The sequence below is a fragment of the Macaca mulatta genome, chromosome 3, assembly GCF_049350105.2.
Source record: "Macaca mulatta isolate MMU2019108-1 chromosome 3, T2T-MMU8v2.0, whole genome shotgun sequence".
Classification (NCBI taxonomy): Eukaryota; Metazoa; Chordata; class Mammalia; order Primates; family Cercopithecidae; genus Macaca; species Macaca mulatta.
Window position 1 is genome coordinate 137,883,969 of NC_133408.1, and position 144,179 is coordinate 138,028,147.

At 36.1% G+C, this 144,179-nt stretch overlaps 1 protein-coding gene, 1 non-coding gene and 1 pseudogene across 2 annotated transcripts; all 3 read left to right on the forward strand.

Annotated features, from left to right (window-relative positions):
• Positions 1-3,600: 3,600 nt before the first annotated feature.
• LOC709527 (keratin 18-like) lies at positions 3,601-6,060 on the forward strand (annotated as a pseudogene).
• Positions 6,061-23,033: 16,973 nt separating this feature from the next.
• LOC114676757 (cadherin-related family member 4-like) lies at positions 23,034-76,615 on the forward strand. The gene is made up of 5 exons (XM_028845187.2): positions 23,034-23,139; positions 23,894-24,115; positions 24,583-24,728; positions 63,760-63,919; positions 76,590-76,615. The coding sequence occupies exons 1-4, from the start codon at positions 23,079-23,081 to the stop codon at positions 63,769-63,771; spliced, it is 441 nt and encodes a 146-aa protein (XP_028701020.1). The 5' UTR covers positions 23,034-23,078; the 3' UTR covers positions 63,772-63,919; positions 76,590-76,615.
• A 16,491-nt stretch (positions 76,616-93,106) lies between these two features.
• LOC709621 (uncharacterized) lies at positions 93,107-96,216 on the forward strand. Its single transcript, XR_013415816.1, has 3 exons — positions 93,107-93,242; positions 94,973-95,065; positions 96,168-96,216. It is a non-coding gene; the product is annotated as an uncharacterized LOC709621 (transcript).
• Positions 96,217-144,179: the final 47,963 nt, after the last annotated feature.

The following is a 144,179-nucleotide window of genomic DNA, read 5'->3' on the forward strand; positions in this document are numbered from 1 at the left end:
ATATTTTAGGTCTTCATATTAATTCTGGTTTTAGCAATAATTCATAAAGAGGAGAGAATAAATTTTAGATGATAAAATGGTTACAGCTTAAGTGGGGGTAAAGAAGAAATTTAAGGTTATTCATCACTGTATACTTTCTCAGAAATATTTCTGGTATACATATGACCTATAATCTAATTATATTTGTAAGAAAAAAATTGTTTATTGATGGTGCAATATATCATAAATCTGATTAATACACTGCAATACTCTGCCCTAAATTTAGTGAGTCAAATTCTCCATAGAAGAGACTAACTTTTTTTCTGTTTGTTCATGCTTGCTATAGTGATACACTTACAAATATCACTTGGGAATATGGTTGAACTAAAAAGTTTGGGAGAATGCTCTGTGGAGAATTTAGTCTATATATAATTTTTCTGGTTACCTGATTATAATGAGATATTGATTAATACACTTGATTACATTTTTTGCTCATGTGAATTTCAGACTGAGGACAGACGACAACACAGGAACAATGTAATTCCTGGTATACCAGGCTCAGCTCATCTATTTGTGTGAATGTGTTAGTGTGTGTGTTGGGAGGATAGAGTCAGGATATTGGGGTATGTGGATGTGTGCATTTAAACTAGAATATGTCCATATGTGTGGTGGATGGGTGTCTACAATAGTATCAGTTATATTTATGTGTCTACGTGCATAGCTTCCATTACCAAAAATTAATGTAATATCTAGATTTTATTGTAAAAGTCATTAGGAAAGAGAAAACAAAAATTTGGAAAATGATGATTAACCATAATGGGAAAAACAAAGAGATTATTTTCATAAGGATATTTAAGAGGATTTTAGTCTAATATAAGCCAACTTTGGTTGTTCGCTTACAGGCAAATGAAAGATGGTTAATATGACCATCAAAATGGCTATTATGCATTTTTTGGAAATGGCATTGGGTATCAGATCTCCCAGGTTTTATTGGGGTTTTTTTATGGGCTGGAATCTGGATGTAAGTGTTTACAGTATAATTTCTTTATGAAATCCTTTTCAAAATCTTTAATATTTGTTTTGATAACAATGGAGAGAAACATGCCGATGCCCATAAAAGTAATAGCTTTGTGCAAGGCAATATTTTATTTTTGCCATACAGAAAATCAATTCAGAGATGAAATCAAATGGCTTTTTCCAAATAATTTGGTGCCTCCTTTAGATATACTTCCTCCTTTAGATATCCTCTTTTAGATATATTCAAGAGGGAACAGCTTTTTTTTTATATTGGAAAAATCTATAAATGCAACACTTGAAAGTAAACTATGAAATTATTGAAAATTATTCACCAAAAATGCTCTAATATTTTAGTATAAAATGCATTGGAAAAAAATACAACTAAAATGTGAAATAATATGTAGATTATTTTTGAAGTCTGGAACTGAAAGTGAGTTCAGATTTTAATTTATAGGCACTGTCTTCACAAAATTTATTTTGGTTTACACCTTGCCAAATCATTTCATCAAAGCTGTCAGTTCAGGATTCATGCTTAATAATGTATTAACCATGTTTGTGTGTGTTGCAGTTTTTAATATTAAATTTTTCAGTTAATGCCACTGCCTACTTTGCTTTGGATTCACGTAATGGTGTCATTTCTAAAACCACTGAACCTCTTTTGGACTATGAAACAAATCTTAAGGTAAGACTAAATATCAAACAATGAATACCTTTAAATACCCTTCAATAAAATAATTTTTAAAAACTTTTCTAAGTTGAAATAAAAAGTTATCAAATTTATATAATTGCATTTTCGTAGTCACCCAGATCAAGCAGAAATTCATTTTAAAAGAAAATAAATTTAGGCGCTTATGTGATTCATTATGTGTACTTTTTCATTAGACCTTAGTTAAATATCATTTCAATCGTTGTGTGTGTTTCTGTGGGTATGTATAAAAGTTGGAGAAGGGATTGTCTCCATATTCAACAGCATGGAACAGAGGCAATGTTCTGGGTAATTAACTAAAAGTACACTTCTTTGGTCTGGAATTATCTGAAAAAGTGCCTCTCTCTTTGGCTTTATGTGATTGTGGAGACCTGGTGTGGCCTTTTTTCCCTGCAATGTCCTGATCAAATTTGAAATTTGCGAATAATTGGAAAGAAGAGTGAGGTATAAGGAGAAGAAAACACGTAACGTATCATTTTTTCCTACCAAATCATCCTGGAAAATGCGACCATTTAAATTTCAAATGTTTTCCAGTTTCTTTAAGCAATTCTGGACATTTCCAGTAGTAGACTTATCAGGCTATTGTTGTCGTTGTGTTTTTTATTTGTTTGTTTGTTTAACATCATCTTAACTAAAACATGACTTTCTAAACTGCAAATATTTTGACCAGAACTTATCTCACTATGTGAGAGTTAAAGAAATAAAAGCAACAGCTATTTTTCCACGATATTTGGCTAGTTGCTTGTAAGAATACTTTTCACCCTGGTGTTATAGGATCGTTTCTCATATAGTCAATTGTGTTGTTTTCCATTCACTCCTAAACAAATTGCCTTTTTTCTTTTTGTTTCTTTGTTCTCTCATACAAAGTTCAGGATTAACTTTATTTAGAAGGTGCATATTGACATTTTGATTTTATTTATTTATTTTTATGTATTTATTTTGGGATGGAGTTTCACTCTTGTTGCCCAGGCTGGAGTACAATGGGGCAATCTCTGCTTACTGCAACCTCCGGCCCCCAGGTTCAAGTGATTCTCCTGCCTCAGCCTCCTGAGTTAGTGGGACTATAGGCACCTGCCGTCAGGCATGGCTAATTTTGTAGAGACAGGGTTTCGCCATGTTGGTCAGGCTGGTCTCGAACTCCTAACCACAGGTGATCCACCCACCTCAGCCTCCCAAAGTGCTATGATTACAGGTGTGAGCCACCGTGCCCAGCCAACACTTTGATTTTAATTGTACTTAATTCATAAATTATACTAGAGAGAATTGACATTTTTATCATCATAAACCTAGCAAATTCATGTATTTATTTAACAATTTTATTTGAATCCTTCAATAACATTTTGTATTTTCTCTATAAAGTTCTTACACATCATATGTTTAACATTCCTTGAGTTTTATTGCAAATACTTGTTTTCTAATTGTTATTTGTGGTTTTATAAAAAACTATTGATCTTGTATCTTACTCTTAAAAACAGCAAACTTGCTAAAATTTTACATTGATTCTAATAATTTTGAAGTGATCTTTTATTTTTCTGTGTTAACATTCATAAAACATCTGTGGAAAATTGCAGTTGTTCCTTTCTCTCTAATCTTTATAAAATTTTATGTATATTATCTATCTTATTTTTCTGATGAGGACTTCCAGAACAACGTTTCTTAGAAATGGTAATAGCCGGCATCTTTGTCTTGTCATGATTTTAAAAGACGTTGTTTAATTGTTTCAAACAACAGTGATTTTTACAGTAGAATTTTGGTGGGTAATCTTCCTTAAGTAAAGAAATTTTTTCTTTATTCCTAGTTTGTTTAGAGGTTTTATCAGAAATTCGATGTTGACTTTTATAATTTTTCTTCATCTACTCAGATGATTATATTGCTTATTTTCCCTTAATTTATCAATGTTTTGAGATACTTTAATACTTTTTTTAATTTTTATAGCATCCTTATGTTCTGACCTGTCACCAATCCCATATGAGATAGTCTTCAATATATAATGCTGAATTCAATTTACCAGTCATTTAATTTTGATATTTGAGTCCTGATTTTTTACCTCTTCTCTGACTAAATTTCATGGTGCTTTTTTTAAACTTATTTATTTCTTTGCTCCCCACCCATGAAGTCACCTTTAGAAGGTATACAAAATCTATTTGGACAATTGAGAAATTGTCTGCTGGGCCTCAATAGGGCATCACTGGCCTCAGCAAGCTTACATGTTAATTTCATGCCTTGACAATTCTCGCACCAAATATGTATGTATTGGTAGTATAATTAGTATAATCTTGATTACAAATTTCTTTCTGAACCCGTGTGTGTGTGTGTGTCCCTCATATAATTTTATTTCAGTGGTATCCTAGGATTGTGGCAAATTGTTTTACACTTACAACAACCTCTTCTAAAAGCAAACAAAAGCAAATGTTCACTGGTAAAATTTCACCGTTTTTTTTTTTTTTTTTTTTTTTGGTTTACATGTCAATCTTCCCCACTAAAATGTGACTTCACCCATGGTAAGATTATTTATAATTCAGATCTTTTCTCTACTATTCTGCACAGTGCATCAGTAGTGGCCAAGAAGTATTTCTTGAATAAAAGCATGAACTCTAGCTACCAATTTTAAGTGCTTTGTAAAATGTAAAACACCAAGAAACAATAAATTCATTGGTTCAAAAACTTTGTATTTAATACCTTCTGTATGCAAAATGCTGTGTTTATACTCTTATCCCAACTACTACGCCACCACACACTTCATTTTTCTCCCATACTTTTTTCAAAACAAGCAATTTATACATTTTTCTCCTACTATTTTACTGAACAAATAGTTAATACATTTTTTTTTTTCTGGACAACACTTTAATTAAATGGTAATATGTTGTTGGTTGTGCCAGATTTTAGTTAAATATTCCTTGTGATCTTCAGACTTTTTTTCAGCTATGTAAAATATAAGCAAAAGGTCGGCAAAGCCTGAGTCCTGTCGTCTCGCCTTCCTCCCATACAGCATGAGCTTCACCACTCGCTCCACCTTCTCTACCAACTACCGGTCCCTGGGCTCTGTCCAGGCGCCCAGCTACAGCGCCCGGCAGGTCAGCAGCGCGGCCGGTGTCTATGCAGGCGCCGGGGGCTCTGGTTCCCGGATCTCTGTGTCCCGCTCCACCAGCTTCCGGGGCGGCATGGGGTCCAGGGGCCTGGCCTCAGGGATGGCCGGGGGTCTGGCAGGAATGGGAGGCATCCAGAACGAGAAGGAGACCATGCAAAGCCTCAACGACCACCTGGCCTCTTACCTGGACAGAGTGAGGAGCCTGGAGACCGAGAACCGGAGGCTGGAGAGCAAAATCTGGGAGCACTTGGAGAAGAAGGGACCCCAGGTCAGAGACTGGAGCCATTACTTTAAGATCATCGAGGACCTGAGGCCTCAGATCTTCGCAAATACTGTGGACAATGCCCGCATCGTTCTGCAGATTGACAATGCCCCTCTTGCTGCTGATGACATTAGAGTCAAGTATGAGACAGAGCTGGCCATGCGCCAGTCTGTGGAGAACGACATCCATGGGCTCCGCAAGGTCATTGATGACACCAATGTCACTCGACTGCAGCTGGAGGCAGAGATCGAGGCTCTCAAGGAGGAGCTGCTCTTCATGAAGAAGAACCATGAGGAGGAAGTAAAAGGCCTACAAGCCCAGATTGCCAGCTCTGGGTTGACGGTGGAGGTAGATGCCCCCAAATCTCAGGACCTCGCCAAGATCATGGCAGATATCCGGGCCCAATATGACGAGCTGGCTCGGAAAAACCGAGAGGAGCTAGACAAGTACTGGTCTCAGCAGACTGAGGAGAGCACCACAGTGGTCACCACACAGTCTGCCAAGGTTGGAGCTGCTGAGACGACGCTCACAGAGCTGAGACGTACAGTCCAGTCCTTGGAGATTGACCTGGACTCCATGAGAAATCTGAAGGCCAGCTTGGAGAACAGCCTGAGGGAGGTGGAGGCCCACTACGCCCTACAGATGGAGCAGCTCAATGGGATCCTGCTGCACCTGGAGTCAGAGCTGGCACAGACCCGGGCAGAGGGACAGCGACAGGCCCAGAAGTATGAGGCCCTGCTGAACATCAAGGTCAAGCTGGAAGCTGACATCGCCACCTACCGCCGCCTGCTGGAAGATGGCGAGGAATTCAATCTTGGTGATGCCTTGGACAGCAGCAACTCCATGCAAACCATCCGAAAGACCACCACCCGCCGGATAGTGGATGGCAAAGTGGTGTCTGAGACCAACGACACCAAAGTTCTGAGGCATTAAGCCAGCAGAAGCAGGATACCCTTTGGGGAGCAGGAGGCCAATAAAAAGTTCAGAGTTAAAAAATAAATAAATAAATAAAATAAAATATACGCAAAATAGAAGTTTCAATAATGTATAATCTCATAGGATTAAATATAATTTGGAGTTATTTTTCTTTATAAATATGATCTTATTGGCCATAGAATTACATTTAATAAAACAAAATTAAAATCATTATTTGACTTCATCACACTTATTCGTGATTACCTTGTTAGACCACATTTCTTCATTATTTGAGGCATTGTCATATCATCTCTTCAAATGAAGCGTTAGATTTTTTAAGGGTTCTAAAGTATTTGTGTTCTTTCTAATTTTTCCAAAAGTAAGATAGTTCTTTAGTTGCACGGACTAGTTTTTCCTAAACAATAAAACTTACTCTTTTATTTTGGTACTTCTACAAATTTAAATCTGATATGTATGCCCAAAACGAACATTGGAAAATATGATCTAAGTTACATGAAAATTAGAAGCATAATTGCAGAAATCTGTACAAAGGTACAAAAGATACTCTTTTTGACAAATGGCCTTATAGTGTTTGGGGAGTGGGTCTACATTCTTATGCTTCCAATTTTCTAAAGTGTTTTTCAATTTTATTTTTAAAGTATTTTTTATGTAAAGGGAAATTAATTGCTTTTTTTTTTTTTTTTTTTTTTTTTGAGATGGAGTTTCACTCTTTATTGCCCAGGCTGGAGTGCAGTGGCGTGATCTCGGCTCACTGCAACTTCTGCCTCCCAGATTCAAGTGATTCTCCTGTCTCAGCCTCCTGAGGAGCTGGGACTACAGTCACCCACCACCACACCTGGCTAATTTTTGTATTTTTAGTAGAGACGGGGTTTCACCATGTTGGCCAGTCTGTTCTCGAACTCCTGACCCCCGGTGATCTGCCCACCTCAGCTTCCCAAAGTGCTGGGATTACAGGCATGAGCCACTGCACCCAGCCAAAACTGCATATTTTAAGCACTTTATAAAAACCCACATTCTATCTTCTCTTATTTACTTTAGCATTTCCATTTAGTGATTGCTGTGAGAAATAGCGAAAACCGGTCTTTGGAGTTATGCATTGGCACCATCAGTATCAACGTCCAGAATGTCAATGATGAGAGTCCTGTTCTTGCGTAAGCAATGAGTAATCTAAATATTTAATTGATAAGATTAAGCCACAGAAATTTTTCTCATAGCAGGATAAAGACCAGTGTTTGGCTATTGTTTCCACTGTTAATTTTTTTTAAATGTTTTAAATGATCTAGAAAGTAAACCTCGATAAGTTGTATTTTATTATTCTTTTTACATGCACTGGAAGCCAACTCATTGATATTTTGCCCTTGAAACTACAGAAGAGAATCAGTATTTTTTTGGTGGAATAATCCAAAGCTTCATATTTTTCTGGTATTTATTTTTAATAATAAAAATATTAGAGAAAATGTACATTGATATGTTCATATTGCAAAGTCAATGTAGGTATTCAAGAGAATTTGTGCAATAAGCACTTGCTGATATGGACATATGCCCAAACACAAAGATAATGAAAATCATTGCAAAAACATTTGTAGTATTTTGTAATCTGGAATAAAGTACAATTTACCAATCAGTAGAAGGACTTGAAAAATGATACAGGTAAAAGAAACTTTTAGGTTCTTTTCATAAAATGTAAACATTCTCTAATAGATTTAATAATGTAAAATGAAAAAACATTAAGAAGGCCAGACCTGAAACTGTTACATGATACATATTATATGAAATTTAAAATATTTGCTGTGTAACATGGATGAAGAGACATTTGTTTATAGTGATTGATAAAAAACATCATTTGGTCCCACAGATCTGTACCAGATGCACCTATAAATATTTATGAAAATCTCTCTGTTGGAACAAAGCTGGTCACATTGACAGCGACTGATCGAGACATAGGGGACTCAGTACATTATGAGCTTATAGGGACACAAAAAGAATTTTCTATAAATGAAGGTAAATAATAATTTTATGGAGAATGATTTTATAAAATATATTAAACAGTGTTTTTTAACTAGTGAAAAATAAACCTGATTATTAAGATGAAACAATCTTTAAAATATTTAGCAGCATACTTAGCATATTTTCATGAGGTAGAAATGATTATTTCTTCCTTCTCAGAAGTATGGAAATGGTTGGTATAATCTGGCTGCTACAGGAAGCTCCCAAACAATTCAAACTCACAATAGCATTCCCTGGGATTTTATTGTATGATTATTTGTTTTCTTGAGGACTAAGTTTTCCTATGGAAAACAGAGCAGTCGTAAACATAAAATGAATATTTATTATATATCATATATATAATAACTTTGCATACATAATAACCCCTTTGGGTTTTTACTATCCTAATTCTCACATAACATGATGCCTGGGAAATATTTTAATTTATCCAAGCTCATGCAGCCAATTTCTGTGGCAGAACCTGCACTTAAATTCAATCTGCTGGATTTTGACGTTTGTAACTCTAACTACCTTCCACATGGCCAAAAGTTTGGAGTTTCTAGCCCTAACGACATAAATATAAAACAAGAAGAGGAAGAAAAGAAAGATGTCTTCTCTTTTTAAGAAGTGATGTACATTTTCACACATGAAAAGAGCTGGGTTAAACACAAACCGTCTATCATATCAGCCAAAAGAGCTCCTGGTAGAGAGCCAGAATCTGAGAGGGACAGGGAAGATGACTTGTGGAGAGAAGGTTCGGTGTATCACAAGTTAAGGGGGGAATATATATATATATATATATCTCACACACGCACACACACACACACATACATATATAAAGAAAGAGAGAGAAGGGTGCCAGAACTGGCAGTGAAAAGGGGATGGTAGCAGAGATGGGTGATTAATTACATAACAAGGAATTGATAAAAAACTAAAGATAAATGAGGGATGGTTGCTCCGGTCAGAGATATGAGTAACAATTGTAGAAAATGAGAAAACTGTAATGAACCCTGTGGGGATAAATTATAATTGAAGGTATCAGAATGAACTTATATTTTTCCATATATATATATATTTGTACATGTATATGTGTGCATGTGTGTGTGGTTAACATTGATGTAACTGTACCTATATGCAGAGACACACAAACATAAATGCATACATTTTTGAATCCCTACTTAAGGAGTGAAAGAACTTAGGAGCATAATATCAGAATGGCCACAAGTACAGCTATTACTCAGATAATGCGTTCTAAATACCATTTTTCCCCATAGAAGCTTTTTAGAGGAATGGCTCTTTTTGAGGCCACAGTAGTTAAAGTATAAAATGAGCAAGAAAGCAAGAACATGCTCAAATAATGATGAAGGTATGTCAAAAACAAACAAAAATGCCAGAAATCAGCTTGAATTGTTCCCCCTTCCCAATTCTAGAGCAATCTGAACATCAAAATAAATAATACAGTTTATAAATCATAAAATGAGACTCCATGAGTCCATTGGATGTAAATACAAAGATAAATGGACAGTTTGATGAAAAACAAGATGCTTACATAGTTTCAAAATATCTCTTCAAATTATGATTATGATTGTTATTATTTGAGACAGAGTCTCACTGTGTCACCCAGGCTGGAGTTCAGTGGCATGATCTCAGCACTGCAACCTCTGGCTCCCAGGTTCTAGCTATTCTCCTACTGCAGCCTCCCAAGTAGCTGGGACTAAAGGTGCCCACCACCATGCCCAGCTAATTTTTTTTTTTTTTTTTTTTGTATTTTTAGTTGAGACAGGATTTCACCGTGCTGGCCAGACTAGTCTTGAACTCCTGACCTTGTGATACACTCCTATTGGCCTCCCACAGTGCTGGGATTACAGGCGTGAGTCACTGCACCCAGCCCACAAAATACTTACCATTTGCAAAGGGCAAAATAGCAACTTTGGAGTAGAGAAAACTGGCAGACACTCACTGAGTCAAGTAATTATAATGGACTTCATCAGTAATGAGACAAACTGATAACATTCAATAAGAATACAGTGTAATTTCTATGATATTTAATCAAAAGTTACATAACCTGAATCTAATCATGAGCTCACATTAGGCAAACCCAACTTGAAAGACGTTCTCCAAAATTACTAGTCTGTAATCTTCAAAAAGTTCAAAGTCATGAAACTCAAGGGAAGATTGAAGACCTTTTCCATACTGAAGGAGACTAAAGACACATGACAACATGCGATTCGGAATTGGATCTTTTGCTATAAAATATGTTGAGACATATACTGAAATTTAAGTGGAGGTCTTGGTGTTAGATGTATTGATGTTAACTTTCCGATTTTGATGTACCATGGCTGTTTGAAGAATACCCTTGCTTTTAGGAAATGTATATTGAGGCATCAGGTCAGCTACTTATTCTCAAATTGTTCTGAAAAAAACAAAACTCTTACATGAACTTGTAATTATTTTTAAAATTTAATAATTATAGTAAAATAGAAATGAAAGAGAAAAGAATGATAGCTATAGAAGATAGGCAGATAAGAGCCAACACTTTAAATCATGTTCTAAAAATTCCTGAAGAAGCAAACCTCTGACAAATACTCAGAGGTATCATCCAAAAAAAATTCCTAAAATAAAAGATTTGAAAAGGCAAACGAGGTTCTTGGAAAAACTAATCCATAATGGCTGAATCTGAGCCAGATTTTAATAAACTATTAGATGTTAATTTTTTAGAAAAGTATTTGGGCCTTTAGGCAAAAAGAGTAGGTCATTACAAGGGAGTAATATTAATAAATTGTTAGAAGACTTTTCTATAAGTTAACAGAGTAACATATTTAGGAAACCTGAGAGGACACAAAATGTGATTTAACAAGTTTACATTCAGCAAAATGACCTCATATATAAAAGACAGCATATAAATATTTGAGAACATGGGAAACAATATCTCCTATTCGTTCTTCCTGATGTATCCACTGGAGAATGCATTCTAGACAACCAAAATACCTAGAAAGGTAAGAATGTGAGAAATGAGAATGAACATAAATTATTTTTTTACCTCTAGATTAAAAATCAAGGTTATAAAGGAGAGAGCACATTTCACATAAGGGTTACACGCTCTGCAAACATAGATGAGATAAAATTATTTAAAAAGTAATTCCCAATGAAAACTTATGTTTTTCTTTTTGTTGATTTCTGTTGTTTTTCTCGTTGCCTACTGTCCCCCACTCCACCTAAACCCTGTTCACCACCCCTACTCCACCTCAGTCGTCTCTGCCTAGATTTCCTGTACTCATTTTTCAACACTCAGCCTAGCCTGCACTCTGCGCTTCCTACCCCACCCACCATGACCCTCCCATGAAATATGTTCCAAAATGCACAGTTAAGAAGGCTTCTCTCTTTCCCTGTCACTTATGCAACCACCATTCCTTACAGATCCACAGTTGTGACTAGCGTGGATTTCATCAGATCAATGACTGACCTTTATTTTATCCTTAGAACTAACCATGCCACTATTTTTAATTCATAACTTATTCATTTTATGAGTAATGAAAAAATTTGCATCTGCCTGCCTTTTAGATTCAGGAGAGGTCACACTTGCCTATCCTTTGGATTATGAAGACATAGCCACCCCAAAGTCTTGGGTATTATATTTTAGAGCTTGTGACAATGAACGAATACATTCAACAACTGGGACAGTCACAGTGTTTCTACAAGATGTAAATGATAATCCACCTCAATGCTCACAGGATATTTACATGTAAGTTATGATAGCAATTTTTGGTCTTCAGATTTTGGCACAGAGAAAGCAGGAGAAAAACAAATGGATAAGCATCGTACCATCCCTGGAATGAAGCCGAAGCCTTTCATTCTTTCCTTTATTTTCAGACACTGTGAAGCTTCTCTTTCCATTTCCTCCCTGGTACAAGTGGATCTGCTTTATTAATTATTTAAAAAGTATAAAAATTAAAGCTAGAAAGCCAAAGGATTATTTTGTTTAGTTTCATGCTTTCAGGGAGTTAAAAGAGCTATTATATGAGAAATCATGTATTTGTATAAATGCAAGGTTATAGTTTGTTTTATATTTTACTGACATTAATGATAACTCTAAAGCCGCATACAAACTTACTTTCTTTGTTCTAGCTTTTAAACTAGAAATTACGTAGAAATTTAAAATGCATGTATGATATGTTATTTCTATTATTAAAATGGAGTTAATTTACTCACAAAGATTACAAAGTTAATAAATAGTGGGCTGGATCCTGAAACCTCGATTTTCTGATCCTTAGTGTATTGCTCTCTACAGAATACAAGAGGTCTTTTTGACTTTTTAACTTAGTCTAGGAGTAACCTGATAACATATTCTTCTTTGATATTCTAGTAACATATCTCATTCCAACAGTGTGCAATTACAGAATTAATGATAGATCACATGATCTGTTAATAATTAACGATCACCAATGATGATCAATTAAGTAATATTGATATTACACTATCATATATCATATAGAAAATTTGAGGAAAACCATAGTAATCTGTGCTTCCAGCAACAAAAGACTATCTAGATGGACCTAAAATAAATTCTATGCAGTAGAATTTTGATAGTCCTGCAAGTTCAACAATAAAAGCTCCTGCTTACTTAAAATGTTCACTTTCATAGCAGAAATGATATTTTATAATACATTATAAAAGGTTTTTGGTGGTCTGCCCTTGAATTACTTTCTCCCACTGAAAACAATATTTTATGAATACAAATGCATGGATATATTTGATCACTTTATAAGAAAAATGACCAAAATACAGATACAAAAATGGTGCCATTGCTCCATTATACTCAAAAATCAGCTTTTAGGGGGATATCACCACCGACCCCACAGAAATACAAACTACCATCAGAGAATACTATAAACACCTCTACGCAAATTAGAAAATCGAGAAGAAATGGATAATTTCCTGGACACTTACACTCTCCCAAGACTAAACAAGGAAGAAGCTGAATCCCTGAATAGACCAATAGCAGGCTCTGAAATTGAGGCAATAATTAATTGCCTACCAACTAAAAAAAGTCCAGGACCAGATGGATTCACAGTTGAATTCTACCAGAGGTACAAGTAGGAGCTGGTACCATTCCTTCTGAAACTATTCCAATCAATAGAAAAAGAGGGAATCCTCCCTAACTCATTTTATGAGGCCAACATCATCCTGATACCAAAGCCTGGCAGAGACACAACAAAAAAAGAGAATTTTAGACCAATATCCCTGATGAACATCGATGCAAAAATCCTCAATAAAATACTGGCAAACCGGATTCAGCAGCACACCAAAAAGCTTATCCACCACGATCAAGTGGGCTTCATCCCTGGGATGCAAGGCTGGTTCAACACACGCAAATCAATAAACGTAATCCAGCATAGAAACAGAACCAAAGACAAAAACCACATGATTATCTCAATAGATGCAGAAAAGGCCTTTGACAAAATTCAACAGCCCTTCATGCTAAAAACTGTCAATAAATTCGGTATTGATGGAACGTATCTCAAAATCATAAGAGCTATTTATGACAAACCCACAGCCAATATCATACTGAATGGGCAAAAACTGGAAAAATTCCCTTCGAAAACTGGCACAAGACAGGGATGCCCTCTCTCACCATTCCTATTCAACATAGTGTTGGAAGTTCTGGCTAGGGCAATCAGGCAAGAGAAAGAAATCAAGGGTATTCAGTTAGGAAAAGAAGAAGTCAAATTGTCCCTGTTTGCAGATGACATGATTGTATATTTAGAAAACCCCATTGTCTCAGCCCAAAATCTCCTTAAGCTGATAAGCAACTTCAGCAAAGTCTCAGGATACAAAATTAATGTGCAAAAATCACAAGCATTCTTATACACCAGTAACAGACAAACAGAGAGCCAAATCAGGAATGAACTTCCATTCACAATTGCTTCAAAGAGAATCAAATACCTAGGAATCCAACTTACAAGGGATGTAAAGGACCTCTTCAAGGAGAACTACAGACCACTGCTCAGTGAAATAAAAGAGGACACAAACAAATGGAAGAACATACCATGCTCATGGATAGGAAGAATCAATATCGTGAAAATGGCCATACTGCCCAAGGTAATTTATAGATTCAATGCCATCCCCATCAAGCTACCAATGAGTTTCTTCACAGAATTGGAAAAAACTGCTTTAAAGTTCATATGGAACCAAAAAAGAGCCCGCATCTCCAAGACAATCCTAAGTCAAAAGAACAAAGCTGGAGGCATCACGCTACCTGACTTCAAACTATACTACAAGGCTACAGTAACCACAACAGCATGGTACTGGTACCAAAACAGAGATATAGACCAATGGAACAGAACAGAGTCCCCAGAAATAATACCACACATCTACAGCCATCTGATCTTTGACAAACCTGAGAGAAACAAGAAATGGGGAAAGGATTCCCTATTTAATAAATGGTGCTGGGAAAATTGGCTGGCCATAAGTAGAAAGCTGAAACTGGATCCTTTCCTTACTCCTTATACGAAAATTACTTCAAGATGCATTAGAGACTTAAATGTTAGACCTAATACCATAAAAATCCTAGAGGAAAACCTAGGTAGTACCATTCAGGACATAGGCATGGGCAAAGACTTCATGTCTAAAACACCAAAAGCAACAGCAACAAAAGCCAACATTGACAAATGGGATCTAATTAAACTAAAGAGCTTCTGCACAGCAAAAGAAATTACCATCAGAGTGAACAGGCAACCTACAGAATGGGAGAAAATTTTTGCAATCTACTCATCAAAGGGCTAATATCCAGAACTTACAAAGAACTCAAACAAATTTAAAAGAAAAAAACAAACAACGCCATCAAAATGTGGGCAAAGGATATGAATAGACATTTCTCAAAAGAGGACATTCATACAGCCAACAGACACATGAAAAAATGCTCATCATCACTGGCCATCAGAGAAATGCAAATCAAAACCACAATGAGATACCATCTCACACCAGTTAGAATGGCAATCATTAAAAAGTCAGGAAACAACAGGTGCTGGAGAGGATGTGGAGAAATAGGAACACTTTTACACTGTTGGTGGGATTGTAAACTAGTTCAACCATTATGGAAAACAGTATGGCGATTCCTCAAGGATCTAGAACTAGATGTACCATATGACCCAGCCATCCCATTACTGGGTATATACCCAAAGGATTATAAATCATGCTGCTATAAAGACACACGCACATGTATGTTCATTGTGGCACTATTCACAATAGCAAAGACTTGGAATCAACCCAAATATCCATCACTGACAGACTGGATTAAGAAAATGTGGCACATACACACCATGGAATACTATGCAGCCATCAAAAAGGATGAGTTTGTGTCCTTTGTTGGGACATGGATGCAGCTGGAAACCATCATTCTCAGCCAACTATCACAAGAACAGAAAACCAAACACCGCATGTTCTCACTCATAGGTGGGAACTGAACAATGAGATAACCTGGACTCTGGAAGGGGAACATCACACACCAGGGCCTATCACATGGAGGGGTCAGGAGGGAGGGATTGCATTGGGAGTTATACCTGATGTAAATGACGAGTTGATGGGTGCTGACGTGTTGATGGGTGCAGCACAGCAACATGGCACAAGTATACATATGTAACAAACCTGCACGTTATGCACATGTACCCTAGAACTTAAAGTATAATAATAAAAAAAAATCAGCTTTTAGTTTCTTTGTAAACTTTTTGTCAGAGATGTTCTGCTGAAAACCAAAAGGCCAAAGAACAAAGAAGAATTCTGTAGCCTCTCCAATAGTTGTTTGCTTTTCCTTTCTATTCCAGCTAGTAGTCTACAGATTCATGTTGGAGGGTATTAGAATTTTTGTTTCTAAAACATTTTTCATGTTAACAAATTAGACAACTCACCTTTTATTCCTCTATTATTTTAATTGTAGTGTATTTTAAATGCTTAACATTAGATATTTTCTTTTAGAAAAGAGAAAAATATCATTATAATTTTGTGTACTAGTCAAGATACCAGTGATTGCTGTTTTAAAAAATAACGTACATATATATCACTGGCTAAACCCAATAAGTATTTCTTTGCCCCTTATGCAAAGAGTGGTGCAGGTTGGTGGGCTCTACTGTGTGGCACTCTGTGCTGTGACTCAGGGATCCTATACTACTCAACTGTTTGGCTTTGCAGTGTGTTGCCTTGTGCTCCCAACCACATGAAGAGAAGTGAGAAAGACAGCATGTAGAAGGTACCCCCAAATTTTAATCATCATACTGAGAACTGATATAATGCATTTCCACTTGCATTTCATTTGCTAGCACATCCCACATAGCCTACTGCAGTAGCTATAGGGAAACTGGGATATATAGAGGGACATAGGAATATTGGTAAGAATAAACAGTCCCTGCTAGCTATCAAATTTAATAGTCAATAGCTCTGTTTTCTTATTTTTAAATGGGAGACAAGTATATATTATCTGTAAAGAAAAAGCATGGGACATTTAATTTCAAGAGATCACATAGAGATCTAGGATTTATAAATATAAAATTATGAATCTGAGATACTAATTTCCATTTTGTTTAATGATAATATGTGTGCATAATACTAAAGTTGCTGCTTATTCATCTAGCATAATAGCAATTCAATTCCCTTAGCCTCAGCAAGGATGCCAAATAATTTCTTATCTTACACAATTTTTCATCAATGTTGTACTTTTCTTATTGGCAGAAGTGATTATTTAAAGTATCACATTTTTAATCATCTATTAAATATTATCATCTGCATAAATCTAGATTAACATGTTATACCACATTTTTCTCATATTCTACTCATTTCAGAATTGAATGTCCTGAAAATATCCCAGTTGAAACTCTTTTAGTCTCTCTAACTTGTGCAGATAAGGATGGAAGTGCTCCCAATAACAATATAACATATCATTTGATTATGGATGCCTTTTCAAATGGAACATTTACCCTCACAAACAATGAACTGAGAGTGAGTATTTTTAAGTTGCTCTCTGATTGTGTCCCTGTGATTAACCTTAGATAGAAAAATATTTTATTTTCATGATTATAAAATTCTTAATGAACTACAGTAATTCAAATAGCTGATGGCAGAATTTGTTCCTGGATTTTTAATTGAACCTTAAATTACCAACAACATATCTTACTTTGAGATGAATGCTGGAATGCAATTTTGATCTTTGGAACTGAACTAGGAAGGTTATAAATTTCCTAAAACAAATGGCTCTGTAATAAAATACTGTCTATTTCTTTGGAATGTGTCAAAACTACTGAAACGGGTTAATTCCCTTGACCCCTATGCAGGACTTGTGAAGGGGGTGGCTCATTTACTCAGCCCTCAGCTCTAAACCCCTCACAGGATGGGGAGCTCACAGGTGAGCGGGTGCGGGGGCTGGGACTCATGCCTCTGGGCACTGGCAGGAGTACAGCTCTGTGCTTCACCATGGCGTCTAAGGGGGTACCTGTGACCCTGGAGCCCCAGAGGGCATGTGTTACAGTGTGTTCTTTTAGCTTTTATGTCCATCCATGTACAGCTTAAGTGTTTAACAGCTCAGTGGAGGGTCAGGGTGACAGCCTTTCACACCCATCCTCTTGGTACCTAAGTTCTTGTCCAGCATCCAGGAAGAATCAGGCCGCACAAATGAACTGAAGAGTGGTGAACGTAGAATATTTTATTGAGTGGTGGAAGTGACTCTCAGTGTGATGGGGAGCTGGACAGGGGATGGAGTGGGAAGGTGGTCTTCCTCTGGAATTTGGCTCCAATCGAACTCTTCTCTGAAGTCCCACTGTCAAGCTGCTCTCTCTGATGTCCAGCTGCTGCTTTTCTTCTCTCCTTCTCTGCTGCTCAGCCACTCTGCTGCTCTGCTGCCCCTCTGCCAGTGGAGCCTGGGATTATGGGTACAGGATGTGGGGTGGGGCAGGCCAAGATGGTTTTGGAAAAGGCAACATTTGGATGGGAAAGCAGGAATACATGTTCTCACTTTGGGCCATAGTCCTAGGCTTGGGGGTGTGGCCTTAGCTGGGGACCACCCTCTTCTACCCATTATTTCCTTGCCTCCTGTCCATATCACTGCCATAGTTACTTTTAATAAATATATTCAATAACTATCAAATATGGTATATGAAGATAATTAATATGCATACTTTTTTACTGTATTCTGGGATGTGCCATAGCTCAAATATTTTACCAATTAAAGAAATCTAGAACTTTATTTCCAATAAATGTTGAGACCTAAGTCAGGCTATATGTTGTTATACTCACATATTTTTAAAAGAATAGGTGGGGTTAGATTAGACATTGTGTTCAACAAAGATTCCTGGGTAATGGCTGAACATTGCTATCATAAAAGTTGTTCAAACCCATGTTGAGTTTGTTTTCATTAACAGATAAGAAACAAAACATGGTTTGTATGAGTAGACACAGGTAACAAGCACTTCTTTTTTACCTTATTTTGATACAGAATTCATTGCAAATGGACCTCTATCCAAGTTGCATTCCATACAAACCCCTAACATTATCATTCTCTGTCTTATACTTTGTGGCTGAGATGCACAGAACCACTTTCACAATCTTAAAACAATGGATGGCCTTCACCTCGCTTTTAGTTCTGCTGTTCATGCTATTCATACTGTTAGAAATTCTTCCTCAGTTATGTTGTGTCCCCAGTACTCACACACTTCTGCATAGCCCTCATGGCTTTGTTTGAGATTGTTTCTTTTAAGAGCCATCCCTGATATTTCTTCTCCCTCTTGTCTGGATTAGGCACATCTCATTGGGTTCTTGCAACATTTTGTATCTCTCCCACCATAGCACTAATTACACGTTCCATCTGTTTCTCCCGTTAGATGGTAAAAGAAAAAAATCTGTTATTAAACTAGTTTCTGACATATGTTTTTAGAGATATATATATTGATTAATGAACAATGAATGGATATAAATTTACCAATTGATAGAAGAAATAAGACCTCGTGTTTGATCAGTAGGGTGACTGTAGTTTGCAACAATCCATTGTATAATTCAAAATAGAAGAAAATAATATAGATATTTCTAGTGTAAAGAAAAGACAAATATTTAAGGTGATGGATATCCCAATTACACTGATTTGATCTTTACAAATTATACAAATATATTGTTGCATGTACCCCAAAATATGTACATTATGTATCAATAAAAAATAAACTAAAAATGCTGAATGAGTAAATAAAATGAACAAAATTATACTGTAAAAGTCGTTTTTGTAAGACATTGATAGGATTTAATAACATTATTGCCAGATGCATCAATGCCACATTTTCATAATTCCTTGCAATTAGAATATATTGTTGATATGACTAGAATATCAAAACAGATACTTGTAAACTACATATGTTACATTTGTATCCTGATAATGATGGAAAATAATACAATATCAAAAATATCCTCAATTAGGAATACGAAGATCATGGCATGAAAAACATTTCTTTGAATCTCCCTTATTCATGCAACTCTAACAAGAATAAAACAAATAAAACAAGCATACAAAATACATGAGTAAACAACAACAAAATTTTTGTAGTGGACCTGTTCTAATTTGACTAAAACCATAAAACCGGCCACATAAATTTCCTAGAAGCAAAACCATTGACACAGAGTATTTTATGATGGCTTTCTACCTTTGCCTGAAAATTATGAAAAAGTAATCTTTATTAAATTCCCTGGCATATGGTATAACCTCTTTTTCTTTTTTCCAACTATTATTGGAAGGAGAACAATAGTATTTTTCTCAAAGGGTGATTAAGTTCAGAAAAAGTCATAAAGTGGCAACATCCTTAGCTTAAAGAAGCTAGAGAAAAGAAGCTAGTGTGTAAAAAAATAAACTGACACAATTTTAATGCTTAGGGAATAAAACATTTACTAGAAGAACATAGAAAGAACATGTGTTTGGCTCTCCAATGATGTTTGACTTTTAAACTCATAAAAGGGCATAATTAAAATATAATTTTTTAAAATTAAAAATAAAACATTTGTTCTTAGATGCCATACATTGGCATATGTATTATATTAATGAGATAAAATGAGATTAGCAATCACTCAAAACTATGATTTATAATAAGCACCAACAATGTTATGTTAAAATAATGATTATAGCTCTAGTAAACTATTAGATATTAACTTTAAATTTACCTTTACTCATGGAGGAATGATATTCACCAGGGTGCCAGTGATAGCCATGTAATTGTAATGTTTAACAATGAATTACTATTTAATGAATCCAAATGATTTCATATGCAATATATTGAACTTATTAATAAAATAATAAAAAGGAATATTTCTTTAAGTCAGTATTACTAATCATGTATTTTATGAGGTTATTTCTCTTTAATGAGCATTGACCTGAAAAATCACCCCAATATATTTTTACTAGTCAATTCATTTTTTAAATTATTATTTTATGATGTAATATTTGATATTAGATAACATAAGTAACATATTTGCAAGTAATAAAGCATAGCAATAAAATGAACCCCTGAGCCTATCATCTCACTTCAGAAATTGAATATTACTAAGAGCTGTGCTGCTACCCTTTGCCATCCCTCATCCTGAATTTTGTGTTTGTCATTGACTTGGGGATTTTATAGTTTTGTCATCAATGTACATATTACTAGATAACCTTGTTATGTTTGCTTAGTTCTTGACCTTTAAAAAAGTGGTATACCTATGCAGTCTTCTGTAACTTGATACTTGATTCATTATGTGTTTGAGTCATTATTGTTTAGGGAGTACTTGTTTATCATATCTATCATCTGTCTGTCTATTTATCATCTATCTATCTGTCTATCAGTCACTTAGTTGCTGTAATGTTCCATTATATATCTTAATATTCCATTGTATGACTATAACCATTCTCCCATTGGTAGAGATTTGAATTTCCTCCTGGTTTTTCTGTGTTATGTATATCATTGTAATGAGCATTCTTGTGTGTTTCTCTTAGTGCCCCCCAGATCAGAACTGCTATGTTATAATGTATTTAAACGTTCAGCTGTATGAGTTAGTGCCAAGTTGCTTTCCAAAGAGGTTGTACCAGCTTATACTGTCACCTGAAATGGATATGCATTGCTTTTGAGCAATATTCTTATAATAACTGCTACTGTCACATCGTTTAACATGTTTTTGCCTAACTGATAATGAGATCGCACATCATTCCATATATTCACCAAATATGTGAATAAACATTAAATCTTTGTGTTTCCTTTGTGTGAAAAGCATAATCATGTCTTTATCCATTCTGTTTTGTTATTATTGGTGTGATATACTCTGATATTTTGGAAAATATCCTATATTTTCTTGTAAATATTTTTACAAGTGGCATTTCATATTTAAGTTTTTCTAAATTAAAAGAACTTATTTTGTGGTCTGCAGTAAAGTAGGAATGCAATTAATTATTTTTCACTATTTAGAGCACCTACTCTCACAGTGATATTTCTACAGAGACTTCTAATGCTATCTCTGAAACATATAGAATTTCCATAGATGCTGTGTCTGCCTCTGGCTATTTCCTTATTGTAGTTGTAGTTCTTTTCATTGTTAAATTTATGTCTGTATTTTCATATTCTCTTAATATCGATAGAAAAGGCATACAATAAATTTACAAAATAATTACTGGTGTAAATTGTTAACTTCCTGACTCATATATGATTCAGTGCCATTGTTCTCTTTGTTACTTTATCTATTTAGAATATAGACTACAGAATTCTAATATTGAAAAGCACCTTAGAGATTACTTAATATGCTACTTCATTCATGAAAAACTATTTTGCCCCATTTGACTGTTTCATTTACGGACTCTGATTTCTATAATTCTGGGAACACTGTAGAATTTTGAGAAAACAGTTTTATTCACCTATCCTTTTTGCACAAACTCAGTATCCAGTTGCTACACATAACTTCCCTCCTTACTAGGTATTGGCTGTTTGTTGAGAAAAAATAGTTAATGTGAATGTGGCTGAGGCACAAAAAAGATCTTCAGAAGAACTGAAGACACAGCACGCGATCACATTCTTTCCACTCCTCCCCTTGGATGGCCCCAGACATACTCTAGGCTACAACCACCCTGAGGATTGTGAAGGGCAAGACTCTTGCCACTTCCCTTTGTATTTAATGTTATTAAAGATCCTGAAAGCATCATGCCTGCCATGCACATTCTTCCCAGGAGAGTAAAGTGAAAGAGCAAAAATATGAGATGCTTTGACCTCTCCCAGCAGAATGGATCTCAAGTTCTGTTTTTGTGTAATTTTGAAGCTTGCAATTCGAAGCTTGCTGCCTACAGATTATTTCCACTAATACCCAGATCTAACTCATTTTGAAAGAACACAAATTCATGACTACTTTTTTCCACATCATAGTAACTATTTATGAAGATAATGCATAAGAAAATGGCAATCTATGACAAATGAATCAGTGCGAACAAATGCACATAAATATGATACCCTACTTTTGCTCTTAGCATACTTTTACAATGTATGGTAATAATTACAAAGTGCCAGAATATGAAGTAATATCATCTTAGTTTTGCAATAAATTTATAGTTGTATATTATAAAATTTTGCAGTACAGAATCCACTAGCTACATATACCTTTGAGCTCATGAAATGTGTTTTGTCCAAATTGAGATATGCTATAGTTTTCAATTAAGCAAAGAATTTCATAGAATTAGAATGAACAAACATGTAAACATCTCATCAATATTTTTGATATTGATTGTAATTTAAAATGCTAGCATTTGGGATATGTTTGACTAAATAAAATACTTTATTAAAATTAATATTACCTGCTTATTTGTATTATTTCAAAATATGGCTACTAGAAAGGTTTAAATTTCATATGTGGCACACATTTATGACTCATATTCCTATTGGACAATGCTGTTCTAGAATATCACTTTCACTAATTTGTTACCAATATAAGCTTCGTATGTCTTCATTTTGGATTCATGCAAATAACAAAAGAGATGTTTAACCAAAGAAAACAAAGTGAACCATTGATACACTGTTTTTCATCTACAGATTGGACCTAGACATCTGGATTTTGATAACGCTATTTTTGCAGGAATGCATTTCAAACATACATTGTTTGTGAAAGTGTCTGATGAAGGAAGTCCTGTACTATCAAGTAAGAAATTACTAATTTGAAATATTAAAATAGTTTGACATAGAAAGCACCCAGTGCATTTAAAAATTGTGTCTCAGAAGTTTGTCATATTTATAAGTATTCAAATAATCTGTTATAATAACGTATGCAATATATTATTATATTAACTTATTTAGTGCTCATGCACAGCTATTTAAAAACTGAGTCTACATAAAAACAAACTAGAGAATGAAACCCAAATGTTTAATACAGCACATTACAGTTATTAAAATACAATGTCAAAAAATAAACATTTTTAGAATACTTGTGTATTTAAAATACTTCTCAAGGAATTATTTGTTTATTCTACTTTAGAGAAAATACTAATATTCAGATTCTCATAGTAAATTGCATTTCTTTCATTATTATGCTGAAGTATTTTGATTATATTTCAATTTGATGAATAGTTTGTCAGATTTTGGAAACTATGGTCTTTAATTCAGAATAGTAGCATTTATATATAAACACACTACAAAAAACAATTGCTTTGACAGGTGTTCAAAAAGAATCAATGGAATGTTTTACTCCTAAACTTATTTCCAAATGCTCTATGATTGAAAAGGTAATAATTTAATAAAACTTATCAGTATAAATGTATAATTTATGCCCTGAGATTTTAGTATAAAATATAATAAATGTAATATAATAGGAGGTGTTAATTAAAAAGATAAAAAGGATTATTGAAGAAAACACATTATTACCTCAGCTATATTTTTATGTGCTTTCTTTTCCATAGCAATTATTACAGTCATTGTAAGCGTGAGTCGCATAAATGAACTGAATCCAATTGGAACTGCATCAGCATTTGCCTTCAGTGTATTTGAAAATAGTCCACTTGATACGCTAGTTGGAAAAGTTACATTTACTCATGCAGACTGGCCATTTAATAATATGAAATATACCATTGTTGGAGGCAATTTGGGAACACCTCCCAAATTTTACATTGAACCAGATACAGGTATTGTAAAAACGCTGATACCAATTAATCATAAAAGTAAAGATCTCATATACACTCATTGGAAATGTATTTTATTTAGAAACTGTGATCATGAGAACATCTTAAAAACTTTCTCTTGAACTATTTAATGTTCGCCTGGATTTGTTAGCTGTATCCATAAATTCTTACTTACCTAAGGCAAAGCACTAAAGCTTTGATCTTTGCTATATTGATCTTTTATATAAAGCCTATGCACTTGTGCTTTTCCATGTATCCAAGAACGTGACTTAACAGGTGAATAAAATAGTGCATAGTTTAATACCTGTTATAATTACACTTTAGGGGTATGAATATATAATGAATTTATTTGTATTAGTTAATTTCTATTCATTATTGTAATAATTTCATTTATAGAATTAACATTTTAGAATATATTGCAAGTATTTACTAATCCTGGGATAACAGGTCTCCCTTTATTTTTGCATCAGGAGTGATAAAGCTATTAGATTCACTAGACAGAGAAATTGAATCACAATACAAGATAGCTGTGAAAGTAACAGACTTGGACAACGATGCCATCCCTGATCCCCTCAGACAGAGAAGTGGTACTGCTCAGGTGACCATCAATGTTCTGGTAAGAATGAGTCACTGCTTGTGACATTGTTATCCCTTTGAAAGCACATTCTGGAGAAATAAAAATGAGGGGAAGTTGTAAATGGTTATATTTCAAAGTCCTTGGTATGGATCTAAATTGAGAGAGTAGCATATTGGTCCAAAAATATTCTAATTGTAACATACATTGATACAATTGTCATTATATGCAAATTAACCTGTGTGACTTCTAAACTAATTTGATTGTCTTACAAATCTGAACTTGGATGAAAGGTGCTGATACCTCTGGTTGTATTTCAGAAGTTGTTGGAGGGATTATTTTGTGGTTAAACATATTTCCATAAGCAAGCAAACATATGTCCTAGAGCTTTAAGAAGTTACTTTGATACATTTTAATCCATTTCGGTGGTTTGCCTGCCTCTTCTCACCCTCTCTGGTTTTCAAGGAAGAAATATCTTAATATTTTTTACTAATAAAGATTCTGAGAGATCAGCCTCAGAGTCTCACAAACATGAAGTATAGAGGCAAAAAATTCTAAGTTTTTTTTTTAATTAATGCAAGGATATATTTTACTTGGCTTGTTCAAGGCTTACATCAATAAAATTCTGTACATTACTTTCATTGGCAGACGCATATAGAAAGAAAAATTTGCCTTTATAGGTAGTGCCAATTTTTTTATCTTATGATTTTGTTTACACTCTTTTTGGTGCTTGAGAACAGTAAGAATTCTAACACTGGATCCTATGGAAAAGACAATAACTTCTCATGAAAATATTTAAAACCACAAACATTGTTTAAAGCCTGTGCGTACTCTTGCATGGTGAACACTTTCATATGTGTTCTTAGTGAGCTAAAATAGTTAGCGGTGGTCATGACTCAGTGTTACAATCCCCACTTTAGGCTTATTATGTCTGGAAAACACAATAAACCAGGCCAAAAATCTTTGTAGGGAGAAATTTAATAAAGTGACTTGCATGGCTTCAGCAATGACTCAGAGGATGTCATAAGCTAATGAACCTACTCTCCTTATGCCAGCTTTCAATAATACATCCCAATACACTCTAAGGTACAGTTTCTCAGTAGATGTCCTTCATAGTTGCACTTCTGCAAACTTACTAGTATCACTTTCATTTTGTGTGTGAATTCCTACATTCCAATAAGTATGAGAATAAACAATCTCTGTTCTTCATCTGTAAAATCATTCAAATTTGTTCTCTAATGGGACTAGAAGGATTGGTTCAGGAAAGAATACTTGATTTCTTGAGAGTAGGCAAAAGGCTATACATTTCCCACCATCAGATGGGTTAACTTAACATTGCTGAAGATACTGTTACTAAATTTAAATACCTTTTCTCTAAAAATACTTTCAACCAAACTTTAGGTAGAAGTTATCAAAATGCATCATTTAGAAAAAATAAGTTGAAGCCAAAATTCTCTAGCACAATAAAGTTTATTATACTACACTTTGTTCAAAAAAAGACTGAAGCTGACATATGAAGTTACACACAATAGAATATTATTACATAAAGCCAGGGCAGATGGATGAATTTTATCTATAAGAATAAACAAATAACAAAAATTTATGTTATTTATAAATGGAAGTTTAATACTGTTATAGACTGAATGATTATACCTCCCCTCTCAGTTCACACATTGAAGCCGTAACTCCCAGTGTGACTGCATTTGGAAACTACTCGTACTTGTATTTGGAGGTAATTAGGATTAGATGAAGAAATAAAGGTGAGAACATGGTGTGATGGTATTTGTGTCCTTGTAAGAAAAGACACCAGAGAGCTTGGTCTCCCTCTCTGCCATGTGAGGACACAATGAGAAGGTGGCTACCTGCAAACCAAGAAGGGAACCCTCACCAGAAACTGAACACTGCCAGATCTTTATCTTGGACTTTCCAACCTCTAGAACCATGAGAAAATAATTTCTTTTGTTTAAGCCATGCTGTGTATGGTATTTTGTAATGGCTGTTCAAAGTATCCTAAGAGAAATACTAATTTTGGTTTAGCAAAAATGTTAGAAAGTTATAGTATTAAAACATATATTTCTAGTAAAGGATAGATACATATATATATATCAATGGAAAATAATAGTAAGTCTAGGATCCAAGTGATAAAATAGTAGGTTAATGATAAATTATTACATAAATGTGTTAGAGTAAGAACCCATTTTGGAAAACAATGAACACCATTTCCTACTTTAAAAATATAAAAAAATTAATATGTAATATAATCTTTAATATAAAGAAACATGAAAATAATTATGAAATGTTAATTTAGGAAGGGTCATCACAAGGCAAGCATCAATTGTTATTATATGCAAATTAACCTGTGTGGCATCTAAGCAAGTTGAGACCTCATGTAGGACTAGATTGGTAGGTCTAACTACAGAGACAGTTAACCTGTCTTCAGTTCAAAAATAGCATAAAGGAAATTAAAAAGGAAACAAAACATTAGCACAAATATATTTGAAGCATTTATAAAGTAATTTCAAATATTAATATTTTAGTCAATAAAGAGCTTTTTATAAATCAGAAAGAAAAATTCTCAACAGGAATTGAAAGTTAATATATGAAAAATATTACCAACTTTACTAGCAAGTAAAGAAAGGAAAATGAAACAATCTAATTTCTATTTTTGTATTGAATTATAAAATAAAGCAGATGATATTTTTTGTCGGAAATGGTATGGGGAATTGACAGCTCATTTCTCTGGGAATTCAAATTGAATTGGCACTAGGTTTTTCTGAAGGTTTTGGGCAACACATGCAAATTAATATTCACATTTTATGTGTGAAGAAGCTCTTGTTTACAGTTAAATAATGAACCTAGCATGGTTATTGAAACTAGAGCCAGACCTTAGTCCCAGCCCTTTAGTCACAATACTCTTCTATTTTTTGACAAAAACATAACCACAAAGACTACTCTCATGATTCCTGTGGTGATAAAGTATCTGAAATCATAGCAATCATTATTTTATAAACATCTGGAAATCCTTCATAGATGATTTTTCACGTGATTAAATATTTTTCTCCACATGATCTCTATGTCTTAAAAATTTTAATTGAAGCAATTCTGGTACAGAGTGTCTACCTTTTGTTTCTAAAACAACAACAAAAGACTCCTAATATAGCACCCAAAAAACCACATATACACGATTCTGCTATGTCCTCCCAGATAAACTAATTTCCAAATGTATGTTAGTTAGCACGTCTTAATGAGATAAATTTTACAGATGCCATTAGCTATTGCCAACTTCAAATTGGTTATTGCCAATTGATATATTGATCTGAAGCTCATGTTTCTAAGAAAACTCAGGTCATGATAATAAACTGCATTATGATAAACTGGTTGCTAGAAAATGCATATTTCACAGAAGCAGGAATTGGGTGGCACACGTCTTTGTTTTGACAAAATCAGGCACTAGATTTTCAAGTAATATTTTAAAAGGAAGGGAAGTTCAGCACAAATCCCACTTTCACCCTACAAATAATTATCACCAGTTTTTTTGTTGTTGTTGTTTGTTTGTTTTTGAGACGGAGTCTCGCTCTGTCACCTAGGCTGAAATGCAGTGGCATGATCTCAGCTCACTGCAACCTCCGCCTCCCAGGTTCAAGCGATTCTCCTTCCTCAGCCTCCCGAGTAGCTGGGATTACAGGCATGCACCACCACGCCCAGTTAAATTTTGTATTTTTAGTAGAGATGGGGTTTCACCATGTTGGTCAGGATGGTCTCAATCTCTTGACATCATGATCCGCCTGCCTCCGCCTCCCAAAGTGCTGGGATAACAGGCCTGAGCCACCGCGCCTGGCCATATCATGTGTTTTATAATAAAGGCAATTCCTAACTACTGTGACTTTCAAGGATATTTGAAATTTCTCTTGGCTACTGTCGTTACCTAATGACGTCTACACATCTGCTTTCTCCTTGGATCATAGCACCAGCTTTAAGAACTCTGGATTTTGAATTCAATTTAATGCATCCTTTACTCCCTCCTGTACCTCTTAGTATTCTTCTTATCCTTCAAGGCCCAATGCATTCACTTTACATGAAGCTTCACTTTTTAAATACAGTGCAAACGTTGGGCCAAACTGTATGGTAGTGCCTCTGGTCATTCTGAGAACTAACTTATCTGCTTTCAAAAAGCTTGCAGCCTGGTATAGTTATTCTTATCCAGGTTGCGTGTCACCCACTAAGATGCTCCATTTGGGGTTGTAAGATCTACAAATTTGTTTCAAATGTAAATTACAGATAACTCAAATTAAGCTATGAAAGAACGAATTGCTGCTGCCTCCTGCTGTTGCTGATTCCGGTGTTAACGGTGGAGGGTGTTCAGGTTCTTGGCCTCTTGAAAACAGCATTGGACAAAACACACAAAGCAAGGAAGAAATGATGGCTTTTACTGAAAACAAAAGTACACTCCACCGTGTGGGAGCGGGCCTGAGCAGAGGGGCTCAAAGGCCCCGTTACAGAATTTTGGGGCATTTAAACATCCACTACTTGGGGTACACCCTATGTAAATGAAGAGGATGAAGTAAAGTTACATTTACTTGGCCTACCGACCTATGAAGAGGATATTTCCTGTCATATCTGAAGCATAAATCGGCTTACGTTCCCTGCCTCCAGACCCTATTTTCCTGCCTCATCTCCCGCCTGAGAGATGTGATCCCCATAAATCTTTGTGGGAGGCAGAGGGACCGATGATCTTTTTTCTGTAACTGCTCATACTGGTTGAGGCATAGTCCCTATCTGTTGGGGATCACAGAACTCATCCTGCTCTATCTAGTGGAAGCAGGGTAGCTTCTTGATAGCCAGGGCTGGTGTCTTCGCCTGGAACTGGCTGGAACATTTGTTGCATGATCATCTGAAGGAGGATAGTCTCTAGGTGAGAGGAAATGAATTTGGTTAAAATATTTAATGGGAACTTCAGGGAGTGGATACCTATGCTGTCAGAAATGTTTGTTATAAAGATTTGCAGAAGAAAAAACAAAACTTGGTGTTTTCTCGAATCCATGTGTTTCCTTAGAGTCTTAGCACAAAGATTCCATTTTGGTTTGGTTTGGTCTGTTGGGGCCTAGTGCATGAGCTGAGTCCAAAACAATGGCCTCCCAGAATTTTGTTTTAAATATTCCCCCTTTTTGGTCAGGTTCTCACTTAGCTGAGAGTGTGACTAAAACTTAAGGCCTTAGCACCACTCTCAGTTACCATCATTTTGGGTTTCTGGTCTCAGCACGTCACTTATAGGTTACAGTGTCCTTATTGTTGCACATTTCTTTCAGCTCTTGTCATTCCTGTTGAAGAGAGACCATATGACATTCTAGAGATGGCTGCTTGCATGCATTTAAAACCTTTAAGAGAATACAGCTCACCAGGGAGACTATTATTATGACTATTGGGAGGATAATACCAACAGTTCAGTGTATGCTCCTTACCCAGGGTCCCCATAAACCAAACCACCTAAAATTAAATAGATTAAAGAATGAGCTAAATGAAGAGTCTACTCTCTTGACTACGTGGTCTTTTCATTAATCCTCTACAACTGAATTTTTATAATCTGCATTTGATGTATTTCTCCATAGGCCACAAGTGTCAGCAGCTGCACAGGTACTTTTCTGTTTACTAAATTCTATTATTTAGCATAACTTTCACAAGAGAATTCAAAGTCTGTTGTGTGACGATAACCTTTAAACTAGAATTAGCTATAGAGCCTATCATGAGGTATACATTTCTAATCATTGCTTCTTTTACCTTAAACCATGGAAAAAGGACCTAACAAATGATGCCCTTCTAGAAGAGTAAAGGCGTCCTGTCAGGATACTCTTTAACCCACGATGTGGATTAAGAGGAAACTAATGTTTTGTTTTTGACTGATTATGAGGCAATGTACGTGCCATTAAAGTTTCTTACCTACATTGGGCCTTCATCTTTATCTATCAAAGATAAGGTTATCCATGTATAAGGCTGGTGACCAACTCCTTCACAAATAAAAGTATAACCCCATAAGTGCACGTAACAGAATGCTTTTTTTTCTTTGTAGAGGCATAAGCAAGAAAAAAAAATTCAAAGAAAAGAGTTTCATGATAGTAAAAGTCTTAACCTGTGAACTTGGGAAAGGCTGTTCACATCAAGGATGCCATGTTCTTCTGAGGAGAAATGTCCCGGGTTAACTTTACCCTTGTTAAGATTTTACAGATTATTGGTAAAATACAATCCAATGGGTACACAGTTCCAAAAGTGTGGTGGGATCTCAGTTGTGAAACTATGAACCCAAAGCCCAAGTTCCTGAAGTTTTGCTGTAGTATGGATGGCAAGGACAGTCTTTCTCCAATGTTCTCAGAGGATCCAGACCATGAAAAGTTTTTTTTACCTGGTGAAAATACAGTATAGCATAATAATCTGTTATAACATCAGCCCTCTTGCATGGGAAAACTTTTATACAACCAGAAAACATGCATTGACAGTGACAACTGAATGAAATCCCTTTACAAACTGTTTAAATGGCCTACCAAGTGACCAAATGTACATGAAGCTTTAATTATCTGCCCAGGAATATGGGATCAAGCACTGGTTATAAACTATTTAAACAATTTCAGTATCAGCTGGTTTAACATGAAAATCTGACAAAGTATTTTCTTGGTGTTTAGTTAATTTTTGTTCTACTTGGGTCAGTAGCTTTATACAAGGAAATTTGGTTATGTCTGTGGTTTACAATAACTTAGCATAATAACCATAATTATAATTGATAGCATATACTATTTTAGAAATCCCATACTATTTTGGAACATATATTAGTATTATTCACAAAAATATAACCTAAAGAAGACTGAACTTCATTTTGGCAATTCCATGTACCTAAACATGACAAATACCCCTGCTTACCTCATTTCTGGATTTTTCAGGGGCCCTCTGATCCATCCAGAAAACCAGGCATTAAGAAAGACAAATTTGAAACTGAAGTTTGATTTTTGAATTCAATATTGCCATAAAGTACTTATTTTGTCAAAATGATGATGCAGAAATTTTAAAGAAGCAAAAATCTTTTATAACCTTTTACAAAAAAATAAATACATTCTACTGTTTTTACACACCTCGCATGTAAAACTGTTTCAAGTTGTCTTAATTTCAAGTTACAGTGGCAACTCTTAGCAATTTTAACTTTAGTGTAAAACCTGGTAAGTTGTGTTCTAAGGTTTGACTATTTCCAGCATAGTAAGGGGTGTGGCCAACTCCACATTTCTCCTGGCCTTATCTAGTTGAAAAGCAGGCAAGTGAAACAATTTTCAAAAGCCAAAGAAGCAGTTTATGACCTGAAAACATTTAGAAAACCTAATATTTGAACATAATTTAGACCGTATATTTATATTTTGAATACACTGTATTTTACCAATAATCTGTAAAACCGTCTTTATTTCCCAAAGACTGCTAAAGTCATGTAAACTAAGAAGCAGTACGTTTTCTACTTTTTTGGCAAAATATTTGATTTAAGCTCTTATAATTATTAAATCAATTAATTTAAAACTTTACAGAGGAGATTAACCAGTTTGCACAGAAAAAAAGAGATCAGAGATTGGTAAGAAACTTTTATCCTTTGCTGGCATGCCGGGGTTCTGAGTTCTCTCTCCCCGAGCAGCCTTAGTGACCCTGCTTGACTGTATGCAAACAAATATATTGCCATGAATTAAGAATATTCACAAATGGTTTACAAATTTTGGAGAAATTAAGCAGAGAGAGAGAAGTATGACTCCAATTCTATTTATGAAAGTATATTCAACACGCTTAAATTATTAGAAAGCCTTAAACCCAAAAAGTTAGTTTGTAAGGATAAAAAGCTGGTGTGCTCCATTAATTACTGTGGCCTGACCAAGGTACCTTAGGAATTCCAGATAAATGGAATGAATGATGACTTGCTAGAAATGCATAGGAAACAAAATAACTATTCACAGAACCAAATACAAGCCTTCCACTAGAAACTAAAAAGCATCATGCTTTTATATATAAGGATACACAAGCAAAGCCAGAGGAGAATAAACAGCAAACAAATGAAAACTAGAAGCAAAAACAAACAGGAAACCAACACTAAATTTTCCTACTTAATTTACCCTGGAGGCTATAGTGTTACCTAGGGCCCCCAAAACCCACATAATGAATATTTCATTCCTGACACATAATTCAGTATCCTTAAGTTCACCAACATCATTATACATTCTGTGCAATCAAGAAATCCACTTTAGACACATGACCAATAAGTACTCTAGCACTATCCATGCAAAACAGTAAACATTGTGTGAAGCAAAGCAAGCATGTATGTGAAATTTGGCTCTACACTAAATCCAGCTTCATGCTTAACTATATTAAAAAAAGAATTGCCAAACTGTTGATGCATTTTTTATGATACTTCTTTTTTTTTTTTTTTTTTTTTTTGAGACAGAGTCTCACTCTGTCGCCCAGGCTGGAGTGCAGTGGCCAGATCTCAGCTCGCTGCAAGCTCCGCCTCCCGTGTTTATGCCATTCTCCTGCCTCAGCCTCCCGAGTAGCTGGGACTACAGGCGCCCGCCACCTCGCCCGGCTAGTTTTTCGTATTGTTTTTAGTAGAGACGGGGTTTCACCATGTTAGGCAGGATGGTCTCGATCTCCTGATCTCGTGATCCGCCCGTCTCGGCCTCCCAAAGTGCTGGGATTACAGGCTTCAGCCACCGCGCCCGGCCAACTATGAACATGTTAGTTATCAAAATGTCCCTAATTCTTTATCAGGTTCTTAAGAATATTTTATTACATAAACTTTTTCCACATCTTTCTCCCTTACTTAATGATTCCTTACTACATTGTTTCATAAATAACCTTTATAAATCTGTAATTTAACTTTTAAATAACTTTTGAATTAGACAAAATTATTCTTTTTCCACTGATAACAAAACTCTTTCTGGCACATTTTGTATACAGAAATACGTGTTAACCAGAATTTTATCCTTAGTAAACTAAAACTTTAGTGAAACCCTAAAAGCAAGAAATCCTGAACTAGTAGATATGGGCATTTATAGATAAGAACAACTCCACAATTTTAGTAGCATACTTGCCCATATTACAACACTTTCTTAATTGGAAATGACCCAGATATTAAATGAGCATTAAGAATAACTTTAAGATTTTAATTTACGCAAAAAGTTTACCTCAAACATTTATCCCAATCACTGTACTTAATTTTTTACTTTTCATAAGGGAGACATGAGATATTAATCAACATATGTAAAATGAACCTTGGTTTGGTCCTGAAAGGCAGGACAACTCGAAGTGGGAGGGGAGTTGGGGCTTCCAGGTCACAGGTAGGTGTGAGAGGAATGGTTGCATTCTTCGGAGTTTCTGATTAGCCTTTCCAGAGGAAACAATCAGATATGTATTTATCTCAGTGAAAGTTTGAATAGAATGGGAGGCAGGCTTTCCCCAAGCAGCTCCCAGCTTGAATTAACACTAACATTTTAAAATATCTAGCAGAGACAAACATAAAATTCAGACAAAAATGTATGCTGACAATTCTGACGGCATTTCTATTTTTATTTCACCAATAATTTTAAAGCTAGCTTGTTTAGTAAAGTTACACTTTGCATCACGTGAACTTGAAAATTGCTTACACTTATTTACTTATGAGTACTCTTTTACTGATAAGATAATTTTGGTAAAACATATAACAATAAGTGTACATACAAACAAACACATCTTGACATGTATACGCACACAAATGAAGATCTAGTAGCTTGGAACCTTAGCCATGGGATAGCAATACAAGCTTGCTGGTTTTACTTTGCCCCAGTAGATAATCCAATAAAGGCTGTGAACCAAACTTTCGGGTAAAGCATTCTCCATGGCAGTTTGATTTTTCTTTTTCTTTTCTTTACTTTTTTTTTTTTTTTTTTTTTTTTTTTTTGAGATGAAGTCTCGCTCTGGCTGGACTGTAGTATCCCAGGCTGGAGTGCAGTGGCACAATCTCGGTTCACTGCAACCTCCACATCCCAATCCCGGTTCAAACAATTCCGAGTGCAGGGCCTGCTGAGTACACGCACACCCAGAACTCACGCTGGCCCGTGAGCGCCGTGCGCAGCCCCAGTTCCCTCCCACGCCTCTCCCTCCACACCTCCCCGCAAGCAGAGGGAGACGGCTCCCGCCTGGGCCAACCCAGAGAGGGAGTCCCACAGCGCAGCAGCGGGCCAAAGGGCTCCTCAATTTGTAGTAGAGGTGGGATTTCACCATGTTGACCAGGCTGGTCTTGAACTCCTGACCTCATGATCCAACTGCCTTGGCCTCCCAAAGTGCTGGGATGACAGGAGTGAGCCACTGCGCCCAGCCTGGCAGTTTGATCTTTAAAGGCCAAACCTCCCCAGACTCCAAAGAGCCCTGGTACCAAACAGTACCAAAGGAGGGTATCACACAATCAGTCCCCATGCTTAGAACCTCAGAACAAAAGCCTGAATACATGCAATGCCATTCTGCTTCCCCAGTCAACAGTAAACTCCAGATTCCAAACAATGTTGGGGCCAAACAGCATTGCAACTGTGAGAGAAAATTCTAAGAAGGGCTTAGTACTAGACCTCAGAACCTCTGCGGAGAACAGAGAGCATCCCCTTGGGGCAGGTTAAGGTCTGCAGGAATCCTGCAGCATCCTCCTGTGGGGTCCAATCTGACCTTAGGTGGGCACCAGTGGCGCATGCCGGTTTTCCCCTCCAGAGCATACTATGAGCTTCGTAAGAACAGCCATGAACTGTAACTGTGTCCAGAATTGCTGGGTTCTTGGTCTCACTGACTTCAAGAATGAAGCCACGGACCGTCACAGTGTTACAGTTTTTAAAAATGGTGTGTTCCGAGTTTGTTCCTTTTGATGTTTGAACGTGTTCAGAGTTTCTTCCTTCTGGTGGGTTTGTGGTCTCACTGGCTTCAGGAGTGAAGCTGCATACCTTCATGGTGAGCGTTACAGCTCTTAAGGTGGCGCGTCTGGAGTTGTTCGTTCTTCCCGCTGGGAGTTGTACATCCCTCCCGGTGGGTTCATGGTTTGGCTGGCCTCAGGAGCAAACCTGCAGATCTTCATAGTGAGTATTACAGCTCATAAACGCAGCGCGGACACAAAAAGTGAGAAGCATCAAGATTTATTGCAAAGAGCAAAAGAACAAACCTTCCACAGCCCAGAAAAGGACTCAAACAGTTCCCAGCTGCTGGCTGGGGCAGCCTGCTTTTATTCCCTTTTCTGACCCCACACCCCTCCTGCCGATTGGTTCATTTTACAGAAAGCTGATTGGTCCATTTTGACAGGTTGCTGATTGGTGCATCTACGAACCTTGAGCTACACACAGAGTGCTGGTTGGTACATTTACAATCCTTTAGACACAAAAGTTCTCTAAGTCCCCACTAGATTAGCTAGACACAGAGCATCCATTGGTACCTTTACAAACCTTCAGCTAGACACAGAGTGCTGATTGGTGCATCCACGAATCCCAAGCTAGCCACAAAGTGCTGATTGGTGCATTTACAATCCTCTAGCTAGAGGTAAAAGTTGTCCAAGTCCCCACCAGACTCAGGAGGCCAGCTTGCTTCGCCTGGTGGATCCTGTGCCAGCGCCAGGTGCCCTCACTCCTCAGCCCTTGGGCAGTTGATGGGACTGGGCACTGCGGAGCAGGGGGAGGTGCCAATCAGGGAGGCTCGGGCCACGTGGGAGCTGGTTGGGGGGGTTGCTCGGGCATGGTGGGCTGCAGGTCCTGAGCCCTGCCCTGCTGGGAGGAGGCTGAGGCCCGGAGAGAATTCCAGTGCAGTGCGGGCAGGCTGTCAGTGCTGGGGGATCTGGCACACCCTTGGCAGCTGCTGGCCCAGGTGCTAAGCCCCTCACTGCCCAGGGCCAGTGGTGTTGGCCGGCCACTCCAAGTGCGGGGCCTGCAGAGCCAGCGCCCACCCGGAACTCAGGCTAGCCCGCGAGGGTCGGGTGCGGCTAGGGTTCCCACTGGCGCCTCTCCCTCCACCCCTCCCTACAAGCAGAGGGAGTTGGCTCCAGCCTAGGCCGGCCCAGAGAGGGGCTCCCACAGTGCAGCCATGGGCTGAAGGGCTCCTCAAACGTGGGCAGAGTGGATGCCAAGGCCAAGGTGGCACCGAGAGTGAGAGAGGGCTACTAGCACCTTGTCACCTCTCATAATGAGAACTGGATTCCAGGTGGGCCTTTTTGTCCTTAGCCAGTTTAGTATGATAAGGGAAGAATTTAGCATAAGAAAAGAAGGTTTAAGTTCCCTGAAACATGTGTGTTTGCTCTGAGGTGCACCACACGCAGGGATCAAGGAACACCTGCAGAAAAGATATTTTAAAAAGTCCTTCCCCTTTTGGAGCAGAAAGGAAAAGGAGAAAGGAGAAAAATCCCAAACTTTGGGCTAACCTCTTCCTCCTGGCTGGCTCTCCAAAATACGTTAACAGTGGAGGGTGTCCAGATTCCTGGTTTCTTGAGCAAAGAATTGAACAGAATGCACAAACAGAGCAAAGAAGGAATGAAAGGTTTTATTGAAAATGAAAGTATACTCCAGGCTGGGCGTGGTGGCTCAAGCCTGTAATCCCAGCACCGGCCGATCATGAGGTCAGGAGATTGAGACCCTCCCAGCCAACATAGTGAAATCCCATCTCTACTAAAAATACAAAAATTAGCCAGGCATGGTGGCACATGCCTGTAATCCCAGCTACTCGGGAGGCAGAGGTAGGAGAATCCCTTGAACCAGGTAGTTGGAGGTTGCAGTGAGCCGAGATTGCACCACAGCACTCTAGCCTGGCGACAAAGTGAGACTCTGTCTCAAAAAAAAAAAAAAAAAGAAAGTACACTCCACAGTGTGGGACCAGGCCTGAGCACAGGGGTTCAAAGGCCTTGTTACAGAATTTTGGGGAGTTTAAGTACCCTCTACTTCGGGTATGCCCTATGTAAATGAAGAGGATGAAGTAAACTTACAAAGTCATTTACTTGGCCTTCGCCCTATGGAGAGAATATTTCCTGTCATAGCTGAAGCGTGAATTGGCCTTATGTTCCCTGCCTCCAGACCCTATTTTCCTGCCTCACCAGGAGCACCCTAATCAGCAGTATTACAATTTACAATTTATTTCCATTTTCATGTAGAAGGTAAATATTCCAAAGAATTTCCTGGCAGAAAACACTTAGAAATGTATGATGGAATATAACTATCCTTTAATGTGGAAATTTGACCTAAAAAATAATTAGGGCACATCTCAGGGGCCAAAAACAGAGCCTCCTCAAAGATGCCATGTGCCCTGAGAGCATCTTCTCTGTAAAGAAGAGGCTTAGGTTTTCACAGCCACTTGGAAACAGCAAGTAAAACTTTGGGAGCAATAAGGGCAGGCAGTTGGAACCTCATAAAATAAGAGGTCCTTCAGGACGAAAACCTGGAAAGGACACCTTCACACGCTAGCCTGGGAAGACAATAAGAAAGTTTGCCCATCTAGGACTAGGCTCTGAATTAAGCGGAAAAAGCATCCTCCAAAATGTAAAGGAAATATATTGGGTTTGAATTATGCACACTGCAAAGTATTGGAAAACCCAGACAAGACATTAGAAGAAAAGGGGTCTTGGTGTTTTATTCTGAGGAATTCCTGGCAGAAACAAATGCAAAACTTCCCTAGAGAGGCCTAACATCCACCTAAGCTGCAGAAAATTCCTAAAGAAAAAAATTTGGCTGAATATAGGCTCAGAATCTAAAATTATGAACTCTTAGAAAACAGCCATAACTTATAGACCAGTGCACAGCTATTTCACGCCCATTTCCCTGGCTGTAACCCGAAATGCCTGAGGATAAGTGGCTTTAAACCTGGGTGCAATGCACAGGCTGGTGTACTTTTGTAAATTGACTTGATGAAAAGGAATTATTTACTTCCTCCTGTTGTGGGATTTGTTTCTGACTTCAGCACAGATGATGATATGACAGTGTTGTGGCTTTATTTTATATTAGTGAGCTGCTAATTGTTACTGAGATGCTAATTATCAACATATGTTATAGTGTTTACTTCACAATAAATCTGCACAGCAGCTCCAGGTAGTATTGGCATATTTGAGTATGCCTTTTGTAAAAGAAATATATAAAAATAACTATATTTTTAATAGATCATTTTTGCAATGACAATGGTTAGAAATTAATGACTACAATGTTTACATTGTACCTAGTTTCAAATCATCAAGGCATTCTGAATATTTCAACAAAGTGCTCATTAGTGAAAATTAGATGTGGTCCTGATGTTTAGAAGGGCACTATTTATTGTAATAAAATAAGCTGTAGGTCATTTATATTGTGTCGGTTGAGAAGTTGTAATAGAAGCATCCAGCCAAGTTGCATTGTTACAAGACAAGGAGCCTCATGTCATTCGTAAAAAGCGAGAAAAATAATTTATTGGAAAATTGAAAAATAGTTCTGAGACCAGATAAGCTGAAGAAGTTTCAACAGATTTTCTTATCAAATCATAATTTGTGAGTTGAGTCCTGATATCTGAAACAAGTTTTTACAATGTTACAAAAACTTGTCCTTTTAAATGGGTGTGACCTTGGTGGCTTCTCTTGGCTATTAGTGTTGTACCTTATGTAAATTAGGAAAAGCACATAGAAGGAGGCCTTTCCTGTGAAATAAAGCAGATAACTACAAGGAAATGTACATGTATCTGGTCAGAGACAAAATTTTTGTATCTATAACACACAAGGTAAGTAAATCAATATTCACCAATAATGCTCCTGCCTAGATCTGAAGAAAAATTAAGAATATCTTTACTGATATATAAAAAATAGCATGATCGTATATTGTCTATTACCCATCATGTACTTGCTGACAAGAATTTGGATAAAAAAATTTGAAGGCTATTTTGTCTCCTGCAAAGAGCATGACAAATTTCCTTAGAACGTGTTTTCTAAATACTCACTGTCTCTTCAGTGATTCTTTTACAGAAATTGTTACCAAACACATGCCCTTTATTTGTGACCTGGAGTATAGTGCTTTAAACTGGACACGTACAAATATAAGCTATTTCCTTTACCTCTAAAAATGCGAATAGAGTCAAGGACATAAATTATTGTTTCTCTTTCTTTGAATGTGTTTATGAATAATCAAACTCTGACTACTGACTACTGTTTTAAGGAACTAGTCTGAAAGTACATGGCAACATCCACATTAAATTTATCTAGTTTTATAAGAAAATTGCCTCTTTGGAAAAGAAATTTTAAAAATTTTGCTTTCTAACAGAGAGATGTTAGAAAATTCAGAAATGACCATCTGAAGCCTGAAGGCATTATCAAGAGCTGAATGTCTGTCTGTGGCTATTTTTCTCTTGGAAAGCTTTTTGTGGCAAAAAAATAAAAATAAAAAATAAAAATAAAAATAACTGGATACTGAATCTATTTATCTTTAACCTGGATGCCTACTAACCACAAGAGCTATTAAGTATACGCACACGTATTTAGTGACAATGACATTGCAACATTTCTTTTATACCATTGCATGATGTTTAGAGCATAGGTTCTTCAGCCAGAATGCTTGGTTAAGAATCCCAAGTTCACCACTTACGGTTTTTTGTGAAGGTAGGCAAGTTACTGAACCTTTCTTAACTTGATTCCTCATTGTAAAATGGTGATAATAATAGTGCCTACCTCTGAAGGTAGATATGAGGTTTTTAAAAGCAAATATTTATAAAGTATTGAGTGGCTCCTAGTAATAAGCACTATACAAGTGTTCTATAAATGAATAAACTAGAAACATTTCCATAACTGGAGAGGAAAGTGATGAAAATTGTTGTTCTTTTGTGTGTACATAGTTAAGATTGGATTTTTGTCATTGCCTCATCAAAACAAAAACTAGAAACCACTTAAGTGTGACTGATAAATGCTTCAAAAATGTTCTATTTTTTTGAGATTATAGAATAAAAGCCTCAGCATAAAAATCACTAAGCTTGGATATTTTTTAAAAGCATAATGTTTCTTAGCTTGTTTATATTAATATAAAACCGAAACTGTAAATCAATTTCTTGCATGCACTAAATATGGCATAACTTAAAAATTTTTAAAATATAGCGTAAAGAACTAACCTTCTACAGATTTTATTTATAAGATATGAGATCACAGTTTGAGAAAAAAAAATTTAAAAATGCAAGCTGAAGGAAACAAAAGAAGAAGGAAAAACCCATCACAGTTCTAGTAGATATTTAAATTGGAAATTAATCGTTCTTTTTCAGTGTCCCAGCAACTTTTTTATATCTATATTTTGTCACAGAAATCTTTCTGGCTTATATAATAATAAACATTATTTTATGAAGTTGTTAAGCCCTTGAAGGCAGGATTCTTTCTTATTATCTTTTACCTCTATGAAATAAGCATAGACTTTCTTTCATATATATATGTATATATTCAGTAAATAATTAAGTACATAATTACTGTCTGTAAATCTATCCATCTGTCTATCTATCTATAAATTTCTTAGGGACTCTGAGTAGAAAAAAAATGCATTATGGCCTAAGTACTTATTGTCACTGAGTATGAGAATTCTAGAGCTGGAGAAAACCTAAGAGAAACCTATATTTCTCTATCATTTTACACACAAGAAACTTAGACTTGCCTTACTGATTTTCAAAAGCAATGTGACTACTGATGGTTTCTCAAACGTGCAGCTTTGCAGTCATGTAGTTGAAGTCATGACAGATAAATTATTTTGTGCTCATCAGATCCTGTTTTATTTTATGGGTACAGAGGGATACTACATTTTCTGACTTCTTTTCAGTGAGATTGGGGCCACGTGACTCACATATAGCAGATGCTCTTTCCCAAGCCTGCAATAAAAACCCAAGTGTAAAGTCCACTTTGCCTTTGCAAGGTGATTTTAGGTCATCTTTTAAAGACAGAAACATTACGAGATGAAAGGAACTTGGACCTCTAAGTCACTCCTTGAGAAAAATTTTCCAAGGTGAGCTTCTTAACATGTCTTATTGTGATAGGGAAGAATTAACCTTGTTCCAAGTTAAGTGAATCAGATTTCATGTTTTAGTTGTTACTGCAACATGGTATAATCTATTTTGCCTAATGCAGAATTTCCTGGATAGTCAGATTTTCCCAAATAGTTGGAATTTCCACAAGTTTCCCATCTTTATGTTTCATGCTTTTATAGCAAACAACAATCCTTTTTTTTTTTTTTTTTTTTTTTTCTGAGACAAAGTCTTGCTCTGTTGCCCAGGCTAGAGTGCAGTAGTGTGATCTGCAACCTCCATCTCCCGGGTTCAACAAATTGTCCTGCCTCAACCTCCCGAGTAGCTGGGATTACAGGCACAGACCACCATGCCTGGCTAATTTTTTTTAGTAGAGACGGGATTTCATATTGGTGAGGCTGGTTTCTAACTCCTGACCTTGTGATCTGCCTGCCTTGGCCTCCCAAAGTGCTGGGATCATACGCATGAGCCACCACACCCGACAACAGCAATCTTTCTAGTATCAAGACACTTGTTTTATGCTCTCATGGTTTTATTTAGGTTATAAGATTATGTAAAAAATTATATAAGCAACTGGTTTGGGGAAAAATTATAGGTTTCAATTTTACCAGCTAATATTCTTTGAAACTATGTGCTTTTCTAATTGTTTGATATTTTTTGCAGTATTGGTAAATGATAAAATATAAGGAAACCCAGAGGCTTCTTGGTAAAGTTTAATACTTACTTAACAAATATATATTTCAGCTTTGACAATAATAAAAGATAATACTGTGTTTTGAAAATCACAGAAAATGGTATTGAAATATCTGTGCAATCTGAAATTTATCTGTATTGGCATTTTTATTCCAGTATTAAGTGATTTATTAAATCAACTACTTGAGATGAACATTGTCTCTGATTTGTCCTCATCTTTTATTTTTACTGGAATACAATTGTCCTGGGGCTAATGACTTAATGTTATATGAGGGTATTATATAACATTACAAGAAACCAGTGTATTTCTTGGAAAACACACACAAATATATACTCACATATAGATATATGTTTGTATCTGCATGTGTGCATATTTATATATATAATATACATATATGTATATACAGAGAGAGAATTTGATAATTAAACAAAACCAAGACACAAAAATGGACATAAAATGGCATTTCCTGTCTTGACAATTTCAAATTCTTCTGTAAATTATTCCATTATTAAGTGGGGAAAAAAGAAATCACAGGACTTATTCCCCATAATACATTAACCCTAAATACAGAATATTTTATTTAATTTAAATTTTAGCAAAATTAATAAAAAGTAAGCATATATAACACATCTTTAAATAAAAGCATGTATATTTATTTCTTAAACAATAATTCACATAGTATTATTGTTATTATTTTAGATGCATGAACTTGAAAATAATTTTAATTACTTACATGGCATTATAATTGTGGGGATGGGATTTATATTCCATAACAATACTTTCCTAATGATCTATAAACATTTCTGACAATATGAGAAATATGTGCATCCTATTAGCTTTAAATGCTGAGTGTACTTGATTATTGTTATTTGTTTCCTAGGGTTGCTGTAACAAAGTAACACAAACTAGGAGTGGCTTACAACAGCAGAAATGTATTCCCTTCTAGTTCTGCAAGCTAGAAGTCTAAAATCAAGGTGTCAGCAGAGCCATGTTCTCTCTGAACACTCTAGGGAGTAATCTGTTCCATGCCTTCCTCTTAGCATCTTCTGTTGCTAGAAGGACTTGGCATTCCTTAGCTTGCAGACACATTATTTCCATCTCTGTCTTTGTTGTCGTCTCTGCCTTGGTTGTCATATGATGCCCTCCCTGTGTATCTCTGTCTATGTTGATTCTCCCCTTCTTATAAGGATATTGTATTGGGTTAAGAGTACACACTAATATGATTCATCTAAACTTGATTACATACACAAATAGTATATTTCCAAAAAATATTAAATTCATAGGTATCAAGGGATAAAACTCGAACATATATTTTTGAAGTGCAATTCAAATCATAGCAATCATGTATGTCATCTTAGTGAATTTCTATTTTGGAAAGCAAGTTTAAAATAATGGTTAGAAGCATGGATTCTGGCATTAGGTAAACCTGGCAGACACTCCCATTTTTTTCCTTATGGACTGGATATCTTAAGAAAGTTACTTAACTCTGTGGGCCTCAGTTTACTCACAAGTGACATCTGCTAACAATACTTGCTCAAAGGGTTTGGCAGATGATTAAATAAAAATGTGAATCCCTCACAGTGCCAGAGACATAGTGAATACATTTTAGTGTTTATTATTGTTTTAGCTGTTACAATCACTAGTTGAGTTTTACTCAACGTTGAATGGTTTCATAGAGAGACTGAAATTCTCTCTCATTTTTACATTATCGTGTGCATTTACCTACTTAATATCATAAGCATACTTTTTTGTAAAGTTTATTTGGGAAATTTGGCCAGAAATCAGTAACATTAATCAAAGGAGAACTAGATTATAATGTAGACAGGCAGACTGGTAGGTAGGTAGGTAAGCAGGTAGATAGATAGATATATGTAGGTATATATAGGAAAGTATGAGATCAATAATTTCAAACTTTTAAATCCACTGCTCAAATTATCAGGGTGTTTAATACTTATGCCCTATGAATTCCTCTGAGAAGATTGGGAGTAATAGTTTATAATAGTTTCCAAACTCATTGCCCATGGAATAACTTTTATGGCATATCTTGGGAAAGCAATGCTCCTTACAACAGGCATTGAGAAATAATGTACAAAAATTAGATAACTGAAATGAAAAATAAGAGCGAGAACTGTGAGTATAACAACATGGCTTAGATTATCCAAGTACTAATGAGCAGTCTAACCACTTAGACATACACTTTTACAGGTAAAACATTGCTTGATTGATTGATTGACTGATTGATTGAGATGGAGTTTTGCTCTTATTGCCCAGGCTGTAGTGCAATGGTGTGTGATCTTGGCTCACTGCAACCTCCACCTCCCAGGTCCAAGCAATTCTCCTGCCTTAGCCTCCTGAGTAGCTGGGATTACAGGTGCCCGCCACCATGCCCGGCTAATTTTTGTATTTTTAGTAAAAACGGGGTTTCACCATGTTGGCCAGGCTGGTCTAAAAGTCCTGACCTCGTGATCCACCCGCCTTGGCCTCCCCAGGTGCTGGGATTACAGGCGTGAGCTACCGCTCCCAGCCCGGATAAAACATTTTGGAAAAATAATCTGTTGCAGTGTTCTGGATGGCAGCTTTAGGGATTAGTTTTAATCCCTAAAGCTGAAATTATTTGAACTAAAACAAACAAAATGTTTTGGTTGACACTTCTTGATTCCTCTTTTTTTATCTTATTAAGACCATCAATATCTACTTGACTTTTTAAATTGTTTTGTATTTTTTTACATTGACATTAACACTCAATTGGTCTTTTTCAAGACAAAAAGTTATTTACTTTCAAAACAACATGTATCTATTTTATATGTCATATTTTAGTTCAACAAGTTAAAGAGGAAAAATACAATGGCTAGAATTTAATAGACATAACATTCCCAAAGTATATGCTCTCAAGGTACAATCTATTGGAGAAGTTAATATTCCAGTACACATAACTATAGTACGAAGGAAATGGGCCATAAAGGAGTCACAAGCAAAATGCTCTGGAGGATAGAAAAAAATTATTTTAAAGAGGCAAGGTTTGTGGAACTTGTAACTAAATGAATCCTGATGTTAAAAAAAAAAAAAAAAAGTAAGAGGCCGAGCACGGTGGCTCACACCTGTAATCCCAGCACTTTGGGAGGCTGAGGCGGGCAGATCACGAGGTCAGGAGATCGAGACCATCCTGGCTAACACAGTGAAACCCCGTCTCTACTAAAAATACAAAAAATTAGCCGGGCGTGGTGGCGGGCGCCTGTAGTCCCAGCTACTGGGGAGGCTGAGGCAGGAGAATGGTGTGAACCCCGGGGGATGGAGCTTGCAGTGAGCCGAGATCCGGCCACTGCACTCCAGCCTGGGTGACAGAGCGAGACTCCATCTCAAAAAAAAAAAAAAAAAAAAGGAAGAACTGTTAAAATCAATATGAGGTTTTGAACTTGATTATGTAAGTACAGAATAGGACCTAGGTGAAATTATGATTCAGGCTTCGAGTACTGAAAGGGAACCCATTTGAAGATAGATAAAAGGAAATAGAAATAGGTTGGATCTTTATGAATTAGGATCATCACCAAAATCAGGATGAATGTCTTGTTAATACAGGACTAACATTAAGATCTTTTAAAGTAAGGAACATGGTCTTACTTTTAAGACCCCAAATTTTAATTCTCCCTCCACCAAAAAAAGAGAAAAAAAAACAACAACAGATAAATGATTGCTTTGCATTTCTTTGTTTTCTACCCAAAACAATATTATGAAACGTTCAGAATCTACTGATAAAATAAATGACAAAGTTTTTTTCTTTTATGATAAGAACTATTTTTTGTCAAACTTTGAAGATATAGTCCCAAAGTATTGTACGCACAACCATATGCCTCCTTGTAAATAGAAGTTTTCTGACCCTTGCTGAAACCTCACTGGGGCAAAAATAATTGGCAGTAATTCTATAGAACCATAAACGTATTGCTTATTTTGAGTCATGTTAATATTGCAGTCACCTCTCTTGTTTTTAACCACAAACAGTACAAGCTGGTTCCATTTCTGGACTAAGCTATCAGAAGTACTTTGTAAGAATTTTGTGTTTTATTTGTGAAAAGTCACAATTATCTATTTATTTTAAAAAGGTGTCATGTGGCCAGAATTAGTCTAATATCAAAACTAGACTAAGACACTATTCAGAAAACTACAGACCAATATTTCTTATGAATGTAGATGCAGATATCCTCAAAAAATTATTCACAAATCAAATCCAAAAATCTATAGAAATAATTATACATCATGACCTGGTGTTTATCCAAAGTATACAATGCTAGTTCAAAATATATAAATCAATGAATGTAATCCATCATATCCCAGGCTGAAGTAGAAAAATACCAGGAGCATATCAATAGATGCAGTAAAAGCATTTGATAAAATCCACCCTAATTCATGATAAAATCTCTAAGCAAACCAAGAATAGAGGAGTGCTTCTTTGAACTGATTTTTTAAATCTACAGAAAACTACAAATAATATCATATTTAATGGTGGAAAACTAGGATTTCCTGCTAAGATCAGGAATAAAGCAAGGATTTGTTCTTATACTACTGCTTTCAGTATCATTGATAATGCAATAGGATAAGAAAGAGAATTTAAAAGTATACTGATTGGGAAATAAGAAATAAAACTCTCTTGTTTGCAGATGCCATGCTTTTCTACGTAAAAAAAAAAAAAAAAAAAAAAAAAAAAAAACACTCAAAAGAATAGACAAAAAAACTTTTGGAACTAATAAACCATTATAGCAAGATTGCAGGATACTAGTTTAATATATTAAAGTCAATTGCTTTATTTTATGTATCAGCAGCAAACAGGTAGAAATTGACATTAAAACTACAATACCATTTACACTGGCACCCTTAAAAATGAAATACTTAGGTATAAATCTATCAAAATATGTATAAGATATATTGAGAAAAACTACAAAACTGACTCTAAAAAATCAAAGAGAAACTAAATAAATGGAGAGTTATTCCATGTTCATTGATAGAAGACTCAATATTTTTAAGATGCCAATTCTTCTCAACTTGATCTACAGATTCAATGTTATCTCAGTCAAAAGCCCAGCAATTTATCTTGTGGATATTGACAAACTGATTCTACAGTTTATTTGGAGAGGAAAAAGGCCCAGAATTGTCAACACACTGTTGGAGGAGAAAAAAGACTGAAACTACTATGGGACTTCAAAATTTACTATAAATCTACAGTAATCAAGACAGTGTGGTACTGGTGAAAGAATATAAAACAGAATAACAGAACAGAGTCCAGAAATAGACCCACATAATATAATCAACTGATGTTTGACAAAAGCCATACAAAGATAGCCTTTTTAACAAATGATGCTGGAACAACCAGAAATTCACATGCAAAGGAATGAACCTAGACAATGACCTCATGCCTTTCCTCAAAAAATTAACTAAGAATGGATCATAGCTCTAAATATATAATGCAAAACTGTAAAAGTCCTAGAAGATAACATAGAAGTAGAGGACTTTGGGATGGGAATGACATTTTAGATACTATACAACATGAAAGGCATGATACATGAAAATAAAGAATTGATCATCTGGACTTCATTAAAATCAAATTTCCCTTTATTATGAATTACAATATCAAGAGTATGTGAAGAAAAATCACACTGAGAGAAAATATTTCTAAAAGACATGCCTGACAAAAGACTGTTATTCAAAATAAATAAAGAACTTTTAAAAATCAACAATAAGAAAACAAGCAACCAGATTAAAAAATGAGGAAAGGACTGAACAGATAATTCACCAAAGAAGATAGACAGATGGCAAGTAACCATATGCAAAGATGTTCAATATCATGTATCTTTAGGGAATTACAAGTTGAAGCAGTAATAAAATATGACAAACCTATTAGAATGATGAAAAGTATTCTAATACACTGACAACACCAAATGCTAGTGAGTATGTGGAGCAGCAGGAACCCTTATTCATTGCTCTGGAAATGCAAACCAATGCAGCCACTTTGGAAGAGTGCAGTAGTTTCTTACATACTCTTACTGTATGATCTGGCAACCGTGCTCCTTGGTATTTAAAATGTATGTCAATACAACACCTGTATACAAATGTTTGCTCCACTGTATTCATAACTGCCAACAGGAGGAAGCAGCCAAAATGGCCTTAAGTAGGTGAATATATAAATATACTGTGGTACATCTAGACATTGGAATTTTATTCAGTGCTGAAAGAAAATGAGTCGTCAAGTCATGAAAAGACAAGGAGGAAACCTAAAAGCATATTATTAAGTGAAAAGAGCCTGTCTGAAAAGGCCACATACTATATGATTCCAATTATATAATGTTCTGAAAAATTCAAAACTATAAATATAGTAAAAATATCAGTGGTTTCTGGGGTTTGAGAGAAGAAGGAATGATTTAGCTTGGGAGAACACAAGGGATTTTTTAGGCAGCGGATTTTGTATGATACTACAGTGATAGATACATGTCAAATTTTTGCCCAAAACCATACAATATACAACACCAAGAGTAAACCCTAATGTAAATTATAGACTTTAGTTGGTAATGATGTGTCAATGTAGTTCATTGATTACAACAAATGTACCATTGTGGTGCAGTATATCCGTAGTGGGGAGGTTGTCCATGTATGGAAGAGGAAGTATATGGTAACTCTCTACTTTCTGCTCAGTGAACCCAAAACTGCTCTAAAGAATGAAGTTTAATAATTTTTTAAAGGTGCACACAGATCAAAGAATGGCTTATTTTCAGTAATATCTGTTGTAACATTTTTAGTGCGTTTTTTTCTGCAAAGGGAAAAAACAAGTGTATGATGAATATTGTGAGGATTTGGGGGTCTGTAATGGAAAATTAACCTAGGTTCTTTGCAAATACTTATGAAAAGTCAAAGTTAGACTCAGCAGTTATGAAGTTTATAAATATATGTTTATTTGGATTTTTCCATGGAATATTCACAAGTTCACTGGCATGTTGGAATGAGCTCATACTGGATTGTGTTTGTTATTAGTGTCTCTTCTCAACGTTTCATTTAGTAACACATTGGTAGCTTAAATATTTTTAAAATATTTACATCATGAAATTTGGCAAACTCTATGAATTAGAGACTTCTTTTTCTTTGGAGAGGGGGTTGAGTCAGTTGTTAAGTACGAACACACCAGTGAATCAATCCCACTAGCCTTTGAAGTTTCTGTTGTGGCATAGGGCCTGTCACATAGTTGGAGTTCAGAAATGTATGTTAAATTGATTAATCAGTTTTATAAAGTGATTTACAGTGATGTTATGATTGAAGCCAAATGAGAGAACTTAGTCACCAAGGGTGGAAGTGCATTTGAGAAAAGAGGGTGAAATGAGAGTTTGGTAGAACATTTCTGGTAGGTAAGATAAGAATTAAAAATTTGGCACATTTTAACAGAAGAACTGAAATGGGAGAGTTCCCTAACCCCCTCGCAGGACTTGTGACAGGGGTGTGGCTCATTTGCTCAGCTGCTTCTAACTCAAACCCCTTATGGGAGGGAGAGCACGCAGGTGAGCAGGTGCAGGAGCCAGGGCAAGCACTTTTGGGCTCCAGCCCCATGTCAGTGTCTAGGGGTGATACAGTGCTCTTTTAGCATTTGCCGTCCGTGGACAGCTAAGTGTTAACCAGCTCAGTGGAGAGTCAGGGTGACAGCCTTTTTCACCCTACCCTCTTGGTACCTGGGTCCTTGTCCACGATCCAGGATGAATCAGGTCACTCCGACTTGAAGGAAAGTGAATGCTGAGGTTTTATTGAGTGATGGAGGTGGCTCTCAGTGGGATGGGGAGCAGGAAAGGGGATGGAGTGGGAAGATAATCTTCTCCTGAAGCCTGGTTGCCTCTGGCTGGGCTTCTGTCCAAAATCATGATGTCTGAAGTTAAGCCACGTCTATCCGTAGTCTTTTACTCTCAGTTGCCTCTTCTCTCCACTTTCAGGTGTTTGCCTTTCCTCTCCTTCTCTGCTGTGCCGCTCTGCTGTTCTGCCAGTGGAACTTGGGGTTTATATGGGTACAGGATAGGGGTGTGGCGGGCCAGAGTGGTCTTGGAAAAGGCAACATTTGGACGTGAAAACAGGAATGCCTGTTCTTATTTAGGGCCATGGTTTTCCAGGCTTGAGGGTGGAGCCCTCACCAGGGACCCCACCCTCTTGCCTCCTGTGCATATCAGAACTAAAATGTAAATTCAACTTTTTGTGTTCTGTTGCAAACTGGAGGTGTAAAAGGGAGTCAAGGGTTTTGTATTCTGAAGAGAGTGGGCCAAAAGTTACTTTTTTTTTTTTTAGAAGAGTAGTAAAGCTAAAAGTCAAAAGGCACAAACTGATGGATAATTGGGTGTATAAGTGGAAGCAGAACGAGTGTGGGAGTGTGAAAGAGTGCACTGTTCCCTCCCATCAGGGGACCTGACTGGGTTTCAAGGCTTCATTCTGCTTCTTAGGTGATGCCTTTTTTCTTGCACAAAGAAAAAAGGTAACTTCTCTGTGATCTATGTGCCTAATCAGTGAAACAAAGGTGATGAATTGGAAGGTCATTTCCAGCTGGAAAGTTACATGATTCATGCATGGTTCTTTGAGAGAAAAAAATTGAGTAAGTAGAGGATAAAAAAAATAAATAAATAATACTTAGAGTAACAATGTTCATTTTTGCATGTATAAGAAAGAATCCTGAAAATGTTGGTAGATGGAAAAGATCTGAGGTAGAGAGTAAGTTAGAATATTTAAAGGAGGAAGAATATTTATAGACTATAATGAGAAAAAGAATATAAGTAGGGGTACTAAGGTTACAAAGGGATGAAAAAATTATTTCTTAGGAAAAAATAAAAACAATTATTAACAACACACCATCTAGTTGCTGTTCTAAATACTTTGTATAGAACATATCCTTTAATTCTTACAAAAATATAAAAGATAAAAAGGTTTCATTTCTATTTTACAAGAAAGTAACTGGGAGGTTCCTTGTCTAGGAACTGCCATGGAGACAAAGTTTGAACCCCAAATTCTGACTCAAAAATGTGTAGGTTGGTAGGCAGAAGCCTGTGGCTGGCAGCTGTTTGCTCATTCACCAGGCTGGTGACTTAGCCAAGCCATTTACTACTCAGAGTCTCTGGTCCCTTACACATCAAATAGGAACAATGTTTTGTTTCCCATCTAACTTCTCGAGCTATTATGAGGCTTACTTGAGAAACTGTGCCTGTAAAAAGTAAAGTATGATAGACATGTGGTGTATTTTTGTTAAAAATGGACAAACGGTCATTGAAATTTTATTTTAGGGGATAAAAATTAAGGGATTTAATCTGGAATGCCCTGCATTAATCCATTAAAGTAGACAAGGCCATGTGCTGAATATAAATAAATTGTATTGGAAACTTAAGGGGCATGGAAAAGATTTGGACAAATTAATACTGGATAATCCCCAGTAGTATTATATTTTTACTCCAGTTTGATAATGGGAAATTTGCCAGACTATAACAAAGGAAATTCCAGATTATGATTTAGCGGAGACTTTTCTGTTGGCTTCAGTGCCATTTTGCTTTCTGTCAACATTCATACCATCTTAATATATCAGTGCTGTGTGTCAGACATCAAATTGCACTTGCAAGGGAAACAGATTTCTCATGAGATTCTGAACATTAGGATGACAACAACATTGGATACATATACACATGAAAGTTTTCTTTCTCAGTTTTCTCTTTTCTTCTTTGGCCCAAACAAGAAAATGTAGAAATAAAGCCAGAGGGATGTTAGATTTATTTTTGTGATTTGTTTGAACCTGAATATGAATTTGCTTCCATTTTTAATGATGTTGTTTAATCCTTACTACTTTACTTGTGTTTTTCTAATGCAGCAAATCTTAGAAGCCAGGATGAAAGCAAGGGTGGGAAGCATTATTATTACTTTGTTGTTATTTTGTTTTTGTTTTTGTTTTTTTAAAAGAGTCTGTATGAGGGGGAAAAAGAGACAAAAGGGAAATTATGTCGATGCCCACCCACAGTTCCTCAACTGGAAAGCCCTCCTAAGTTAAAGTAATTAAAGTCGAGCTGGAGGCTGTGTATGTATAAACCCCAGAGATAGCATAAAAACAGCCTTTGGGCATCCTCTGAGACAGAGGATGTTCAATCAGATTCTAAGAACTCAAGAACATGTGTTTTACAAGGGAGAAAGCCAAAATACAAACTTTCCTGTAAGTACTACAAATACCATATGGAAAATTGATCCCATAAACTAAGAAGAAAACATAATAAAGGAATGATTTTTAAATCCCATTATGCCAGTTAAGGGATATATTCCAGTCTTTCAACCTAATTTCCAAAAAGTACAACCAAATTAAAAGGGAGGATTTGAGTAATAATTCAAGTACCATTTCTGGTTTTCTTAGCAAACCTTTGTACAAATGGCTACTCTGACTTGTTACTTGCAAACTAAATCCTTTTTCAAAACAGAGAGAAAGAGATCATTACTTTCATTGGTTTCCTGTATTATATGGTAGTTCAGATTAGTGTTTGTTTTCCTTCAAATAGAGCTGTTGAATGGTAGCAAATTTATCTTGCCTAAGTTGTAGAGAGCTTCCCACTGTGTAGGGATACTTGAGAGGCCATATTGTCTGTATTTGGGAAATTACTTATTGCATTTGTTTACAATTATTAAGGCAGAATAGAGTTCAATGGTGAGATCATAAACTATAATTAACATTAAGTCTGTTCTTACATAAAAGTATTTGTTACATGGTGTTTACTATAATTTCCAAATTATAAGGCAGGAATAATGACATTTGATCAAATCTTATATTTTTCATATGGCTTTATGCTTTGCTTATGGTTTATAATATTTAAAATTTTACTTAATATAAAATAAGTATAATTCAAATATACTTATATTTATTGTCTATTTTAGGTAGTCCTATTATTTCCTGGAAAATTATTTACGTTTTACCATTTTGTGCACTTACCTTTTGCAAGGATTTTTAAAAATAAAAAGCCCATTGTTTTTAGCTCATAAAATTATCCCTCTAGAACACATTTGCCTTTATTTCTGTCTTGTACTCTGTGAATACCATGTACTCTGAATCAAATTTTGTATTAATCTTTTCATCAGGATTCCCACAGTATGAAAATAAGGTAAATTTGAACTCTGTACCAGAACAAACACAGGTTTGTGACTTTAATTTATCAAATGAACTTTTTATTTTCTTTAGTAGATCTCTGGGCTGAGAAATCTTTCTCGCTGTGGAATGTATGTAGTTCTAGTCCCAGTGAGAGTACCAGCTTTCATGAGTTTTGACTCTGCACAGACTTTCCAGTCTTAACTTCTTGTCTCACACAGTCTCAGTGCCTAGTGTCCCATGATTCCTGAGCAAACCATAAATGCCAAGCCTTTTTACCATTTGGGCCATGTGCAAAGCTGCCCAAATTGAGCCTCCAGTGTCCATGCAAAGTGAGTTTGCTCTGGCTTTCAGTTTCTTCTCCATGGGTGACATCTATAAGCTTCCCCTTCTAACCTGTAAATTCAATTCCATATACTCAGATTTATCATTTCAGGTATTTTGTAATAGAAGATTGTGATAATTATTTTTATCTGTCAACTTAACTGGTCTAAGAGATGCCCAGATAGCTGGTAAAATATTATTTTTGGGTGTGCTTGTGAAGGTGTTTCTGGAATAGATTAGCATTCGAATCTGTAGATTGAGTAAAGGTCTGCCTTTGTTGATGTGGGTAAATGTCATCTAATTCACTGAGGGCCTGAGCAGAAAAAAAGGTAGAGAAAGGGTAAATCTTGCTCTTTTCTTGAGCTGGGGCATCCATCTTCTCCTGACCTTGGACATCACATCCCCTGATTCTTAGACGTTCAGACTCTGAGACTTGTACCAGCAGATTTCCACCCCACCCCCTCAACCCTGGTTCTCATGCTTTTGGTAGGGGGCTGACTTATATCACCGATTTTCCTAGTTCTCCAGCTTACAGGCAACAGATGGTGGGACTTTTCAGCCTCTCATAATTATGTGAGCCAATTCTCTATCTATCTATCTATCTATCTATCTATCTATCTATCTATCTATCTATCTATCTATCCATCCATGCATCCACCCACCCATCTCCTATTGGTTCTGTTTCTCTGTAAAATTCTGAATAATGTAAAGAGGCTTCTGTCAGATTTTTGGAAACGAAAGCCCGAAAGGACATTTTCATTTAATTCATAAAGTTGACTTCAAGTACACAAAATTGGACATTCATGACTCACTGTCATCATTGTTATGCTATGGCCTTCTTTCATTAGATAAGGCATTTTTATTAAAAATTAGTACCTACCATACAAAATAATACCCAAGATCTTGATGTTGTGTAAAAACGATGGTAAACAGCAATCTAGTTGTCAAAATGAAGAAATTATGGTGAAATGATCAGTAGTAATACCCAGCAATATGCATGGAACCTAGCAATATGCTCTTTGGTTTTTTTTTAATGACTTAATTAAAGGGGAAGATTAGGCTAATAATTCAAGCACCAAAAGATTGCAAACATACACACTTTGTAAAGTTATAAAGTTAAAACAAAGCAAGACAATATTGAATACTAGTTTCAGGATGAGGGTTGTATTTGATGACGGTATTATTTTAAATTTGTGCAAATTTATGCAGTGTGTGTAAGTCAAGGATTTTAGGGTATGATAATGATATCTTGAAGGCAGGTAGAAGAATGAAACAATGAGGGCAGGACAAACCTCATAATTAGGCATATATTATTTTCAAACTCCTTTCTTTTCTTTTTTGTTTTTTTTTTTTGTTTTGTTTTGTTTTTTTTTTAGTGTTTTTTTTTTTTAATTTATTTATTATTATTATACTTTAAGTTGTAGGGTACATGTGCATAACGTGCAGGTTTGTTACATATGTATACTTGTGCCATGTTGCTGTGCTGCACCCATCAACTCGTCATTTACATCAGGTATAACTCCCAATGCAATCCCTCCCCCCTCCCTCCTCCCCATGATAGGCCCCGGTGTGTGATGTTCCCCTTCCTGAGTCGGAGTGATCCCATTGTTCAGTTCCCACCTATGAGTGAGAACATGTGGTGTTTGGTTTTCTGTTCTTGTGATAGTTTGCTAAGAATGATGGATTCCAGCTGCATCCAAGTCCCTACAAAGGACTCAAACTCATCCTTTTTTATGGCTGCATAGTATTCCATGGTGTATATGTGCCACATTTTCTTAATCCAATCTGTCACTGATGGACATTTGGGTTGCTTCCAAGTCTTTACTATTGTGAATAGTGCCGCAATAAACATACGTGTGCATGTGTCTTTATAGCAGCATAATTTATAATCCTTTGGGTATATACCCAGTAATGGGATGGCTGGGTCATATGGTACATCTAGTTCTAGATCCTTGAGGAATCGCCATACTGTTTTCCATAATGGTTGAACTAGTTTACAATCCCACCAACAGTGTAAAAGTGTTCCTATTTCTCCACATCCTCTCCAGCACCTGTTGTTTCCTGACATTTTAATGATTGCCATTCTAACTGGTGTGAGATGGTATTTCATTGTGGTTTTGATTTGCATTTCTCTGATGGCCAGCGATGATGAGCATTTTTTCATGTGTCTGTTGGCTGTATGAATGTCTTCTTTTGAGAAATGTCTGTTCATATCCTTTGCCCACTTTTTGATGGGGTTGTTTGTTTTTTTCTTGTAAATTTGTTTGAGTTCTTTCTAGGTTCTGGATATTAGCCCTTTGTCAGATGAGTAGATTGCAAAAATTTTCTCCCATTCTGTAGGTTGCCTGTTCACTCTGATGGTAGTTTCTTTTGCTGTGCAGAAGCTCTTTAGTTTAATTAGATCCCATTTGTCAATTTTGGCTTTTGCTGCCGTTGCTTTTGGTGTTTTAGACATGAAGTCCTTGCCCATGCCTATGTCCTGAATGGTACTACCTAGGTTTTCCTCTAGGATTTTTATGGTATTAGGTCTAACATTTAAGTCTCTAATCCATCTTGAATTAATTTTCGTATAAGGAGTAAGGAAAGGATCCAGTTTCAGCTTTCTACTTATGGCTAGCCAATTTTCCCAGCACCATTTATTAAATAGGGAATCCTTTCCCCATTTCTTGTTTCTCTCAGGTTTGTCAAAGATCAGATGGCTGTAGATGTGTGGTATTATTTCTGAGGACTCTGTTCTGTTCCATTGGTCTATATCTCTGTTTTGGTACCAGTACCATGCTGTTTTGGTTACTGTAGCCTTGTAGTATAGTTTGAAGTCAGGTAGCGTGATGCCTCCAGCTTTGTTCTTTTGACTTAGGATTGTCTTGGAGATGCGGGCTCTTTTTTGGTTCCATATGAACTTTAAAGCAGTTTTTTCCAATTCTGTGAAGAAACTCATTGGTAGCTTGATGGGGATGGCATTAAATCTATAAATTACCTTGGGCAGTATGGCCATTTTCACGATATTGATTCTTCCTATCCATGAGCATGGTATGTTCTTCCATTTGTTTGTGTCCTCTTTTATTTCACTGAGCAGTGGTTTGTAGTTCTCCTTGAAGAGGTCCTTTACATCCCTTGTCAGTTGGATTCCTAGGTATTTTATTCTCTTTGAAGTAATTGTGACTGGAAGTTCATTCCTGATTTGGCTCTCTGTTTGTCTGTTACTGGTGTATAAGAATGCTTGTGATTTTTGCACATTAATTTTGTATCCTGAGACTTTGCTGAAGTTGCTTATCAGCTTAAGGAGATTTTGGGCTGAGACAATGGGGTTTTCTAAATATACAATCATGTCATCTGCAAACAGGGACAATTTGACTACTTCTTTTCCTAACTGAATACCCTTGATTTCTTTCTCTTGCCTGATTGCCCTAGCCAGAACTTCTAACACTATGTTGAATAGGAATGGTGAGAGAGGGCATCCCTGTCTTGTGCCAGTTTTCAAAGGGAATTTTTCCAGTTTTTGCCCATTCAGTATGATATTGGCTGTGGGTTTGTCATAAATAGCTCTTATTATTTTGAGGTACGTTCCACCAATACCGAATTTATTGAGCGTTTTTAGCATGAAGGGCTGTTGAATTTTGTCAAAAGCCTTTTCTGCATCAATTGAGATAATCATGTGGTTCTTGTCTTTGGTTCTGTTTATATGCTGGATTATGTTTATTGATTTGCGAATGTTGAACCAGCCTTGCATCCAAGAGATGAAGCCCACTTGATCATGGTGGATAAGCTTTTTGATGTGTTGCTGAATCCGGTTTGCCAGTATTTTATTGAGGATTTTTGCATCGATGTTCATCAGGGATATTGGTCTAAAATTCTCTTTGTTTGTTGTGTCTCTGCCAGGCTTTGGTATCAGGATGATGTTGGCCTCATAAAATGAGTTAGGGAGGATTCCCTCTTTTTCTATTGATTGAAATAGTTTCAGAAGGAATGGTACCAACTCCTCCTTGTACCTCTGGTAGAATTCAGCTGTGAATCCATCTGGTCCTGGACTTTTTTTGGTTGGTAGGCTATTAATTGTTGCCTCAATTTCAGAGCCTGCTATTGGTCTATTCAGGGATTCAACTTCTTCCTGGTTTAGTCTTGGAGGAGTGTAAGTGTCCAGGAAATTTTCCATTTCTTCTAGATTTTCCAGTTTATTTGCGTAGAGGTGTTTATAGTATTCTCTGATGGTAGTTTGTATTTCTGTGGGGTCGGTGGTGATATCCCCTTTATCATTTTTAATTGCATTGATTTGATTCTTCTCTCTTTTCTTCTTTATTAGTCTTGCTAGTGGTCTGTCAATTTTGTTGATCTTTTCAAAAAAACAACTCCTGGATTCATTGATTTTTTGGAGAGTTTTTTGTGTCTCTATCTCCTTCAGTTCTGCTCTGATCTTAGTTATTTCTTGCCTTCTGCTAGCTTTCGAATGTGTTTGCTCTTGCTTCTCTAGTTCTTTTAATTGCGATGTTAGAGTGTCAATTTTAGATCTTTCCTGCTTTCTCTTGTGGGCATTTAGTGCTATAAATTTCCCTCTACACACTGCTTTAAATGTGTCCCAGAGATTCTGGTATGTTGTATCTTTGTTCTCATTAGTTTCAAAGAACATCTTTATTTCTGCCTTCATTTCGTTATGTACCCAGTAGTCATTCAGGAGCAGGTTGTTCAGTTTCCATGTAGTTGAGCGGTTTTGATTGAGTTTCTTAGTCCTGAGTTCTAGTTTGATTGCACTGTGGTCTGAGAGACAGTTTGTTATAATTTCTGTTCTTGTACATTTGCTGAGGAGTGCTTTACTTTCAATTACGTGGTCAATTTTGGAGTAAGTATGATGTGGTTCTGAGAAGAATGTATATTCTGTTGATTTGGGGTGGAGAGTTCTATAGATGTCTATTAGGTCTGCTTGCTGCAGAGATGAGTTCAATTCCTGGATATCCTTGTTAACTTTCTGTCTCGTTGATCTGTCTAATGTTGACAGTGGAGTGTTGAAGTCTCCCATTATTATTGTATGGGAGTCTAAGTCTCTTTGTAAGTCTCTAAGGACTTGCTTTATGAATCTGGGTGCTTCTGTATTGGGTGCATATATATTTAGGATAGTTAGCTCTTCCTGTTGAATTGATCCCTTTACCATTATGTAATGGCCTTCTTTGTCTCTTTTGATCTTTGATGGTTTAAAGTCTGTTTTATCAGAGACTAGTATTGCAACCCCCGCTTTTTTTTGTTCTCCATTTGCTTGGTAAATCTTCCTCCATCCCTTTATTTTGAGCCTATGTATGTCTCTGCGTGTGAGATGGGTCTCCTGAATACAGCAGACTGATGGGTCTTGACTCTTTATCCAGTTTGCCAATCTGTGTCTTTTAATTGGAGCATTTAGTCCATTTACATTTAAGGTTAATATTGTTATGTGTGAACTTGATCCTGCCATTATGATATTAACTGGTTATTTTGCTCGTTAGTTGATGCAGTTTCTTCCTAGCCTCAATGGTCTTTACATTTTGGCATGCTTTTGCAATGGCTGGTACCAGTTGTTCCTTTCCATGTTTAGTGCTTCCTTCAGGGTCTCTTGTAAGGCAGGCCTAGTGGTGACAAAATCTCTAAGCATTTGCTTATCTGTAAAGGATTTTATTTCTCCTTCACTTATGAAACTTAGTTTGGCTGGATATAAAATTCTGGGTTGAAAATTCTTTTCTCTAAGAATGTTGAATATTGGCCCCCACTCTCTTCTGGCTTGGAGAGTTTCTGCCGAGAGATCTGCTGTTAGTCTGATGGGCTTCCCTTTGTGGGTAACCCGACCTTTCTCTCTGGCTGCCCTTAAGATTTTTTCTTTCATTTCAACTTTGGTGAATCTGGCAATTATGTGTCTTGGAGTTGCTCTTCTCGAGGAGTATCTTTGTGGCGTTCTCTGTATTTCCTGGATTTGAATGTTGGCCTGCCCTACTAGGTTGGGGAAGTTCTCCTGGATGATATCCTGAAGAGTGTTTTCCAACTTGGTTCCATTTTCCCCCTCACTTTCAGGCACCCCAATCAGACGTAGATTTGGTCTTTTTACATAATCCCATACTTCTTGCAGGCTTTGTTCATTTCTTTTTCTTCTTTTTTCTTTTGGTTTCTCTTCTTGCTTCATTTCATTCATTTGATCCTCAATCGCTGATACTCTTTCTTCCAGTTGATCAAGTCGGTTACTGAAGCTTGTGCATTTGTCACGTATTTCTCGTGTCATGGTTTTCATCTCTTTCATTTCGTTTAGGACCTTCTCTGCATTAATTACTCTAGCCATCAATTCTTCCACTTTTTTTTCAAGATTTTTAGTTTCTTTGCGCTGGGTACGTAATTCCTCCTTTAGCTCTGAGAAATTTGATGGACTGAAGCCTTCTTCTCTCATCTCGTCAAAGTCATTCTCCGTCCAGCTTTGATCCGTTGCTGGCAATGAGCTGCGCTCCTTTGCCGGGGGAGATGCGCTCTTATTTTTTGAATTTCCAGCTTTTCTGCCCTGCTTTTTCCCCATCTTTGTGGTTTTATCTGCCTCTGGTCTTTGATGATGGTGATGTACTGATGGGGTTTTGGTGTAGGTGTCCTTCCTGTTTGATAATTTTCCTTCTAACAGTCAGGACCCTCAGCTGTAGGTCTGTTGGAGATTGCTTGAGGTCCACTCCAGACCCTGTTTGCCTGGGTATCAGCAGCAGAGGCTGCAGAAGATAGAATATTTCTGAACAGCGAGTGTACCTGTCTGATTCTTGCTTTGGAAGCTTCCTCTCAGGGGTGTACTCCTCCCTGTGAGGTGTGGGGTGTCAGACTGCCCCTAGTGGGGGATGTCTCCCAGTTAGGCTACTCAGGGGTCAGGGACCCACTTGAGCAGGGAGTCTGTCCCTTCTCAGATCTCAACCTCCGTGTTGGGAGATCCACTGCTCTCTTCAAAGCTGTCAGACAGAGTCGTTTGCGTCTGCAGAGGTGTCTGCTGAGTTTGTTTAGTTTACTGTGCCCTGTCCCCAGAGGTGGAGTCTACAGAGACAGGCAGGTTTCCTTGAGCTGCTGTGAGCTCCACCCAGTTCGAGCTTCCCAGCAGCTTTGTTTACCTACTTAAGCCTCAGCAATGGCGGGCGCCCCTCCCCCAGCCTCGCTGCTGCCTTGCCGGTAGATCACAGACTGCTGCGCTAGCAATGAGGGAGGCTCCGTGGGTGTGGGACCCTCCCGGCCAGGTGTGGGATATGATCTCCTGGTGTGCCTGTTTGCTTAAAGCACAGTATTGGGGTGGGAGTTACCCGATTTTCCAGGTGTTGTGTGTCTCAGTTCCCCTGGCTAGGCAAAGGGACTCCCTTCCCCCTTGTGCTTCCCAGGTGAGGCAATGCCTCGCCCTGCTTCAGCTCTCGCTGGTCGGGCTGCAGCAGCTGACCAGCACCGATCGTCCGGCACTCCCCAGTGAGATGAACCCAGTACCTCAGTTGAAAATGCAGAAATCACCGGTCTTCTGTGTTGCTGGCACTGGGAGTTGGAGACTGGAGCTGCTCCTATTCGGCCATCTTGCTCCGCCCTCTCTTTTTTGTTTTTTAACCCTTTATTTTAGGTTAAGGGTATAGGAGCAAATTTGTTATAATAGGTAAACTGTGTGTCATGGGGGTTTGGCACACATATAATTTTGTCACCCAAGTAATAAGCATAGTACCTGATGGCTTTTTTTTTTCCTGATCATCTCCCTCCTCCTACACTCCATCCTCAAGTAAGCCCCAGTGTCTGTTCTTCTTCTCCCAGTATTATTGTGTTCTCATTGTTCAGCTTCCACTCATAAGTGATGACATGTGTTACTTAGTTTTCTGTTCCTGTGTTAGTTTGCTTAGAATGATGGCCTCCTCCTCTATCCATGTTGCTGCAAAGGACATAATCTCATTCTGTTTTATAGCTGCATAGTATTCTATGATATATATGTACCACATTTATTTATTCAGTCTACCATTGAAGGACATTTAGGTTGATTCCATGTCTTTGCTATTGTGATTAGTGCTGCAGTAAACATATGTGTGCATGTATCTTTATGGTAGAATGATTTATATTATTTTCGGTATATACCCAGTAATGGGATTGCTGGGTTAAATGGTAATTCTGTTTTAAGTTCCTTGAGAAATTGCTCCACTTATTTCCACAATGGCTGAACTAATTTACACTCCTACCAACAGTATATAAATGTTCCCTTTTCTCGGGAATCTCATCAGCATCTGTTATTTTTTTGACTTTTAATAATAGCCATTCTGACTGGTGGGAGATGATATCTGTGGTTTTGACTTGCATTCATCTAATGATCAATGATGTTGAGCAGTTTTGCAGTGTTTGTTGGCTGCTTGTATGTCTTCTTTTGAGAAGTGTCTGTTCATGTCCTTTATGCACTTCTTAATAGAGTTGTTTATCTTTTGCTTATAAATTTATTTAAGTTTGTTATGGGGCTGTATATTAGACCTTTGTCAGATGCATACTTTGCAAATATTTTCTCCCATTCTGTAGGCTGCCTGTGTACTCTGTTGATAGTTTATTTTGCTGTGTGAAAGATTTTTAGTTTAATTAGATCACATTTTTCAATTTTTGCTTTTGTTGAAATTGCTTTTGATATCTTTATCACAAAATATTTGTTCTTTCCTATGTCCAGTATAATACTGCCTAGGTTGTCTTCCAGGTTTTTATAGTTATGGGCTTTACGTTTAAGTCTTTAATCCATCTTGAGTTGATTTTTGTATACAGTATAAGGAAGGGATCCAGATTCACTCTTCTGCATATGGCTAGCCAGTTATCCCAGCACCATTTATTGAATAGGGAGTCTTTTTCCATTGCTTGCTTTTGTCACCTTCGTGAAAGATCAGATGGTTGTAGTTGTATGTCCTTATTTATGAGTTCTCTATTCTGTTCCATCAGTCTATGTGTCTATTTTTATACCAGTACCATGCTGTTTTGGTTACTGTAGTCCTGCAGTATAGTTTGAAGTCAGGTAGCATGATGCCTCCAGCTTTTTTCTTTTTGCTTAGGATTGCCTTGGCTATTTGGGCTCTATTTTGGTCCCATATAAATTTGAAAATAGTTTTTTCTAGTTTTGTGAAGAATGTCATTGGTAGTTTAATAGGAATAGCACTGAGTCTTTAAATTGCTTTTGCATTTTAATAGTATTATTCTTCCTATCCATGAGCATGGAATGTTTTTTCATATGTTTGTGTTATCTCCAATTTCTTTGAGCAGTGTTTCGTAACCTCTTTATTTTCAACTCAAGCAACATTATGTAAAATTTAAATATTACCACACTGCTTTCAGCCCTCTTTGGAAGTTCTTTTTACTTTGCAGCCCCAAGCAGTTCAGGAGTATATACCATTTGTGGGATTGCACACAAAAGTGTCTGCTTCAAGCTAAGGAGGTATTAATGTCCCTTTTATAGGCTCATTATGACAGAAATAACCAGTAATGATGAGATTAATTCATAGCTCCATTATTTCATTTGAGACAGATACACTGGTTAGAGCAGATATTTTATGGTACCATACAAAAATGAACTGACAATATTGAGATAAAGATGTCTCACAAAAATTTCGTAACCACAGCATATGCCATTTGTCACAATAATGGATAATTAAATTTTTGAAGGAAAATCTTATTGTGATTTAAAGAAAAATATAATTAACAAGGATTTTTAAATTCCCTTTTCTCCAGAGAAAGGAAAGATTATTGAATATTTGGTGAATGTCTGTAAAAGGTAAGATAGTTAAATGGATAAAAAGAACCCTGGAACCAATTGCAAATTAATATTCTCTCCCTAAGGTCCAGAATGTTCTGTGACCTCTGCCTTCTCCCTGGTCTTGGAGTTTTTAGGAATAGACTAATTATTAAATACCTTTTCAATAAAAGCAGGTTAACTTCCAGTCAAGATCACATAGTCCATTTTCTCCCTGCTTCCCTGCCAGACGAAACTGTGAACCCTGGAAATAACACAGGAAGCAACTAGGAAGAGCTTTGAAAGACGGGAAGAATATGTTCCTTTTTGGAACCCCAGGATTTGAAGAATAATAATTGTTCCTCAATAATTGGCATAGCACCTCACGTCTTCCCACCCAACAGGAGAAGGTAAACCAGACTTTATTTCCTGAGCCCAAATCTAGGAGCAGAAGGCAGCCTACTTAAACTCATTTCTCCTCAGGAGGGAATGGGAATCCTTCTGACAATGTCAGGGATGTCCAAAAATAATCGAGGATTAATCAGGATTTTCACCAACAATAAGCAGCTGTTAGAAGCGCTCTCTTGAGGCTAGATCTCTTACAAACAGACACCAATGTAGGTAAACTGAACCAGCAAGACACCCAACCACTATAAGTGGCCAGCCCTGGGACACCTTTCAACCTCATAGGCCTGAGACTCTCCTCCCCCTCCTAGGGACACTGGGACAGCAGAAGACACTGCAAGGGGGAATTCTCAGTACAACAAGAACCTGGCCCAGAAAATGGTCTGTGTCTCCTAAAGGCAAAAGCAATGCTTTTCAACATAAAAAGTGCCTAGTCAAAGGAGCATCTTCATGTATGCCTGTGACTCCTCTCTTCCACCAGCAAACACTGGGGCAAGTGGGAGTAACTAGAAAGATGCAGACAGAGGCATCAGACTTGGAAGACACTTTGTCCCTGTGGGCTTCAGATCCACCTCTTGATGGAGCGACACCCAGTGGGCTGGATGGGGAAAATCCTTTTTACCACCTCAGAAAGGACCAAAAGTGAACAGCAAAAGTCCCAGTGGCACCAGATATACAAACTAGACTGAAATAATATTGCAAAGCATCTGATAATTAAACTAGTCTTTGGGAACACAGCTCACAAAAGTGAGCAATGCCCTGTGTGTTAAACCTAAACATGACAGCTGTTGCTACAAAACAATTTAACTAGGACCCAGAATCTTTTTATATAAGAGACAAAATATTCAAGATACAATAGAAAATCACCTGTAATACAAAGAAGTAAGAAAATCACAAATGGAATGAGAAAAAGCAATCAATTGACTTCAGCACTGAGTTGAATCAGATTTTGAAATTGTCTGAGAAGGATTTTAAAACATTTGTCATCAATATACTTCAATGTATAAATACACATTAAGTATCAGTATGGAATACAACTAAAACAGTACATAAAATTAAATTTATATCAGTAAATGCTAAAAATGAGTAAAGTTTCAAATTAATAATCTAAATTACTATGTCAAGAAACTAGAAAACCAAAAACAAACTAAAAATAAGAAGACTGTCAAGCTCGGTCCATCTGCTAGACCATTTTACGTACCCATCAACAAAGTGTGAGTGATTCAGTTCCACAACATCCTCACCTGCATTTGGTGTTGTCACTATTTTTATTTTAGTCATTCTGATAAATGTGTAGTGGTATCTCATTATGGTTTTAATTTGCATTTCCTTAGTGACTAATAAAATGTTGAGCATCTCTTCCTATGCTTATTTGCTTAAACTATGCTTATTTGCTTAAATGACCACATTTCTTTTATTCTTTAATGTATGAATGCTGTTTATACCTAATACTGACCTGCCATTTGTATTTATCAACCTATCTGTCCTTTTTCATTTAACTTTCAACCTCTCTGTGTCCTCATATTTTTGCTATGTAAAAAGGTCTTTGTGTAACTCTGTAGTCTAATTTTTAAACTCAATATTGTGGTCTGTATTTTTTTCATTGGCAACTGAGTACATCTACATTTATTGTAGTTGTTGATATATCCGAATTTGACTTTTATGATCTTAGTTGTACTTTCTAAAACCTTCGTCTTTTGTTCCTTTTCTTATTTTTGTTCCCTTTTTGGTACACTGAATTCTTTTCTGTTTTTTCCCTCCACTGGTTTCAAAATAATACATTATATTTTTATCAGTTAGTGGCCACCCTGAAAAATTTTCTTGAACCAGTCAGAATGAATCCATTGAATAGATAAAAACCTTACTCATTTGAACAGGCAAAATTTAATATAAAGAATTTTACATAAAAAGTACAAGTAAGATTATACAAGTCAATTCAAATATGTCGAGAACCACAATGAATGTAAATAAATGCAACTTGCCAATTTAAAAATGCAGACCATAAAATAATATACAGTTTAAAATTCAATATAAAGATGTTTTAACTAATAAATGGTAGTTAATTACAAAGGTGCTATAAGAAAACACTAAGTGTTTCAAAAATAGCAAGTATAAAAGAATAGCTACTAACTCTAGGCTCAGGAAGAAACGACAGTGAAAGCACTAAAAGATTAGGAGAGGGCCTCCCTCTCTAACGCTGAGAATATTACCTCTGGAGGAGGGTGTAGCTACTACAAGAACACGCAGCCTCTTAATGGTAAAGAAAACTGCCAGAAGGTTCTGGCCCGAACTGATCTTTAGAAACAGACAGAGTACCTTGAAGACACAGCTGGCATTGCCAGGAAAGTAGTCCACCAATGCTGCTCTGAGACCATGCCTGAGGTTGTAGGTCAAACTACCAGTGGAAGTCATTTCCTGGAGTTGCTTGGAAGCTGCTAGGTGGAGAATGTGAGCTGATAGTGGGTAGGACACAGTCTGAGGATTACTGGAATCCCATGACAAAAATAAATAAACATATATATATATATATGATTATAATAAATGGAGGATTTTAACTGGGAAGAGAGGCATACTTCTAAGGGTTTTTCTTGGTACTGTAACTCCAGAACTCTCTTTTCACAAAGCCTAGAACTATATCAGTTAGTAAAGAGAAATGTTCAAAAGTTAGAGCGCTCCAGCTTCACAATTAGGGCAAAAAGAGTGATTTGAAGCTGAAAGACAATAATTGGAAAACTGGTATAAAAGCTTAACAAACATTCGTATTAAATATTGAAAACTTCTCCCGGTCAACTTCAAAATCTTACAATAGTTAAATTACGTTTGTCTCTTTGATATATATATGATTAATATGTATTTCAATGTTTGTAGTTTTAGTAACACTATTTACTTATTTTTATTATCATTGATTGTAAGCAGAAATGGAAAGTTGTATGTTTAGATGTACCAACACATTGCCCCGTTTCTTTGCTTTTCATTCTTTCTTCAAGTTCAGACATTCCTTCTGTGATGATTTTTTCTTTTCTTCAAATAAATATTTATAAATGCCTTTAGAATGTAGGAATAGTAATGATAAACTTTTTTCATTTCATTTTAAATATTCTTGAAAGATAATGTAATTAACACAAATTAATAGTAGCAATCATTGAGAAGTCTGCAAATACTACTTCTGTTAATATCTTTTCTTCTTTAGTGTTAGTTTTATGATGTATCCTGATATCGATTCTTTTTTAGATATACTGCTTCAACTACCTTCTGCTTTCTATATCTGTGAATTTATCTGTTCTTAAAAATATATGGTCACCATGCTTTCAAACAGTACATATTTTCCTTCCTTTTTGTTCTGTAGAACTTGGATACCAGTTAGATATGAGACACTCTCATTTGGCTCTCCATTTCTCTTAATCATTCCTCTTTATTTGTATTTCCTTTGTACTGCATTCTCTGCAATTTCTTTACATTTACATTTCAATGTAATGATTATTTCATTGACTATGTTTTGTCTACTGTTAACCTATTCATTGTGTTAAACCATTTTTTTAATTTCCAAAAGTTACATTTCTTTTTAAATATGCTTGGATCATTTTTTATAGTCTCTGCTTCATTTTCCTGATAGTCTATGTTTTACCTTTTAATAATTTTATATTTATCTCTTAATAATTTAAATATATGAAGCACTTAGAGGCCTAAAATCCTATTGGTTGTGTTAGCAAATGCTCATTTAATGGGGCATTCTCCTCTATGAGATCTTTTGTTTTGATTCATATATGAGTGATCTAATGGGAATCCTGGAGTGAAAGTTAAGGATGCTTTCTTCCAAAAGGAGCTTACTTTTTGCTTCTGTTTTGAAACAGGGCTCACTACCCATTAAAAACTACTGTAATCTTCTTCAAGAAGCCTTCTGTATCTGGTTTTCAGCTCTCTCATTTCCTGCTGCTTCAAATCTGAACCTCAGGATCGAAGTGCTGATAAAGTCACTGGCCAGCTTTATCATTTACTTACAAATTTGAGTTGCAATTTCTCTCTCTCTCTTTTTAAAAAAATTCCACCTGACCATAAAATATCAATACTATATATCCCATGGTATGCATTAATCATTATATTTTATCTAGAACCTCTTTATTTGTAGCAGTACAGCCATTCAGAGCTGCTGATCTGATTACCATCAAAAGCAAAATTCTCAAATAGACTTTTTGATTACTTTAATTCAATTAATATATACTGGTGATAGTACTACAACCTGCTGTTTGGAAATCATTGGTGAACACAGTCAACGTACTTAAGAATATTTTAGAGTGAAAATTATGTATTTTGATTACAAATTTTAAAGAATTATCCCCCACTCTTCTTAACTTTTTATCTGATGAGCATCATCATTTTTTTCTGAGTTTCCATTTGAGATTTTTAAAGGTTTTTCTTAAAAAAATATTGATATATAAAATTTAAAGAGATACTTGAGTGCATGTTCCAGATGATTTGTTTTAATTGCTACCTAAATATTTTCTCCATGCAGATAAAAAATTTTGTTCTCACTAACTTAGTAAAAATGGGAACCCAAATCCAAGAGCTACATTGATGTGGACAATAAATTGTTGACTTTAGACCTCTACTGAAATTTCATGTAAACTAAATGAAACTTATCATATGAATAGTAGTGCTAATATAGCTCTTGTTGATTTAGATTATTAGTCTGCAAAGTTGAATCATGACTTGTATCATATTATGTATCATACATTATCCATCATACTAGTGTTAGAAAAAATAAAGCCATAAAGCACTCACAAAATATAGTTTAGAGTGAAAAATCTGTCACTTTACAAAAGGCAAATACAAAATTCATATAACAAATAGAAATACTTGAACAAAAATCTAATTGGGGAATTGGAGCAATTTAGGAATCCATAACTATCATTTTGCATCTTGAACTCTACTGCAAAGACTTAGAATTTTCCATCAAATCCTCAACCATATTTTCTAGTATTTATTGGACAATTCATTGAAACAGTGACCTTACACATCCTGCACATCACAATCAGATGAGTAGCTTGCTCAAAACAAATTGTTGGAACCCATCATAGGCCTATAAAATTAGAATCCTTGGAAAGCTGGTATTTTTAATTTTTAAGAATGTAAGAAAATTCCAGAACAGACAATTCAAAAACAGTAGACTAGATAATCTCTAACTTAATTCTTATACTCAAATTATGTGAAATAAATTGGATCTTACATTAACCAACAATTGGACATATATTTATTTAGTAAAATTAAAATAGAAACATAATTATTGAAAGGATTTGAGGATTTCTCATTTGGCCATTTATAATGGCAAAAAAGCAAAGAATAATAAATGGTAATTTGTTTCTAGCTGAAGATGAATTTCTGTACTGTATTTCTCCCCTACTTCCTGTAAGAATTAATTTCTAACTGCTGTCTCTTTCTGTGCTCTAAAAACACTCAGGTGATTGATTTAGCATACAGAATTTTTAAAAGATTTAATATATAAATGTTTTATCTCACAACTAGAATGTTCACTTTTTGGAGTCAGGCATATTGCCATATGGTATTGTTTTTCCACAATTTCTAGAACAATATTTAAAAAGTGTACAAACACATTATTAATGTACAGTAGTTTTATATTATGGATTATATGTACAATTACTTACATATGTAATACTGCAATTATATTTAAATATGATTTTTTTATTTAGCAGAGAGCATGTTACATTTACGAACAAAAACAATCAAGCTACTATTGTCCAGTTTAGGAACTTGGGAATTCTTTGGTTTGATTGATTGTGCACCACTGTACCAGAAATGCCTTCTGGGATCTCCTTCCTTTCCAAGTCACAGCTTATGCTCTTCACCAGAGATCATAGCTATTCTCATTTATAGGAATAATAAATGTACTATATTGTTCTCCATTTGTTTTGAAACAAGAAAAAGCACTTAACTTGCCTTTACACAAAGACATCTCCCTCACTCTTCTGTCCATGTCTTAAAAATACATAATTAGGTTTTTATAATTAGTATTTTATTCTCTGGTATCCCCAAGTATCCCCCCATGTGCATATGTATCTATAACCACAAACACACACACAATTATAAATATATACAATTATATATGTGCAAATATATATTTGTATAAGTATAAATAAACATATAAATATAGACATACAAATATATATCTAAATATAACAGGTACAATATATATACATAGATATGTATATAAATACATATATATGCATATATACGTACCAAAAGATAGAGAGAGACATCTATAGGTGCAAGAGCATAAATGCCAATAGAAAAAGAAACGTCTTTCGGTGTTAAACACATTTACTTGAACTGTGTTTGGAAATGATGAGGCTTCAATTCCATATATATAAATTTAGTAGGGAAGAAGACATGAATAGTTAGAAAAGATTTGAGTACCTACGTTTTTAAAAGCCCCTCAAATGTTGTTGTACAGACCAGTTGATGACTTCTAATCTAGATAATCTCTAAATTTCTTCTAACTTTCAAAGTCAATAAAATAATTTGAGTTTACATTAATTAATAACTACATTACATTTATTCTTAAATATGTATAATAAAATCCTAAATTTAGAGAATTTTATCTGATTATTCAAAACGTAAAAAAGCCAAAAATATTTATATGAGATTATAGTAAATTTCTGAATGTTCCTTCCTGTTAGTCTTCCATAAACTGTTTCTTAACTGTTATCACTGTGTCTTCTGAACTTTAACAGTAACATTGGGGTTAGCACATCGTTTTTGTTTCATGTTTCCAGTTCTATCTTATCAAATAGAAACAAGCTCCTTGAGTTTAACCACTATGGTATACACTAATGTTGATTATTAAAGTTCTAGTTAAAACTAAAACATTGTATCACTTTAAATAATAGAAGTTGCCCAAGTTAAGTACTAATTTCAACAAGAATATAAGCAAACTAGTTTATGTTAATAAGAATGTAAAGAATCATTTTATGTAAAATTAGTAATGTATAAATTTAAAAGTGATGGTGTTCGTAATCTTTATAATATATAATAAGTATTCTTCACTTTTGAAGATGGGTTTGTTTTTGAGAGATTTTGTGTCAAATATAATTAAAAATAACATGAAATACAATGGGATTCTTTAATAGAGTTGATTATTTTATGAACTGAAAAATTTACTAATTTTACCTGATTTGGGAAATTTAGAATTCCATTTTGTTTTTTATGGTTGGTAAATATATAGGTAGAGACCAAAATAAAAACTTCAAGAACTTGTCACCAACTTATATGTGATATAAAAAAAGAATATTACATTCAAGGAGTTTTGCCAAAATTATCACCATTTAGTCTATTAATCTATGAGAACCAAAATTTTAAAACACTAAGGGTAATATATAAACCTGTTTGTCCATGAATTCCCAATAGGCATTAATATTCGTACAAATAATTAGCTATCATGTTAAAAGAGATACAAAAATTTCACACTTTCTCTAAACATTTCTGCAAAAGAATGCCTTATTTACAGGTACTCAGGTTCTTAATTTCCTCTTGTAGAGTGAGTTCTCAGCTTCATAATTTTATGACTACTTCTCTCCTTTAGGTAATAGGAAAGAGTATATAGTGTCCATTTTCACTTGGTATGTTATTATTTAAAAATTGGCTCAACTTTACTCAGTGTTCATGTAAAATAATTCATTTAACTGAAATTTATATTAAGGAAATGGCTCTTAGCTGTCCAAATTGTCCAGAAGTTTCTTATTTGTATTCTAATAATTGACACAAATTTTACAGTTAAAAGGTCTATCCTATCTCCAGAATACAAGAAGAAAATAATAAGAAATAATGTTAAAATTATAATTTCTATATTGAGATACAGAAAATATAGATAGCTTTGATTTATTTATATTTAAAAATTTATAATATATTATCTAAGTATATAACAATACAGAAATTAAAATGTCTTTTTCTTATTAAAGATAATTCCAACTTAATTTATTTCTCTTTAATTGGGAACAGGTTTATTTAAAAAAAGTCCCAGATAAATTGGCTGTTTGTTTTAGTTATTGAAATTTACTTAATAAATATATGTAACAAAATTATAGAGTATGAGCATTCCAGAAGTTTAATAATTCCAATTATTTAAAGGTTGTAAATACCTAAAAAAAACTTTAGTTTCTCTCTCTCTCATAGATTTTGTATCAAACAATTTTACATAGACCAATAGTTCTAATATTTTAATTGGGAACATTTAGAAACATGGATGTGCTATATTGTGTTGTAACTGGAGATTCAGTTAGAGAAATCACGGTCTTTTTCCAAGATTAATTCTGGCAAGCAACACTGGAATAATATATTAAAACCCATGTCATAGAAACAGCACCTCAGAAATGGGAACTGAGGATTCAAGATTGGCAGTCTCCTAGTGCTTAATGTTAAGAACTAGCTTAAAGGCTAGTCATAATGATATTGGAAAAGGAATAATTCTTCCTTCCAACATGTTCTCAGAGTCCAAAAATATAGAGGAGATGGCAAAAAGATTGTTGAAAAATTACAGCTCTAGAAAATTAGGTCAAGAGATGAACTTGGAAGCCACCAATAAATAAAAGCCATAAATAATCATATAAATATTTTTGGAAGTCTTTTGACAATTTCTGGATAATGAATATTATTATACTCACTAAGGATATTGTCCTTATACTTTATCCTTTTTAATAATGTTTTTACTCTATTTAGGCTTGTTAATTCCTCATTAAAGATATGGATTCCCTTTTTTAAAAAAATTTACTTTAAGGTCTGGGATACATGTGCAGAATATGCAGGTTCGTTACATAGGTATACATGTGCCACGGTGGTTTGCTGCACCTATCAACTCGTCATCTAGGTTTTAAGCCCTGCATGCATTAGGTATGTGTCTTAATGCTCTCGCTCCCATAGCTCCCCAACCCCCAACAGGCCCGGGTATGTGATGTTGCCCTCCCTGTGTCCATGTGTTCTCACTGTTCAACTTCCACTTATGAGTGAGAACGTGCAGTGTTTGGTTTTCTCTTCCTGTGTTAGTTTGCTGAGAATGATGGCTTCCAGCTACAACGATGTTTCTGCAAAGGACATTAACTCATTCTTTTTTATGTCTGCATAGTATTGATATGGATTCAGTTTTAAAGGTAACAAGCTTCATAAGAAAATCCATGGATAATTTCAATTCAATTAACTAACTCATGCTCTTCCCATTTAATAATTCTTGTTCTTATAACCATAAAGTGCTTGTTCTTAAACAATTCTCATTGCTTCTTTATAAATTGACACTATGCTTACAGTGATGGTACTATGCTAGAACCTCTATAATAAAGCCATTAGAGGTCATAGGTGCTATTCGATGACTTTTTAGTGAGACAATTGAAATTGAAATAATATATTGTCTTATATATTGTTTATGGAAGACCTGCTGCATATTCCAATCAGTAGTATTTACTAATACAGTATATCTGCTTTATTTCACAATTGAATACTTGAGGAGAGAGGAAAAGGTAAAGGAATGAGTAAGTCCAGTGGGCAAATAAGTGGTAAAATGAATTTTCTGTGAAGAGACACATCATGCAAAGTTGTAGAGGTGAGGAACTCTGCCAATGTCCAGTTTTGAGGATTTAAAACAGCCTGATTATTCTGTAATGATAGGATCTCAGCCATTAGATAGATGTGTGTGTGTGTATGTATGTGAAATGTATAGATGTGTGTGTGTATGTATCTGAAATGTATCTGTAGTTTGTATGAACGTATTTATAGCATAAAACTCTATAACTTAGCACACACACACTCTGCAAAGCAAGAGAGCTGTGTAGATCACATCAGTAGATAAAAAAAAAAAAAAAAATAGTTCCCTGAAGAACTCTCAGCTTACTCCAGAAAAGGTTACTAAGCATTCCTTACATGGAAGAAATATCATTTTCTTAATGGGGAGGGGCATCTTAAGGATAATATAAAATTAAATAACAGTATTATAGGACATGAGAGTTATTTAAGTAGTGGAGTGGATTTCAGTGTGTGTTCATATTAATAGGAAATTTTCTCTAACTCAAAGGAAAACAGTGTTTCTGAAATTTTTATTTTACTCCAGGGAAAATCAGAATATAAGATCATATAATAAACAAATATATTTTAACAATAACTTCCACCTCCATCTTCTTATAGCTGTTGATCATTGATTTCTGCAATGTTTTTCTGTTTGTGCGCTCAATAACTTTTCTACATCTGGTTTTATACAGGCGTTTTCTTGAAATATATATGTACATATTTTTCCTTTCTTATAAAATGGAAAGAAACAAATAGGAAGAAATGAAAGTTTAAATACTGAGCAATAATTTTTCTTTTCATAGACAAACCTAGATACCTGTGTTTGATTTGAAAGTGTTTTATAACCAACATTTCTGTTTAAAATGTTGTAAGTATGGCCAGTTGATTTAAGAAATATTTGATCAGCAAGGGGAAAGTGTTTAGAATTCTATTTAAAATGTACACTTACGGCCTGGCATGGCGACTCATGCCTGTAATCCCAGGACTTTGGAAGACCAAGGGAGGTGGATCACTTGAGCCTAGGAGTTCAAGACTAGCCTCGGCAATATAGACCTCATCTCTACAAATTTTAGCTTTTTTAATTGATTGGGTATACAGCATGCTGCCAGCTGCTTGGGAGGCTGAGGTGGGAGAACAACTTGAGCCCAGGAGGTCCAGATTGCAGTAAGCCGTGGTCACACCACTGCACTCCAGCCTGGATGGCAGAGTAAGACTCTGTCTCAAAAAAAAAAAAAAAAATTAAACATAAATTATAAAACAGAAAAACCATAGTTTGTTAGATGTGAAACAGCTTTGAGAGCATGGAAACTGATCTATCATTTAAAAGACTGAGATATGCCCCTCTTTCAATGAATTGACACAATTCAGAATATCTTTTAAGATATAAAAGAGACTTTTTCTGAGAGCACATAACAGAAGCAGGACATTTGGTAATAGTTTAAACTCTGATAATGGTGAAATAGAAAGCAATATTAAGTAGAGAGGCAGTATGGCACACCAGTTAAAATTTGGACCGTGGAGTTATGTGTTTTGAGTTCAGGTTCTCTCAGTTTATTTATATGTGAGCTTGAACATTTTATTTTGCCTGTTTTCACTTTCTATTACAGTATATTTTACACGGGGTTATTGTGTGGTGTATGTATTAATGTAGGTAGATATTCAATAAATATTAGTTGTTTTATTATTATGTACTATTACTACAGCAGCTGTGAAAAATATTGTGAATGAACACATGCTATCTTTCCCTTTTTTAAGCTATACTTGGAAGGAGAGAGGGAGACTAACGATGTGTCATTTCCTGGGAAATATGGTTAACAATGGCTTAATTTTAAAGGAATCAGTACTTCAATAGTGAAATTGAGTTTAAATATTAGCAAGTGTCCTTTATGGCCTCCAGCAGACAATCCAGCAAACCAAGCTGCATCTGCAGTGGAGAGAAAAATATAGTGGAATTTGCTCTGCACTCTCAGGTGGGCTTCTAAGAAACTAACTGCTCAAAGACGAGGAAGATGCTCAAGTATTACTAAGGAAAATAAGGAAAGTATAAGTTGAAGTAGGCACTTCATTTTCTTAAATCAAGGGCATAAATTGGATTGCTTTTACGTTTCATTCTGAAACATTAGTAGTGTCTTCCTTGAGTATTACTTTGAAAATAACTCTGAGACTGTGTATATTCTTCAGGATCCATAACTACAGTAAGAATTTAGGAATGAACCATAATTCTAGATAGTCTGAATTAGTTGTAAGCATAAAAATGCTTGGGAACACTCACGGAGTTATCCATATGTTTTGGCAATGACAGATATCAATGAAACCGTTACTTTAAAAGACTAGAATATCCGTTACACGGAGGAAGAAAGATGGTGGCAAGTAGCTTATCAGACAGTTTGTATCAAAGTCAAAGCTTAGGCTCTTTGACTCTATAATCTAGAGTCAAATAATTTAAACATTCCCAAAGATAATATAATTCCCCTGTCAATCTAATTGCTGAAATCATCAGCATGTTTGAAACAAGTCACATGATCTACTAGATTGTGAATTTCTTTACAACAGAATCTATCCTGAGTTTACACGCAAAAAAAAAGTACTTGAAATCATTAAAAGTGAATGTTTCTAACAAACAAGATTGTCTAATAGTGAAATATGCTCCCTTTTAGGTGGTGAGTGCTCCTGAGGTATTGTTTAAGAGACTTGATGTCATATATCTTCTGGAATAAAGGGAAATTATTAATATTGTCTATAATAATTAAAAGATGAATAATGTCTATACCATTGAATTTCCAATCTAACTTTAAAATTCAATAATCTCGTGAATGTCATGATTATCCGTCCTAGCCTTATTACATAGGAAATAGACATCTATTAAATAAAAATTAATTCCTCATTCATAAAATTAAAAATAAGATGTAGAATTTACTTCTCAGTAACCCCAAACTAGAAAGTATCTGTGATGAAACACTAAAATAGATTATTCAGGATGAATGGTAAATGATGAGCAATAATGAGCAGTTATAAAGCTGAAAATAATGCATCTAAAAATTAGGCAAATAATTTATGAAATACAGCAAGATTGTTAAGACATAACCTGAAATAGAATATATTTATGTTTTATAGAATATAAATGATGAGCCTCCTGTATGCAATCCACCACATTTGGAAACTCAAATTTATTCCACTGTTAAGAGTCCTTTCATTCAGCTCCACGGTTCAGACAAAGATTCTCCACAGGAACATCTGAGCTATACAATTGTAGGAGGTAAGACGTATAATTTCAAAAATGTTATTTCTCTGCTGTTTTACAAGATACTCATATGAGATATTTTGTAACCATTGGAAATATATTATGAAACATATTTTAAAATAAAAATGTAAGACAATATAAATCACAATACATAATGTAATTTTATTTCCTTTTTATTACCTAATCATTCTCAGGAAATACAAATAATCAATTCACACTTCAGAGACTAGGTGGTGATCCTCCTTCTCTGGCCATCACGCAGAATTTCCAGTATGATGTATTTCAAGGGGTTCAGAGCCCTGTGACTTTCCAGCTACTTATTGAAGTCACTGATGAATTAGGTGGGAATAAGCCTAGTCAGCTGTCAGCCACTACAACAGTCATAATTCATGTCCTTCCCTGGACCACAACACAGCCAACTTCTTCCACAAAAACAACTACAACTACAGTAAGTACTTAGTGATGAAATATAATTCTAAAGTCATCTGAATTAGTCATAAACATAGAAAGTGCCTGGAAACTCTCACAGGAGTTAACCTTGTGTTTTGGCAATGAAAGACATCAATAAAACAGTTATTTTAATACATTTGGATTCTCCTCATCAATGTAAGGAGAAATTATTGAGGCTGTTAAACACTACTTTTGAAACAAAGTAAACACATCAATGGTAATCATTTTTATGGGCCCTTTCAAGATTTAGTTTAGAAGTCTTAGTAATTCTGTTGAGTCTCATCACAGTGTACTTTGCTCTATTTAAATTAGAACTTATAAAGGTTTTTAATGTAAATAACACCATATTGAGCTCATAAAATATTTAACAAGCTTGTTTTTTTTGAAAAATATGCAGTCTGACGGAAAAACAAGATATACACTTTGGCTGAGTCAGTTCAAGCTGCTTTTAAAAAATGCCATAGACTGGGTGGTATAAACAACAGACACATATTTCTCATGGTTCTGGAAGCTGGGAAGTCCAATGTTAAGGTATCAGCACATTTAGTGCTTTTTCTAGTTCATAGATGGCTGTCTTCTCACTATGTTCCCATACAGTGGAAAGAGGGATAGACAACTCTCTGGGGTCTTTTTTATAAGGACTCTAATGTCATTCATGAGGGCCCCACCCTCGTGACCTATTCACCTCAAAAATGTCCCACCTCCTGATACCATCATATTGAGGGGTAAGGATTTCAACATGTTAATTTTGAGGGAACACAAACATTTTGTCCATAACACATTTATTTAAGAAGTTACAGAAAAGTCTTCCCATTGCTTAAGAGTCAAGAAGTTTTGCATTAGTTATACAAAATCACTATAATATAAATTTGAATATTCTTGATCCACGGGGAAAAAAATTGATTGGGGTGGTATAGGACTGGTCATTCTACCAAGTGTCTCAAAGAAGCAAATTAAAATTTTCCCTGTGACACAGTAACAGTAGTCTAGCCTTCCAATTAGTCTAATCATTTTTCAATCCAACTGACACACCACATGATTAAATATAACCAGGCACATGAGAAGATAAGATACTATAACCAACTGAGAAGCAACAGAACCACAAAAAGCAGAAACACAGTAGCTATAAGTAATGGATTATCAAACATAAACTCAATTATTATTAAGTTCATGAAATGTAAACCAAGTATGAAATTTGGTTAGGGTGTTGGAGACTATAAAGGTAATAGAATATGTTAAAATAGTTCAAATATATCTAGAAATTGAAATACAATAACGAATTACAACTTGACAGATGGATTTAATGGCTGGTTAGAAACAGCCAAAGAGACAATTAAGAACTGAAGATATGTCAGAAGAAACTATCTAGAATGAGATATGGAAAGACAAAAATGATGGGAATTACTAAGGGAGAGGAAGGACATAAAAATGAGAAAGAGAAGAGCTGGTTTATTTTAACTTGAGAGATGAGACAGGGAAAGGAAAAGAAGCAGTGTCTAAATATTTTCAAAATTGATTAAAGATAGTAAATTGAAGAAGTCTCATGATTCCCTAGAGGAAAAAATGAAAAGAAATTTATACTTAAACAGAACATGGAAAATCTACATAAAATCCAAATATAACAAGAAATATTAAAATCAGTTGTGAAAAAAAAGAAAGATTTCCTTCAAATGAGTGTTCACAAGACAGCTGGCTTTATGATAAAAATAATGGAAGCTAGAAAAATTGAAATGTTCGAGTAACCAAAAGAAAATAACTCCACCTAGAATTCTATACCCAGCAAAAAATACATTTAGGGTCAAATATATAAGCTTTCAATTTGTCTTTAACTGGATCTCATAGTATTTTTATTCATTCATTCCAAAATATTCTCTATTCCCTTAACTTCTAAAGATATGGAGAATTTTCTAGTTATCTGTTTCAATTTGTAGTATAATTATTTAGGATCAGAGATTATAACCTTCTTGACTTCAGTCAACTGAAATAGATGGGGAATTGCTTTACAGTCTGATATATGATCCAGTTTTGTAAATGTTCATGTGGTCATATGATGTTTATCAAAATAAAACTACAAGGCAATAGTAAAAGGATGACAGTTTCAAGAAATTATACTGGGCAACTGATATGCATATAGACGGAGTAGAAACAATCCCCTATAAATCAAGTCTAAATGCATTATAGACATAAAATGGCAATAATAAATAAAATAACTATACTTTAGAAAGAATTTAAGAGACTACCTTATTAACTTTGTAATAGGGAAAGATTTCATAAATAAAACAAAACTAGAATAAGAAAAAAATTGAGAAAATTGAATACTTTAGAATTAAGAACTTCTTATAGATGAAAGGATAGGATGTCTAACTTTTGGATTAAAATAAGTTGGGATGGAGAGAAGTAAGAAAGAAAAAAGATTAAATAAAACAGTATACATTGACAATTATTGGTATTGTATGATGGGTACCTGGTGGATTATTATATTTTTATACTTTTGTGTATGTGTTAAGTATCATATAAAGTAGCTGTAAAATAATGGAAAGGAAAATAATCTGAGATGCCCATGAATTTTGCTAAACTATTAGTATTTAACATGGCAAAGTGCTCCTCAAATTACCCTCACAGATAAAATACTCTCACTTATTTAGCGCTTCATTAAAACTTTGTTATCTGCTTTAGAGCTTTTAGTCATATATTTTATATAGTTAAACTCTATAATTTATTATTTAAATCATGAATATTCTCCTGGTCATCAGCAAATTGCTTCTGAGTCCCTCTCCCCACTCCATGGCATATGACAATAGAACTTTCTTTCATATTCCACAAATATATATTAAAATTGTTTGATAAGTCAGGTAAATATTGCCTAAGACTAAGTTATATTGTCAGTGATATTGCAAGGTATTATGGTAGAATTTCAAACAGTTAAAAAGTGTTGTTTTTCATTTCTGGCTCAACATGAAACTCACCTCTTTAATTCTGAGTCAATTTTCTCTGCTAAAATCTTGCTTCTTTGGGAGAGATCATATTTAGCCTGTATCATCAAAGAAAAAAAAGCTCCTAATTTATGTTAACACATGGTTTTCCACCATTCAGTTTCCCAATTAGTAAAGCAAAATCTAGCAAAGCAGAAGACATTGTAATAAAACGTAATAGACAAATTTTGCAGCAAGGTGGGAAAGGATTTTAAAATTTGTAGTTGAGCTAAGGGGTATTCTAATCTATGTACTTCCTTTGGTAATCTACATTAGGCTTGCTAAAAGAGACAAACCAATTAATACTGTCCTCAAATGATTACCAACCTGTGACTTATGAATTTATTGCCACAGACTGTAGCAAATGGTCCATCTTTTCTCCATAACCAGTATCAGCTTTTATATTTATATGTGTACTAATGTAATACACACATCTCTGCAGGGAGACATATGTGCAAAACGTGTAACCAAACCAGAAGTAACCTTCGAAATTCTGTGTTTCAACTAATTCATTGTGTAAGAAGGGAAAATGATATGCAGATAGGTTGTCACTTACATTTGCTTGAGAGTGAGTAAATATACAAACACACCTGTATATTTTATAATAGCCTTTAAAAAACTAATATTTCTAAACATTTGTTAAATGCAGCACTGACTAGCCATTATTTATATTTGGGTATGTGTATTAGTCTGTTTTCATGCTGCTGATAAAGACATACTGCAGACTGGGAAGAAAAAGAGGTTTAATTGGACTTACAGTTCCGCGTGGCTGTGGAGGTCTCAGAATCATGGCAGGAGGTGAAAGGCACTTCTTACGTGTGGGCAGCAAAAGCGGAAGCCCCTGATAAACCCATCAGATATCGTGAGACTTATTCACTATCACAAGAATAGCACAGGAAAGACCAGGCCCCGTGATTCAATTATCTCCCCCTGGGCTCCTCCCACAACAAGTGGGAATTCTGGGAGATACAATTCAAGTTGAGATTTGGGTGGCAACAGAGCCAAACCATATAATTCTGCCCCTGGATCCACCAAATCTCATCTCTTCACATTTCAAAACCAATCATGCCTTCCCAACTGTCCCCTAAAGTCTTAGCTCATTTCAGCATTAACCCAAAATTCCATAGTCCAAAGTCTCATCTGAGACAAAGCAAGTCCCTTTCAGCCTATGAGCCTGTAAAATCAAAAGCAAGCTAGTTACTTCCTAGATATAATGGAGGTATAGGTACTGGGTAAATACAGCCATTCCACATGGGAGAAATTGGCCAAAACAAAGGGGTTACAAGGCCCATCCAAGTCCGAAATCCAGTGGGGCAGTCAATTTTTTTTTTTGGAGGGGGGACAGAGTCTCGTTCTGTCACCCAGGCTGGAGTGCAGTGACGTGATCTCAGCTCACTGCAAGCTCCGCCTCCTGGGTTCATGCCATTCTCCTGCGTCAGCCTCCCGAGTAGCTTGGACTACAGGCGCCCACCACCATGCCCCGCTAATTGTTTGTATTTTTAGTAGAGACGGGGTTTCACCGTGTTAGCCAGAGTGGTCTCGATCTCCTGACCTCATGATCCGCCTGCCTCGGCCTCCCAAAGTACTGGGATTACAGGCGTGAGCCACTGCGCCCGGCCTTGGGGCAGTCAAATTTTAAAGCTCCAAAATGATCTCTTTTGACTCCAGGTCTCACGTCCAAGTCACACTGATCCAAGAGGTGGGTTCTCATGGTCTTTGGCAGCTCCACCCCTGTGACTTTGCTGGGTACAGCCTCCCTCCTGGCTGTTTTCACGGGCTGGTATTGAGTGTCTGTGCCTTTTCCAGGTGCACAGTGCAAGTTGTCTGTGGATCTAACATTCTGGGGTCTGGAGGATGGTGGCCCTCTTCTCACAGTTCCACTAGGCAGTGCCCCAGCAGAGACTCTGTGTGGGGGCTCTGACTCCACATTTTCCTTCTGCACTGCCTTAGCAGAGGTTCTCCGTGAGGGCCCTGCCACTGCAGCAAACTTTTGCCTAGGCATCCAGGCATTTCCATACATTTTCTGAAATCTAGGCAGAGGCTCTCAAATCTCAATTTTTGACTTCTGTGTACCTGCAGGCTCAACAACAGGTGGAAGCTGCCAAGGCTTGGGGCTTCCAGCCACGGAAGCCACAGTCCGAGCTCTATATTGACCCCTTTCCGCCACGGCTGCAGCAGCTGGGACACAGGGCACCGGATCCCTAGGCTGCACGCAGCACAGGATCCCTGGGCACAGCCCACAAAACCACGTTTTCTTCCTGGGCCTCCTGGCCTGTGATGGGAGGGGCTGCCGTGAACGTCTCCAACAAGGCCTGGAGCTTTTTTCCCCCTTGGTCTTGGAGGTTAACATTAGGCTCCTTGCTACTTATGCAAATTTCTGTAGCCAGCTTGAATCTCTCCCCAGAAAATGGGATTTTCTTTTCCATGGCATAGTCAGGCTGCAAATTTTCCAAACTTTTATGCTCTGCTTCCCTTATAAAACTGAATGCCTTTAACAGTACATAAGTCACCCCTTGGATGCTTTTCTGCTTAGAAATTTCTTCCGCCTTATACCCTAAATCATCTTTCTCAAGTTCAAAGTTCCACAAATCGTTAGGGCAGGGGCAAAATGACGCCAGTCTCTTTGCTAACACATAACAAGAGTCACCTTTACTCCATTTACCAACAAGTTCCTCATCTCCATCTGAGACCACCTCAGCCTGGACCTTATTGTCCATATCACTATCAGCATTTTGGGCAAAGCCATTCACCAAGTCTCTATGAAGTTCCAAACCTTCCCTTCATTTACCTGTTTTCTTCTGAGCCCTCCAAACTGTTCCAACCTCTGCCCTATTACCCACTTCGAAAGTCGCTTCCACATTTTCGGGTATTTATCAGCAATGCCCTACTCTAGTGGTACCAATTTACTCTATTAGTCCGTTTCCATGCTGCTAGGGTATAAAGACATACCCTAGACTGGGAAGAAAAAGGGTTTTAGTTGGACTTACAGTTCCACATGACTGGAGAGGCCTCAGAGTCATGGCCACTTCTTACATGGCAGTGGCAAGAGAAAACAAGGAAGAAGCAAAAGTGGAAACCCCTGATAAACCCATCAGATTTCGTGAGACTTATTCACTATCAGGGGAATAGTACGGGAAAGACGGGACCCCAAGATTCAGTTAGCACCCCCTGGGTCCTCCCCACAATATGTGGGACTTCTGGGAGATACAAAACATATGAAGTTGAGATTTGGGTGGGGACACCGCCAAACCATATCAGTATGTTATAAAGGTCACCTGTATTGCCAACTATCTGTCTATTTCCCAACTGTATGGTCAAACCTTGTGCCAGGTATTGGTGAACAAAGTTAAGAAAGTCAGAGAAATCCTTTTTACTATAAATGGTGGAATATAAAACTATAACTGGTTTAAATAATAAACATTCATGTTCAGAAAGTGGAGGATTATTACAGCGTAAATTTGAAGATACCTGTACAACATCCTAAGGAAGATGCACTTTGTCTTCCAATCATAGAGGATCTAAAGAAAGATACCGTGACGGTATCAGATATTTCTAAGTATGAATGATTTTAGACTAAGGATGCGAAAATATGAAAGGAAGATTGGTGGATGCAGATAAAGTACTCACAAAACCAGCTAGAAGCTTCTTTTAATAATCCAGATGAAAGACTTAGGCTCTAAACCAAGGCAATAGTACTTTATGTGAAGATGAACCGCTACATCTAAAATATACATAATTAGTAGAATTCACCATCTATTGTATTTAAAGTTTGTGCATTAGAATATATATATTATGATATATCATGGGAAAGAGAATTTCTCTTAGGACCTAGCGATTATTATTATAGACTATATATTTTATTATTATTAATACAAAGCAGATCTTTCTATTTAGAATATTGGATGAGATATGAAAACTTAAAAACATTTCTAAGTGGTTAGAATATAATGCCAGAATTTTATCTGCTTCTAAAATGTAACTATAAAAGTCTATTTCAGAAATAGAACATTCTTAAAGCCAGATTGCTAACAATGTCTATGAATTTTAGAGGAACAAAAAGGCCTAATGATAAAAAGTTCAAAGTAATTAAGAACAAATTCAATTACATTACAAATATTATAGGAGACCCTTTCAGCATGAAATTCATTATAAATGCAGATTTTTAAAGGAAAACTTCATTCTATGTTCTTTAGAAAAAAATTAGAACATCCCATAAACTGTAATCTACTGAAAGCATTCAATAAAGATCTTTGCATCTTTTACAGTGCCAAATATGGTACTTGATAAATCAAAGACCAATGCCATACGTTATCAGAAAGGTATGTGATAGTTCATAATTGGGAGGAGGGGAGGTTCATGAACCATGTTAGAATCTGATGAAATCTTATGGCTCCTCTCTCCAGAATAACACATACATATATACATGTGTGTACACAATTTTATATTCAGTTTTAGAGCCTGTAAAACCCATCCATGGAATCCAGGTTACAAAATACTAAAAACAAGAGTTTATCTGTGCTTTTTAATTTGTAAAAAAAAATGTTTTCATGAGCAAAATATGTTTCTATTAGTATACAGTAGAAGTCACTAACATAGCTACAGGGAAATTTTACATAATATATTCCTTAAATATATCAATATTTGGTGTGCACTTATAGACATTAGAATGAGTAAAATAATACCTTGAAACTTAGGAAGGAGAATAGAAAGAAATCCTTTTATCTTAAGTGTAGAATAACTTAGTTAAATAAGGTAATGATAAATAAACCCAACCCTAAATTAAATAAAATAAACAAAATTGTTGTATATTGTCTTCTGATTCACCTTAGTCTTTGAACCCATACCTGATTATTCAGAGGTCTCTCTCAGGGCAGGTAGAGAAGACATTAAGCCATGTTTCATGAACTGAATTAAACCCTTCCAATTTGAGTCCAGATTGGCTAAAGAGACAATGAGGTAACTGGCTAGACACCATTTCCTGCAAATCTGATCCCCAAGGAATTATGAATCAAACTTTCTGAAACTATCTGCATGTAGCAAATTGAGCCCATAATAAAAATTCCAGAACTAATGTCTACTTTGACAAAATGAAAGAAAGGTAGATTTAAATCATCAAAATTTATAACTATGTTATTTAATCTGATTTCAACATAAACAGTGTATAAACAGAAGACTAGGAAGGAGAAGGTCTATAAATAACTCTGTCCAATATTTTCATCATTTCAACCATTCATATTTCATGATGCAAATCAGTAATGAAAATGTTTTAAACAATCAGTGAAGAACTAAAAAAATTTAAGAGCTGCGTAGAGTGACAAAACTGGAATTTTTCAGTGCTTTTCACTTAATTTGGACATTAAAGATGAATCCTGGGGATATTATGGCTGCTTAGACACACCGGAGACTTATATCTTTGTAATCTCATGTGTTTTTTCTTCTATTGTGCTCATTGCACAGGCACATTACTTTTCCAAGGCTGATTTGACTCGTCAAAGACCAAACCCTTACTACATACACCTCATAAGATAATTTACAACCAAATACTCTTGGAACTTTGTTTTCAGCTGATAGTTTGAAACAGTCATATACTGGAGCTGGCTTATCCCAGCTGAGACAGCCCATTGTTAAGCATGCAGAAATTTTGTAGTCTTGTTGCTAAGCATTTGGTAGCCTGAAATAGGTAATGGTGGGAATATTTATATCACAAAAATTGGCAAATGCATACCATGTTTTTGGTTTTGTTTTACCTTTTAAAAGTTGGTTTACCAGCACATTATTGGACCTATTTTATTCTTTAGTAGACATAGAAAGGCAGAAAAATTTATGGTGAATAGGAAGAAAGTTTAAGAGAAATTAGCAATGTTTGTATATGATATGGATATTTTTTTGAAGCCAGAGTACCCAAGGAAGCCACCAGCACTATCTGCTAGCCTGAGTCTAATATTCACTAGACTCTATCCAAAATGCCTGTAGAGATTAGAGATATATATTACTTGCTGTCAACTATGCTTTAATATCCACCCTGCCTTATCATCCTAGGAAGTGGAGCTCACTGTGATATTTCAATGATCACCTGATGTCTCTAACCCATCAACTAAGGTTTTCTTGTTCTTTGTCTTCTCCTAATATGAAGACTTAAATTGCAAAATAATAGTAGTGGTAATAATGGTCACAAATTGTTTGCCTACTGAATGCTATAAACTTCCATAAGGTATTTTCTTCCCCATAGAAACTCTACAAACTAGGCAACATTGTTCCAAACAAAAAAATTAACTTGCTCAAATTAAGTGAAAGTAATAATTTTAGCCCAGATATGTCTATTTCCAGAGAACGTGTTTGCTCCATTATACTAGTATTGCTATATTTTTCAAATTTGATTAATTTATGCATGCTTTTTAAATAAAAATGAATCCCCTAGACATCCAATATTGATTTATATTATTTTTGTAAGAGGGACAAAAATATATCTATTAGATTATATACCTTTAAATGCAGTGGGAGAATTATAACAAATCTGCATCTCTTACCTCAAATTGTTTCTAAGAAAGAACTAGTAAAGAAGCATTGATGTAATGAGTTGATGACGATGAAAATAATACCTTTATGGTATGCCAGAAATTGGAGAGGCTGTGGCAAAACATATTAAAAAGAAAGCATGCCCATTTTTATCTGGTCTGGCCAAGCATACAGGACAGATGCATGATAAGATACAATGTATGTATTTACCCCTGTGTGAAACAACAATAAAAGATCCCTTAGACCTACTGGGGGACAATGGAAATTTTTGCTGCTTATCTTGGAACACTCTGAGAGTCAACCTACAAACTATGTAATTATTCTTCTTAAATTATGAATATGGGAACTAAGGGGCTCAGTCACCCTTCTATTTGTGGATTTGGAGCAAAGTCTCTTGGTGACCCTCAAAACATTTCACTTTCTGCTATTTGATAAGGGACATAAGTTATGCAACTGTTTTACTATTTCTGTATGTATTATTTCACATTTAATCACTCTATAAAAAAAACAAACTGCATGAATAAATAGTGAGAATCACATTTTACATTAATTTATTTATTGGTCTTTGTGTCCATCTGACTCTCAAAAGGAAACAAAAAAATGAGAAAAGTTGTGGAAGGAGCAATTTAAAAGGGTGTAGACACAGTTAAGGAAAACCAGCATGACATATATCTGCCTGTCATTCCATAAGCAGATTACATCCTGTACAATTGATATACATTTCCTTTTCTGATTCCACTTGATGACTCTGCTGCCTAAAGATGCTCAATGAAGTCTTCCTAGGCCATTCAACATAAGAGCTAAAGTTTATTTTTAAGGAAAATAATGTCTTACCTTATTAAAAAGAGAACACTACATACGCTAGTTTTTATTAGCATAGTTGACTTATTTTTAAAGATTACCTATGAGCTAGAAGCTAATATTGTACTTAATATTTTACACAATATAAAGGAAGCCACATGGCATTCCTGTGTAATGATATGGATAGTCAAAGTGAGACAAGTCACTGATTAAAGAGATTTAAACAATTTTTTAGGTTTGGATCATTTTGTTTTGATCTCCTAAATAATGACCTTTCACTCAAGAAAAATAATAGTTGTGCAGTCAATCCCTTAAAATTTCTGTCTTTATATTTTTAAATACTTTTTCCTTTTTTTCTTTTCATGCATTCTAATTTGTATGACATATATTAATTGAATTAGTACCTAGGATTAAGAATGAATAAGAAGCTCAAGAAGTAATATTATAGTAAAAGAAAAAAGCACTTAACTTTTTTATACTAACAAGGCTCAGAAAACAATTTTGACAACACTAATTTTTAAATTTTAATCATATTCAATAATTTATAATATGACCAGGCCTTCTCATCAAAGGGAAGTAAAGTTTTCAAATGAAATTTTGAAATTAAATATAAACAACATAATTTCACATAGATTGTATCCAAACAGTTTTTACATTTATAGTAAGCAATCCTAAGGTCCAAATAGTGCAATAGAAAGAGTATGGCCTTAGGAATAAGACAGGTTTTGGTTTGAATTCCAGCTCTTTGACTAGATCATCCTGTAAAACTGGGTTGAGTTATTTACCACCTTTGAACCCCCATTTCCAATTTTCAATAGAAATTATTAAATTATTTTAGAAGCCTCTCCTGGTGCAGTGCCTGGAATATAGAAAGTCATTAATAGCTAGTAGCATTATATTAATGTTTATTAATTATTTTATAAATGTGTATTAATTGATTATAAACACAGAAAGATTGTTTGCAAACATCAAGTGTAAGTGATTGCCGATATAGTTACCAAACCGCCAGTTCTCATTTACAGTTCTCCTTAAGGAAAAAAAATGTTATATTTTATTTTATAATTGTATTTATTTTATTATTTTACTTATTTACTTTATATTTATATATTGTTTATACTGATATTTTAAAAAGTATTTTCTAATATTTATTAAATTTTATAGTAATTTTCTTAGCAAATGGGCAGGACCAGCATTTCTTCTTAAATTGGAAGTTTTACCACTATTTGAAACAGATCATAAGAAGCATCCATTAGACACACTGAATGAGAATTTCTGAATTGCAACCTTTTAAATAATCTTCTTCCAGTGAGCATTAAATGAAATAATTTGAAAGCCAGTAGAAATAGTATAAATTTTACTCATCTAGGTCATAGCCTTGCACATCTGCTGAGACTATAATGCCCATTGACGAAAGATTTCATGATAGGGAAGATTATTATTATTGTCTTTTCTGTAAAATATAACAAGTTAAGTAATTAAGGTTATGAATCAAACCAAATTAACTGTGCACAGCTGTAAGAAGCTTAGTGCATGACCACATGACAGATGAGAAATTCTTTTGTTTTCACTCGTGATTTACCTAATGGTGAGATAAATGTCCGATGACATACAAAAACCAGGGTCCTGTCAATCCTTAGCCATTTATTTCATCACTCATCATGTTCCTGACAGGGAGGAGTAACTGGTCAATTGTCCAAGTATAAGTATCTTCATATTTTCTGCTTAGGCAAAACTGTAAACTGTGGAAAAAAAGTTTTAAGTTACATTTTAAAAGTAAATATAAAAAGGTACACTTTGCACAATTATATATACATAATCTAAAATAATTTTCAGAAATTTTAAGATGCAATAATCAAATCAAATTTTATTATTTTAATTTAATTAATATCTGACAAAAACTTCCTAGTCCTGGAAAGGATCTTTATAATCTATTTATATGTAAAATTTCCACATAAAAAAATCATTTGATTAAATCATATTTAGTGTCAGCTGTTTTTGTACATGTTAGAAAGGGGAAAATGAAGACACCAGAAGTTTAAATAACTTTATCAAGGTCACAGACATAGTGAGTGGTAGAACCAGAAAGACTGGCAAAGAGAGAAATGGTCAAGGCTTGAGGAATCTCCTGGCTTGTAAGGCAAGTGACTTGGACAAAAGATAATGAAATGAGGTGAAGAGATTGACAGGGATCGTATTATGCAAAGACTTAAAAGCCATAGTAAGTATAGAGATTGATTTCCAATTAATCAAATTACAAGTTATTTTGACAAGTGCTATAAAGGAAGTGTAAATAAATGGAGGACAGATAACATGGCAAATTCTGACTTGAAGAATATTGAGAAACTCCCAGAAGAGATATTTGTATTTTATGTAGGTCTTTGATGGATAGAATGAGAAGCAAAGACATTTCAAAATGGTGGAAATTGAGGAGTATGGATATGGGATTGCACAGTCTTTTCTTGAAAGGAGAGAAACCAAGCATGTCTGGAGCATGTGAGGAGCACTGGCCAGAGGCAAGGCCAGAAAGGTAGATAGTAGGGAGACTGACAAAGGCCTAGAGTCAATGCTATGGGTTTTAGACTTTGTTTTGTAGTTAATACAAAGCCATGTTAGATTCCTAGGAAGTGCAAATGAATCATTGAAACTAAACCAGCCGAGTGAAAGATAGAATGCAGAAGAGAAGACTGGAGGCAGCAGGTTCAGGCAGAATGCAATTGCCAGAAATAAGACCAGGCATTTGCCTTTACCCTCATGGTTACTACCTACTGGGGCCTCCAAAGAGTTTACAAACAATGAAAACATAAGGGGATAAAGGAATAAGCTATGGAAGTGCTGAGAGGATCAAATACTAATCCCCAAATTTGGCTCTTTAAAAATGTTTTGACTCACCAATTGAAAAAGGATATTGCTGACAGGGTCCAGCTTGCACATAATATACACTTCAATATTTACTCTGTGTACATGGATTACTATGGCTATTAGATTAGAATAGCTATATGTATTGTACAAAGAATTTTGTGAGGATTAAATGAAACAAGGGATATGAAAGCTCTTGTAATAAATGTTATGTATATATAAACCATTACTATTATATTTAATCCCTATACAAAGATTTTGCTTTTACATTGCTAGTGAAAAAAGTAATATTCCTACTTATCTTAGATTTTGAAATATGAAAAAATGTGAATTATTTAATATAAAAGCTTTAGTAGTTTCTTTGTGTGCATATATGAGAGAGAGGGGGAAATAAAAGACAGAGAAAACAGAAATCAGGAAATCTACTCTTTTTTGTCAGGCCAGGAAAGTGTAGAAAGTTAGGATGATTCCTTCAACTAACCTCTACACAATTTTCAGATGCCTCGAACTGGCTCTATACAGTTAAGTTCTCATGGATGAAAATTTGTAATTACTTTTATATGAATATAATTGTGATTTACAAAATGATGCCTACACGCCTTGGTATAGGAATTGGATTGTTTTCTCAGAGCTCTCATATCCTCATTTTGGGGGACGTTGCCTAGTCCATTGAAAAGAACATGGTCTTGGAGATATATGAATTTTTATCTGAATACCAATTCTGCCACTTAGTGGAGACACATGAATTTTTATCTGAATACAAATTCTGCCACTTAGTAGCTATGGAACTTTTGTTAACATACAGAGCTTTAGTTCCTCCTTCGTAAATTGGTGGTTCTGAACACATCTCTCTTAGAATGGGCAAGTAATATAGTTTTTAAAGGCTATGCTAATAATATAACTAAATAATATAGCTAAAAGGCTCAGCACCAACCATGACAAACAGTTGCTTTTAAATTAATGCTACCCCTACCCTTTTTGTTTTAATCTGCCATGCTGTCACCAAATGTGCCCAATAAAGAAAGAAACATGTTCTAAGAATATGTTTTCAATGTTTTCTCACAAACACTTTTGTCAGGCTCTATATTTCCTTCATATGGCGATTCTTGAAATATGGTAACTGCTCAATAAACATTTGTTAAAGAGAAAGGAAGGGAAGAAGGAAAAAAAGGAAGGAAGGAAGTCGGGAGGGAGATAAGGAAGGATGGAAGAAGGAATGAGAAAGCAAGTTAAACAGGTGTGGGCTGTGGTATCTTTACTTACATTAGTTGCGACATTCTTCCCCATACCGGTGCTTAGCACAGGTATTATTTCTTAACGAGTTGTAAATAGAGCTAGGTGATTAAGTGTGGTAATCAAATTGTCTGTCATTCTTTTAGTCTATGATCTGGAAATACAGCATAGTATTTATTTAAGAAAACAATGCCACAATCCTTCAGCTGACACTACTGGAACCTTTCTTGTTCTTTCTTTGTCCAGACATGCCCTTGTTGTTGTTGTATAAAGCAGAATGTTCAGTCCTATAATACTTGATCTCTGCAACTATCGAAATTCAACAAAGTAACCAGGAGTCCTCTCACTCAATTGTATAAGTAGTGTTATTTCTGTTACTACCATTGTGGACTGATCTTCTTTGCAGAGGTCTGCTTTCTCCTTTTATTATTTCTGTGAAATCAGCCTCATGAATTATATTGCCTTAAGAAATGACAAAGCTTTGGGAGGCTGAGGTGGGCGGATCACCTGAGGTCTGGAGTTCTAGACCAGGCTGGCCAACATGGTGAAACTCCGTCTCTACCAAAAATACAAAAAATTAGCTGAGTGTGGAGGTATATGCCTGTAATCCCAGCTACTCGGGAGGCTGAGGCAGGAGAATCGCTTGAACCCGGGAGGCGGAGGTTGCAGTGAGCAGAGATCCTGCCACTGAACTCCAGCCTGGGTGACAGAACGAGACTTCGTCTCAACAAAAAAAAAAAAAAAAAGAAGAAGAAGAAGAAGAAAAAAAGACACCTTAATACTTGAGTGTTCACAAAACTTAGCCTGTCATATGCTGCCATCTGCTGGGAAGGTAATGTTGCTTGGTCATGGACTTTACATTAAAATCTGTGTTGAACTTTGTATTGCTAGCTTCTTAAATGGTCATACTTTAGATAGTAATGGAAAATTACTTGGGTAAAAACTTTTTGTGCTTTTACAATAGGAAGCAGGAAAGGGCAACAGTGATCTGACCCATTTTTGAAATAATGCTTTGCCCTATAAAAAACTTGCTGATTCATTCTATCTGTCATTTAGCCAACACTAATTATTGTCTTCTGTGCCAAGAACTACAGAGAATCCACAAAGATGAGCAAGAAATGGTTCTGTTTAATAGGAGTTTATTTCCTAGTAGGAAGAATCACAAAGGAAGTAAATGTGGCAAAGTATTCTAGATATTACAGTAGAAACATGAGAAAAGAAGGTGTGGGTATGGTAATTTCTACCCCAAAGTCAGGCTTTTTGCAAGAGCGATGGTAGAGGATAACCATGATAATGAACAAATATTCACCAAGAAGGCAAGACGGGAGAAAGAATTCTGGCCAGAAGAAATATTATAAACAAAGACATTTGTTTCTAGAAAAAATGATATTTGTTTTTTGTGGCATTAAGAGATGTTATTATGCCTTGTTACTTGCTATATTTATTTTTAATTATTCAAAGAGAAGAAGTAAAGTGAAATGTGTGAGATATTCTACACAGCATATACATCTTTATAGTTTTGTCCATTGAACTGCTATTAATACTTCATATTTATTATATTTCTCAGATTACTACTTCTGTCTTAATAAAGATTTCGTATTATTGGATCCCTGATAACTGGATTCCTGCGTTATTAACTCTAACAGGAGCTCTTTTTGTGATGTGCCTCTACGCTGTTGCATGGTGCCTCTTTAAAGAGTAAGATTTTAATTGCTGTTTCTATTTGAATTTGTTCATTGCTCATAAAGTCCATCAGCAATGGCTTAAAAAGAGCAGGATGAAAGTAGAAAGAAGAAATTGGAGAAAATGTCATTGAGCATCTATTACTTTAAGTGCTTTACAGATGTTATCCTTGCTGATAATCACAACAATGCTGAGAGATAGGTAACAGCATCAGTGTTTTAGATTTACATAAATGATTTTAACCAAGATCTTTTGGTTCTAAAGCTACTGTTCTTTCGCTAAGTGATCAATCAAATGATTCAAGCTAAAACCATTCGTCTGAAAAAAAAAAAAGGAAATGAGATTTTTAAATTTCCCATAGAAAAGGAACAGATGAAATTTAGTTGGTACATATTTAAATAAGATCAAGTCCTCTGCCTGTATTTTCCTGTCAAAGGATAGACAGAAGTCTCAAAAAGGTAAGATGAAAGAATTTCAACAGTAATTATAGAAGGAGTGAATTAATTCAGGAAATATCTCCTGAGCTTTCACAGCTCAGATTGTGCCAGGTGAGCAGAATACAGAGATGATAACAAGCAGTACCCGCCCTCCAGGAGCACAGCCTTGACTAGAAAGGGCTCAGGAGAATGAATGGTTGCAATAGATTAAAAGAGAGAGTAAAAAGAGAGGGTAATTGAAATTTAAATATCTTTCTATGGCATACTTAACTCTGACTCGGAGAGATTGGGCAGGGAATGTTTCACAGAGAACATGCCACTGAAACTGGCAGTAGAAGAATGAATGGAGGAAAATATAAAGGAAATACATAAAATATAGTTTAGTTTATATTTAAGGGTGATTTTTCTTTTGAGAGGCATAAAAATGGAAACAGGATTATATGAACACTACTATATTTCCTCACTAACAAAAGTCTGACTTTTATCCTGGAATATGGAGTATAGATTCTACAAGGTAAAGTAATAAAACCTAAAGATAATAGTTGTATTAGCATGAAAGTAAAAATGTATTAAGGACAACTGAGAAGCTACCACTTTTATGTAAAATGGAGATAGTATAGTAAATTTGAATTTTTGTTTTGAAGGTGATATATACCTTAGCACAATATTTGGATTTATAATGGTGATATCAAGTGCCTGAATAAATAAGCAATTTATTACTGAATTTTAAAAAGGAACCAATTGTCCAAAAAATACAGTGAATTAAAGTGTAATAAGTAGGTTTAAAAGTAAGTGTTGCACCCATTTCCTCCTTTTCCCTATAACTAACTCCTGAATGAAATCTGATTCAGATGTATCATGGAAGAATATAACAGAATAATAGTGCTACCATATACACTAGAAACTTCTTCCCAGATATTCCACTAGAATGGAATCTATTACACTGGAAACTTCTCCCCAGATATTTCAATGTCATCTACCATGTTCATACTTTTTTTTCTGAATGTAGAAATGGCAGAGTAATCTGAAATATTTTTATGTTGAAGGAGCTGGTGTTTTTATTTGATTTTGTTAAAACAGTTTAAGGACATTATTTTTACTTTCACATTCAAAAGAAATATTATTGGCATTATGTGCAACTGTTTTATTTTTTGCATGTGGAGGGTTAACTAGAAGTTTAAGGCTATTTGGTTAAGATCAAAGCAGGGAGCTGATTTTGATAAATTTTGACAATTTTGATCAAAAAATAAGCATTCAGTTTCTTTTTTCAAACATACTGCACCCCTGTTTTTTGTTCTTTTACTGTAGTTCTCCCGTTTGTTCAAGATTATTTCCCCACTGTCACAAACATCACCAGAGTCAACCAAGTCTCACACCCAAAGGGACTGGACTGGTACCAAGGTAAAAGTAGGGCTGATGCTTTAAGGAAAGAAATTTTAGGCAATAAGATGTGTTCCTTAATGCTTTATTAATTTTCAAATATAGAGCCACAAAATAGTGATTGGTATGTTAGTCCATTCTGGCTGCCATAACAAAAATACCAGAAGATAGGTGGTTTATAAGCAGAAAACATTTGTTTTTTTACAGTTTCAGAGGCTGGGAAGTCCAACATCAAGGCAGGAGCAGATCTGTTGTCTGGTGAGGGCCTGCTTCCTCACAGACAGAGCCTTCTTACTACAACCTCACATGCTGAAGGGGCGAGAGGTTTCTCAGGGACCTCCTTTATAAGGGACACTAATTCTATTCACAAGGGCTCTGCCCTCATGACATATCTCTCAAAAGGCCCCAGCTCCTAATGTCATTACCTTAGGGGTCAGTTTAAACATATCAATTTTAGGGGACACAGACATTCAGATCACAGCAATTAGTGTTTTAGAAGTTTAAATTTTGCTCCTAAATTCTTTAAAAGAGGAATTTTCAAAAATGACTCTTATGTTCATTCAACAATACCTACTGACTACATAATATTCTTCTAGGCATGGGGAAATAGCAGAGAGCAAAATCAGATTTATAGATGAACACTGGGATCTGCTACTGGTATTCTACCAATTCTACAGGGTTGTTACTATTTTCAAGTGAAGTTATTTATATAATGATTAGGGGTGATAACTGCCACAGAAATTAGAACAAATACAGTTTGTTTTTCAAGAATCTAAGATGAAATATATAAATTTATTACTTAGAGCAGCATCAAGATCCATTATCTCTGTCTAGAAAAGATATTAACTGGAATTATTAATAATAGTAGAAAGATTTGAACCTAAGAACACAAAATTATTGATTTGTTATATATAGAAGTTTATCAACAGTTAATGTAAGGGCTATTTAAATATAGCATTATGTAGTATTTGCTTACCTACTTCTTTATAAAAAACTAAACTATGGAATTATTTAGTACTTATGCAGAAAAGCACTAAAATATATTATTTGTTTTAAAGGCTAAAATAAATACTTCCATTATGTCTTTATTTTTTTTTTATGGGCATGGAAACTTACTGAGTAGTGATCCCAAACCAAACATGAGACCAAACTTGCTTCCTGGAAATCGTCAGGTAAGGACAAAGAGAAAAAACATGTCATAGCTATTACAATAGCTACTCTTATTTTTCACAGTGTCCAGACAATAAAAAGCACTTTCAAATATGTCATACTGAATGGTAACTCTTCAATGAAAATGAGAGAATTTAGACATTTCAATTGAGGTGGAAATTAAGAAAGAAAGAGCGAATTCAATTTTAAGTGATTGACATTGTGTGACATCAGTGATGAGGAAAATAATATAGTAATGTTGATATATCTGTAGATATATGGATGATGTATATTAGTGAGATGGCATTCAATTTTATTGTTCTGTATTTTCTCCCTATTGAAGTCTGAAAAACATTAGGTGAAATTAAATTACATACATAATCTAGTTGGGGTGTAGCTAAGGACACCTATGATGCCCATTCATCCTTATAACACTCAGATATTTAACAAATATTTACTGTATGCCAAATTGTCTTATAGGAGTTCTTTCACTGAAACATTCATTTAACATATATTTCTTTCAAATCAACCCCAAACCACATAGTTTTGCTCAATTACAGAATTAGTTTTTATGTAAAATTATATTTGACTCAATGTCTTTGCGTTGGTATTTTCCAGTTAGTATCAAAATAATTTGTACCCAATTTGATCTATAAGGTTAATTCAACAGGTATTTATGCAACACTTAACTGTAGAGCTCTACAGTTATCTATGGATTACTTAAGAAATTTAGAGAAGTATAAAATATGGTCTTTACTCTTCAAGAACCCATATTTTAGTTGGGAAAATATATGAAAAATATTGTAGGGAATAATGTGTGGTGGTTTATTAATTCCTGACAACTGTGCATGCCAACATATAATACACTCCATAGGAATTCAGAGAACAAGTGAGCTAGACCAGTCAGAGGAAAGTTTGTACAATAATTAGTCCAGAGGGTCACATGAAGAATATATGTCTTTTTCTAGATGGAGAACAGTGGGAAAGAGGTTGCACAGTCCTGGCATTAAGCGCTGTATGCAAACTCCTAGACTTTTTACAAGCAAGCTTCCCTTCCATTTCACCTAGCTTTCTCTCCTTCTTTGCCGTTGTCATATTTTGGAACTAAATTCAGTTATGTGTACTGCCACCCTCTCCAATCCCACACCTGGACCAAGTTAGATATATCTATAGAAACTCACACATGCTTCATAATTGCATTTATCAAACCATATTAATATACATTATGCACATACATATATATGTACATACATATGTGTATACATGTGTTTCCCACCATACTATTCCTTTCACTTCTTACAGTAATGATTTTTTTTTACCTTGAAGGACACTGCTGTGGAGGTGTTCATACTTGCACACACATCCCAATGTCACAGAGTCTAAAGATGGAATAAGTGACTTAATTATTCCCCATTTCATCCTCTTCTGGAATATGTCTCTTTCTTCCTTCACAAATTGTTGCCTTTTGTGTCTATCATCAGATTTTAACAGCCATTAATTGCTATTACTGTTATCCTCAAAATCATCAATAACTTTAATTTCTGGCTCACAGGGATTTTTTGCTACTACTTTTCCTGGCATGTTTTTTTGGCATGTTGAACCTCCACAAAAACTACCAACCAATATAATGGCCGATCAGTTCTTTTAACTCCTTTGTTCCTACTCTTTGGTCCTTCTCCCTATTCCAAACATCCATTTGCATGGCCTCACTCAAGACTTTGTCATCATCAGTAATTGCAACACTGTCAACAAATCTAGATTACAAAGGAGCCCATTCTCTATTACCCAACTTAATCCAAAATATTTCTGTGCTTATTTAAGGATCTAAGCTGATGACCCTATTACTTTTTCTTTATCCATTACTTCTTTCATGTGTCACCTTTCTTACATGGTTTGGATTCCATTGTCCAGCACAATTACTCTCTGCAAACACTTAACTAGTTTGTCCCAACAGCCTCCTTAAAACTTAAGAAAAAAATCTCAATCCTGATGAAATCCAGCTAGGTGCAGTCTGCTCTATGACTGCACCCAAGCATCAGTGTGTTCCTGTTGAACATAACATGGTTATGCCTTCTGAACTCATTTCAGATTGATGACCATGGCTTCAACTGGCAGCTCAATACAGACACACCTAACCTTATGTCCTTCATAAATTCACTTTACCCCTTACAGTAATAACAATTTCACAGCTTTCTAACACTTCCATCTCTTCTCACTCTGATCTGCGGTATCTCCACACATTTCCTAAACAAAAAAGACACAGTTGGCTTCACAAACTCTCCCTGACTCCTAAAACCAACTCTACAAACATGTCTGCATCAGTACTACAAAGCCTGACCTTTCTCATTCCAGAAGACTCCTTGCTCCTTTCTAAGGTTGTTCTCTCTGGTTATGCTTTGGGCACCCATCCCTCTGATCTTCTCATGGAAAATTCTACTCTCTCTACGGGATTATTCACATTGCTTGACATGACTTAAAATATCCTACTTTCAAAATACCTTCTCTGTCCCATTCCTTCCTTCAGCAACCAACCCATTTCTGTTATTTTTGTAGCAAATACCCTTTAAAAGAATTGTCTAGACTAGTTATATACAATTTGTTTTGCCTTCTAATAGCTATTCATCCCACTCCAAAGGGAGTTATGATCCAACATTTCATTGAAAAGACCTTATCCATATCTGCAATGACCTACAATTTAGGGGAGATATGGCCCAAGCCTGATTTCTCTAAATCTATTTTTATGGAGTCAATAAAAAGGTAACAGTGCGCATGTTTCTTAGCTGCCCTGGAGACACAGTATAATAGTGACGAGTGTCTTGGATATGGTGTGAGTAAAGCTTTAATATCAACAAGTAAATTGCTATGAAACTATAAGGAAACATCCTCTATGTTGTAAGTGTATTTACTTAAAACATGAGTAATGGGAGTAAACAAGACAATCATTTGGATCAGTTGTCAGATTTCTTGTTATGTAAATGATTCTAGTATAGTGGGCCTGTGAATATCAAAGTGGTAATCCTATTAGGAATTGTAAAGTCATTGATAATGTCAGCCTCTCTATATAGGAAAACAAATTTAAAATGGAATAATAATTGTAAAGTATTTCCTCTAGCCATGAATAGTTCGTGATGGATGCACAACTGACCCTGGTAAGAAGCACATTATAATATCAATGTTCTTATGTCTAAAAAAGTATCCCCAAAGCATGGAAAAAGTTTCACCATACTGAGAGAAGAATTATGGTGTGATTAATTAATGTATTGTTCAGTTTTAGTTACATGAAAGATGCCTAATTAAAGGAATTATAAATACTTTCATTTAAAGGTCTAATAAGTTCTACTATTCAAAAATCCATTATTTAATTTTTCTTAATCACAATAATTCATAAATTCTTGAAATACTTTTTCTTGAAACTATATTCTGAAAGTTCACAAACCCCCTCCTAAGTAGATTTAACTGCATTCTGTTATCTCCCATTAATCTCCATTACCACTTGAATAGCCCTCATTAATCACTTTTGCCTGCCAAGGCAGTAGGCTCCTAATTGACCTCAGGGTTTCTGTTCTACATTTTCTTAAAAAGCTTCAAATAGTGCCTACACTGCTCCTATGTAATGACACAAAATATTTATGAGCCACACTGTGTGAGTAGGTGCTAAGTGCCCATGAGCAAAAAGCACCCTAACATGTAATACTCATGAAACCATGAGGAGGAAGGTAATATTATTCCAATTTTTACCTATAAGAAAATAGATAGTTGGGCCAACTTCCCATTGCCCAAATTCCAAATTCTTAGCTGATGAAAACAAGCATGTTCTTTATTATCCCTAAGACCTATACAATCACAGATACGTTAATCCTGGGAATATAGCACCATTTGTAGCTTACAAAGCTTGTCACAATGCCATGCCTGTATTCTTTTGCATAGAACTTTATTGCATATGTTTTCTTTATATCGTCTCTGACCTCTTTCACTCTGCTTTAAATAGCTAACTTCTACTTGCAAAGCAAGGTGCCTCAGACATCACATCCCCTGTATAAGCTTACTTGAATGGGCATGTCTCCACTGTACTCCTCAAACACTTATCACCATCTGTAATATCATTGGCCTCTTTGTCATTCTTACTGTAAACTTCTTGGAAGACAGTAAGATATATTAATTGAATGTTTAGCTCCAGTGCAAAGAAAATACTAGGCACTCAAATCATGTTTATTTAAGAGAGGACTTGCTGTTTAAGAGCTTGCTAATAACCTTTAAGAAGGTAAATATCATGGTACAAGGGATTAATGACTTAATGGAAATAAGTAATCAGGTGTAAGTTGTCCTTTCCAGAGAGTTTCTTGCAGAAGGGAAGGAAGATACGGGACAGTAGGATGATACAATATAATTTTAAGCAGTAGTTATAAAAATATTTTTTGCTCTAGAGTAGAGGAGAGATGTGGTATCTCTCGCACGTACATGTGTGAGTGTGTGCACATGTGTGTACAATAAGCTAAGGGGAAAATTGTACTGGAACCATAGATGAAGTAAACAATAGATAAGGTTTGTTTTAGGCATAAACGTGCAGAGGTAACAATTAGGGTTTAAGAATAAGATAGAGCTCAATTGGAGTCATAGCTCGTCCTTTAATCTCTACATAATCATGAGGTATCCATTTAGTCTGACTGAACCTCAGTTTCCTCATATGTAAATGGGATGTATGAGTGTTATTAAGAAATACTGATGCCTGTGTACTACTAACAGACGTATTTATTGAGTGGGACTGGGATGTGTTAAAAAGACCATTTTCCCTGCAGGTGACTCTAATATGCAAGCAGGCTTGAGAAACACTGCACTATGCAGAGGGATTGACTCTGTTAATGTCCTTCCTTTTCAAGTGCCGATAGTAGGTTTATCATTGGCATAGATGGAACCCATCAGAAGGTACAAGTGAGAGGAACTCTAAAAGGTACAGATAAAATTAGTGAAGCGGGAGCTAATAGAAAGGATGAGGGTGAAGGATCCAATAGGAAGAATGAGTTTTTTGTTCCTTGAGTGGAAAGATAGCTGAAGTAAAACATCAAAAAGTTGATTATGTAGATGAAGAGAAGCATTACATTGGATGAGTTTAGAAATAAAATGTAAATAAAACAAAATAAAGCACATAAAGTATATCTGCTCATTATTTATGGTATACTTTGAATATAAATATGTATAATTAAAAACATCATCTTACTATTATTACATGCTACCAAACAAACCTAGAGAAACATCATGTATGCCACAGAAAATTCATCAAAATGTCAATTCCATTCCTACATAATATTTTTTCATGTTGCATTATACCCGAGAGGCATTATACACAAGTTCTCTCCTTCTCTTCTATCAGCAGTTGACAAACATTTCTCGACTACTGAGCAAATTTAACTTGCTAGGCATATGCATAAACTCATTTAATGATCACTTCCATCCTGGGAGATAAGTAATGTATTTACCAGTACCATTTTGCCTGTAAGGATTTGAGACAGAGCAAAGTCTAGTAACTTGAATGAGGTTACCTGGATGGCAAATATAGAGACAATTCAAATTCCAGTAGTTTGACTCCAGAACTTTGAAATCCCAGCTACTCAGAGATTGTTGGATATGTTGAATGTTTTCAATAGCTATATGTTGAATGAATGAGTGAACAGGGATTAAGCTATTTTTAATGATTCATCACATTGTTTGGGTGTATCTACTATGTGTATGCTTTGTATCATCTTGAAGATTTCACCTCTTTCCTAATCTTTGAATGAGAAAATTCTGCAAGGTCTTGGGAGATGGAGTCGGCAGATGCTACTGACAGTAGAGAGGAATTTCTCAAAAAATAATAATAATAACAATAATAATAATAAGCTACGCCTTCAAGAGCATGGGGTAACTTTGTCAGATTTCTTGGGGGAGAGTCAAGAAAATTCATTAGTACAGTAGAATGATAAGCACCCTCTCTCCTTGTTCATGTGTTATAAAGAATTTGTGATATTGTTAATTATTGATGAAAGTGGTGCCAAAGATTGATTCTGGTTTTTATCATAATCAGGTTTCTTTGAAGCATATATACTGCTTTTACACTTAATGATTAAGTATAAAATTTATCTGCCCAAAATATTACCATTATGAAATATTTTAATTTCGGTTACTTTTTATTGGTGAACTTTATACTTCTAATACTTAACAGACATTCAAGTTGTTATAAATATTTTAATTTAATATAATTAATTACATTAATTTATAAATATTTCATATTTATAAAAATATTTAACTTTAAATATTTAAATTTTGACAGTTTTAAAATATTTTAAACATTTTAACTTTTAATAAATATGTTTTAATAAATTTTATAACATAGAAAAAATTATATTTTTTTCTTCAGTGACAGAAATACAATAGCTGTTTAACAGTAAGACAGGAGAAGTCAAGATGTTGAACAATTAAGAAAAGAATGTGATGCCAATGGAAGACATTTGACTTTAAGCAGCATAAAGGTCACCATATCTTCATGTCACTTGCTTTCTTTGAAAAGGTCTTTTAAAACCACAGCTTTTAACAATAAAACTATATCAATTTTTTTCACATAGCTGAATATTTTTGTGTAATATGTCACATATTTTGATGGGTCTGAATTTTACTGCTGCAGTTATGCTAAGGTTTATATGCCGCAGAGATGTTCTTGTTTTGGTTAAAACATTTACAGTGCTAGACAATCACCAACAGAAAATAAATTGAGGATTCCAACTGTGTTTAGATTGTGATTGTATTTCAATAACTAATATTAAATTAAGGTATTTAAATAGATAGTCACATAAAATAATTTATAAAATAAAAATATGATATAAAATGATTGATTTTTTTATTAGACCACTCAGAAACTGGATTTGATTCTCATTTTCGAAAGGCACAGTCAGTGATAAACAATTCTGTACCATTTTAATGATGACCTTTGATAAATTTTGAAACTATCATGTGCTTACTTAATTCCAATTTCCCAACATACCTCAGAAACTTTAGAGTTCTGCTGCAAAATTGGTGCTACTTTGAGTAGCAATATTGAAAAAAAAGAACAAACTTGCTCAAATTTTTCCTAAGTGTACATCTCAAGTCAGATAGTATCTTAAGTCAGCGTCTCTGAAAATGCAGTGCTTAGGCAGACACTTGCTTGCAGGAGGTTTACTGGAAGTCTGTTTGGTGTAGTAACATCTAGGCTGTGAGAGAAGCAGGATTGGGCAGAAGTAGAACTGTGGTATAGTGGCAAAGAGGACTTATCAGAGGTTCTAGCCTAGAGTATAAGTAATCCAAAGCAGACTAATGGAGGGAGATACTAAATAGTTGTCGTGATTTTCCAGCGTAGCTATAGCAGCAAAAGTCCTTTTTATGTTTGTATTCCATATACTGAGCTAGCTCACCCATTAAACAGACTCAGTCTTTTCCCTCCTCTGTTAGCTGGGACACCCAATGTAACCTTAGGTTGAGGGAGAGGTGTTAGTGCAAACCTGGAGGTGTGAGCCATAAGAGCATGCAGCTGGCGTGTGCCCTCTGGCTCTGCTCAGGCCTGATCCCAGATGTACTTCCGTTTTACCATGAGTTGTTGTTGGCTTCACCCAACTTTTGACTTAGTTGTTCTGATAGAATGCAGCTCATGATAGGTAGCTATGGCCAGATGGTCACTTAATATTCTATGATAAGATTAAATTCCTTATTTTTAGCACACTGGGATTTAAAAAAAACATTAAAATTTATTTTCAGTGGTGGAGGGCTTTCTGCTGCAGATTGCATGGACTTGCCATTACCTTTAAGCTTTATGGGTTTACATGGTCATTCTTTTATTAAGGTTTTTTGTAAACTTCACAATTCTTTTTTTTGCCGTGGATTCGTATAGTGGTGTAGAATCCTGCTGGGTCATATGGTCCAGGAGGTAGGAATGCGTACTCTACAGTCTAGACCTAGTACAGAGCCCTTTCTTGCTCTAAGCCCTGCTCAAAGTTGTTAGCTTTTAATGTCACCTGGTAAATAGATGAGTGCATGATATAGTTTGGCTTTGTGTCCCTACCCAAATCTCATCTTGAATTGTAATCCCCACGTGTTGAGGGAGGAACATAGTGGGATGTGATTGGATCATGGGGACAGTTTCCCCCATGCTGTTCTTGTGATAGTGAGTGAGTTCTCAGGAAATCTGATTGTTTTATAAGTGTTTGGCAAGTTCCTCCTTCGTTCACTTCTCTCTTGCCTGCCATCATGTAAGAAGTGCCTGCTTCCCCTTCCACCATGATTATAAGTTTCCTGAGGCCTCCCCAGCCATGTAGAACTGTGAGTCAATTAAAACTCTTTCCATTATAAATTACTCCGTCTCAGTATCTTTATAGCAGTGTGAGAACAGACAAATACAGTGTAAGATTACAAGGTGTCATGTTTCCATCTTAGTGGGTGGGAAGTATAAAGTAAAAATTTCCTTTACTATAGAGGGTATGTCACACAGCATATTCCAAACTATGGGAATGACAATAAGAAGCATCCGAAGGTGGCAGACCCCTGAATATTTGTAGGATTCATCTCCCACCCTCTGATGTGCGTATGTCTTACCAAAGCCTCCAACTTTCTTATTACCTTTTGCTCATCTCTACAATTAATTTGATGGCATAGATATAATGGAACAATGTGATGTTATGTCCAATCATGGTCCCTTTGGACTACATTGTGACAGAAGGTGAGAGAATTAACCCCAAACTTGAGCAAGATCACAAATATATATTATTGTTTATTCCATGAATGTGAATGCATTTTTCACATGGATAAAAATAATGCACTCACAAAATCAATGTCCATAATTATACCATTTACCTGAGGCAGTATTGATATCGATAGCAACTTCATCAATATTGATATTGATGCTATCTCTAGCAGAGTTCCTATACTCTGCTCAACAACTAAAATTTGGGCTACCTTTTGGTTGAGTGAGAGGTAGTGCACTCTCATCCACTAGGAGCCATTTAATTTTTGTAGAGGAAAGACACAGTTTAAATGGGGCTTGAACGAGCACCACCATCATTCTTTACATACTACAGGCAGCAAAAATCTCTGTTATGCACCACCTACCCCCAGAATGTGATATTGTATTAGATGTACTATCTTTTCCATGGAGGGGGCAGTTTTGAAGATGTACATTTGATCTTTGCCACCGGCCAAGGAGTTAACATGATTTTGCCAACAATCAAGTATATCCACATGCACATATGTAATTACACATCTGGGCACTACGGAGATATTCATCAGATGGGGAATGAGCTGAGCAGGCCAGCAGTGAACTAGATTTGGGCTGGGACTCCGTTTATTTTACCTGGCTTCCATGAGCCCTAAATCTGAGGCCAGGGTGATGCTTCAGACCATAGGAATCAATGTCAATTTGAGCACTGTGTCCAATAGTTCTTAAAATGTTTGGTATTCCCCTTTTACACTGATCGCTTATAGAATTAAATGGCCTCTGATTCCCTTGGAGAAAGAAAGAAACACTGGGGCAATTACTGCTTTATACACACGCTGTGATGGTGAAGGATATTTTTCTTCCTCACGAGGAAGTTGCTCATTCAGTTAGTGGGCTCTTGGTCTGCAAATTATCTCAGCTGTGGGTACTGGGCATGGGATTTTATTGGGTATGGCTTTTTATTGGAGTGGCTGTCCTAAAACTTTAGAGCATGAATCTTTGAGTTACTTTTTGGTTGTAATAATTATGAAATATGCTAACTGGATGTCCATCAATCTCGTACACAGAACAACATGTCCTAGTAACAATCTCCATAACTCTGGATCAGGCACTTCCACCTGCTACTCTGACCATGTTTCTCATTATGATGTTTCTTATTTATGACTCTTAAGTGCATGGCTTCTCTCATTTTAGCATCTTAATATCCCCATTGCAATCATTGTGCCCAGTTTCTATAATGACCCCTCCTACTATCAGCCCTGGACTACAGAAAACAGCGACCACTGAGGTTCTCAATGGTGATGCCACTCTCACCAATGAATTTCTTATTGATTTAGTAAGTGCAGTGTTCCCTGGGTCCTCTTGGGGAGCACAGCTTGGAGGTGGGTATTCTACCCTTATATGGTGTATTTACTCTAGCATCTCATTTTTTGTGAGCTGTTTGATCTCTTCTTGACCACCTGCTATGAAAATTCTATAATTCTTCATTTAGTGTGGCCTTTTCATTTTTCCAAGATTCCAGTGTTTCTTGTGGTTAGTGCTAGGGTATTAATCAATATTCATATTGATAAACTCTTCCTTATTAATTTTATGTTCCAGAACTCTAGATCCCACAACCTGGACACCCTTAGGATTTAGTCCCATATGTACTCTCCCAGCTTCTGCTGGTACACCCTAGCTAAGTTTTGCAGCTTCTTTGGTGGACAGCTCTCCTTCCCCCATAGAATCAGCTCTTTGTCAGTTGGGTTATGTTTTGACTTGATCCGAGTTATTGGTCTGATATCCAGGAGAGGAGTTGGAGGTTCATCCTGAATGACCTGAAAGTAAAATTGCAAGAGATTGTCTTCAAGCCAGTGGGTAGCACTAGTTCTTAACAGGGAGGAATAGGCCACTTCTGTAGGCCCACAAAGTTCAGAGAAGTCTGAGTTTCAAGTTTATCAAGTGTGTCATTTCAGATGTCTCGATTCCAGGATTTACTTCTTTGTAATGAAGGTCCTGACCATGGTGGAGCTGACCTGCATGAGAATTAAATTTTCAATGGAGCTCCACTATACTTACATGTCCTGGACTCGAGCTTAGCTTTTTCTGACCTCTGGTTGTTGCAGTTTTATTAGTTTCTGTAGAGTTGTCATGTTTCCTTGATTCTTTATAATACTTGTGTCCTTGCATTTTCTGTGCATTTGAAGAAATGGTTCACTCTTTCAGCCTTTCAGGTGTTCATTGTAGGAACAGACCTTCACTAATAGTCTAGCCTGTGATTCTGAAAGGGCTGACAGCTCCAGGGAGAACTTGCTGTGGTTTCTCTAGTTGGCTGGGCCACACTGCCTTTGCTCTGATGGCTGGGCTCTGCTGTCCAGAGAGACCAATGGTTGGGCTCTGCTATTAGAGGAAGCTACTGGTTGGGCTCCACTATTAGGAAGTGTTGAAGACTTGGTACTGTGATGCTCTCTGGTCAGGCTAGTCACGTGATGTATTCCCTGGCTGGGCAGTTTTGCTATTCGGAATCTGCACTGGGGCAGGGCTTCAGGCTGGGCTCTGAAAGTTGCTGCTTGGGATGGGCAAGACAAGAGGCTATGCTCCTTAAAAATGTATGATTAAGGGTTGCCTCCGTTAGGTCAGAGCTGTAGGGTGGACTTTTGCCTGAGTCAAGACACTACTTGACCTCCGAGGTCAAGCAGGTTTAGTCCCTACACTTCTGCAAAATGCACATGGCAGGTTGTTGGGCAGGCTTTTTGGCTGAGCTAAGCTACTTAGTCTTTGGACTGCTAGGTCTTACAAGTCTAAACCTTGTGCCTCTCAGAAATGTATGCAGGTGGATGTCTCCCTGCCTCAACAGGATTATAAGGCAAGCTTTTTGGCTGAGTGGAGCCGCTGCTTGACCCAAGATATCTAGCCCCTGTGATTCTCAAAATGGGCAGAGGTGGGCATTGCCCTATGAGGGCGGGGTTGCTGGAGTAGGCTGTGTGCCTGGGCATGGAGACTAGACATCTAGGGACTCAAGCCAGGTTGAACTTCCAACTGTGCTTCTGAAAAAGATCAGTTCAGCTTTGTGGGTGGGCTATGAAGTTGACTGGTAATTCTGATTGGGCACCGCATCTGGTGTGAACACAGAGGTACCACACAGATCCATATGCTAGTCACTTGGGCTCTGCCTTCTTTCTTTGTTTCTACTTGACCACAGGTGGTCTAGCCATGCCTTTACCCTTTTCTTTCCCCATGAGGTGAGACAGGTGAGATTCCTGGAAAGAAAGCATCTCAAAATGCTAGGGAAGCTGAATGACTGCCTCCAGTTCTCTTTCATCACTGTAGAAACTGTGGGTCCAGGGTAGTGCTCTTCAACCAGTGTTGCGCCAACTTGGTGTGTAGGGGGGAGGGGGAGACCATTCTTCTGACCCTTCTCGCTCAGTTTTCACTCAGGTATATATACCACATGGTGTCTCAGGCTCGTTTCCAATATTGGGCTTTTGAAGAAGATGTTCTTGTCTATGGATAGTTGCTAGATAAACTTTCAAGGGGTTGGGGGAGTGTGTGTAGTAGAGACTTTACTCCACCATATTACAGCCATCCTCATGATGATAAAAACCCTTAACAGACTAGGTATAGAAGGAATTTGCCTCAACCTAATAAAGGCTATATGTGACAAACCCATAGCTAACATCATACTCAATGGTTAAAAATTGAAAGCTTTTCCTCTACCACCAGAAACAAAACAAAAATGCTTCTTCACACCACCTCTATTCAGCATAGTCCTGGAAATCCTAGCTAGAACCATTAGGCAAGAAAAAGAACTAAAATACATTCAAATTAGAAAGGAAGACACAAAACTGTTTGCAAATGACATAATTCTTCTTTATTTTAAGTTGATATGAAAAATGTGATATTTTTCCAATTATTTATTAATTGTATTGAGTTTTATATATTTGAGAAAACATATAAAAATCCATTAATATTTAAAATAAAATGTGTTGGATACTCTGAGGAAACAAGTCACGTTAAATCTTAAACTTTATTCAAGTGAGATTTACAGCTAACATATGCCATCTAGTGGCACTAAAGAAACTTCACTTACAACTTCATAACATTCTCCATTTCTTAGTATACTATACTTTTGTTTATGCTTATGAATCTTTATATATGCCACCCTAAGGGAGAAATTCTGTTGAAATGAAGTCCCCTGGTTTTTCATACATTTTTTATAATGCATATTTTTATGCATAAAGTGTCATCAGAAAAGTAACAAGTTGTTATTAAATCATAATGTAATCCATTTGTCTGAATTCCACGCCTCCAACCACCAACATAAGTCTTTACAAGATGATCAAGCCCGATCCCCTTTTTTCTATATGTTAATGTAAATATACACTTAGACTGATGCACTAAATAAATTATCTTGAAAATTTTATATTAAGAAATATCTAAAACTAGTTCAGTTTATACATGATTCATGTTTCTGTTTTTATAAAGTAGCATGTTTAAAAGCTTTCAAGTTTCATTACATGGAACTTCTTGCCACGTCTTTTTTTTTCCAACCTATACATTGTTAATTGCCTAACATGTATCACACCTTTGAATTAAGGCATTGATTATCCCCGTTCTTTGTACCTCACATTGGTGACTGAAAATGTTGTGCTTTGCTGGCAGAATAGAAGCCTCCAGAAACCTGGTCCTGTGCTCTGACACCAGAACCTCGTGCTAGTGAACATGATGATTCTAGTCCTTCCCTTGCTATTATCAGGTGGCATCCATCAGTCACTAACTCTACAACTAGAAAATTACCTCCGCATAGAAATAACTAAAGTAGAAGAAGGAGTTACAACACCAAATAAAGCAAAAGGGTAAAGGTACTTCTCAATAAATTGTACTATTCCCACAGTCATTTCTAAAGACTGGTGCTAAAGAAATTGTGTTGGGAGGCCAAGGCAGGCGGATCACAAGGTCAGGAGATCAAAACTATCTTGGTTAACATGGTGAAACCTCGTCTCTACTAAAAATACAAAACATTAGCAGGGCGTGGTGGCGGGCACCTGTAGTCCCAGCTACTCGGGAGGCTGAGGCAGAAGAAAGGAGGGCGTGAACCTGGGAGGCGGAGCTTGCAGTTAGCCAAAAAAAAAAGAAAAGAAAAAAGAAATTGTGAATTTGTGATTTACTTTTTTTGCATGTGCCTCTATCTCCTCCATTTCTGCTCTGATCTTAGTTATTTCTTGTCTTCTGATAGCTTTTGAATTTGTTTGCTCTTGCTTCTGTAGTTCTTTTAATTGTCATATTAGGGTGTCGATTTTAGATTTTTCCTGCTTTCTCTTGTGGGCATTTAGTGCTATAAATTTCCCTCTATACACTGCTTTACATGTGTCCTAGAGATATTTAGTATGTTACATCTTCGTTCTCATTGGTTTCAAAGAACGTCTTTATTTCTGCCTTCATTTCGTTATTTAGCCAGTAGTCATTCAGGAGCAGCTGGAGATCTGTTGGAGTTTGCTGGAGGTCCACTCCAGACCTTGTTTGCCTGGGTATCACCAGCAGAGACTGTAGAACAGCAGTTATTGCTGCCTGATCCTTCCTCTGGAAGCTTACTTCTTTCTGGAAGCTACTGGGAGGTGTCTCCCAGTCAGGCTACATGGGGATCAGGGATCCACTTGAGGAGGCAGTCCGTCCGTTATCAGAGCTCAAACACTGTGCTGGGAGAACCACTGCTCTCTTCAGAGCTGTCAGGCAGAGGCGTTTAAGTCTACAGAAGCTGTCTGCTGCCTTTTGTTCAGATATGCCCTGCCCCCAGGGGTGGAATGTAGAGAGGCAGTAGGCCTTGCTGAGCTGCCGTGGGTTCTGCTCAGTTCAAGCTTCCCTGCCGCTTTGTTTACACTGTGAGCATAGAACCACCTACTCAAGCCTCAGCAATGGCAGAAGTCCCTCGCCCCGCCAAGCTCCAACTTCCCAGGTCTATCTCAGACTGCTGAACTAGCAGCAAGCAAGGCTCCATATGCGTGGGACCTGTGGAGCCAAGCACGGGAGGGAATCTCCTGGTCTACTGGTTGCGAAGGCTGTGGGAATAGTGTAATATTTGGGCAGCAGTGTACCATTCTTCCAGGTACAGTGACTCACAGCTTCCCTTGGCTAGGAAAGGGAAATCCCCTGGCCTGTTGTGCTTCCTGGGTGAGGCGACACCCTGCCCTGCTTTGGCTTGCCTTCTGTGGGCTGCACCCACTGTCCAACCAGTCCCAATGAGATGAACCAGGTACCTCAGTTTGGAAAACCAGGTACCTCAGATGAACCAGGTACCTCAGTTTCAGTTGGAAATGCAGAAATCACCCGTCTTCTGTGTCCATCTTGCTGGGAGCTGTAGATCAGAGCTGTTCCTGTTCAGCCATCTTGGAAGCAACCCCTACGTTTTTTGTTTTGTTTTTTTTTGTTGTTGTTTGTTTTGTTTTTTTTTGAGATGGAGTCTCACTCTGTCACCCAGGATGTAGTGCAGTGGCACGATCTCAGCTCACTGCAACCTCTGCCTACCCCGTTGAAGTGATTCTCCTGCCTCAGCCTCCTGAGTAGCTGGGATTACAGGTGCCCGCCACCACACCCAGCTAGTTTTTGTATTTCTGTAGAGATGGGTTTCACCATGTTGCCCAGGCTGTCTAATTCCTGGACTCAAGGTGATCCACCCACCTCAGCCTCCCAAAGTTCTGGGATTACAAGCATGAGCCACTGCACTCAGTCCCTCAATTACTTTTTAATAAGTAGTTAGAGGTATGCTTATTTTGTGATACTTCAAAATTGGAATTGCAGTTGAAATTTTGTTGTCCATTTACCCTACATTTATCTCATGGAGCTGCAGTCAGAAGATTTGCTTTGCAGGTAGCAGACACTCAAGGAATGGTTGCTGATTATAACCAGAACCAAATGACAGTGTCAGAGAAGCAGCATTTAGGAAAAGCCAAAACAGTGTTTTCTCCCACACTATAATGGACTTGTACAGATATTTCTTGTATTTTTGTTAGCAATTAAAGAAATAAATTTGGACTTGGATGATATGAATTATTATTTTAACGAATATAATTTTAAAACACAGAATACAGAAACTGATAAAAATGTCCTGTTTTACCATTTGGATATTTAAAAATCATAACCGAAAACATAAATGTTCAAAGATTTCAGTAAATGTAAGCACATTGTTTGAAGTTTATTTTTTATTTATTTTTATTTTTTTCTTCTTGTTTTTATTTTTTCCTCCACAAAGGTATACATATATTTTTTAAAAATTTAAAGCAAGTAAAAACTATAATCAACCAGATGTAGCACAAGGGAGGCCAAATGAGATGTCTGCAGTTTCTTGAACCCTCTGATATTGAGAATGAGTTGCCTTGGTTTAAGGATGTAAATAGTTCCAGCTGGAGATCTATACCCACCTTCAAGAAAAAAACACATTGACATTCACTTCATGTCCCAGTTGCATGTGAACTTCATAGGAGTTCATTACTACATGTCTCCCCATTTCTGAGTGTTGCAATGAAGTTATTGCTGGACTGGGAGGCCAAGGGCCAGATCTCAGAGCGTGGGATAACATGAAGCCAGCACAGTCTTGGCAGTCTTCCCCTAGGTTCACCCACTGTATTTTCATGCTTTTGTCTTTCTAACTTCAGCACGCACTTGGACACCTTAACACTGTGAACAAGCATAAACTGGGGGAAAAATGTTGCTGTGAGCACTCTAGGATAAATGAGCAGGATATTTACATAGAAAGGCTTGAACTTCTTTAATTAATAATTATTGGTATAAAGTTTACATTGTTCTAAAAATTTTCATAACAATCCTGGAGACAGGATTTTATAGATACATAAAATTGAGTCTTAAAGACCTTCATTAACTTACTTGAGGTCATACGACCAGTTTAAACATAGGCCAGTTTAATTCCAAAATCTATTTTCTTTCCCTCTACTATACCATATTGCTCTTTATTTTTTATTTTTTGAGATGGAGTCTCACTCTGTCACCAAGCTGGAGTGCAGTGGCACAATCTCGGCTCACTGTAACCTCCACCTCCTGGGTTCATGTGATTCTCCTGCCTCAGCCTCCCAAGTAGCTGGGACTACAGGCTTGTGTCACCATGCCCAGCTAATTTTTGTATTTTCAGGAGAGGCAGGGTTTCACTATGTTGGACAGAATGGTCTCAATCTCCTGACTTCATGATCCGCCCACCTCAGCCTTGCCTCTCAAAGTGCTGGGATTACAGGCGTGAGCCACCGTTCCCGGCAAAAGTTTATTTTCATTAGAAATTATGACAATGCATATTCAAGCATCAATTAGGTTCTAATATCACTTAACATTTTACCAAGTTACAAGTAGCATTTCATGTTGTATAAGTACAATAAGTTGAATTTTCTGAAATCTTGTTCCTGAGAGCTTAAATTGACACCATATAAAAAGTAATTTGATCAATAATATGGATAATCATTAAGCAGTTTATATAAAAATGATTTATAGAAGCATCATTGACAATGGCAAAAATATTGGAAACAACCTAAACCTCCAACATTACATCTATCAGTGGAATATTTTCTCACTATCTAGAAGCATTCAGGGACACTTTTAAAAAGATATGTAAGATATTTATGAACTAGAAAAAGTAGTTTATAATGTAACTTATAATCTCAAATCTATAAAAAGAGTCTGAAGAGATATACTTAAATATTTTTAGTGATTATAACCAAAAGATAAAATTACTGAAAAATATTGTTGTCCACATGTTCTTATTTTCCCAGTTTTATACAATGGACATGTGTATTAAATTGAAACCTATAAAATTTCTTGTTATATATAGGCCAAAATGTGTCAATTACTGGAAACTTCATAGGGTTCAATCTAATGTTTTCTACCTAAATTTTTTTAGCTAAAAAAACCTCAATGGAAATTGTCTTTTTGATAGATGAACATAGAAGTGATTTGCCAGAACCAGAAAAGGAATTAATATATGAGGACTATTTTATCCAAAGCAGCAGGACCTGTGTTGTAGGAGCTACAGTATATTTCATTTCTGTTATGGACTGAATATTTGTGTCTCCCCAAAATTCATAGTTCAAACTCTTCTCCCAATGTGATGATATTAGGAGGCAGGGCCTTTGGATGATCGTTAGTATTAGATGAGATCTTGAGGGCAGACACGCCAGAAATGGTATTATGCCCACATTAGAGTCAGGAAAGAGCTTGATGTGCTCTGCTGCCCACCACACGAGGAACAAGAAGCTGGCAGTCCGCAACCCAGAAAAGGGTCCTCACGCTTGACCATGCTGGCACCAAGACTGTCTTGCGAAGACTGCAGCATTAAGTTTCTGTTTTCTAAGCAGAAAACTTTCTTTGCATGAATGAGTCACTGTTCCATTTTACCTGGACACCATAAAACAAATCAGTTTCTAATCGCTTATCACTGACAAAGATTCTATCCTTGACCAAACTCGAGTCAGGTTCCTCTGAGCCCTCTTCTCAACGAGGTTTCAACCTTGGCCTCTGTCCTTGGCACACTTAGTCCAGTTTTAGCAAGAATTTTGCTGGGTCAGTTTAATGAATACTCCCCATTCTCAATATCTGATAAAATTGATCATCCCCACCATCTATATCTTAAATTTAATAATTTAATTTTTAAAGTTTTTATATATCTTTCACTATATTTCTATTGAAACAACTTTTCCAATTTCAGTATTATCATCAAAGAAAAGAAAGACATGATAAGAGTTATAGTACATGTACTAAAAGGAAATAATGTAATAAAATTGAATTACTATCTAAATTTGTTATTTGCCATATTAAAAATCTAAAAATGATTTTAAAATGTAATGATTTTAACTATGTTTTTAATCAGATCAGATGATTCATATTTCTGCATGAAATGCTAAAACATTAAAACAAAATTATCATAATATTCAAACATAACTTCCTTGCATAATTCTTTGCTTTTTAAAATAAGTAGTACTAAGTTGTGTTCCATTTTTAGCACAAATCAAAGAATAACTGCTTACATCTGCCATTATTTTCTTGATGAAATAAAATAGGAAGATATTATAAAGGTAACATTTATGTATAGCAAAAGCATTATATGTAATCCAGTCAGAGTATTAAATTCAGTTATGGTTCAAGGTTGTTTTTAATGAAATATAAAATGGAAATAATTTTTTATGATAGATTCTTGTGCCAAATTAAATGTTACTAAAGCAAATATATAAAAAATTGCTTTCTTGAAAGAGGAGACCAAAGCTTCATTCACTTAGCCTCTAAGGCATCTTTTAAAATATTCCAGAGCTCACTGGAACAGAACTTGCCACTTAATGAGTATTGATTTGTCAGCTCTGAGAGAGTTATATGCTTGAAAACACTAAAAAATTTCCTCCTGGCCAGGCGTGGTGGCTCATGCCTGTAATCCCAGCACTTTGGGAGGCAGAAGTGGGTGGATGACCAGAGGTCAGGAGTTCGAGACCAACCTGGACAACTTGGTGAAATCCTGTCTCTACTAAAAATACAAAAATTAGCCAGGCATAGTGGTGGATGCCTGTGATACCAGCTACTCTAGAAACTGAGGCAGGAGAATGGCTTGAACCCGGGAGGCAGAGGTTGCAGTGAGCCAAGATGGCACCACTGCACTCCAGCCTGGGCAACAGAGCGAGACTCTGTCTCAACAAACAAACAAACAAACAAAAAGACTTCCGCGCTTGGTTCACTTTAGTATCCTAAAGTCCCCAAATTAGTCAACCATTTGAATTAACTCATTGAATGCTTCTGTTAACATATCTCTTAAAAATTTAAGAATTTTGGAGAGGCTTTTGGATGGGGACCTATCGCCACCCATAGCTGGGTCTCAAGTAGAGTTGAATTTAGTTCACAACTCATTGGTTCATAAAAAGCAATTATTGTTGGTCTGTACTGGGCCTTTTTCTTATTTTATATTATTTCATTTCCTCCCATTGCTCATGCCTTCTCTTCTTCCTGCAATAGGGGCTCATTATAATGTGATTGATATAGTACTTACCCTGAAAAAGAAACAATGATGTATTGTGTATATGTTTCAATTTCCATAAATAGTTATGAATCATATTCTGTTGCTATTTTCAGACTCAAAATTCTTCTAAGAGCCATCCATATTGCTTTATGTATACCCACATTGATGCTTTTAATATTGTGGCTATATAATATTCTTTCTTATGCATTCACCAAATTGTATTCATAAATGCCTGGCAATAGACAGCAACAGATCCTGCAATTAAACACACACCATACTGAATAAAGTGTCTATACATGTCTTTTAATGCATCTATCCAAATATTTCTCTGGTGAAATCTTTTTTAGAAGAGATATTATAGGACCATGGGATATACACAACTTTAGTTCAAGACTGCACTCTAGAATGTTCCCAAGTTTACACTTCATCCTCATAAACATTGGCTTAACCAGTATTGTATTCTTTGCCTACATAATGTGTGTCAGGTGATTTTTCCTTGTTTCTTTACTTTCATTTTTATCATTACCAGTGAAGTTGAGCACCCTAAACATACTTCTTGGCAATCCTTATTTTCTCTTCCATGAAAAATAGATTTATATTTTTATCTATATTTTTCCAAATAGGTTTTTAAATTTTTATATTGATTTTCAGTACTTCACCTTATATGCTAGATACCCATGTTGAATTAACTCGATTCTGGCAATAATCTTTTTTTTTTTTTTTTTTTTTTTTTTTTTTTTTTTTGAGACAGAGTCTCACTCTGTCCTCTGGGCTGGAGTGCAGTGGCACAGTCTTGGCTCACTGCAACCTCCGCCTCCCGGGTTCAAGTGATTCCCGTGCCTCAGCCTCTCAGGTAACTGGGATTACAGGCACACATCACCATGCCCAGCTAATTTTTATATATATATATATATATATATATATATATATATATATATATATACAGTTTTTTTTTTGTTTTTTTTTTTTTTTTTTTGCCAGGCTGTTCTTGAAATCCTGGCCTCAAGCAATCTGCCTACCTTGGCCTCCCAAAGTGCTGGGACTACAGATGTGAGCCACCGCACCTGGCCTGGTTGGTGGTTTCTGACATGTTTAAAAAATACTTCCTCTTTTATTTATTTTACTTATCATTTATCTCTCATTTGATTTTAAACAATCTTGGAATAACTTTCTCAAAGGTAAGAGGGTAAACAAGCAACTTTATTTGTCATCATATTGTTAATCAGTTTTCCCAAAGTAATTTTATCTACTGAATTTGATTTGTTATGCTGCACAGAGTGGATACTGTGCTCCATTTTTACTGCTGGGGCAGGGTCCAAGACACCAGCACCTTGGTAGTTGTGCTTCTGGGCACATATACCCTGAGTGTTATCCTATTACCCAGTCCCCAGATCCCTACAGTTATCTCCCCTAATCCTTTTAATGGGTTGCTTGAAGATAGCAGTGGCTCAAAAAGCCTGTCTCAGTTGTTCTGAAGGAGAGGTTCCCTCTGAAAATCTAATCAGCAATACTGACAGAAGGGAGAAAACTCACGCCTTAAAACAAAAATCTCGGTAAATCATTTTGCCCTGCAGTGCTCCATCAATGAATCAGTGATGTGATGCACTAATTTACTTCTTGAAAGGTTTGCTTAATTTCCCAGGACAGGGAATACTGTGATAGAACAAAAAATTAAATGTTCAACTATGATTTTCAAATTAGATTTCTGAAAAGAGTAGATTTGAACTTGTATCATTTTTTTTTTTTTGATACAAATGTTACACCTGGAAACAAAAAGGCTCATACTGTAAAGCCTTAGAAGAAGGGTTACAGAATATGATATAAATTTCAACACATGGAGAGCCCTGCAGGGGACTTAAGTTTGACTTGTTGATCTTTGCTGTCATTGTCAATAATTACAGCAAGCAATAGATGGGCCATAAAGGGACACTGGTTATTCCATTTCAGGATTTGTTGTTAAACTTGACTTGGATCACATAACCTTGATTTGGGTAAGTAAATAGGCAGAATCACCAAGAAGCTTCAGTCTTGATGATCATACATGGTGTTATGCAGGGCTGGTTGGGCCTCAGGAGAAACATACGGTTTTGTAGCATTCAGATTAAGACAAGTTTGTGCAGATCCATAGGTTTGTGTATAGATAATGAGGCTCCATGCTCCAGAGCTGCTATTAGGGCATCAAGAACAGCAGAGTGGTAGAGGACAAACCATATACACGTGAGTTTTTCTATTTTCAGAGCACATGGATGCCCCGGACAAACACAGAAGTGAGTCAGATTGTCAGGTGTAGTTGCCTCTTGATTAACCACACGGTGGTGGTAGACCTATGGGGAAAAGGGACCATTAATTGTTCTGCTCTTTCCTGAATCTCCTGGAGCTCAGGTGTTCCCTATGTGCCAGGATTTTTCTTCCTCCACTACTAAAAAATCCACATGGCCCATTTCAATGGCTATACATTCAACTTTTCTCCAGTCATCTCCTATTCACACCCAGATCTTTATCTAGAAGGGTCAGGCACATAAAGGACAAGGGCATTGTATCTATTTTATCTCCCACGTTGGCCTGCATGGGTCACTAAGGGAGACTGAATGCAGGAAGACGAGGTTGCTCACGAAAGTGGTCATGATATTTATTTTGTTCCAAGAATCGAAATAGCTCAATTAGAATTAAGTTTGAGTGCTCAAACCCCGTTTTGGCTCAGCTCCCACCCAGAGATTTACCAACCTTAAGAGGTGGTTGTCAAGGGAATGAAGAAGGCATCAAACCCAAGTACTGTCAGTGCAGAACCTGAATCTTTAATATAGGTCTGTATAACCGTCCACCCCATTTGTCCTGAGCATTACTCACGAAATAGCTAAGAGGAGATGATCCATTGAAAAAGATGACTATTTTATGCCCAAACTGCCTTACTAAGTATATGGACTCATAGGGGAAGAAGGAGATAGAGTCAGAAATTTTTGAGCTGGATTTTGAGGAGGCTGTTTCCACACCTGGTAATATCAGATGTCTATGGAAGGTAGGGAATATGGAATATCTGTGACATTTCTTGACTACTGGTCCATTGTTAACTGGCTTTTATGATAAAATACACTGTATTTTCTGATGCAAATGGCCCAGAAACCTGAACACAGATTAGTTTCAAGGGCCGTAGTAGTGTGGCTGGAATTGGCCAATTGGACTAGAAGAGCAATAATGTAACTTGATAAAGTGTCAACAGCAATGAGTGAGGCATCATTGATAACCCTGAGAGGAGGTCAAAGTCCAATGTAGTCAATCTGTCAGGAGCAGGTGGGGTCACTGTAGGCTGTACATCCTGTGGCCTTCTTTACCACTGGACCAATGGCTATGTTTCAGCAGGAGTCGAAAGTCTGATAAGCAACAGTAACATATCAAAACATAAAGTCTTCTTTTGTGCCCAGTCTCTAATGTTGGATGAATTGTCATGTGCTGTTTAATGCTGCAGCTAGTTGGCAGTCACGGTAGTCTAGGCAGTGTAGGTTTGATTAGGAGCTGGATTTCAGCTGGTCTTATCAGAGAACAGGTTATTAGTATGGGTATTTAACTAACTCATACATCTGATAGGCAGCTGTGGTTTATTGACACAGTTCGCCAGTTCTCCAAGTGGCAGTGGAGATGGGTATGCTATTGGCAATTGTCTAAGAGAAAGTCAAAATCAAACATTTTGACTTTAAAATTATTATTTTAAAGTATTATATAGTCTTTAAAAGTATTATCTAAGGCAAGGGTGATGTGATGGCTTTCAATTCAGTCCTGCGTTCTGAAACTTACTGCAGTTGGTCTTCCAGAGTTATTGTTGGGGAAAGACTGGGGATGCCGCCAAGTGGACACCATCAGCTATTAACTCAGCTGAATCATCAAGGAATCAGGTCCAAGCCTTTAAAGGAAACTCCATAAATCAAGGCCCCCATTGAGCTTGCAGCTTTGATCCAGACAGCAGGATGAGAAATGAAATTTCCCCTAAAAGGGTAGGTGCAACCACTTCATGTAAAACCGAGATGCCACGAGGGCCAAGCCAGCTATATAATTTACATTTGATTAGCAAGGATTGCTGGTCTCTTTTCTTGTCAGTCATGGAGTCTGATTGATCCACCCTAATATGGGAGGGCTCAGCCCCTCCAGCTTGCTGCTGCTCAGTTTCATTAGGACAAACGCTCTCTTCTATTTAGAAGGAATTTACTTGCTTCAAGCAGGTGGCGCCCTTGTACTGGGAAATTGCCACTCCTAGTGTTCCCACAGCAACTGTCAGCTAAATGATCATGAAGGCTGTGATTTTCCTCTTTTCTTCTCCCTCCTAGATTCTATTTTGTTTTTGTTGGACCACATAGGGGGAGACAGGAATCACCACTCTACATGGCACAGTACCTGCATAGAAAAATTAACTCTAGATTTTATGAGCACTTACAGTACAAGCACATAGCACATTAATTCCAATTATACATCCAATAGTGGAAACTACAACGTACATTGAATAGCCCCAAAGGCTGCCCCCTCCCCTCCCTGAGGTCGCTTTAATTTTCCTTTTCCACTGCAATTTTCCTAAATCTATTAGTTGAGTCCAAGTACATTTTTACTCCTCAAGCGCATAGACCAAAGTGTTTAACTATACTGGTCAGGGGCTATAGCCATAGCCACTGGGAGATTATACTATCCTCTAACACAGAAGTATAGGAATCAGGGAAGTAAGGCCATGAGGGACTAAGATGTGGGAAGAGGTCATAGAGGAAACTATTTTTCTTTCTCTGTCCTGAAGGAAATACAAGTATTTTCCCCTGAAATATTGAGGATTGTTAAGTTAAAAACATTAAGGACACAAGAAAGCACTCTGCCTCAACCTCTGTTTGCCTGATGGCCAGACATCAATCCTTCCTTACTGCAGACAGCACTTATCAGGCCAGAGAAGGCACCAGCAGGCACCAGAAAAATCTGGAAACAGATTTACTGTCTTCCCACATTTTTTCACTTTTTGAAAGACTACAACTGCTCTCTCTCTTTTTTTTTTTTTTTTTGTCTTTTCACTCTATAGGATTTACTCCTCTTTGTTGAAATGCTATTTAACCAAGGCCCAAGCCAGTGCTTTCAGAGAGAAATACGTTTGAACTGAAGCTTCTCCAAATCATGGGTACAGCATTTGTGAATAAGCTTCTGCTTGTTTTTCATTTATTAATTTGATGTTTGTTTTTAGGAGAGTGTCTCAACTAAGAATCTAAAAAGGGAAAGGAAAGAAGTGATGTTTTCTTCCCTACAGTGCCTAGCTTCAGGTTAAGCATTTTCTCCTCTTAAGCGTACCTCCAAACTTGGGTCTGGGGATCCTTTTCTGCCACTTCACCTTCCACCCTTTATGGTTCCTCCCCAAAGTTCTTGGCCCTATGGCCACCTCTATGTTTAGCACACCCTCTCGAGGAACTCAACTAGAATAGTGACTTGTGTGCGTGTATTCAAAATTGCTTTAAAATTGTGAGTGCTTCTTCTTCCCAGTGTTCCTTAGCATACTCAGCATTTTTCCTGAAGCAGGAGAGGTCAGTACAAAGGAGAGAAAGGGACATGTAAGGGTGCATGGAAGGGGAAAGCAGCTTTGCTCCAGACTTGACTAGACTTAGCATTTACTTACAGTTTTAAGGAACTGTACCCTTGGTCTCCCAGGATCAACAGTCTTTTAATATTTTCTGTGCATTTAAAGTTCTAAGTCCAACTTGCTGAAACCATTTCCTTTAGCCATAGGTCCACTTCCCTGTTGTGAAAACATCCTTCTTCCTCCTACCTGGAAAAGCATGAGCCATTTAGGTGACATTTCAATCCCATTTCTTGCTGCTCAGATTCATTCACAGATATAAGAGCAGGCGGTTTTACTAGTATTCCTCACCCACCTCTGAGGCAAAAGTATTTATTAACTGATTCTAGGGAGTCTTATAGCTTCAAACCCAGTCTAGGTCAGCTCTTGTCTTTCCCCTCCCAGAAAGTTCTGTCTGTGCCAACATTTCATCCTTGTCAAAATGGTCAGAGTCTTGGGTTTTATCCTGCTTACCAACTAAGTTAGCTTGTTACTGTGTTGTGGATGCTTGCGGAAGACACACGATTCCAGTGTCAGACAGAAGACTTTATTTAGGCATAATGCAGCAAGCAGCAAAATCATCTTACTTGCATTTGTTCTCCTTGTCCCTTTTCTTCTGCCCAAATGAGGATGTCCAACTGTGTGCAGCTGGTGAAGTTATATTCAAGCAGCTTTCCATCTGCTTCAGTGTTTGGAGGAAACTTCCTTAACCTCAAAAAATCTTCTGCTCTATAACAGAAGGCTGTTAATGTTGACGAAATGGCTTATTAACACAGTGTACCCACATCTGGCCATCGGGTGCTCAAACTCTACTTCCTCTTCCTATCCTTATCTGCCACTACCACACTGTCTATTCTCCCAGAAAATACAATCTCTTTCTATCGTTGCAGCTGTCTGATTAGAGCCCTTCAATAAAACATTGTATTAAGAAGAGGAAGGAAATTAAATGTTAAGTCTAATTTAAATGCTCTGGCATTTGCAAACATATCATTATATAACAGTCTAATAAAACTTCTGCAATAGTTTAATGAGCTTGAAGGACTCCTCCACTAAGCATGATGTTCTGTGTTGAAATAATCTCAAAAAAGGGTGTTTAGCTCTGCCTTTTTCTGGTTGCTCTCTCCTGTTTCCCTGCCCTGTAAATTCTAGCCACACTGACCTCCACTCTGGGTATCTCTTCAACCCAGATCACCAGGTTTTGTTTAGGTTCCACCTGCCTGTACCATGGACAGAAGTTCCAGACAGTGAGCTGTGGCAATCCCAGGGTTGACCTTGCTCCCCTTCTCTCAAGGATCACTATTCTGTGCTGTCTGTTGTCCAATGTGTCAGACCAAAAATTAGATTGTATATTTCAGCTGATTCTTTTATTTTTTTTCAAGATAGGTATGCAACACAAGTCCTGGCTACTCCTTCATGGAGAGAAGTGAATTGAGAATTGACGTCTTTTTAACTATAGCAATTTCCTAACATAAGTTAGGATTATACATACAGAACAGACTGTAAATGTTATAAGCCCAGATTATGTACAAATTATATAAATAAGAAAAAAAGGAAGGAAAGGAAGGAAGGTAGAAGTGGAATGAGATGATTTCCCTTATGTTTTATTGCAAGGGTTAAACATCAATTAAGTCATATATGAGACAATTGAAGTTAAAAAGGTGACCAAGTGGCCGGGCGCGGTGGCTCAAGCCTGTAATCCCAGCACTTTGGGAGGCCGAGACGGGCGGATCACGAGGTCAGGAGATCGAGACCATCCTGGCTAACACGGTGAAACCCCGTCTCTACTAAAAAATACAAAAAACTAGCCGGGCGAGGTGGCGGGCGCCTGTAGTCCCAACTACTCGGGAGGCTGAGGCAGGAGAATGGCGTGAACCCGGGAGGCGGGGCTTGCAGTGAGCTGAGATCCGGCCACTGCACTCCAGCCTGGGCGGCAGAGCGAGACTCCGTCTCAAAAAAAAAAAAACAAAAACAAAAACAAAAAAGGTGACCAAGCAATCAACATAATTAACTAAAATTGGAATGTTCAGAGAGGGAAGAGGTGGAGGGGAAAGACAATATATTAGTTTCATCATTGTTTATGGTGAGGATGCAATCATAAATAATAGTGTATAAATAAATAGAAAAACTAATATAAATCAAGTACTCATACATTGAGAAACATGATGTGCTGACCTAGACATAAATTCTGAAATATCTATGTAAGAACAAAGTATATAAGAGAGATACTAACAGAAAGAAGACGTGGATGGTGCATGTGGAGGGAGAGATTGCATAGTGGGACACATTCTGAAGAGTGAGGTAGCCTCCAGTGGGGAGGACCGAGCCCAGCATCCTGGCTACCAAGTCTGCTTGGGGAGCAGCTAGTGATAACAGGGAAGGTCTGGAAGCCCTGACTTGTAGATGTATGTAGGGAAATGGTAGAGACTTAAACCTTCCCTAGACAAGAAAGTCAACAAACATGCCCAAGTTATATTGAGGATTCAAATTCAGGTCTGCTTAGCTCCAGTGAACTTGTTCTTTCAGCTGTAGCATATCATCCGCCAACACGAAAGATGTCATGCCTTACACATATGTAATGTACTGTGTATAACAATGCATTATTTCATTACCCCACCCACAACCTCTCTAAAAATCGAATTGGACAATCCCTGAGGGAAGGAGAAGTGTCACAGAAGAAAAAAAAAATAGCAGAAACAGACCTTAAATTCACAACATCCAGCACTTTTTTCCATTTTCATGGCCATTGCTACCCCACTCCATTTAGATATTATAATTTCTCCATTTGCCCCTTCAATAGCCTACAAATTGGACTCACTGCCTCTAGAAATCCTACTCCCAATAATATTATATGCACATAATCCATTACAGCACCTAAAAGTTTTTATGAGTACTTTTTTTCCCACATAGACATGAACTAACTCCTTGGTTAGATATGTAGGACCCATCAGATACACACTGTCACTTCATTGCTCTCTTTTTCTCCCTACATTTTTACATGAAAATGATGCTTCAGATGCTCTAAATTACTTACTGCAATTATATTTTGTATGCCCACTTTCCATATCTTGCCTAATCAATTCTCTTTGCCTGGTATGTTTCCTCCTATTTTTCTCCTTAGGCTATTGTTGATTCTCAAGGTGTAAAGAATCCCTGGCTGGCATGGTGGCTCACACCTGTAGTCCCAGCACTTTGGGAGGTCGAGGCAGGCAGATCTCTTGAGACCACAAGTTGGTGATCAGTCTAGGCAACATGGTGAAACCCTATCTCTACAAAAAACACAAAAATTAACCAGGTGTGGTGGTACACGCCTGTGGTCCCAGCTACTCTACTCCAGAGGCTGAGGCTGCAGTAAACCATGATCACACCACAGTACTCCAGGCTGGGTGACAGAACAAGCCCCTGTCTCAAAAGAAAAAACAAAATCCTTCTTCATTCTTTGAGCTACTCTTCTCATTTCGAAAGCATGGCATAATATAGAATTTGAAAACAACAATATGTATTGACTTAGAAAATAATGTGTACATATACTTATTTATGTATGCACATATATTTATGAAATATATAGGTTTCATCTATATATAAATCTATAATATATAATGAAATATATAAATATTTTATCAATGACAATATATAATACATATAATCTTAATTTAGTTTGAAATATATTTTATATTTGAGAAGGTTCTGGTAAGTGATGAGTGCCAGTTTCCTTGATTTACCTTATTATTTGAGAATATTTAACCACATATTACTACCTTGGTATTAAACATTCTATGAAATATTTAGTAGAATTAGGACTTTTTTCCATGCAAAATTGGAATTTCATAAAATTCATAGTATTTATAAAAAGTATTAATAATATGCAATAATAAGATGAAGCAGCAGATGGAGGTATAGAACTTATTAGTATTCATTACTCTTCCTTCTTCAGGCACTTTCTATTGCTGCCTTTGAAGTAATTGGGGATTCCAGATACACAAACACATATTTTTCCTATTTCCTGAAACTTCAACTTATATAAGTGTATTATGCATGCAACATAGGAATCTGTCATTTCCAAATTAATGCATAGGTTATATTCAATCTTTTTTTTTAAAACTGCATTATTAGTAAACAGAGATTATTAGTGATTACATATATCTTATTAAAAATAAAAATCAATGACATTTGTTACAGCACAGTAAGGACAACTTTATTCAGGATCTATGCGACAGGTATAGGAATCATTGCAATGGGATTTTGTAGTGGGGGAGAAGAAATTGGGCTCTACTCTGGATACAGTATGAGCAAGTGGGAATTTATGGCCAAGGAGCTGTGTGGGAGTCAGGGGAAGGAAAATTTCCAAGAGGAAATATCAGGGGCAAGGGGGATTCTTGAAACTAATCTAACAGGATTCTTGCTGATTATAGGCCAAGGTGATTAGAACTTACCTGGAGGATGGTGAAGGATGAGGAATCTGATTAGACATTGAGGGTGATCGGATACTAAAGGCAGGGTATTCTTTCTAAAATGACTTAACAGGGTTCTTGCTAAAACTGGATTTTACAAGGAAGTAAGTGCACATACGGGGCTAAGAAAAGGTCTAGAAGCCTGACTAAAGTTTGGTCAAGCAAAGAATCTTTATCAATTTCAACAACATTTGTGCCTTAATGATGTTAATATACTATGTTGTACATTTTGAAAATGAAACACATTTAAAAATATCCAATGGTTGTTTTACTATGAATTTTTTAAGTACACCTAGTATTTACCTGACTAGGTATCACTCAAGAGAAAGTCAATCCATATATTATGAATATCGTATACTCAGCTCATATCCCAACTTATCTCCAACAATTAAGCTTTCTTTGACTTACCCTTCTAGAGGCAAAGCTAGTTGGTCTTTTTCAGTGATCTATTTTCATCAATTATTGAAATTGATAATTTAATTTTCTATCCTGCTGGCCTCTGAACTTTATATCCATAGACTCTGACACAGAGCCTGGCATGCGGCTTGTACTCAGTAAACACTAACTTCATTGAATAAGAGATGTGTATTTGGAGTCTAGGTAAGAGCAATGAAAGAAACCAGGAACTCTAAATAAAGCAAAGGAAATGCAAGGAAAGTAAAGTGATGAAGGGGCCGGGCGCGGTGGCTCATGCCTGTAATCCCAGCACTTTGGGAAGCCAAGGAGGGTGATCACTTGAGATCAGGAGTTTAAGATCAGCCCGCCCAACATGGTGAGATTCCGTCTCCACTAAAAATACAAAAGATTAGCCAGGCATGGTGGCATGAGCCTGTAGTCCCAGCTACTGGGGAGGTCGAGGCATGAGAATTGCTTGAATTCAGGGGGCAGAGGTTGCAGTAAGCCGAGATCATGCCAGTGCACTCCAGCTTGGGTGACAGAGAGAGACTATTGGGTGACAGAGAGAGACTAAGAAAAAAGACAGAAAGTAAAGTGATGAAGGAATGATGGCAGGTTTGTAAGTGCCTCATTTACACCCAAGAGTGACATTATCTTTGGTTAACAGAAATAGAATTGGCAGCTTGGAGTAATTCCAGACCAGTTTTGAGGCTGTATTAGTCAGGGTTCTCTAGAAGGACAGATCTAATAGGATAGGATAGACATGTATATGAAGGAGAGTTTACTAAGGAGTACTGACTCACATGATCACAAGGTGAAGCCCCACCATAAGCCATCTGCAAGCTGAGGAGCAAGGAAGCCACGCGCATTCCTAAAACCTCAAAAGACAGGATGCCAACAGTGCAGCCTTCAGTCTGTGGCCAAAGGCCCAAGAGCACCTGGAAAACCACTGATGTAATACCAAGAGTCCAAAAGCTGAAGAACCTTGGAGTGAGATGTTCGAGGGCAGAAATCATCCAGCACGGGAGAAAGATGAAGGCTGGAAGACTCAGTAAGTCTGTTCATTCCACTTTGTTCTACCTGCTTTATTCTAGCCATGCTGGCAGCTGATTAGATGGTGCCCACCCCCCCCCCCCCGGCCCCACACACACACCTGATTGAAGGTAGGTCTGTCTCTCCCAGCCCACTGACTCAAATATTAATCTCTTTGGCAACACCCTCACAGACACACCAGGAACAAAACTTTGCATCCTTCAATCAAGTTGACCCTCAATATTAACCATCACAGAGGCCATCATAATACTTTGGAGAGACACATTTATGCCAGTTAATATCAATGGTCAGGCAGTTTACTTAATGAAACAGGACTGATAAGAACTATGGAAAACTGAGGGCATATATCATATCTAAAGGAGATGGCATCTACTCAGTTCCTGAAGCTCATTGCTTTGTAGGAATGTGGCAATATTCTAGATCTTCTAATCCTATAGTAGGAGCCCAAAATAATAATCTTACAATTATATGAATTGGTAGTTAATTTAAAAATTTAAAAGCTATATCTGGTTTAGACGAATTATGCCTGTACATTTGATCTTTCTCAAAGACAATCAATTTGTTTTTCCTTGACTCAACTAGGGTAATGACAGCAATGGTGGAGAGGCAGCGGTGGATTCCAGAAACAACTGGGAAGCAAATTGGATAGAAATGAACAACTGTGATATATACACAGAGAGGCATAGAAATATACATTTATAGCTTTCGTTATGCAATATTTGAATGCAGTTGTTCGTCTGAGCAATGGCAATTTTTCTGCCTTGTTATTCCATCTTTACCTACTCCCTAATTTGTTTTAAGCCACATATTTTTAAAAATGTTCCTAAAGTTTTATTTTAATGGTGGTCTCTCTCTTTATTCTATTCATTTAACATATATATGTTAATATATGTTCCTTTATTACAAAAGTGATTCATGCTCCTTGACCATTTAAAGATATAAAGAAAATCTCTCCTTCTACCCAAATTTTTTTCCATGGAAATAACCACAATTAGGAGCTTGGTTTATATCATTTCAAATTATCATTTATAAACTTTAAACCCATTAAATATATAAATAGATGCACTATACTGTTTTGTATATGGTTGCTCTATTTTTATAAAGGTGAAAACATTGTATGAGTGTGTGTATGTGTATTTTTTTATTAATTAATTTATTTTTTCTAAGTTTGTTTTTCCATAAGTTATTGGGGTTCAGGTGGTGTTTGGTTACATGGGTAAATTCTTTAGTGATGATTTGTGAGATTTTGGTGCACCCATCACCCGAGCAGTATACACTGCACCATACTTGTAGTATTTTATCTCTTGCCCCCCAAACTCTTAACCCTAAATTCCCAAAGTCCATTTTATCATTCTTATGCCTTTGCATCCTCATAACTTAGATCCCATATATCAGTAAGAACCTACGATGTTTTGTTTTCCATTCCTGTGTTACTTCACTTAGAATAATAGTCTCCAATCTCATCCAGGTCATGGCAAATGCTGTTAATTCATTCTTTTTTATGGCTGAGTAGTATTCTATCATATATATACACCACAGTTTCTTTATCCACTCATTGATTGATGGGCATTTGGGTTGGTTCCATAATTTTGCAATTGTAAATTGTGCTGCTATAAACACGCGTGTGAAAGTATCTTTTTCAAATAATGACTTTTCTTCCCCTCTGGGTAGATACCCAGTAATGGGATTGCTGGATCAAGTAGTAGTTCTACTTTTAGTTCTTTAAGGAACCACCACACTGTTTTCCATAGTGGTTGTACTAGTTTGCATTCACACCAGCAATGTAGAAATGTCCTCTGTTCACCATATCCATGACAACATCTGTTTTTTGATTTTTTGAATATGGTCATTCTTGCAGTAGAAAGGTGATATTGCATTGTGGTTTTTATTTGCATTTCCCTGATCATTAGTGATGTTGACCATTTTTTCATATGTTTGTTGGCCATTTGTATATGTTCTTTTGAGAACTGTCTATTCATGTTCTATTCAGTTTCATTCTCCTACATGTGGCTAGTCACTTACAGCAGCATCATTCGTTGAAAAGGGTGTCCTTTCCCCACTTTATGTTTTTGTTTGCTTTGTCAAAGGTCAGTTGGCTGTAAGCATTTGGGTTTATTTCTGGGTTCTCTATTTTGTTCCATTAGTCTATGTACCTACTTTTATACCAGTACCATGCTGTTTTGGTGACAAACTAGTATAGTTTGAAATCACGTAGTGTGATGTCTCCAGATTTGTTCTTTTTGCTTAGTCTTGCTTTGGCTATGTGGGATGTTTTCTGGTTCTGTATGAATTTTAGAATTGTTTTGCATAAGTCTGTGAAGAATGATGGTGGTATTTTGGTGGGGATTGTATTGAATTTGTAGATTGCTTTTGGCAGTATGGTCATTTTCACAATATTGATTCTATTTTAAAAGGGGTGGAGTTCTTGATTTGATTCTCTGCTTGGTTGCTGTTTGTGTATAGAAGAGCTACTGATATGTGTACATTAATCCTGTATCTGGAAAGTCTGCTGAATTCTTTTATCAGTTCTAGGAGCTTTCTGGAGGAGTCCTTAGGGTTTTCAAGGTAAGCGAACATATTGTAAGCAAACAGTGACAATTTGACTTCCTCTTTACTGATTTGGATGCCCTTTGTTTCTTTCTCTCGCCTTGCTCTGGCTAGGACTTCTAGTACTACGTTGAAGAGGAGTGGTGAGAGTGGGCATCCTTGTTTTGTTCCAATGTTCAGTGGGAATGCTTTCATCTTTTCCCCATTCAGTATTATGTTGGCTGTGGGTTTGTCATAGATGGCTTTTATTACATTAAGGTAAGTCTCTTGTATGCCAATTTTGCTGAGAGTTTTAATCATACAGGGATGCTGGATTTTGTCAAATGCTTTTTCTGCATCTGTTGAAATGATCATGTGATTTTTGTTTTTAGTTCTGTTTATGTGGTATATCACAATTATTGACTTGTGTATGTTAAACCATCCCTGCATCCCTGGTATGAAGCCCACTTGATCATGGTGGATTATCTCTTTGATATGTTGTTGGATTCGGTTAGCTAATATTTTGTTAAGGATTTTAGCATCTATGTTCATCAAGGATATTGGTCTGCAGTTTTCTTTTTTGGTTATGTCCTTTCCTGGTTTTGGTATTAGCGTGATGCTAAGCTTGCTAGAATGAATCAGGGAGGGTTCTGTCTTTCTCGGTCTTGTGGAATAGTGTCAAAAGGATTGGTACCAATTCTTTTTTGAATGTCTGGTAGAATTCTGCTGTGAATCCATCTGGTCCTGGACTTTTTTTTGTTGGTAGTTTTTAAATTACCATTTCAATCTTGCTGCTTGTTATTGGTCTTTTGAGGGTATCTAATTCTTCCTGATTTAAGCTAGGACGGTTGTCTTTTTCCAGGAATATATCCATCTCTTCTAGGTTTTGTAGTTTATGTTCATAAACGTGGTCATAGTAGCCTAGAATGATCTTTTGAATTTCAGTGGCGTCAGTTGTAATATCTTCTGTCTCATTTCTTAGTGAGGTTATTTGGATTTTCTCTCTTCTTTTCTTGGCTAATCCTGCTAATGGTCTATCAGTTTTATTTATCTTTTCAAATAAACATCTTTTTGTTTCATTTATCATTTGTACTTTTTTGTTTCAATTTCATTTAGCTCTGCTCTGATTTTAGTTATTTCCTTTCTTCTGCTGGGTTTGGGTTTGGTTTGTTCTTGTGTCCCTAGTTCCTTGAGGTGTGACCTTAGAATGTCAGTTTGTACACTTTCAGTGTTTTCTATGTAGGCATTTAGGGCTATGAACGTTCCTGTTAGCACTGCCTTTGCTGTATCTCAGAGGTTTTGATAGGTTGTGTCATTATTGCTGTCCAGTTCAAAGAATTTTTTAATTTCCATTTTGATTTCATTTTTGACCCAATGCTCATTTAGGAGCAGGTTATTTAATTTCCATGTATTTACATGGCTTTGGAGTTGATTTTCAGTTATATTCCACTGTGGTCTGAGAGAGCATTGATATAATTTCAATTTTCTTAAATTTATTGAGACTCGTTTTATGGCCTATCATATGGTCTATCTTGGAGAAAGTTCCATGCACTTTAAACAGAATGTGTATTCTGTGGTTGTTGGATGAAATGTCCTGTATATATCTGTTAAGTCCATTTGTTCCAAGTATGGTTTAAATCCATTGTTTCTTTTTTAACTTTCTGCCTTGATGACTTGTCTAGTGCTGTCAGTGGAGTATTGAAGTCCGCCACTATTATTGTGTTGCTGTCTATCTCATTTCTTAGCTCTATTACTAATTGTTTTATAAATTTGGGAACTCCAGTGTTAGCTGCATATATGTTTAGGATTTGTGGTATTTTCCTGTTGGACAAGGCCTTTTACCATTATATAATGTCTCTCTTTGTCTCTTTTAACTGCTGTTGCTTTAAAGTTTGTTTTTTTCTAATATAAGAATAGCTACCCCAGCTCGTTTTTGGTGTCCATTTGCATGAAATGCCTTTTTCTACCCCTTTACTTTAAGTCTATGTGAGTCCTTATGTATTAGGTGAGTCCCCTGAAGGCACCAGATAGTTGCTTGGGGAGTTCTTATCCATTCTGCGATTCTGTATCTTTTAAGTAAGCATTTAGGCCACTTACACTCAACGTTAGTACTGAAATGTGATGTACCTTTGTATTCATTGTGCTCTTTGTTGCCTGTGTACTTTGGGTTTTTTTGTTATTTGTTTTTGTTTTGTAACTTTTATTTTTGTTTTATACGTCCTGTGTGATTTATGCTTTAAACAGGTTCTGTTTTGTTGTGTTTCCAGGATTTGTTTCAAGATTTAGAGCTTCTTTTAGCAGTTCTTGTACTGGTGGTTTGGTAATGGCAAATTATTTCAGCATTTGTTTGTCTGAAAAAGACTGTATCTTTCCTTCATATATTATGCTTAGTTTCACTGGATACAAAATTCTTGGCTTATAATTATTTTGTTTGTTAAAGATAGGGCCCCAATCCTTTCTAGCTTGTAGGGTTTCTGCTGAGAAATCTGCTGTTAATCTGATAGGTTTTCCTTTATAGATTACATGGTGCTTCTGTCTCGCAGCTATTAAGATTCTTTTCTTCATCTTTACTTTGGATAACCTGATGACAGTGTGCCTAGGCAAAGATCATTTTGTGATGAATTTCCCGGGTGTTCATTGTGCTTATTCTTTGTGGATGTCTAAGTCTCTAGCAAGGCTGGGGAAGTTTTCCTTGATTATTCCCCCAAACATATTTTCCAAGCTTTTAGAACTCTCTTCTTCCTCAGGAACACTGATTCTTCTTAGGTTTGGTCATTTAACATAATCCCAGACTTCTTGGAGGCTTTGTTCATATTTTTTTATTCTTTATTCTTCGTCTTTGTTGGATTAGGTTAATTCGAAGACCCTGTCTTCGAGCTCTGAATTTCTTTCTCCTACTTGTTCAGTTCTATTGCTGAGACTTTCCAGAGCATTTCACATTTCTAAAAATGTGTCCAAAGTTACCTGAACTTTTGATTGTTTTTCCTTTAGGCTATCTATTTCCTTGAATATTTCTCCCTTCACTTCTTGTATTATATTTTGGATTTCCTTGCATTGGGCTTGGCCTTTCTCTGGTTCCTCCCTGATTAGCTCAATAACTAACCTCCTGAATTCTATTTCAGGTAAACCAGGAATTTCTTCTTGGTTTGGATCCATTGCTGGTGAACTAGTGTGATTTTTTTGAGGGTGTTGAAGAGTCTTGTTTTGTCATATTGCCAGGGTTGGTTTTCTGGTTCCTTCTCATTTGGGTAGGCTCTGTCAGAGGGAACGTCTAGGGCTAAGGGCTGTTGTTCAGATTCTTTTGTCCCCCAGGGTGTTCCATTGATGCAGCACTCTCCCCCTTTTCCTATGGATGTGGCTTCCTGTGAGCTGAACTGCAGTGATTGTTGTTTCTCTTCTGGGCCTAGCCACCCCGAGAGTCTACCCAGCTCTGGGCTGGTACAGGGGGCTGTCTGCACAGAGTCCTGTGATGTGAACCATCTATGGGTCTCTCAGCCTTGGATATCAATGCCTGTTCTGGTCGAGGTGGCAGGGAAGTGGGTGCAATGGACTCTGTTAGGGTTCTTAGCTTTGGCGGTTTAATGCTCTATTTTTGTTCTGGTTGGCCTCCTGCCAGGAGGTGGCACTTTCCAGAGAGCATCAGCTGTGGCAGTATGGGAGGAACCGGCAGTGGGCAGGCCCTAGAACTCCCAAGATTATATGCCCTTTGTCTTCACTACCAGTATTTTTAAAAGAGCATATTATAATATGGTTCTGCATCTTTTTCAAAGATCCCTCTCCACTATACATGCATTTAACTGTTTGAACATGAAATATACATAACTTGGAAGAACAAAAGTGAGGAAAATATATAAACAACTCTGGCATTTCTGCTCAATCAGCAGAATGTTTCTGACTCAGAGTAGACAATAAATGCCTTTCCATTTTCTTTGTTTCCTCTGTTGGTCTCAGTTCATAAGACCACTCAGAGCCATTTTTAGTGCCAAACTTCCAACATTAAGTTTGGTCTAGTAGTTGAAGAATGTATGTTTTGTAAAAACACTGTCCTTATATAGAAATTAATTTACTCAGAGCTGTTGTTTCCAACGCAACACATTCCTGAGAGATTTTTACAGATAAGTTTCATTATAAGTAAATTTAGAATGACACATTGGCTTTAGAACCTAACTCTCTGCTAAGATACAACTGTATTGTACATTTCCACCTACCTTTTTATCAGCAAAATATTACTCTAGTTCATAGATTTGAAGATGCATTCACTGATTCTTTATGTACATAAATTTATTGGGAAGGACAAGTTTCCTCCATTTTCATTCTTTTTAAGGAATATCTTACCTATTCTAAGTACTTATTCTTCAAGATAAATTTTACTATTAATTTTCAAGAAAACAAATTAACTTTATTAGAATTCTGAATGCAAATGAATTAAAATTAATAATTGTTTTACTGTTTACTGAGTTTCTTCTTTGTGCCAAGTATTCCTGGAATTCATTTAAATCTCATAATTTTCCAAAGTAAACATTATATTGTTATTATCAATATTACAGAAACAAGAATATTGTGACTCAGAACTGTTATGTTTCCAGAGTTATACAGCAAGTGGGCATTAAAACTAAGACTTCAAGCCAGACTTCAAAGCCCTCAACCTAAACCTAAGCCTTGTTTCCTATTTGATTTTAATAAGACATATATTATCTTTTGATTTGAATTTGGGGATAATAATAGCTTTATAATATAAATCTTCCCAACCAAGAGTACATCTATGTATCTCTTCCTGTGTTCAAGTAATTATATAATTATATTCATCATAATGTAATATATGCTATTAAGTATTGTGGTTTTCTATAATATGCACATGCATTTACTCACCATTTAGATATTTGTGTCTATTTTTTAAAGACAGGGTCTCACTCTGTCACCCAGGGTGGGGTGCAGTGGTGCGATCATAGCTCACTATAGCTTGGAACAGAAGATAGATGCAACAGTGATCTCCCTACCTCAGCCTCCTGGGTAACTAAGACTACAGGTGTCATGCCTGGCTAATATTTTAATTTTACTGTTACTTTTTGTACAGACAGGGCCTCACTCTGTTGCCCAGGCTGGTCTAGAACTCCTGGCCTCAAACCATCCTCCAGCCTCAACATCTCAAAAGTGCTGGGATTACAGGCGTGAACAACCATGACCAGCCTACATATGTTTTTATATATCATCACTTCACAGCTCTTTTCATCATTTCATTGAACCATGTTTTAGCCTGAAATATAGATTGGCTTCAGAAATAAAGTACTATAAATAGCACTGAATTTAGTTTGTGTAGCAAAAAAGCTAAGTTGTCCTCAAAACAAAGATGTGTTAAAATACAAGCAGACAAAATAGAGAAGTTAGTACAATTTTGAATGTTGCTAAATATTTATGTATAAATGGATTGATCTGATTTTAAATTTTCCCCAAGGAGATGTACAAATAAAGTGCTCCAAACAACTTATTTCCTAGTTAGAAAACAAAGACAGTTTATCCCAGTCTTGTGATGCCCCGTTCCTTCCCACCACCATCACATAGCAGATGAAGGTAAATACGAATCCTTCACAGGGAGTAGATGCAGCAGAAAACTTTTGGCCACTAGGGGGCACATTCAGCTTTCTTATCAGGGACATAGCACTTAGTTCTGCTGTCAGTTTCAAATTTAAGGGCCCTCTTTGATGGTTAAAGAATTTTGAAATCAGTAACAATTACAAAAATAGTTAAAAGGTTTATATTTATTATTAGAAGGGCACTGCATGATTTTTTTATAGACAATTTGATGTACAGGAAAAAAGAAGAAAAATCCAAAAGCAATTTTTACTATTTAACAAATGTTGTCAGTCTCATAAAACTATGTTCACAGTACACATATATTTTTGAGTTTGTTTTAATGTGCTTAATTTTATGACCTAAGAATTTTCATAGCATTAAAATATTTGATTAAATCTATTTTATCTTTTTAAAAGTATTCCATTTTATAGCTACAGTTACATGGTGCCTAAACTTCCCATTAATATTGGACAATTATGCTGCTTCTGATTTTTTTAATATAAACCATGTTCTAAAAAGTGTACTGTAAGAGCAAAAGCACAGGTAGACCTAGATTCATGTCTCAACTATGACAATTAGCATTTGAAATGTGGGGCTAGTTATTAACACCTGTAAGCGTCAGGTTTTTTATCTTAAAATAGTAGGTAATAGCATCTACATGGCAATTGCTATTGATTAAATGAGTAAAACACATAGAGAAGAAAGAACTTAGCATACAGGAAATACTAAATACATACTCTCTGATATATAATGTACTAACTGTTGTGATTTTTGTACATGAGTCTGCATTTAAGATTATTCTTCTAAAACACGTTTCTGAAAGCAGGCATGCTCATTCAAAAGTTATTGATCCCCATTTGCAAATTGCTTTCCAAAATAGTTGATCAATTTTTAAACTTGAAATGTTTTTCAAATTTTAGGTTTCTTCATTAATATAAAAACAGTAAATATTTAGCGAATCCCATGATTTTAACATTAAAATTAACATTGTCTTTAGATGTACAAATAGACCATGTGCATTAGAAAGCATTATGTGCATCTGATTCCAATTTCATCTTTTTTCTAAACCAGATAATCTGAGTTTCACGAAGTCTGTCAAGTACTTTGTGTATATATACATACATTTTCCTGAGTAGGGGGAATAACACTCCTTGTAAATTTCAAGAAGCTCTGTGTCTCAAGAGAGGTAAAGCACCCCAAGCCAAAACCCAGCCTTCCTAAAATATTGGGCCTGCTGATCTGCTTGAAGAACTTCAAATATGCCTTGTTTCTCTGGGACAAGTATGCTAACCAGTGTAAACATAAAATATTAATTTTTTTCCTATTTCCTTTGGTTGATATTTTCTGTAACCTCTTCTAAAAACTAAGAGTCGTAACATCTATTAGGTAATATGTTGTATAATGAGAATATTACTATCTTAAAGTTTAAATATGACTAGCGATTTTAAAATAAGTTCCATCTACCTACATTTCATACACACGCATTCCATTCATAATGTACTCAAAATGTTGTGTTCATTCATGTTGGAGATATGTCTAAAACTTCTTGGCCTTTTGACTAATTACATCTAATTAGAGGATACATTGAAATATAGAGCAAAACAGAGTCTACATTTCTCCTTTTTGGGAGGTTGCCAACGATATAGTTACAAAGAGCTAATCAAGAGCCAATTTCTTGTAGGTGCAATATACTTACTGTTTGACTTCTCTGTACATACCTGTGTAGCAAGCAGCAAGAAAGCAGCAAGCCTTGAGAGGTGAATATATTTGGGGCACTTAGAAAATGATAGGTAAACAAGTAAATGAAAATAAATAAAACATATGACGTTAATCTTATATTTGTGCCTTGAAAAAAAAACCTTCAAACAGGCGAACTTTTGATTGAGTTATTTATGTAAAACTCTTAAGAGTACAATCACGTTCAAGAGCAAGATGTGGTTTCCCTTAAAATCGTTTTCCTTAACCTTCATTCTCCCAGGGGCTTTATGGATTTTAGATAAGAATTTCAGCTATGTTGATGTGAAAGCTGCTTATGAAAGAGCCAGGGTAAAGATCTGAAATACAAATAACTATTGAAAAGTAAATTACTGGACACTTACCCTATTTATTTGTTTCTACTGAGTTGGGCACCAACATTATTGGTATAAGAAAGCAGACTCTTACCTATTCTGTATGGAGTTCCTGATGAATTTGATAACTTGTTTCCAATCTCATTTAGTTGATATTGTAAAGATATTTTCCAAAGAAAAAGATTGTAAGTAGAAAGTAGAGCATATGTATTAGGAGAGTCTTGAGTCTTACAGAAAGCTAGATGGAAAAACATACATATGTCCCAAGTCCCTGTTTTCTATCAATGTGAAAAAAATATGAAATATTAGAACCAAAGATATTTTCATGAAATCAATAAATTGCTCATCTTTGTGGATCTCTTTAACCAAATCAATAATTTGGAACAAATACTCTGACTCCCAGGCAGTGGTTCAGCAATGAACTTTTGAATAGAAATTTAATATAATTTGGAGTCTTAAAAAATGAAAATGATCTCCCATCCTCACTTCTCTGTTAAGATATTTTAATATAAATAAAAATGGGCTCCCATAAAGCTAGGGAATCACAGAGTAAGAGATTTGCTGGTGTTCTGCGTCCCTTCTTCTCCTTCCATTGATAGCTAGGGAAGAGTTTCTTATGAAAGGTGCTCAGGAAGTTGTTTCCTGCCCTTTTAATCATATGTGAGGGTACCTTCTTGAAGATGAACCCAAGTGGAGGCAGAAGAGGCTTCTACTTAGGATTTTCCCATAATGTCTTCTGTTTCAAAAATTAAAAAAAAAAAATTCCAAACAAATGTCCCTTTACTAAAAAGTGGAAGTTGCCACAGAGTCTTGGAAATAAATCACCTAAATGTAAACAGTAGTTCGATCCAAATGATATTATTAACCTGGCTCTATGTTAGAGTCCTAGAGTCTAAGCTCCCAGGCATCAGAACCTCAACTTTCTTCTTCACTGTATTTTCATCTCACACATATTTGTGAAATGAATGAGTAAATGTTCACAGAAAAAATACATAGACCCTGACCATCTCATTTGTTTCTTAACTCTAATTGGTTAAAAACGAGTGACCATATGGCCCTTATTACATGATTCCTATCAAGTTTGTACGCTTTCATAGTTTCATATCTTTATACTATCATAATGGCCATGTAAATTTGCTCTCCCTGCTTGGTTTTGGAAAATACTCCTAAGAATACTTGGGTGACCATACTTAACAATAACATATTATATATTTTAAAATAACTGAAGGAGTGGAATTAGAATGTTCCTAACACAAAGAATGACAAATGCTTGAGGTGATGGATACTCCCAGCTACCCTGATTTGATCATTACACTTTCTATGCCTGTATCAAAAAATCACATGTACCGCATCAATATACTAACCTATTATGTATCCATAATAATATAAAAATTAAAATAAATAAATACATTTTGAGTGTATCAGCAAAAATAATATTTGGAAATTTTCATTTTTTTTAACTGTACTTGGTAGCACTTACAGAGAATGTACATTTTTAACACAATTCAATAATTAAATTTAGTTTCTCTTTTTACTCCTTCTTAGAATGATATCTTAACCCTCCTCACCCCCCTGCCACCTCCACACACTCACACTCCCACACACAATTTTCAAATAAATACATGTCATATTTGGGGAAATTTTTAAGATTACGTTTACTCTGCCTTCAATGACAGAGAAACCATGGGTTTGAATATTTGCATAGACATTGATCTAAGGGTTTCTAATCAAACTTGAACTCATTTAGGATACTGCTAGTAATCAGAAAGTGGGTAGGAGAGCTAATATTGTTTAAAGGGAAAGCCTCATGAGCTTTACTACATGCCACCAAGTTTCCTAATCCTATTTGCCCACATGTGGCCATCCCACAAAACTCCAAAGATAAGAATTGTCTTAGGTATAAATATTGCCTCATGATCACAGGAATGGCTTGAAACATAGATACTAATCCACATTTACCTAAAGTCAAAGAATGTAAAATATTACAGGCTGCCATAATACTTATTATAACTTAAATAATTTACAGTCTTTTATTTTGTAGTGGGGAAAAACTAAATATACAGTGGATTTTTTTCAATTGTTAAGAGATTTATAAGCCCCTTCAGAATGATTACTCAGTATTTAGAATCATAACAGAGTGTAAGTATTGGATATTAATAAATCTTTTAAAAATCAATAGGTAAACACACGAGGCATTCTAATTCAGACACAAATTTCAAGAATTCAAAAACATTACCGCTATCAGCAAAAAAACCCTTGTGTCTACAGTTTATCTTACCAGTCATGGTTGTATGTCAGGGTCTAATTCTATGTTTTTAAAAAAGGGCTTGCTAATTGTAGATGCCTGAGATATTTATTTTCTGTACAGAGGCCAGATCCACTGTGGGTTTTATTGGAAAAATCTTGCGCTTCATTTGATTATTCCATCATATTGTCACAAAATCACCATGAAGTCCTTATAATGTACTTCCACACATTCCAAAAAGAATTAGCCCCAGTAAAGAGGTTTCTTTTCTTTGGGGATTTAATCATTGTGTATGTTGAGAAAAATGCACATCTTTGTAGAAATTTTTCTAAGAGATGTTAAATGATTTTTCTCCATGTTAGAGTGCTTTTAAGTCTTTATGTTAACATTTTAAAAAGTTATATTATGTTCAAAGATTAAAGCAGTTTGCAAATATCCTGTGAGCTCCTTTTAAAGGTATTCTTTGTTTCTGTTTTTGTAAGATTTAATTTTTTGGAGCAGTTTTAAGTTCACAGCGAAATTGAGAGGAACAGATATTTCTCATACACCCCTGTCCCAATTCATGCATAGCCTTCTGCATTTTCGACACCTTTCACCAGAGTGGTACATTAGTCACCATCAATGGAGCTGCCTCAACATATATCACCCAAACCCCAGAGTTTACATTAAGGTTTGATGTTGGTGTTGTACATTCTGTGGCTTTGAACAAACGTATAATAACATGTATCTATCATAGTATCATATGGAATATTTTCACTGCTTTAAAGATCATCTGTGTTCTTCCTATTCATACCTCCTTCCCCACAAGTCCCTGTCAACCACTGTCTCCACTGTCTGCAAAGTTTTGCCCTTTCAGTAATGTCATATAGTTGCAGTCATACAGTATGTTGCCTTTCTAGATGTCTTATTTCGCTTAATAATGTGCCCTTAATTTTCCTCCATGTTTCTTCATGGCTTGATAGCTCATTTCTTCCCATGGTCTGGATGTACTACAGTTTAATTATCCACTCGCCTACCAAAGGTCATCTAGGATGCTTCCAAGTTTGGGCAATTGTAAATAAAGCTTCAATAAACATCTGTAGGCAGATTCTGTTTCTTAGTTCTTTACAGCAAGATTTTTACTTGTTCTTAAAAATCTAACATTTTAATACATACTTAATAAATAATAATAAATTTAATCAATCTAGAATATAAAGGATAAAATATGAGAGTTTCCCCTTCTCCAACTGCCTCCACCCTTAAATCTCCCTCCACCTTTCCCAAGCCCTAAAGGTAACTACTGCTAAAATTTGCATCATATATGTGCCAAACATAGGTTTCAATATTTTTACTGGGCTCGGTAATTTAAGAACAAATGAGAGAAAGATACTGGGATTTAAAAAAATTACTTTAAAAAATGCATTTAAACTGTTCAAAATAGAGATTATTACATAAATTATCCAGGTTTATTATGTAGATACACACAGTTTGTCTTGCTGTGCCCTAATTTATATGAATATATCTTAGACAGATACATGAGTTGTTGAAATATATTTCTAGATGTATATAGTACTTCTATTTTATTTTTAAAGTTATGTTCTAAAATACTTTCATAAAAAATTAGACTCAAAATCTTCCATACATAGATTTTTTTAACAAAAACTAAAATGTCAGCTTTATTTTTGAAGAACTAAACTACAGATATAAAATAGCCAGACAGTTACTTTTCTTAAAAAAGAACAAAAGAAGTCTCATTTCTCTTGTCCTTTTTAATAAAAATAAGTGTTTTATAACCCAAGATAATATTTCTAGAAAATAAAGGGTCATCAACAGAATACTTTTAACTATTATGATCATCTTGTATAATTTAATAATATAGAGCGCAAAAGCTCAATTTTAATATTGTTTTTAAATTAATTTTGAATTATATTTTTAAAAAACAAAATATAAAGATAAAAAAACATGTTTTTGATTATTCAATGATTGGATAGATTCACAATTTTCCTTTTCTCTTGGAATCTGTTTATTTGACTTTAACTGAAACATTCTCACCCTGACTTTATCAGTTCATGGGTTCTTAACTCCAACAACTTTCCAGGTCTGAAGAGAATTCTTAGTTCTTTTTCTACAGCCTGCCTCTTCATTAGCTAACCGTATTTCAACAAGCTACTGTGTTTACTTTTCATCTCCTGCTGCAAAATTTTCTGTGGTTTCCCTTCCTTCCTTGTAGAAGTTTTACAAATAAATCTTCAGAGTATAAGAGAATGTCTTCTTTTGAAACCTCAGAAAAATAGTTACATGCAGTAAAGGATTGGCTTTCTTACTACATTTAGGCAGAAAATATCAAATGAAGGAGAACCCTTTAGCCCCAGAGAGGTAAATTTAGCTTAAAAAAAAATATGCAAAGTTGAGTAAGCCTATTTTATTTCAGAAGTGAAGAAAAACATGTCAAAAATAAAAGTATAACAAGAAAATATTAATTATACCTAAGCTTCATAATGGCTGCAAGTGTGTTATTAAACATATATAGTTGTCTAAATGAAGTGTTTCTTTCATAGATGCAACAAAATAATGATCCAAAATTAATGAGACACCTCCAGTGACCTCCACAGCCCCAGCCCTGCTCTCCTCCTCAACCCCTCGCCATGTTCCTCACTCTTGCCACAGGCGTTCTCTTTGTACCCCAAATAGGCCATGCCACTCTCAGGACCTTTGTGTACTTGCCGTTCTTCTCTCCTGTGTCTCTCCCTCGGTATTTGCTCTGGTGACTTCTCCACATTCAGGATTTAGCTCAAGTCGTATTTCCTCACCACACTATCTAGTTAGCTTCAATACTGTTGATTTGCTTTCCATCATCTTACCTGTTTTAACAGCAATCAAAACTACCTGAAAGTATAATTTAATTTCATGCTTATATTAATTAAATGCTCATTTAATTGTCTATTGCCTGTCTTCTCTCTAGATTTAATCTTTATGTGAGTAGGATCTGTCTGTCTTGTTCCTCTTCTGTAGCCCAATTGCAGCAGCCTGAACGGCACATAATAGTTACTGAATACATATTTTTATAATTATTTTATTCTGTGAATGCTTTTCCCATCTTCACAACATCAATTCTCCTTGACTGCACTTCAAGGATCACATAATTAACAAGTGGGAAGACTTCACAGTCATTGAACCCGATTATCTTTTCAATGTTAGCATCAGCCAAAACTGTCCAATTAGAGTAACCAGCCCAGGCTGAATTTTTCTGTCACGGGAATTCAATACCTCCCAAAGACTTTCTTTTCAATATCGTTGTATATTTATTTCACAGAGTAAGCCTAAGTTAATTTATTAATCCAACAAATATTTATTCAGCAAAGACCCAATATATCCTAGGGAATGCTGTAAATATTTGGTGTGTATCATTTAACAGAAAAACAACAAAAATCCTCATTCTGATGGAACTTACATTCTAGAAGTGAGAGATAAACTGTTGCACTTTGGAAGGCCGAGGTGGGCGGATCATGAGATCAGGAGATCGAGACCACACTGGCTAACATGGTGAAACCCAGTCCCTACTAAAAAAAAAAAAAAAAAAAAAAAAAATTAGCCGGGCATGGTGGCAGGCGCCTGTAGTCCCAGCTACTCGGGAGGCTGAGACAGGAGAATGGCATGACGTGGACCCGGGAGTCGGAGCTTGCAGTGAGCCGAGATCACGTCACTACACTCCAGCCTGGGCAACAGAGAGAGACTCTGACTCAAAAAAAAAAAAAAAAAAAAATGACAAACTGTTAAATATAATATGTTTTTAAGCATCCCAGTGTAACACAAGGTGAAACATAGAAGAGAGTGAAGGTGATCAGTAGCTACAGAATCAGGGAAGGTTGAAATTTTAAAGGTGTTCACAGCAGATCTTGTACAGGTCAAGGAGATGTGTCACAATATATGGGGGGTCATTGCAGGCAGAGAGAACTGCCTTGAAGTGGAGAGAAGGCCTGTTCTTTCCAGAAGCAGCAAGGAGGCTTGTGTGACTGGAGAGTGTCAGTGCAGTGGAGAGAACACGAGAAGGAAATTGGGAAGTTATTTGTGTGTAGTTGGGGATAGTGGTGGTTAGAGTGTCCTAGGATGTTGTTGGCTATTTTAGGAACTTTAACTTTCCCTATGAATGCAAAGGGGTCTTTTGTGCTGTGTGAAGTAATGACGTTATCTAACTTATGATTTAAACATTCCTTCTGGCTGTTGTATTGAGAATCGACTTTGAGGGTGAAGGGTTAAAGCGGGGAGTTCTATTAGGAGCACATCCCAGTAATCCTGGAAGGAGAAATCTACAGTATGGATCATGGTGGTTGTGGCTCAGTTAGTGAGAGACAGCGTGATTCCGGATATACTTTGGAATATAGAACCAGAAGAAATTTCAGGTGTATACGACGTAGAGTGGGAAAGAAAAAGAGAAGTGAAGGACA

Bases quoted from the DNA above. Each gene is read 5' to 3' on its own strand.
- LOC114676757 (XM_028845187.2), top strand. From the start codon at position 23,079: ATGCATTTCAAACATACATTGTTTGTGAAAGTGTCTGATGAAGGAAGT. The intron at 23,140-23,893 runs GTAAGAAATTAC...TCTTTTCCATAG, and splicing joins AGGAAGTCCTGTACTATCAA to CAATTATTACAGTCATTGTA. The intron at 24,116-24,582 runs GTATTGTAAAAA...TTTTTGCATCAG, and splicing joins TTACATTGAACCAGATACAG to GAGTGATAAAGCTATTAGAT.